Below are 136,310 nucleotides of genomic sequence, written 5' to 3' on the forward strand. Positions count from 1 at the left end.
AGAACCCAGGAGTCCTGCCTATGTCTCTTGGCACAAACGTGGCAGCAGCTTGATTGTGAGAGCTGGGGGAGGGCTAGGGGCTAGTGGCTGGGGCTAGCATGTGGGGCAGGGCGCAGCGTTCCCTCCTGGGACTGCTTCACCCAAGGCAGAATCTCAACGGTGACAGTGCAGGCGGAGAACTAGAGAGAGACGCCCAGCGTTTGTCTCTGCCTTGTTGAGGAGCCCCCTTAGTGTTCACCACAGCCCCGCCCTGTGGGATATGACACCTGTATGAAGCGAGGACCTGGCCCTGCCCCACCCCAACCCCTTGCATGGGCAGAAGCCCCTCCCACAGCCAGTGGGTTATTGCTCTTTGTTGTCCCTGATTCCCGCTGCCAGAGAGACGTAAAGCATCTGCTTGGGCACAGGCCAGGCTGGGAGGGGGCCGTGGTGACCAGCACCACCGAGTGTCCCCTTCCTCCAGCCGCTTTGTGGTGAAGATGGGGTTGGAGGAGGCAGATTTCGGAGCTATCCCAGCCCCATGCTGCGACCCCAGCCCCATGCTTCACGGGCTTCTCCCCACCTTAGCATTTCCTATACAGAAACCATAGCCGATGCTATTCCATCCCCTGTGAATGGGCTGATCCCATGGTGGGGATGTGGGGGGGGGTGCTGCGGGACACATCATCCATGGCACTGGGTCCCCCCAGCCCTGTGGGGCTGCAGCCAGTGCCCAAGGCTGTCACCACTGCCCACATGGGTGAAGTTGGCAAGGGCAGCTGGTGAAGGCTGATGTTGCCCTGACTGCCCAGGGGCCACATGCTGTAGCCAATGGAGGGGAGATTACTGGGTGATCTTCCCCCCCCACACACACACACAGGGAGAGGGGATCCCTTGGCCCAAAGCCCAGGCCCCTAGCACTTGAGCTTCAGGAGCCTTGCCTTTTACTGGCCCCTTGTCCACTCTGGGCTCAGCCACTAGAAGGTACCGTCACCGATTCCCCATGCAGCACCCTCCCAGGAGCCATTCCCGGACAATCCCCTGGCCAGGGGTAACCAGATTCTGCTGAGCAGAGAGATGTGGCTGCCTCTCTGCCTCGGTTGGCTGTTGGAGAATCCCCTTTAGCCCTTTGGGGCTATGACACAGAGGAGAGCAGACCTGATTCCACCCAGCAGAGGGCAGTAACAGCTATTGGTTTTAATGTTTGATCAAGGGCTCAAATCCAATGAGGGATACTTAAAAGAACCAAACAAATGCGAAAAATTAAACAAGCTCCTCCTAGAGGTAGCAACCTGTTCAGCTAATGAGACACCAGCTCGAAGCAATTCCATCACTGTACAAACTTCCATTGACTGGTCAGAGATCTTGAGGACCGGGCGTGTCTGTGAGCAGATGGACCCTTTTGTGGCTGGGCCATGCCCTCTGCTCCCCCACCATGGCTCTGTTCTGTTTCACACCAGCATGTGTTAACATGTGGAACTCCCTGCCCCAGGGTGTCCCTGAGGCCAGAAGCTCAGCAGCGTTTGCGGGCAGGCTGAGACATTGAGCTGGTGATGAGAGCTGCCGGGGGACCTCAGAGACTTCTAACCTGTTACGCTGAGTCCTGCCTCAGGATATGAGCTAGCCCCCGGCTGGTGGGATGTGGCGAAACCCCCTCCATAGGCAGGTGACACCACAATGGCCCTAGGCCATGGGCTTCCTGCCCGTTCCTTAGCAGCAGCTGGAACTGGCTGCTGTGGGAGCCAGGATACCAGGCACGATCTGCTAGTGGGGCAGCTGGCTCCGAGGCTGGGCTTCCGCTCCTGGATGGGGCTGTGGGAGCTCTGTGTTCCCCTACGCAGCTGCCCACGGCACTGAGACGCTGGCTTCTGTGCCAGAGCCGGCCCGGGCAGCCGGGGTGGGTGGCACAGACAATGTGCAGTGTGTGGGGAACAGCTCGCGTTCCCTGCTTGGGCCTCAGCTCTGGGCAGGTGCCACGGAGGCTGGGCTGAGGCCTTGTCTGATGGCTCAGGGAGGCAGGAAGTAGAGGGGGGTTGGCAGCTCCTGGCCACTGGGAGGATGGTGGGAGCATCTGCCGTCGTGTGGGCACTGCCAGGTGGCTCCCAGCTGCAGGCACTGGCTGCAGCGCCTCAGGGCTGGGGAGGCCGGTGCCACCTGGTCCCTGCCAGGGCAGAGATGCGATGAGCCAAAGGGACTGGCGCCAGCACTATTCAGCTGGGTTTACACTGCTGCAGCCCAGCTCTGCCACCCCATCCCCGCTGGGTCTACCCCCTTCAGTGCCAGCACGATTCCCACCCCCACTCCCTGATCTATCCCCTCTGCAGCCCCAGCACTGGCCCTGGCCTCCCTCACTCGATCCACCCCCGGATCTACCCGCCCCCATGCAGTTACACCCTGAAATGGGTAAAGTCCTGGGCACTTTGTTCAGTGCCCCTCCCCCCGCATCCCAGTTACCCCAGTGTTATACCAATGAAAACTAGCAGGATCTTATTAAAGAGGACAAGATAAAGATGCCTCATTTATTATGATAACAATTTGATTTATGACCAATAACTAATATCTTAATCCTTATACACACACATTATACCTAATACCTATACACACACACACACATCCATCAGATGTTCTGCAGCTGCTGCATAGTTACCAGTCCTGCTTGAGTCTGTGGCTTGAGTTTGCAGGTTGGGTTCGTAGCTTGTGGCGGCTAACTGGCCAGGAAAGCCGGGCACAAGGACGAGCTGGGTCTCTGTTGGGCATGCACCGATGCCCTTCCATGTTGGCAGCAGAATGTTACCCTCCTCCAAAGTTTTCCATCTCACCCATTCTTTTTGTAGGCTTTAGTTTGAATCCAGAGTCAATAGGTCTTGCTGTGTCACGCTGCCTCCAGGTTTGTGATTGATCATCTGTCAATTGCAGACATGACTTTCCAGCCTCAGACCGGACCGGGCTTTGATCTTTCTTCTATTGTACCTTTTCTTTTTAGGGTCGATTCTTCTTACTTTGTTAGGGCTCTTGTCTGCATCTTCAGCCATTGGTGTTTGAACTCTATTTAATCAGGACAGGCTGGGGCTGGAGGTTGACTCCATCATCCATACATACCTCATTCACACATCTAAACTAAACTAATAAGATTACAGCAGGGTTTGCAAAAATGAAGGTTGCAGCAAGCCCTTACAAAATGGAGTAAGCGTTTTAAACTGGGGTTTGAATTACAATATGGCAAACAGTGAACAGAAGTTACACTATAGGCAAGTGTAATAAATGGTGAACAGAAATTACAATCCTGAAACAGTGCAAGTCTCAGTGATTTAAGCAGGAATTGGATTGATAGTGAAATTTACAAAGGCAGCTGACTGAACAGCTATGGCTCTTAACAAGCATCCTAACTGTTAATTAGCCAGTTATTGGGGTAACCGGTTTTATGAATGAATATTGTTTCATTCATAAAACTTTACTTATGAAGTTACATTAATAAAGTAAACGATTAAAAACAATTTCATTCATCAGTTCTACACCAGCCACAACCCTGCCCCCCTCCCCTCAACTCTTCCCTGGGCCCAGGAGAAGGGAGCAGCTAACAACAGACTCCAATACCTACAAGTCCCCACCCCGACCCGGCAGGCTCCCCACCACAGTCCGTCTGCCCTGCACACCCCCATCCATGCTGCGAACCATCTGGTGGGACTGGCGCATTCTGGGCCTGGGCCAGCACCTGACCATTCTTTGTCAGTCAGCCAGTGCTGCCTCGTGTAGAAATCTGCTGCCTGGAGCCCTGGGGAATGGGACGGGAGGGGGGGGTGCATGCTTGTCAGCGCCACCCATAGACCAGGTCTCATCACTGATCAGGTGCCACACACCCAAGCTGCCAGCCTGAGCTGCCACTGGCCTAGCCTGTGCCCAGCTCTTGCTGCTATCATCAGCCCCCCCCATGTCATGGAATTCGATCTACAGTGAACTAGTGAACAGCTCCAATTACACAGTGAACATTAGGTTTCAGAATTAACATGGGGGAGGGGAATGGGGCCTGCACAGTAGCTGCCTGCAGACTCAGGGACCCATAGCTGCATCAGTTCTGCTCAAGTCACCTTCTGCTGGCTCTTTACAGCACCACGGCTAGAGCCTTAATTACTGTGTAACGAAAGCTGAAGCCTTGGCCCCAGCTCCATGAGCCTGAAAGCCGGCCCAGGCTGACTGAGACCAGCTCTAGACAATCCGGGCACCGGTTCCCACCCCACCCACCTTCCCAGCGCGGAGCCCTGTGCCAGCCCCCGCAGGAGCTGTGCAGCAGCTGTGCCATCACGGCGTAAGAAGGGAAGTGTGCAACTCCCCAGCCATCTCCCCGGCCCCCAGGAGCTGAGAGGCCTCGTTAGAGCCCACTTCCCATTAGGTAATTAAACAGTAAACAACCGTCACGCTGGGGCAGGGCGATCCCAAGTGCAACAGCCTGGGGCTCAGTGGATTTGGCACCAGTGCCGGATTTGCCCCATCTCAGGTGTAACTGTGCCAAAGCCACAGGGCTGACACCAACGTTCCTGCCATTGGCCCAGTGGGTTATGGGTGTTTGAAACCCCCGCTCCCACCATCCCCTGTGCCATCAGTGGGAACCCCACACCACAGAGCTGGGATCCTGCAATACATGACAGCGGAAATGAGCAATGCACCCCACTCTCGTTAACCCCGTGGGCTGGTGTGGGGATACAATGCACTTCCCTGGTGTGAATGCTCAAATGCCACTTCTGTGTGTTGGCAAGGCCTTAGTGCGCCCCCTGCAGCATGACGTGAGACATGGCCAGTGCTTCAGGCAGAGCTCACTGCACTGGGCGATTCTGGAGAGATCCACCCATCTTCTCCTCCTGGTTTCTGGCAGTCAGAGATTTAGGTCGCCCTGAGCATGGGGTTGTGGCTCTGATCATCCTGGCTAATAGCCATTGAGGGCCCTAGCCTCTGTGAACTTATCTCATTCTTTTTTGAATCCAGTTATACTTTTGGCCTTCACAACATCCCCTGGCAAGGAGTTCCACAGATTAATTGTGTGAGGAAGTATTTCGTCTTGTTTGTATTAACCTGCTGCAGCTTCTTAATTTCATCGGGTGGCCCCTGGTTTTTGTATTGTGGGAAAGGGTAAATAACACGTCTCCAGTCACTTGTCCCACATCCTTTGTGGGCATATGTGTCTCTAGCCCATCCCCCGTATTTGTCTCTTTTCTAAGCTGAACAGCTCTGAACTTTGCACTCTCGCCGCATAGGGAAGCTGTTCCACACCCTTGACCATCTTTGTTCCCCTTCTCTGACTCTTTGCCAGCTCCACTCTATCCTTTTGGAGCTGGGGCGATCAGGGGTGGGCGCACCAGGGATTGATGTGGGGGTGTGATAACTTTTGTCTTATTTTCTATCCCTGTGCTAGTAGTTCCTAGTCGTCTTTCTCCTCACTGCTGGGAACTGAGCTGGAGTTTTAGCCCCATGACTCCAGTCTCCTTCTTGAGCTAGATCCCATCTCTGTGGAGTTGGGCTTGTTTCCCCCAAGGTGCATTACTTTGCACCTCGACATGTTGAATTTCAGTCCCCTGGCCAGGGAGATCCCCCGGAACTCAGCTGTCTTGTACAATATTAGTTCATAGGCAAATGTTGCCTCTTCACTGATCACGCCCTTTTCCAGATCGTTAATGAATTTGTTGAACAGCCCAGTCTGGGGGGACCCTGCCATTCACCTCCTGCCCTTTGTTTCCTATCTAACAGCTACTGATCCAGGGCCTTCCCTCTTTCCCTGACTGCTTTGCGTCCTCCAGAGCCTTTGGCAAGGCACTTGGACTGGAAGAGTGAAAGGGGGGGCTTTTAGTGCAGTGAGATACCAGAAATTGACACCTCCCCCCCCCATGCAACCTGCCCCCTGAGAAGCCAGGTGGGGCAGCAGTGGCCTGTAGTAACTGACGCGCAGTGTTTTCTGTGCGCTGCTCCCTCTGCCACATGCCGCGGAGAAGGCCACACACCCTGCCCTCACCTTCCTGCTTCCCCGGCGCTGGCCTGGGAGTCCAGCGTTCACCTGGGCACATGGAAAGAAACTAATGAGCCGGTTGGAAACTGTGAGCAATTCCCAGGAGTGGCAATTAAATACAAAGCAGCATTCGCCACCTGCTTCTCCCCAGAGCCAGGGTCAGGCTCTCTCCTCCCAGATCCCTGCCCATCTCTCTACCCCACCCCCAAATGTCCCTCACAGCCTCCCCTTCTGAGCTCCCTTCCAACCTGCAGCCAGCGGGCCCCTGCTGCGGACAGCTTACACCGGCAGTGCCCCAGGCTCAGGGAAGAATCCCTCTGGGGTTCGTGACAGCTGAGCCCTGCATTCACACCCGAAGGTGCTGCAGGAGCAAATCAGGGCTGGGGGCTAAACATCCTCTCCCCGAATTAGGCCTGTCTTGAGCTCCCATCCACAGATCTCCAAGCAATTCACTAAAGGAGGGGTCATTATCCCCATATTGCAGAAAGGGAAACTGAGGCACGGTGAGGGGTGGGGACTTGGCCAAGATCACCCAGCAGGGCAGCGGCAGAGCCAGATATGGAACCCAGCCCATTGCCCAGAGACGTCCACCTCTGCCGCTGCTGATCCGGCCCCTTCCTGCCCTGCCAGATTCACTCCAGAATAGATTTAGGACAGGAATGAAAGTGAAAAGACTAGAACGGAAGAGAGAGGCTGAGAGCCCAGCGCCCAACACTGCCCCCTGGTGTGACTCCGGAGTGACGCCGCCAGGACGGCAGAGAGAAGTGCGCTGCGGACTGGGCTGAGCCGGCTCCAGGGCGCTCCTTGGCTTTCTGGGCAGGCGCTTCTCGTGGCCCTGCCCCTCTCGGCCCCTCGCCCGCCCCGCCCTTCCCTCTCCAGTGGCCGCTGTGGGGCAGGCTGGGAGGCAGCCGCCCGGGACCCCGCGTCCACAGCTGGGAAAGCCCCGACTGCCCGGCAGCGCCCAGGGCCCCGGAGCAACTGGTGGAGTCGGACCCCCCGGCGTAGCAGGACCCCGGCCCGGGCAGAGCGGATCGGGGCTTCCCGAGAGCCGGCGCCATGGTGAGCGGCGGAGGGCGCGGGCGGCCGCGGGCAGCAGTTTCGGTTTCTATCCGCGGGGACTCCGGTACCCTGCCCACGGCCCTGCGGGGTCACGGGGCCCCGGTCTGGCCCCCGGGCGCTGGGGGGCCGGTGTGCCGCTGGCCCGGGGGGGGGCACATGGTGCTGTTCAGTGCCTGACACCCCCCACCCGAGTTCGGTGCCGCCTCCCGCCCCCCAGAACTGAGCTTTGTGCCCTCCTCTATCTCCCCGTTTTCCTCCCTGCTTGTGGCAACCCCCGCTGCTCTCCGGTCGCCTGCCCCGCCACAGTCGCTTTCCTGCCGAGCAGAGGTGTAGCGAGCGCCCTCCGACCGGAGGGGGCCCCGCAAGGAAGGGGGCCCCTAAAAGTGGCAGAATAAACACCGCATTCCAGTTTCTGCATTGTAAGGGGCCCCGCCCGGACATATGTTCGGAGGGGGGCACCGTTCGGAGGGGGCCACGTTCTTTGTTGCTACGGCCCTGCTGCTCAGCCCCTCCCCTCCCGGACGCAGGACGGGTGAACCAGAAACCAAAGGCCACATCCTGATCCCAGCTCCAGGCAACCGTTTGTCCCCATCGAGTCAATCGTTTACCAGTTAATCGGAGTCAGCAGAGGCTTTGTGTACACACAGCCACCCTGGGACAACCTGTGCTGAGCTCTTGAACCAGGGCAGTTTTGCTGGGCTATCCGACATGCGCTACACCAGTTCTTCTGCTGTCTCCGCTAGGAGGGCTTAGGTACAACCTCCTGGGCTTTCCATCAGTAGATCTCACAGTGCTTTACTAAGCAGGTCGGTGTCCTTACCCCATTTTACCAGTGGGGAAAACTGAGGCACACAGCAGGGAAGAGACAGCCCAAAGTCACTCAGAACTTCAGTGGCAGAGCTGGGACTAGACCTCAGGTCTCCCACATGCCAGTCCTGTGCTCTGCCTCATGGGTTATACACTCTATGTGGACGTGTGGATTTTGGTATAAAGGGGCTTGCTCTGGTTTAGTTTATGTCTCTTCAGTGCTAAGCCAAGAAAAGACCCTTGCACTGAAGTGGGGAATTAGCCCGGTGTCACTATAGTGCTGTAATTAGGCTGGTAAATGTCTTTGTGTGGCCAAGCCCTCGGCCTCGTGTCTCAACCTTGCCAGGTGGCCTGGCCCCTGATACCTGAGCTCGGTGCTTCTCCCTCCCATGCCCCCCCGACCTTATTCAATGTACAAATAGATATAAATAAATATCTCCGCAGACCCCTCCCATTTCCTCTAAAAGAAAGAGTAAAAAGTGTCGGTGGGGCCACTGCTGAGCCGATCGACCTGCTGTGTGTGTGGAGGGGCTGGCAGAGATTCCTTGCCCTGGCAGGCTCAGGGTTTGTGGAGCAAGATTTTGTTTGCTTGAGGTCGTTTCTAGAGGAAAGTGGCGGTGTCCCTGCAGGGAGCTCGCCGGGGGGAAAGCAGCTGATCCACGCTAGCTGTGCTGGTCAGTTTCCCCAGGGAGACAGCCCTCGGCTGTACCGGTGTAAGGCTCCCATCGCTCCTGCGCTGTGGGGTTGTGCTGCTCTGAGGGCACCACCCCAGCTGACGCCTCAAGGCCTTGCCCTAAGCTAAGAGTCTGCCCAGCTGTCGGCCTCCGTTTATCTCTGTGCGAAAGCCCCAGCTCTTGTGTCAGGCTCGCCAGCGTCACGGCACCACGACGTGTCTCGGGAGGGCTTTCACTTCGCCCTGCTTCCCAAGAGCTGTGCTGCCTGCAGGCCCACTGAGGCTGCCAGGCCGCCCCTCCCTTCGCAGGGTCCCCCCGGGACGAGCACACCCACAGGACGCCTGGGCTGCTGGGGCCCTGATGTGGTTGCAACTGTAGTGTGGACAAGCCCAGAGATTTCCCCCTTGTGGCTCTGTAGCATCTCTGGGCCCGACAGATCGGGGAGTTTGCCCAGCAGCTGCTCACAGGTATGGGGAGGGATTGCTGGTGCAGGGACCCGTGAGTGGCAGCTTGCCTGTGCCTTAGCTCCCCTTGCAAACCCCTTCCCCAGGGGTCAGGGAGCCTGAGTGCGCCCCAGATGTAGGAGTCAGTCCCCCTGGATCTCCTGTAGTGACCCCCAGCTGTTGGGGCAGATCTTGGGGAGGCCTGTGGTTCTGTCTCACCCACTCTGATGCACAGAAGAAGGGCCTTCAAAGGCCATGCTGGTGCATGTGACAGTCCCTACAGGGTTAATCTGCTTTGGTAGGCAGCCGGTCCTGGCCCCAACCCCTCCTGGGGGAGATGAGGAAGGGCCTGTGGAGTGGGGGGTCTGTGGGGAGCGGGGTCTGGCAGCTCTCCTCTGAGGAAGGGCTGGGCTATTGTCCCGTACCCGCCTTGGTGTTCCAGATGTGGCATCGTGCGGCCAGCCTGGGCGAGCCAGCTGTGTGATGTGCGCCAGCCAGGGGTCTGGCCTGTGGACTCCAGCCGCCGTGCGCTGGGCTGTAAATACTGCGCCTGGGTCTCTCGGAGGCACCCGCCCCCCTCCCTCGCAGGGAGTTGGGTGTTTGTCTGCGGGCTGCAGGGCCCGATCCTGGGAACCAGCAGGGCAGGTCCACCAAACAGCCCAGACTCAGCCCCTCCACCCCCCTCCCCACCAGTGCAAAAGGCTCAGCTTTAGCCCCGGCTGGGTGGGCGATGGCAGATGGGACCCCGGGAGCCTGGCCCTGCCTTGGCCCTGGGGATGTGGGTAGATAGCGTGCTCCTGTGGCTAAGGAGCTTCGCTTCCTTTAGCACTGCAGAGAGGAACTGGGGCTGTGGGAACTGTGTCCCCCCCCCCCGCCCCTCCTCCCCTCAGTTGCTTCCACTTTTAAAGGCTTGTTCCACCCCAAGTGTCAGCCATGCGCTGGCAGGGAGGGCCGGCCTCATCTAGGCAGGGACATTTGCCATCTGCTGTGCCCACCAGTGCTGTTAATCCCCCGGTGCCCAGGTGCCCAGACTGAGACTGGGGCCTCCGTGGGGCTGGGTGTTGCACGACCCTAAGCCAAAGAACGGGGAGGGACAGGAGCAAGCAGGCTGGCCCTGGCTGCCTCCTGGGGGGCTCAGCCTAGCCCAGGGCTGCTGGACATCCTGCTGGGGGGAAGGAGGGGGCTGGTGTGTGGAATTTAAATTATTCAAGGCTCCCTGGGGACATGCTGCTCTGAGCAGCCATCACAGGACTTGGCGCTTTCCCACCGGACTGTGCTGGCAGGCAGGACTCCTGGGTTCTATTCCCGGCTCTGCCTCTCTGGGTGACTTCAGGCAAGTCCCTCCCCTGCTCTGGGCCTCGGTTTCCCCATGTGTGATGCGGGATCAGGATCCCGAGCCACTGGGATGAGCCCTGTTAGATCGGGGGGGCTGGTGTCAGTGTCAAGGGTTCTGAGCTTCACAAAGAGATTCACACGGTGGCCTGGCAGATCAGGGGCTGGACTGGGCCTCAGGAGAGCCAGGTGAATTCCTGGCTCTGCACAGATGCTGGTCCAGTCATTGAATTGTTCTGGGCCTCAGTTTCCCCATTTGTGAAAGAGGGATAACGGCCCTTTGTCTCTATTCTCAGATGAGGCTCTCGGCTCTTGGGGGCAGGGGGTGTCTCTGGCTGTGTCTGGCCAGCACCTGTATGGTGGGCTGCCCATCTCAGCTGGGGCCTCTACCTGCTACCGTAATACCCCTAATAAAGCAACATCCCCAGTGCCCGCCCGAGATCGGTGGGTTGGGGTTTGCTGCCAGCCTGGGGGTCTGTTTGACCTGGTTGTGAGCCGAGCAGGGACGATGGGACTGACCGAGAGCAGGGTGGAGAAAGACCCTGCCTGACAAAGGGGGTTCTGCCCACTGGCTGCACCCACTCCCTGGGGAGCATAGCCCCCCGCACATGGGGGTTTATCTGTTGTTCTGCCCCACTGCAGGGAGTGGGGAAAGGCGGCTTGTTCTGCCCCTCAGGCTGCCGGGGGCCCTGCTGCTCAGGGCAGGTCGTGCCCCTTCCCGTCCCCTGGGCTGCGAGGGGCTGGTGCTGCTCCGCTGGGAGGACACCCCAGGGTGGGGGCTGCAGGGCAGGGAGTCTCCAAGGAGCCAAGCACCTGCAGTAGCCTGGAAAGTCACACCCCAGGCTCCCCAAGAAATACAGCCCCTCCTCCCCCCAAACTGATTCCCTCATTGGTATGTGGGCCTCTGAACCCACCTGCCTGTGTCAGCACGGGCTCAGCACATGCCACTAGCCCTGCATTTCCTCTGCTCCAAAACCCCCTTCGATCCTCCTGTCTCAGCCCCCGCTGCGATCCGCCCCAGATCTGCCTTGCCGCCTAACGGGCTATTGCCACTGCATGGAGAGGGGTGTTTATTCCAGTCACACCTAGAAACCCTGCCCGAGATCAGGGCCCCGTGGGGCCGGGCGCTGGCCAGACCCCGCCTGAGATCAGGGCCCCCTTGTACCGGGTGTTGCCCAGACTCCGCCTGAGATCAGGGCCCCGTCGTGCCGGGTGCTGCCCAGATCCCCAGAGACTCTCCTTGCCCCAGAGAGCTTGGTCTGACTGGATGGAAGGAGGAAGGATCCCATTGCAGGTTGGGTGCTGAGGCCCAGCCAGATGCAGTGACTGGTCTGTGGTCACGTGGGGGATCCACAGCAGAGCCAGGAACTGAACCCATCTTGTAGGGCCCCCGGTCCAGCCCACGCTGGCAGCGCTGGGAATTCCCTACCCTGGTGACTTGTTTTTCCAGCTCTCGCTGCCTCCAGGCATCAATCAAAGGAGCCCAGAACAAACAATAGTGACATGGCTGATTCCCGTAAACCCTCCCTCCCCGGCCCAGAGACTGGGACGTGCTCCAGCAGCCAGACGTCCCGACACCTCGGTCCCCCACAGGAAATGTCCCCTGGCCCAGTGCTGGCGCCAGGCCATGGCCTATGAGAAAGGCTGGGACCAAATTAGCATGGGGTGTCTCGGCGCCCCGGGGCAGGGGTGGGCAGGAGGAACCCTGAGCATTGTCCTCAGCTGAGCAGAGCGGGCAGGGAGAGAGAGAGAGGCTGGGGGGGGGGAAATGAGGACTGGGTTGGGGACAGCCATGGCTGGGGCGAAGGGAGGGGGGCACTGTCCCTGAGCTAATCCCACAGCATGGGCAAATGCAACCCCAATTCCAGCCCCCACACCCCAACCCTCGCACACCCAGTCCCTGCCCTCCGCACCCCAACCCCTGCACACAGTACCCCAACCCCCGCATGCCCAGTCCCTGCGCACCCCAACCCCCGCACTCTGTACCCCAACTCCTAACCCCCCAATTCCTGCCCTCCGCACCCCAACCCCTGCATCCTGTACCCCAACTCCTAACCCCCAATCCCTGTGCTCCACACCCCATCCCCTGCATGGCATACCCCAACTCCGCACCCCCACACCCCAACCTCCGCACTCCGTACCCAACTCCTAACCCCCCTGTCCCTGCCCTCCGCACCCCAAGCCCCGCATGCTGCACCCCAATCCCAGTGCCCAGTGAGAGGGATATGTTAGCCCAGCCCCCCCACAGTGAGATGGGGAGAAAGGGGGGGCTGGCTGGGGGGCAGGAGACAGCCCCATGCCTGTTCTCCTTGGGGGGCTACGCAGCAGGTGCTAGGAGATGGGCACCTGTGGGGAGCTATGAGCTGGGAGTTTTCCAGCTCGGGGACCAGGGGGCTGAGAGCAGCAGGGTCCTTTGTGTGGTGTCATCTTCAACATCCGTTACTGAGCCTTTGAGGGGCTGCGGACATGTGCATTGGCCATGCTGGGAGGAGTGGGATCTGTTGGGTAGAGCGGGGGTGGGGCAGGGAGCCAGTACTCTTGGGTTCTAGCCCCACCTCTGGGAGGGGAGAGGGGTGCAGTAATCACAGCAGTGGGGCTGGGCACACAGATCCTACCCTGCTCCATGCAGCAGAGCGCTCCCTGACTGCAAGGGGACAGCGCCCCATCCTGAGCCCCACAGCCTGCTCCCTGCAGTATGCTGTGCATTTCCGTGAAAGTCTCGCCTCCGAAGCCCAGCTGTTGCTGGTTGCGCTGAGATCTTAGCTTCCGGCCCCGCATCCTGCAATCGTTGAAGGATTTTTCCTCCACTGTTCCCCTTTCCTGCTGGAGTTGGCTCAGTGCACTTGTCCCACCCAGCGATCAGAGACTGGCTCAGGCGTCTCCACCCTTTGATTGGGGTCTGGTCTGATTCCTTTTACCTCTTTGTGGAAAGAATATTTCCCTGGGGGATTTGAATCCCGCCAGCCCAGGAGCCAGGAACATCGCTCCAGGAATTGTGGAGGTCAGAGGGCATCCGCTTGTCTGCTCCAAGAATTTATCCTTGTGGTTATTTCCTGCTCTGGCCACCCAGTCCTCCATGAGTAACCCACACAGGATGTGCCAGAGAGAGTGTGCTCTGATCAGCACCTCTCAGCCAGGGGCTGCACCCTCCCCAGCACAGAGCAAATGAGGCCTCTTGGGCATGATGTGTCTCGAAGTTAAGGAGAAATGAATCAAGAAAGAACATAAGTAAAGTATCCACAGACACAATCCTGCTGTGGTCTCTGCAGCTGGCATGGCCCTGAGGGATCTGAAGGTGCAGGGCACAAGAGACCAAAGGCAGAGCTAAATACAATATGCTGCCCTATGGGGAGGAGGGAGCCCTCCCCCGCCTACTCCTGGGCTTTCAAAATCATTTCCTCCATGGACCACAAGGGAAGGCTGGGCTGGTTCCTAAGCCCACTGTACGAACTGGTCCCCGGACCAGCTGCTGTTGTGCCTGGGATTAACCCATCTGTTCCCAAACTGTGGATCAAAGGGTGCCGGGGGGGTTGTGGGTCTCCAGCTACGGAGGGGCAGATGGGCCAAGGCCGAGTGGCACTGTGACCATGTGCGCCAGGTCGTGACGCCCGGAGTGGGGAGCTGCCACTGCCTGGGTGAGTGCAGAGTGGGATCTTCCCGCAGCCCAGAGGAGTAAGAGATGAGCCCAGGGGGCACAGCTTGGCAAAATTCAGGAAACAGTGAGTTAAGCCTTAGAACAAGTGAGCTCCCCTTAGCCCCCAGGACCTGCTCCTGCCGTCCTGAAGGCCAAAAGGGGCCCCCAATGTGACATTGGGTTCACACCACCAATCCTCCCAGCAGCTGGCCCAGACGGCTGAAGCCAGCCTTCCTGTGTTTAACCCTGTCCTCCCCACAGGTGGAGGAGAAGCTGGAGCAATGCCAGAAGGAGACAGAGGAGGTGACTCAGATTATGCTGGTCAACTATTCCAAGGTGCTGGACCGGGAGGCCAAGCTCAGCACCCTGGATGACAGAGCAGATGAGCTCCGCAACATGGTACGCTGGGGGGGTGAGGAGAGGGAGCAATTGGGGAGGGGGGGGGCTTGCTTGTGCACCATCACTTTCCTGGGGGAACGAATCCAAGACCCACAGGTGTGCAAATGGGCTCCCAGTGCAGGGCCAAAAGGAGAATTCCCGTTAGCAATACGGGCCCCATGACACACAGCTGCCTGTTCCGACTCTGGCCAGCAGGGGGCAATAATGAAACCGGCGTTACAAGTGGCAGCCATACAGGGATTGAGCGGAGGGAAGCTGAAGCCTGGGGCGAGTTCCTTGGGCCTGGGGGCGGGTCCCCAGCCACCCCTTGACAACTCTTGCTTTGTTTCCTCCTAGAGCTCTACCTTTAGCAGGACGACGAAGACGGTGGCGCAGAAGAAGCGCTGGGAGAACAGGAAGTATAAGATATTCCTGGCGGTGGTAGTGGTGGTCGTGGTGTTGATCATCCTGGCCGTGGTTCTATGGCTGTCGCTGCGCGGGGCCGGGAACCAGGCCGCTGAGAACCGGGCCTCCGGGAACCAGGCCACCAAGAGCCAGGTCACCATCACGCAGGCTGACTGAGGGAAGGAGACAACCCAGTGCCCTCTCTGCTAGGGATGCAGGTGCCCTGGGCTCAGCGCAATATGGACATCGTGCGCATGGAGACTGCAGGGGCTGCCATTGGAGCTGGGGCTTTTCTTTAGCTATTTGGAAAGGCCCCTTTGCAGATGGGTCACAACACTGGGAAACAGTATCGACAGTCCAGCTCCAGGGAGCAACCCTTCTGCAGACTAAACAATCCCAGTTCCCTCAGCCTCTCCTTATAAGTCATGTGCTCCAGCCCCCTAATCACTTTCGTTGCCCTCCGCTGGACTCTTTCCAATTTTTCCACATCCTTCTTGTAGTGTTGGGCCCAAAACTGGACACACTACTCCAGATGTCAAATAGAGGGGAATGATCACGTCCCTCGATTTGCTGGCAGTGCCCCTACTTATACAGCCCAGGGCTCAAGAGCAACCCTACAGTAACAAACCAGTGTGTGCAGCCGAGCTCTGACATACAATCCCCCAATAACAACCCACTGGGATCAGCCCCAGCAACCCTACAATAACGCATGCAGTCCCTGGGAAGGGACCCCAGCAAGGGAGAAGGCCCCTGCATTAGGTTTCCTGGCAGGTCAGGTAGATGAACGCTCACAAGTGCCTTAAGCTTTAGTTACAATAATGGGGGTGGGGGGAGAGGTTTGCAGACAGTTGTACTTTAGTTTAGTTGTGCTAAAACCACTCGACCTGGTTTTAAGACCGGTCCCCAGATCTGTTTAAAGCTCTTGCTGCCCTGCGCCGCAGCCTTTCGCACCAGCCCCAGCACTGCTGTGGGCAGGTCAGTAAAGGCAGATTGTTTGTAAAATGTCCGTGTTTGTGGGTCGATATGGCTGCTGGGGAGGGACAAATGGGGATGGACAGAGAGACGGATAAACCGATAGAGTCTCCACCATCTTCCCTACCTCTTTGTCTGCTGGCCTCACATGGCTGGCTTGATTTCCCCACCTCCTAGAGCTCTCTGCACACAGCAGCAATCTGTGCGCAGGGGTGCCCGATCCCTTCCCATTGTTCCCCCAACTCCCCACCACTCCAGAGTCAAGTTGGATCTCCAGGTTAAGAGTCAAATTGGATCTCCAGGTTAAGCTGAGACACACACCACATCCTTTATGCCTGTAACTGTAATGGTTCAAAAGAGAACTAGATAAGCTTATGGAGGATAGGTCCATCAATGGCTATTAGCCAGGATGGGCAGGGATGGTGTCCCTAGCCCCTGTTTGCCAGAAGCTGGGAATGGGCGACAGGGGATGGATCACTTGATTCCCTGTTCTGTTCATTCCCTGTGGGGAACCTGGCATTGGCCACTGTCGGCAGACAGGATACTGGGCTAGATGGACTTTTGGTCTGACCCAGTCTGGCCGCTCTAATGTTCTTAGAGTGTGACCCAGACGCTCGCAGCGAAGGTGTGCTCGGAGCACAGGTCGGCACGCTCCTTTGCCATCATGCCTATAACAAACTCGACAGCAGTTACGTTGTGGGTGTGCTGAGCCCATGGCTGAGTGGAAATAGCCATTTGTGGTTTCCTGGTGCTCCTGGTCCGTCTCCCACTGTTTGTCTCATCTCGTATGTAGATTAACTCTTTGGAGCAGAACAATTTGTGTAGTGGGGGTGCTGAGAGCCAGTGTACCAAACTAAACCCTGCACCCCCAGCACCTATGAGCAAGGCCCCTCTGTTGGCTCTGGGTCTGTACAGCGCCCAGAACAATGGGGTCTTGCTCCATGAGGGAGGCTCCTAGGTGCTACCAAAATATACGTAGCATGATGGGTCCTTTTCCAGGACTGGGGTCCCTGGGCATTACTGTAATACACTTCATAAATAACCTACTGTGCCCAGCACAATGGGTAGTGTTTGGGATGTGGGCACCTGTCTGCTAAGAACTGGGCTGAGACCTGCCAACTCCAGAGCCACCAGAGACCTGCCAGCCATTCCCACCCTGGGCTCAGTGGCGTAGCCAGGTTCTAACATCAAGGGGAGTGAACACACACAAAAAGGCGCCACCTCACATCAAATTACCAATTACATCCACTCCCTCCCACTTCCTGCCCCCCTCAGAACTCCAACACCACCCCGCTCCTTGTCCCCTGACTGCCCCCTCCTGAGACCCCACCACCGTAACTGCCCCCCTAGGACCCTACCTCCTACCTGTCCTCTGACTGCCCCGTCCCCAGACAGACCCCCAGGACTTCCACGCCTATCCAACCACTCCCCGCCCCTGACAGGAACCGCAATATACACCGAGACACACCCCGTAATCCAAAGTGGGGGGGGGGCGAGGGACCACACACAGCTCCTGCCATTGAAGGTACATGGGCAGCTGCTTCTGCCCTAGCACCTGGCTTTAGTGTTTAGCCAGAAGCCTTTGCGAGCAGGCAGAGGGATACTGCTAAGAGTCTGGTACAAACAGACCTAGCAGAGAACACAACAATAGCACTGCCTCTTCCCAGCACAGAGCCCATAAACAAGAGAGGCAGAGCCGTGCTTAATAGAGTGCATGGGGTGGGGAGGGAGTACAGACAAAGGGATGGGGCATGGAGAAAAACTGCAGAGAGAGAGAGAGAAGGAGAAAGTGAGGAAGAAGGAGAAGCCAGGAGGCTGTGTCTCTGGAGGGAAGCCCTGGGGGAGGGGCATTCGGCTGCAGCATGTTAATGAGACCCTTGCAAACACAAGGGAAAGAAGCAGGGAAGGGATTGTGTCTGGGCAGAGGACAAGCAGGGCTACTCACTCAGTCTCCCCTGTGGCATTAGGTAGCAGGGCCCAGGAAATTAAAATTTCTTAACCACACAGAATTGTTAACTGCTCCCAAATCCTTTTGTGCCATGGCTGCAAACTTAGAAGAGCTTAAGCTGTGAGATGCATGAACTTCCTCAATAAATATCTCTTGTGCGGTGCCTCAAGCAGGTTTGCATTGCAGATGAAAAGCCCAGCAGAGAAAGCTTGCAACTTTCCCAGCTCTTTCAGGAATGTTTGGGGCCTTTGAATCACTCGGGATGCATTTTCTAGCCCCTCTCCACATCCCCACCCCCAGAAAGTCCCCACCCCACCATCCAACCCTTTCCCTGCTCCCTGACTGCCCCCCGGGACTCCCCTTATCACCATGCAGCTCTAGCCGCTGGCTTCCCCTGGAGCCAAAGTTAAACATGCTGCCAGCACATAGCCCCTCCCCCGTGGCGTGCTGAGGCGGGGAGGGAGGAGGGAGTCTGGCTGCTGGAGGCCCAATGGGAGCAGCTCAACTCGGCCCAGGCGGCCAATTAGCAGTGCCGCACTCTGCATGGGAGGAAAGGGGAGGGGGGGGGAATCCCGGACCTTTTCTACTAAGGGCTTGGCTACACTTGCAGCTGTACAGCGCTGTGAGTTAAACCTGTCTTCATGCAGCTGAGTAGGGAAAGCGCTGCAGTCTGTCCACACTGACAGCTGCCCAGCGCACTGTCATGGCCACATGTGCGGGAATTGCAGCGCTATTGGGAGCGGTGCATTATGGGCAGCTATCCCACAGAGCACCTCTTCCCATTCTGGCGCTGTGGGTTGTGCAAAGAGGGTGTGGGTGCGGGGGATTCTGGGTCCTGTCCCAATGCCCCGTGATGCATTGCTTTGCATCCCAGAAATCCCTTTGTTTCCGTCCACCTTTGGCGCCATCTTTCAATGGTTTCTGTGCAGCGTGATCTTTCTGTGGGAAACGGAGCCAAAACTGCTGAGGCGTATGCTGACGAGTCTCGCCAGCACGTCACATTTGGCTGTCGAATTATTCCTTAAGATCCAAAGTGACAGTGAGGGTGAGGAGTCCGACGATGCTATCGAGCCACGTAACGCGTACAACACGAAATTGCTTGTGGCATTCACGGACATGCTCAGCACCATGGAACACCGCTTTTGGGCTCAGGAAACAAGCACCGAGTGGTGGGATCACATCGTCATGGAAGTCTGGGATGATGAGCAGCGGCTGCAGAACTTTCGGATGAGAAAAGCCATTTTCATGGGACTGTGTGAGGAGCTTGCCCCCACCCTGCGGCGCAAGGACACGAGATTGAGAGCTGCCCTGCCAGTGGAGAAGCGAGTGGCTATTGCAATCTGGAAGCTGGCAACTCCAGACAGCTACCGGTCGGTCGCAAACCAGTTTGGAGTGGGAAAGTCGACCATTGGAATCGTGTTGATGCAAGTTTGCAAGGCCATTAATCGCATCCTTCTCAGAAGAACCATGACTCTGGGTAATGTGTAGGACATAATGGATGGCTTTGCACAAATGGGTTTCCCTAACTGTGAAGGGGCGATAGATGGGATGCACATTCCTATTCTGGCACCACCCCACCTAGCATCCGAGTATGTTAATCGGAAGGGGTATTTCTCTATGGTTCTCCAGGCGCTTGTGGATCACTGTGGGCGTTTCATTAACACAGGCTGGCCCAGAAAGGTGCATGACGCACGCATCTTTTGGAACACTTGGCTGTTCAGGAAGCTGCAGGCTGGGACTTTTTTCCCAGAGCGGAAGATCACAGTAGGGGAAGTTGAAATGCCCATTGTGATCCTTGGAGATCCCGCTTACCCGCTAATGCCATGGCTCATGAAACCCTACACAGGGAGCCTTGACAGCAGCAAGGAATGGTTCAACTACAGGCTGAGCCGGTGCCGAATGACTGTGGAGTGTGCCTTTGGCCGTTTAAAGGGCCGCTGGCGATCTCTGTATGGGAAGCTGGCCGAAAACAGAATCCCCACGGTTATATCCGCGTGCTGTACCCTCCATAATATTTGTGAAGGGAAGGGTGAAAGCTTCACTCAGGCATGGTCCTCCAAGGTTCAACACCTGGAGGCTGAATTTGCACAGCCAGAGGGCACGACTATAATAGGGGCCCAGAGTGGGGCTGCAAGGATTAGGAATGTCTTGAGGGACCAATTTGAGGCTGAGAACCAGCAGTGCCCTGCACGGGAGTGAAGTGCAGTAGTTCCAATCTTTAGGAATCAGTGTTTGCTAAGCAGACTTGCAGTGCCTGTTTATTTCCTGGGCTAAGGAATCTTTTACTCTATGCAATAATAAAGAATGTTTTCAAAGCCAAAAAATCCATTTATTGACAAGAAAATTTATTTATTGAAAAGAAACACAGTTGCTTGGGAATCAGAAAGGGCAAGGGGGTGGAGTGGGGAATGGTACAATCACAGATTCGCGTATGTCCTGTCTGGTGGGCTGTGCAGTGAGTGCTGCACTTCAGGACAGCTATACTGCATGGTGATGGGGGTTGAGTGCAGAGGGTAAGGGTCGTGGTTTTCAGGGCTGGGTGGTGAAGATACTGGTGTTGGAGGCAGCTGGTGGCGTGAAGAACCCGGAAGTTGGATTGGAGGTAACAGTGGGGCACAAGGGAAAGAGTTTTGGGACAAGGGCTGTGGGGGGGGGGGCGTTTGCGTTTGCGGTACTGCTCCTTCTGCATGGCTATAAGCCCCTGGATAGCATCTGCTTGGCGCTCCAGGATGCTGATGAGCCGATCCGTGCTTTGCCGCCGGTGCACGGTGCTTTGCCGCCGGTGCGCTGCATTTTCCTGGCGGATCCTGCTTTCTCTCTCCCTCCAGTTCTGTGCTTTTTCATTCTCTTTAATAGATTGCCGCATCACTTCTTGCACCATGTCTTCTTTGGTTTTTCGTGGTCTCTTCCTGAGTCTTTGCAGTCTCTGAGCAGGCGATAAGAAGGACGGCTGAGGTCTCAAAGTCATTGCAGCTGTATAGGCAAAATGCAACATTTAACAGAGGCAGCATTGTTTATACCAGGCAGAGTAATGATTTCCCCCGCACTTAAGGAGGGCACAAACAGGGTCTACACAATAGCATAATTTTCCCGTCCCAAACCGAGCACACGTATCCCACGGGAGCCTCAAAATGGTGAGTAAGGGGGACTGTGTTTCAGGGCTGTACTGTCCTCTGGGTTTCTGTGCCTTGGGGAGAGCCAACAGCTTCAGGGGGCACCTACACTGAACACTGTCCCAACATTTTCCACGGGAGTTCGTCCTGAATGATATCTCGCTGCTGAGGGTGACCTGGGAAGCAAGGGAGGGTCTTCTACTGCAATGCGGCTTCTGCCCTGGCCCATATGCAGCTTGCCTGTGTGCAGCAATGGTCCCCTCGCGGCACAGTGGCGCGGACACGTTAGCCTGGCTGGGACAAGGACTACGGTGGCTCTCCCGATAAACCTGCGCAAGCGCATTGCACAAGTTCTGGATGAGACATTCGAAGAGATTACCGAGGCCGATTACCGCGATGTGATAAACCACATCAATGCACTATTCCGCATCTAGGCATGCATGCCTAACCCTCCTCTCCCAAAGAGCCCGCACCGAAAAAATTCCTTCCAGCAAAAAAACCCACTTACCGGGAACCTGCTCTTCTGTTTGTCCTCCACCAAGTACCGGCCGCTGCGACTGGCTACCTTCCTCCTGGCTCGAGAAGAGCTCCTGGCTGCATGCCTCCAGGGATTCCAGGGTGTCTCCATCCGCCCCACCACCCTCACTCCCGTTTTCCTCCTCCTCCTCCTCCCACCCCAGCTCTGAAGTGTCCATGGTGGTGCTCGGAGTGGAGGTGGGGTTAACCCCAAGTATCGCATCCAGCTCTTTGTAGAATCGGCAGGTCGTGAGGGGAAGCACCCGAGCGGCCGTTTGCGTTGCGGGCTTTGCGGTAGGCACTCCGCAGCTCCTTCACTTTAATCCTGCACTGCAGGGCGTCCTGGTCATGGCCCTTTCCATCATGTCCTTTGATACCTTCCTGAAGATATCGTAATTCCTATGGCTGGAGCCCAGCTGGACTGGACAACTTCTTCCCTCAAACACTGATGAGGGCCAGCAACAATTGCTCCATGCTGGGGGTCACTTGGCGCATGGAGGCATGGTCACCTGGAAAGATTCACTGATAGCACTCCATGCCACGCCTGGCTGAGCAAACAGGAAGGGGATTTTTAAAATTCCCGGGGAATGTAAAGGGTGGGTCACATGGTTGGTTACCTGAGGCCAGGGCAGTAGAGTTTGAACTGATGACCAGAGTGGCTAGAACAGGCATTGTGGGATACTGCTGAATAATTCTGGAGGCCAGTCACAGCGCATTGGGCGGCCACACTGGCGCCACAGTGCTGCAGCGGCGGCGCAATACACAGTATTCCTCTCGGGGAGGTGGAGTACATGCAGCACTGCAGCCACGGAGATACAGCGCTGTAAGTGCCTTGCCAGTGTGGACGGGGAGTGAGTTACAGCGCTGGGGGAGGCTTTACAGCGCTGTAACTCGCAAGTGTAGCCAAGGCCTAAGGCTCCATGTGCTCAGTGGGGGAGCAGCCGCTCCCCCTGCCCCCCCCCCCCCAGCTATGCTACTGCCTGGGCTGGACTGGAACCGGTGACCTAGAGGCAAATGTCTCTAAAAGCTCATAGCTGATCTCCGGAGCTTCCTGGTAGCTCAGCGGTTCTGCAGGCGACACCTCACCGGTCTCTCTTTAGGAGGAATGGGCATTGCTCATTGCTGAGCAGAAATTCCATCCCTTTGGTCTTACTGAGCCCAGGGGGCATGATTCCCACCATGGTTATAACCTGTTTTGGAAGGATGGAGTGGGGGGAGGGGCATTCCTCATCACCAATGGCAGGACCTGTTTCCCGAGTCCCTGATAACACTGAAGACAATTATCCTGAATGACCCCACGACCGGCTGTGAGCTTCCCCAAAGCAGTGCCTCGCCCCCTCCCCTCGCAGCCTGAGTGCCCCCCCCAGGGCAGCATCTCCCTCCCCCCAGTCTGTGAGCACCCCCAGGGCAGTGCCTGCACCCCCCCAGCTGTGAGCACCCACAGGACAGCACCCCCCAGGATGTGAGTTTCCCCAAAGCAGTACCTCATCCCCCCCCAGGCTGTGTCCCCCCAGGGCAGCATCTCCCTGCCCCCCGGCTGTGAGCGACCCAGGATAGCACCCCCGCAGGATGTGAGCTTCTCCAAAGCAGCGCCTCCCTTCCCAGGCTGCGAGCGTCCCCAGGGCAGCATCCCCGCAGGATGTGTGCGCCTACGCTCCCAGAGCAGCTGTGAGCGCCCCCGGGGCGGTGCCCTCCCAGCTCCGCCCCCCTCTCAGTCCGGGCCGGGGCTCAGACAGTCCCGCACGAATCACCGCCCCTCTCCGCATGGCGCGTTCCAATTGGCTCCTGGCTGCGTCCCTGTGCCTCACTTCCGGCCAATTGGCGATTAGCTCCCCTGCTACTTCCCCATCCAGCCCCGCCCCCGGCCGCGGGGATTGGCTGGCGCGGTCCGTCTCGGGAGGCCATTGGGCCGGGGCCGGGCTGAGGGTCACTGGCCCCGATGGCTTCCTACTTCGAGGAGCACAACTGCGAGCCCGGCGAGCCCGCGGAGCGCGCCCGGGAGAACGTGTTGCTGGAGCTCGCCCGGTGAGGGGGGTGCAGCCCCGGGGGGCGGGGCGCGTGTACCCCGGGGGGTCAGGGAACGTGCCCCCCGGGACGCCCCCCTGCAGGCGCCTGGCCCCGCCCCTGACCGGCTTCTCCCCGCAGGACTCTGTTCAATGGGCAGCAGATCGACCTGGGCTCCGTGGACTTCACCGACTGGGATCAGCGACTGCCCCCGCCGGCCGCCCGCCGGGCCGTGTTGAGCCTCCCCACGGTGCGGGTGACGCCGGACCAGGCAGGTGAGGGAGCCCCTCCCCCCCCGGTCAGGGCCTGGGCAGCTTGGGGGCTCTGCTGGTGCCCCGCCCCATTGCCCCAACCCCCTCCCCGAGGAGTGCCATGGACCCCCTCGCCCTGAATGAGACCAAGGATTGGACCCAGGTGTCCGGCTGACAGAAACGCTTTGCTGCGCCTGCACTCGGGGTCTCTGCTTCCCTTCCCGCGGGGTGGGTCAGTGCCGGACCGTGGCGCTCAGGACGAGGTCCTGGTGCCCGTTTCCACGCAGTCCTGGGGCGTCGGGTCCGGGAGTGGGCGGGATGAGCCTGATGCTTTTCTCTCTCCCCTGCCCGCCGCCCGGTGCTGCTGCCCAGACAAAGGGCTGAAATGCCCCGTGTGCCTGCTGGAGTTCGAGGAGGATGAGGGGGCCAGGAAGATGCCCTGTGAGCATCTCTTCCACTCGGGCTGCATCCTGCCCTGGCTGGGGAAGGTAAGTGCCACTCCTTTCACAAGCCTGCAGGGCCAGCTGTGCTTTCGCTCCCCTGGCTGGGGCTGGCCCCTTTCGAGCTGCTGGCTGTAGCCAGGTCACTGAAAGCAGAAACAATGGGAGGTGACCCTCTGCTGAATTGGCAGCGCCAAGGAGATGCCCAAAAGGTCTGGGGCTGCAGGTGCCAGGGTGGGTGAGGGGACGGTGCGTCAGCGAGATTTCTCTTCTCTCCCCCAGACCAACTCCTGCCCCCTGTGCCGCCACGAGCTGCCCACGGACGACCAGGAGTACGAAGAGTACAAGAAAGACAAGGTGTGGTGCTTGTTACCATGCAGCCCCCTGCAGGGAGCCAGGGGTGGGCAGTGTGGGGTCCCACTGCAGGGGCGGGTGCGCACGGAAAGGCTCCGTTCCTGCCATTAAATGGTTAAAGCCAAGTGGCTGGGGAGCAAAGCATTAGAAAATTGAACGCTGAGCCCAGGAAGGGGGGAGAATTCAGGGCCTGCTGGGCTGGGGTGTAATTCGGGTGGGGTAGTGCCAGTTTTCCCCATCCCTGGTAGCTCTGCCGGTGCCCCTCCCTGCTGACCCGCAGCCCCCCGCCATTCCAGCCCGGAACTGAGCCTGCCTGGCCGGCCATGGGTATGTTTGTCACAGGGCACCCAATGCCTGGGGAAGAGGCTGGAGGTGGCAGCCCAGGGACTCGTCTGGCTGCACTGGATGATGATGGTGTGGGGGTCGGGCCCAAAGCGCGATTGTAATTGCAGTGAAATGCTGCTAAAGCCCGATACTTAGCACCCTGTCTGGCCGTGGGCCCCAGCAGACTGCCCAGCGAGGGAGGGGAACGTGGTGGGTACCAGGGCCTCCTGCTGCCCGTGCTGGGGGGGGGCGATGTGTTAGGTGGGGCAGGTGATGCTCGCCTTTACCACTGCCTGCCCTGGTATGTTTCAGGTGCGGAGGCAGCAGCGTGAGCACCGTCTGGAGTACCTGCATGGGGCCATGTACACGTGACCGGGGGGGCCCACCTTGGGCCCTGCCTGCCTGGGGCATTGGATGCCCTCTCTGGGTGGGGGGCTCTCAGGGTCAGTGGGGGTGACCCATCAGGGTGGGTACATTCCAGAGCTGGGTCCACAGGGAGTGTCCCGACATGGATGGGGCCCCTCCTTTGCTGACCAGCCCCAGCATCGCCATGGAACAGCCCTGGGTGTCTCCCCCACTTCGCTGTGGGATCACCACAGGGGCAGGAGTAACTGACTAACCCCCACCCCCTGTCCAGCCATCTCCCCAGGCTGATTAAAGCTGTTTTTCTCTGACTCAGAGTGTTTATGGGACATAACTGGGGAGTGAAAGGGGCTGGGGGTTGTGTGGTTTCAGAGGGGTGAGGGCCTGGGGTATGGAACCATCTCTGTGGGGGAGCCAGGGAATGGGAGGGGGGAATGACTGTGCTGGGGTAGAGGAAGGCCAGGAGGGTGGGTCTGTCTTTCATTCCCATGCAGGTGGGTGCTGGATCCTGCCCTGGGCCCTAAGCCTTGGCCCCTGCAAGAGTCCCCACAGCCAGCTGGCTGCCTGGAACATGCCTGGGGGCGGAACTCCCTCCCCACTCAGAGGGGCATGCCCCCAATTGCTGTCCCAGGGCCCCTGGCTCTAGCTCCCCCAGTGGTGGGGTGATAGCAGGCCAGCCTGGGGCAGGCCCTCCCTGCTGTTCAGAGGGAGATCACAGCATGTTGCTGGTGCCAGGAGGGGGGTGGGGGTGGCGGTGGGGTGTCCCCTGAAGTGAATGGGGCTCCTCCTTTGCTGTTCAGCCCCAGTGTTCCTTGCTCCCTACCAGCACCGAGCTCAGAACAGCTGGGGCTGGGAGGGCCAGGGGATTTGGGCTGTTTCCCCATAATCTGTGTTTAATGGGGCTGCTGGTGTGACAACCCTCCCCAGTTAGGGGGAGCTGGAGCCCAGCTGGGCCCAGGGGACCCTCTCTTGGATTCAGCTACCGCCCACCCCCAGCTTGATGGAAAAGGGATTTGGGCAACGTTGTCCCTGGTGTGGCCCAGGACTCTCTGCTCACCCCCAGGCAAGATCACCCAGCTGGGGGGCAGTGGGAGAATCCTGGCCTCCAGTGGGGTTATGCTCCCCAGCAATGGAAGCCCAGCTGAGGGAGGCAGGGAGGGCACGGCCATGAAGGATGAAAAGCTGGTGGGTGCCCCCTGCTCCGGCCCAGCTCAGTAACCAGCCAGCTGCAGCAAACCACCCCACTTACACGAGAGGGCTTGCCCCTGGGGCCTGCAGGGGGCAGCCACCTGCCACAGGGGCTCCGAGGTGTCATGAGCAAGGGGGGAACCAGGCCCTGGCCGGCCGTGCCCAAGGCTGGCCAGTGGGCAGCACAGCCCTGCCAACCCCAGGCAGGTATGCATGGCTCCTCCGCAGGGAGCTCCCCAGTGACCAGACAGCACACCCTGCTCCAATACAAGTCTCTTTATACACCTTAGAGATATAAAAAGTACTAAAAATACCAATCCGGTTTACCCAAAGAAACCGGCTCAGAAGGATGGGGATCGAGGCCTCTACCCCCTGCCACGTCATCCCCCATCCCACTGCCAAGACCTCCCCCAGGACTGGGAGAGGAAGGAGAGGGGTTAACGGGTGGGGGAAAAAAGACCCTCCCTCTGAAGGTCAGACACGTTCGAACAGCCCTGTGCATCCCCCCCACTTTGCTATGGGGTTACCCCAAATCCTTCCTGAATGGGGCAGGGGCTTGAGCAAGGGAACCTGTGCAGAGGGCTCCCGCCCAGGAGAGGCTGCCCCGACTGCATGAGCAGTCGCGCCCTGCAGCCAGCTCCGGTCTCCTTTCCCTGAGCAGCTGCTGCCGGCAGGGGTCTGATCTGCAGAGGGAGTGAGGGCCTGCGGGAGCCAGCCCGGGTAGGAGAAGGCTGTCGGCCCCACCCGAGGGTGCCCTTTGGCCATCGATGCAGCAGCTAGGCTGGCCAGCAGGGAGGTCTGCTGGGCTCAGCCCTGCTGTGGGGGGCAGCCCCAATACTGTGTTTTCCTTTAAAAAATGTTTTTTGGTACAAAATCAAAGAGGGGGGGAGGGGAGCCCCTGCTCAGATCATGGCGATGCTCTCAGGGGTGCAGTTGAGGTGGGTGGAGGTGCTGCTGCCACCGGGCGACTTGCAGCCCCGGCTGCTGGCCCGCTGCAGCGCCGTCACCAGGGTGTCGGTGGAGACGGCCCCGAAGTCGTAGGCGAAGGTGCCATAGAAGACCAGCATGTCGATGACGAAGACCCACTCGCAGATGGCCGCCAGGTGTTGCAGCAGGGGGCTCTCATGGATGAAGAAGACACCGCCTAGGGGCTGGCTAAGGAAAGGCACCCACTGGGGGTGGCCTCAGCAGAGGGTGGAGTCACAGAGACCCTGCACACTGACTTGGAGTCCTGCCCCTCCTCCCCAAACCATGGGGAGAAGGGGCACCAGCTTCACTCATTCCCCTTCCCCTGGGGACTGACTCCAGGCACCACCCCCATACTCCCACTGCAGGAGGAGGGGAGGGGAGGGGAGGCATGCCAGAAGCCCCCTGGGCCAGCTCACACCTAGCATGACCCTTATGAACCTTCTCTGCCCCCAAGCCTGGCCACCCTCGAGCTCACTACCCCGCCCCAGCCTGTCCACAGGAGGTGTCCATGGGGAGGGGGATGTGACTCTAGCCTCAGGCAAATGGGTATCTTTAACCCTGTGCTGCCTGCAGGGTGGCACACACAGCCCCTGATCACTAGTGCTAGAGGCTGTGGGTACAGGTGGGGCCTGGGGCAGGGGACCTTGCCATGTATCATCAGTACAGCAGGAGAGGGCCAGCCCCTGGCATGCTGGGGGCACACTGGCACCAGGGAGGTCAGCCAGGCAGAGCTGTAGAGGGCACCATATGCCACAGCCCTTCCCAGTGTCTGTGCTAGGCCATCCCGTTTGAGGCGCAGAGAGGAGCTGCTAGTTTATAGCCCCTTCAGCAGCAGACGTGGCCCCAGGTGATGCTCCTGCCCTGCAGTAGGGAAGAGCCTGATGTTCTGCTCCAGCCCTGGGAACTACCCTGCTCTCTGAGGACACAGGGGGACATCGGGCCCAGGGATCAAACCTGGGGCAGCTGCGTTAGCTCAGAGCTGGCAGCTGGCTCCCTGGTGCGGCCTGCAGGACAGAGCCCTGCAGTTACCTAGGTGACGTTCATGGATGTCGAGTGGGGGTTAGTGCCCCGTGCCTTCTGGGCAGCAAGGGGGCCAGGCAGGTGGCTGGGAACCCGCAGCCAGAAGGATACTGAGGACGAGGGCGATTAAGGCCACGCCGGTGAGCGAGACGCGGAGGTGCGCCATCCAGCCGTCCAGGGCGCTGATGGCAGTGTGGTAGGTGAGGATGCACTGGAGGCAGACGAAGAGCAGCCCAGCCGGGAAGGCGATGCCTGCCCCGATGTAGTGCAGGGACTTGGCGTTGTCCACCTGGGGCAGAGGGAGGGACAGCAATGAGCCTGGGCCATTCCTGCCCCTCAGGCCCCTCCTTTCCCCCTCCCAGTTCAGCCTGGCTGATCTCACACCACAGGGGCCCTGCACAATCCCCCCCATCCCAGGCTTGCTTCTTCTGTACCCCAGTAGCTCCTCCCATTCTGCGCTGCTTCCCTATCACCCCACATGCCCCAGACATGCCCTGCTCCACAGCTGCCAAGCCCCTTCCTCTCTTCTCACCCAGCCCTTCTGGGGAGCTAGCATCTGCCCCCTCCTCCCCCCATGGCCAGACAGGCAGCAGCCTCCCCCAGCAAAGGGACATCACAGCTAGCTTAGGGTACGGGGGATAGAGGCTGAGGGTGCCAGGGCAGGAGAAGAGCCTGGCCCCTGCCAGGTGCTGGCCCAAGCAGGGTGGCTCCTGCCCAGCCCACCTGGAAGTTGCCAACCACGACGAGGCCGGCAGCGTTGGTGCAGCCCGCGACAAGCGCCGTCGTGTTGACCCAGGAGCGGTGGCTCTGCTCAATCAGCTGCCCGTAGCGCAGGAAGCAGATCAGCACCACTGCCGAGAGACAGACTGTTAGCAGGGCTGGGGGCTACCTCCCCCCACACCCAGAGGACCCCAGCCACACCAGGAACCATGGGGCACTCCCCCTCTGGGACGCCAGCTGCATGGCTGGGCCGTGGCTCTGACGTGAGATGTGTGGGGCTAGAGAAGCGGGCTGGGAACCATCAGCTCCACCTCACGGCCAGCTGTGGGAGGTGCCCCCAAGCCAGCTGTGCTCACAAACCCAGCCCCAGCAACAAGCCCTCACAGACCCCAGGGCCATTAACGCCACTGAAACGAGGCACCTGGGGATGGCTCCTGGGAGACTGCACCCCGTATTCTTCAGAGCGAGGAGCATTCCGGCCCAATTCTGATAGACTGTATGCCAGATAAGGCATGGGAGGGGTCATTGGAAAGGTTCTGCTTCACTGAATATGATTATCCTACTTGTGTGCATGGATCATTTCTGTATCTGAATTGCGAAATATTGACTGTGTAGCTGTATTACAAATGTGTTTACACTTGGGGAACGCCCACTAGGGCAGTGGTTTTCAAACTTTTTTTCTGGGCACCCAGTTAAAGAAAATTGTTGATGCCCGCAACCCAACAGAGCTGGGGATGAGGGATTTGGGGTGTGGGAAGGGCTCAGGGCTGGGGCAAGGGGTTGGGGTGCAGGAGGTGGCCCTGGGCTGAGGGTGCAGGCTCTGGGGTGGGGCCATGGACAAGGGGCTTGGGGTGCAGGAAGGGGCTCCAGGTTTGGGGGGGCTCAGGGCTAGGCAGGGGATTGGGGCACGGGATTACCTCAGGCAGCGTCAGGTCAGCGGTGCAGCAGGGGTGCTAAGGCAGGCTTCCTGCCTGTCCTGGCACTGCGGACCATGCTGCACCCCGGAAGTGGCCAGCAACAGGTCCAGCTCCTAAGCAGAGGTGCACAAGCGGCTCCATATAGCTCTCGCTCACAGGCACCCCCCCCCCCAAGCTCCCATTGGCCGGGAGTGCAGAGCCAGTGCTTGGGGCGGGGGCAGAAGGCAGAGCCCTGTGGCTTCCCCCACCTAGGAGCTGGACCTGCTGGCCGCTTTCAGGGCACAGCTCGGTGTCAGAACAGGTAGGGACTAGTCTACCTTAGCCAGGCAGCACCACTGATGGGACTTTTAACAGTACTGGGTCGCGACCCGCAGTTTGAAAATCACTCGTCTAGATGGCTGGCTGGGAAGGGCCCATTCAAATTAATGAATCATTAAGGAGAACAATAGGCCTTAGAAGGTGCTTATTCCCCACCTGAGGGTCTTCCTGAGGATGCTACAAATGGCCTCTGAGCAATGGCTGCTGTGGCACTACAGGGATAGGTCACCTGGTGCTGGACTCCATCTTGGAATCCCAGAGTTTTCCCACTGAAAGGCGTGGGAGCCAACCTTGGAGACAAAGGGTTCCCACCATATGCAAAAGCTATTTAAGGCAGGGGAGTGACATCATCAGGGTTCTTCGCTGACTTCCCCCAAGAGACTCTTGGAAACACCCAAGGACCAAAGACTGAACTGGGGGAAGTGCTGGACACAGGCTAGAGGGACTTTTAAGCTGTAAGCAAGTGCAGCTGGCCCCTTAAGGATCTCTGCAGCCTGCCTGAGCCATCAACTGGGGTGAGAAGTTGCTACTCATATCCAATCTCTTTAGTATATTAAGCTTAGTTTGCATGTTTTGTTTGTTTGCTAGGTAATGTGCTTTGATCTGTTTGCTATCCCTTATAATCACTTAACATCTATCTTTTGTAGTTAATAAACTTGTTTTTGCTTTATCTAAAACCAGTGTGGGGGAGTCCTAACTTGGGGCAGAAAACTGTTGCATATCCTTCTCCACATTGAGGGAGGGGGCGATTTCATGAGCTTACGCTGTACAGTTCTCTGTGCCATGCAAGATGGTATAATTTGGGGTTTACACTCTCGAGTGGGCTGTGCACTTGAGCAGCTGGGCAGTTCCTTAGCTGTAGGCTCCCCCTGCAGAGCTGATCACAGCATATGTATGAACATAAGAACAGCCATACTGGATCAGACCAAATGTCCATCTAGCCCAGTGTCCTGTCTGCCGACAGCGGCCAATCCTAGGTTCCCCACAGGGAATGAACAGAACAGGGAATCATCAAGTGATCCATCCAGTGATGAGCTGCCAAAATATTAACAACAGGTTCCCTCCTCTTCACCCCATGAGGGGGTTGTGCCCCCCCCCGGGACTCCTGCCCCATCCAACCCCCCACGTACCTTGACGCCCCCCCACCCGGGACCCCTGCCCTATCCACCCCCCTTCCCTGTCCCCTGACTGCCCCCTGCCGCCCCATCCAACCCCTCCTCTCATTCCTGATGGCCCCCCAGGACCCCTGCCCCATCCAACCACCCCTTCTCTCTGTCCCCGACTGCCCCCCACAGCCCCATCCAACCCCTGCTCCTTCCTGACTACCCCCCCCAGAATCCCTGCCCCATCCAACCACCCCGTCTCTCTGTCCCCTGACTGCCCCTGGAACCCCTGCCCCTGACTGCCCCCCCACCACCCCATCCAACCCCTGCTCCTTCCCGACTGCCCCCCTGAGACCCTTGCCCCCATTAAGTTCCCTGCCCTCTGACCACCCCAACCCCTATCCACCCCCCCAACAACCCCTCGAACTCCCCTGCTCTCTTCCAACACCTCCTCCCTGCCCCCTTACTGCACTGCCTAGAGCCGCTCGTCCGGTCCGGGCCTGGGCCGGAGCCGCTTGGCCGGGACTGGGGCCGGCACCGCGGGGCCCAAGTTGAGCTGGGGCGGGGCCCAAGTTGAGCTGGGCCGGAGCCGCTCGGCCAGGACCGCGGGGCCCAAGCCAAGCTGAGCCGGGCCCAAGCTGCTCAGCCGTGGCCGGTGTCGCGGGGCCCAAGCCGAGCAGGGCCAGGCCGGAGTCGCTCGGGGCCAGCACCGCTGGGGCTGGAGTCGGGGGCACTCGGCCGTGGCCAGGACCAGGCTGGGGCGCGCGCCTCTCTAGAGCCCTCCTTGCGCGTCCCCACCCCAGTTTACCTGCCTGCTGCTTGTTTCAGGCTTCCCGCGAACATCTGATTCACGGGAAGCAGGGGAGGAGGAGGAGAAGGGGGGCGGAGTGTTCAGGGCGGGAAGGAGGAAGCGAGCTGGGGCCGGGGACAGGATGGACAGCTGCTGAAGCTTTTGTTAAATTTAAAAGCCCTGGAACAACCAGTTCTAAAAGGGTTTCTAAATTTAACAACCGGTTCCTGCGAACTGGTGGGAACCGGCTCCAGCTCACCACTGGATCCATCCCCTCTCACTCATTCCCAGCTTCTGGCAAACAGGACACCATCCCTGCCCATCCTGCCTAATAGCCATTGATGGACCTATTCCTCCATGAACTTATCTAGCTCTTTTTTGAACCCTGTTATAGTCTTGGCCTTCACAACATCCTCTGGCAAGGAGTTCCACAGGTTGACTGTGTGTTGTGTGAAAAAATACTCCTTTTTGTTTGTTTTAAACCTACTGCCTATTTTCATTTGGTGACCTCTCATTCTTGTGTTATGAGGAGTAAATAACACTTCCTTCTTTACTTTCTCCACACCGGTCATGATTTTATAGACCTCTGTCATATCCCCCCTTGGCCACCTCTTTTCCAAGCTGAAAAGTCCCAGTCTTATTAATCTCTCCTCATACAGAAGCCGTTCCTTACCCCTAATCATTTTTGTTGCCCTTTTCTGAACCTTTTCCAATTCCAATATATCTTTTTTGAGATGGGGCAACCTGCACACAGTATTTAAGATGCGAGTATACCATGGATTTATATAGAGGCAATATGATATTTTCTGTCTTATTATCTGTCCCTCTCTTAATGATTCCCAACATTGTTAGCTTCTTTGACTGCCGCTGCACATTGAGTGATGTTTTCAGGGAACTATCTGCAATGAGTCCAACATGGGTAGTGGGTAAACCCCTGGCTTGGGGAGGCTAGCCCCCCAGTCCTGCCCCTTCTGTGCCCACCAGAACCCAGCCCCCACTCGGAGCACCACACCGTCGGGCCCGACCCCTGGCTGGCATGCCCCCCCAGCCTCTGAAGGCACCTCCCAGCAGAAGTGCTGGCCCCAGCACTGGGTGGGCAGACAGCTCGGCTGGGGTGGGCCCAGGCCCAGGGCCGAGTGGGCCCCAGCCTGCCTGCCGCAGGGAACAGTAGGCAGAGTGGGGCATGGGGGTGGAGCACGGGCCAGGGGACATCAGGCTATTTGCCCTTCCAATGCCTCCGATACCCGCCACTCATGGACTCCAAGATCTCTTGCTTGAGTGGTAACAGCTAATTTAGACCCCATCATTTTATATGTATAGTTGGGATGTTTTCCAATGTGCATTACTTTGCATTTATCAACATTGAATTTCATCTGCCATTTTGTTGCCCAGTCACCAAGTTTTGCGAGATTCTCTTCTCAGTCTGCTTTGGACTTAACTATCTTGAGTAGTTCTACAAATTTCACCACCTCACTGTTTACCCCCCTTACCCAGCTGCTGAACATCTGGAAGTGTCCCTACCTGTATGTGTGCTGGAGCCTGGGAAAGGGCTTGACAGGCTGGTCACAGCAGTACTAGGTAAAGGGAGCCCAGGCTGGTGGGTCAGGGGTACCCCAGTTCCAGGTGGCACCCCACAGGGAACCCATCACACCCCCACTGTGCGTATTAATAGTGACTGACGAGAAAACCCCCCACCCTCCCCCAATGGAAGGCCCCCAGAGCTCGAGGGGCTGCCTGAGTGCTGGAGCCTGTGGCAGGGGCATGCGGGGAGCCAGTGGAAAGCCTGCAGATGTTGACTGCACCAGGGGAAGCTGTTCAGTCCCTTGCCATCTCATCTCTGAATCTGGGGGGTCTATTAAATCAACGGGTTATTTTCACCCCCACCAGCTCGCTAGTGTGCAACCTGCATGGAGTGTCCACCACAGTGACTGGGGAGCTGGGTTCACACCTCTAGGGATGACAAAGCAGAGGGGAAAGTGTCTGGTAGTTAAGAACTTGGGGAGGCTCAGGGGGACCAGCAGGGCAGTTGGGATCACCATAAAAGGTGTAGCCAGGCCCATGAAAGCCAAGGTAAGACCTTTATACTTATGGGCTGGCTCCTGGGGTGAGGGCTCTGAGCCACAGTAACTTCTGAGGCCACAGGATTGGCAGTGACAGACCCACTCCCTGGGCCGGGGGATCCTGTGATGAGGTGGGGGGGGGGGAAAGAGTTTCTTGTCTTTTTCCGCTGGTTTTCATGCAGAGGGGGTGGGACACAGTTTCCCTGGGTGTTACTGGTTTAACGAGGCGAGGGGAGAGGGAGTTTGTTGTTACAGAGGACCAGCCATGGAACTTGGGACCCCAGCCGCTGGCCTGGAGAATGGAGACCCCAGCGACTGGTAACCCGGAGGCCCAGCTCAGGAGTCACAGCCGGCTCTGGCCAGTGGGAGGACAATGGGCTATAAAGAGAGGACGCCAGTGACTGACCAGCCGGTTCCAGCCAGAGAACAGAAGAGAGGAGAGGAGGCCCAGGTGACCCTGTTTACCTGGATAGAAGACAGTGGACAGAGGCAGGACTTGGGGCCGGTGATCTCAGATGCCCAGCTGGGAAGCAGGGGGGCTTGGGGCTGGAGGGGGGAACAGGCAGAGCCCACCTGGATGCAGAGGAGACTTGGATGTGCTGGGCTGAGGGAGGCCAGGCCTGAGGCCCTGAGAGTTTCCTATGCTGTGTTCAGCCGCTCAAGAAACCCTCCTATTCTATGCTGGCTGAGAGTCACTCCGGTCTAGAGAACAGGGTTGCATTATTCCCTCTGTGAGTGGAGGCCTTGGGGGTCCAGAGTGAGGGGGCCCACAGCGAGAGACAGGCATGCAAAGGCTCAGAGAGTGGGCATGACCTGTGCGTCTGTGACAACGTCCTCAGCATATCCCACAAGCATAACATTTTTAAACAGTTTCCAGCACTTCTGTTGCAAAGAACGCCTTCCACCCACCACTAAGCCGCCCTGGGAAGGGAGCAGCCCGCTCCATGCCCTGGTGGGGATCTGCTGCCTGCCCAGTGGGGAGGTCGGGCCCCAGTCCAATGCAGAAGCAGCGCTGGGGACAGAACAGCAATGGGTCCCCTCTACTGAGCCAGATCAGCAAATGCAGTCCCAGATCCGGCCCCACAGCAGGGAGGCTGAGCCTGGTGCGGGCTATGTGGCCAGCAGGCCAAGGCAGTCACAGGAGAGGGGCCCTCTGCACAGAGCGGCTCCTCAGTGGGCCAGGTGGGGTGGACACTTACCCATGAAAGCCCCGATGTTCCCAATAAGGCTGAAGAGGCAGCTCTCTGGGGGATATGTGCCACACTTACTGCAGGGCAAGGAGAAAGCAGTCAGCAAAGCCAGGACATGATCGGAGCAGCACATGCCTCCCCCTGGTGGGCATGGAAAGGGGGTGGGTGTGACCCCCATCCAGCACCCCTCTGGGCCGGGTCACCTGCCTGGCTCCTGGCAGCTGTGCCCTCGCGTGCCTCCTGGGCATGGTGACACCTTGGCACCCCAATATTCACCACTGTCATATAATTATTCTGTTTTGCACAAAGTGTGCCTTGTGAGGGATCTAAGTCTTGATCTGCTCAACAGTAATATCTCGTTGGACTGTATGCGCTACCGGCGTATGTGAAGTTTGGCTATGTATGGGCTATGGAAACATGTTGTGAGGTTGAAAACACCCACAAGCAGCCTTTCAGGTACAACTGTAAAAAGGCCAAACAATGTTAATGGCTTACTGAGGAATTGCACAAGCACCAGGATTACCCCAGGAACTGCGTGCAACAGAAACCCCTCAGAGATAGCACTGCACAATGGGAACGGTCTGACCCAGGTCACAGCAAAAGAGCTTTCCCGCAAGTGTGGGGGAAGATCTAAAAGAGGGGCAATGACAATGTGAGGGGGCCTCACTCTCCCGACAACACCACACCTGGAAACACCTGACAAATAAAGACTGAATGGGGGGGGGAAGTGATGGTCCCAGGTTAAGGGATTTTTAGCCTGTGTATTAAAGCCGGGGAAAGCCAAGCTGCAAAGCCAAGAATCTGCCAGCCTGTTTATCACTCAGGGTGAGAATTTGCTAATTCATATCCTAGCTATCTAGTGTGTTAAGCTCAGTTTGTGGTTTGGTTTATTTGCTAGGTAACCTGCTTTGATCTGTTTGCTGTCACTTACAATCTATCTATAATTCATATACTTATTTTAAAATTTTAATCTAAACACGTGTGTGTTTGACTAAGATGCCTGGGGAAAAATCTCAGCTTGGTTACCACAAGTGTGCATGGTCCTCTTCACATTGAGGGAGCGGCGGACCAGGTATTAAACCCATATACTGGCCAGATTTGAGCAGGGCAGGACGGTACTGCTCTGGGGGCCTAGGCTGAGAAGCTGGTGGTCAGAGAGCCTGCATGTGACTGCACCTGTGTGAATGCTGGTGAAAGTGCAGGCTTGGAGGGCTTTGCAGCTTGTCACGGCAGCACAGTGTGAGAGGAAGCCCAGGCTGGTGGGTCAGAGGCTCAGTGGTACCCCAGCCCCAGGCGGGACCCTGGGGGAACCTGTCACACATGGCACATATTGCGCCAGGCCCTGGGTCCCCCAAGGTGTGCTGCTCCCCTATCCCCTTCGTGACTCGCCCTCCACCATGCCACACATGCTGCACGTGACTTGGCGTGATGCAATGCCACAGCTCAGCAGGAGCAGCGCCAGGGTTTTTGCCACCCTAGGCGGCAGCGCTCCTCCTCCGAGCATTTGGCGGTGGGGGTCCTTCCGCTCCAAGTCTTCGGGGCACTTCGGCAGCAAGTCCCAAGTGAAGGACCCGCCGCCGCATTTCTGCTGAAGACCCGGAGCGGAAGGACCCCCCACCGCCGAATTTCCGCCAAGGGCGGCAAAATGCTGCCCCCCAAATCCTGCTGCCCTAGGCAACCGCCTAGGGCCGCCTAGTGGAAGTTCCGGCCCTGCAGCTCAGGGGTGAGCTGGCTGGTTTGCACTGCTGCCCCCAGCAGGGTGGGATCAGGCCTGTGGGTGCCCACCTGGGCCCCCCGGCTGTGGGTTGAGTGGCCCACAGCATCATCTCCCTGTGCAGCTTGGCCATGGCTCATTCCAGCACATGCTGCCAGAGGGCTCTGGGCAACTGGCACTTCCGGAGAGCCCAGCAAACAGCCACCATGGCACCCCTGTCCCCAGCCCTGAGTGATACATGGAGGGGGGGGAAGTGGGCGGCAAGAGGAGACTGACAGGCAGCCATCAAGGCTGCGGCTGCCCTGGGGTGAGGGAGCTGTGAAGCTCTCTCACTTAGGGCAGAGGGTGCAGCTCCTCTGGCCTCATGTAAACTCCTCGGAGTGGGATACTGCCCCTAGCGTGATGGACCCCAGGTACCACTCACACCAACCCCCGCTTCAGCCTCACCTGATCAGAGGCACATCTTCCAAGGTGCAGCAGCTTTTGGGGTAGCCATGCTTGGCAGGGCTGGAGGAGCATGACTCGTTGTAGGACCTGAAATCAATTGGTAAGTGGGGGGTGGGGGATGAAAGGGGCCAGAACAGCATGGGGGGAGGGGGGAGTTAGGAACGGACATGGGGGCCAGGAGCAACTAACCTCTGCCCTACTGCTTCCCAGAGCAGTGGTATAGTCCGTATTACCCACCCCTGGGCACGGTGCCCTCCATAGGCAGGGGAGACCATAGGGGCTCCTCTCCCTGTCCTGGGGGCCTGGAGACATGGCCCCACCTCCTTCAAGCTGCCCAGAAGCCCTGGCACCCTCCCCTGGCAGCACAGAGGGACTGCTTCCCCCACCATGGGCCTTTCTAACATGGCTGCCACCAGGCCCCACGCACTAGGCAGGCAGGGGAAGGTTATAGCCAGGCAGCTGGTGCTCTGGACCATCCTGCTCTCCCCATCCCAGGGGCAGCACTCCGGATCCAGGCCAAGGAGCTGGACTGGAGCACGGGGGCTGGCCTCAGAGCCTGACCGTACTGGTTAGATTAGGTACTACAATTGGCTAGGGCAAGGAAGGAAGCGGGTGGGGCTGCAGCACCTGGCAGGGGCTGCCCATGCACTGCCAGCCACGGGGGCTGCTGCTCACCAGTTCTCGACGGGACACACGTGGTGGTTCATCACTGCCATGGCGTACCTGCAAGAAGCAGAGCCAAGGTCACCATACCTGAACTAGCGAGGGGAATTAATGCACCTACCCGGCCTCCTGTCCCATAGGAGCCTTCTCACCTCCCCAGCCTCTGGAGCAGGGGAGCCCAACTTAAGAACCCCTGGAGAGGCATCCAGTGTCCACAGCCGAGCCCTGGGTAATGGTGCCATCTCCAGACAGGTGCCCTGAAGAGTCTGGGGGATGCTGGGAATGGACACAGCACTGGGAAGGCCAGCTCACCGGCGCTGAGAGACCTGTCAGTGTCATCCACACCCCCTCACCCAGCCCACCTGGGGGTACATGACACAGGCCCTGCCCATTGTGCCACGCAGGCCAAATACCCAGCTACCTCTGCCCCCTAGCACCACCACTCTCACCCCTGCAAACCCCTCCAGGGACACGAGCCAGTGCCCTGTCCAGCCCAGGGAGCCGCTCAGCTCACGCTTTGCTGGGGGAACTAAACGGCTCCATTCTTTGGTCTTGTTGCAGCGCCAGCAGCCAGGGGCTCCGTAGTCAATGCCGCATGCAGGGCTCTGCTCTGAAGAGCAACCGGCCACAGCACTGGGGGGCTCAGTCTTTGTCCCCCGAGTAAGTCTCCATCAAGCAGCCTTGGGTCACAGGCGCAGAGACAAATTTCTCCTAACCTCTGCAAACGCTGGGATCTTCCCTCACTGGCTTCCGCCCTGCATGGTGACGGGGCGCACAGAGGTCTCCAAACGACTCAGCCCCTCGCTGCCCGATGCTGCCCAAGGAGCAGCCCCTGCCATGGGTGGTATCTCCACAGGGTTAAGGGAAATTACTGGGGGGGCATTGGGCTCAGCAGGACCCCCCCCAAAATCCTCCCTTCAGGGAGCAGAACAGCACTAGAACGGGGATTGGGATCTGCTTGGCTTTGCAGCACACCTGATACCAGGGCACATGCCCCAGGACGTTTCAGAGCACGGCCATCCCTGAGCTGGGGAAGTGGAAGTCTTGTGAGTCGGCTTCCCCTGCCACTCCCAGGTGTCTCACCTTCGGAAAGACCAAGTGTGTGTGTGTGTGTGTGTGTGTGGGGGGGGGTTGGAAAGTTACCAGCAATTCTGAGAGGTCCCCAACTTTCTCCATAGCTCCCCTTCCCCCAGCAGCACGATGGCTCGGATCAGCCTGGTATCTGGGCCGCTGGTGAAGCGACGCACACTCGGCCCGGGGAGCTGAGCCAAGCAGCAGCCAGGGCAACATGAAGGAATGTGCCCTTCGTCCTGCCACGCTTGGCTGTTTAGCTTCAACAGCCACCTTTGGTGCCAGCGCAGGGACAAGCCAGTCTCCCTGGGCTCCAGCCAGTCACCACAGGCCTGCGCCAAGAACATCCACGCTCACAGCCCAGATCCCACCGCCCCAACCCCAGGGAAGAACCGTCTTGTGGGAGAGATCGGCTCCCCGGTGCAGAAGGGTGGAACAGCCCATTTGTTGCCCTGGGTGAGGGGGCACTGCCCCAGCTGCCCATCATGCTAGAGCAAAGAGCACCGCGGTGGTGGCAGGAAGGGGCTGCTCCTGGGGCCTGGGGGCACCGGCTCAGAGCCGTGATCCAGGCTGGCAGTGGGCATGCAGGCCAGGGGCTATTCCGTGGGGAGCAGGGCTGGGGGGGCCAGATTTGGGGCAGTTTGAAGGCACTGCAGTGTCACCGCCATGACTCCTTGCGGAGCCCAGACTCCTGCATTGGCAAGGCTGGGGCACTACGGTTTGATAGCCTGGCCCAAGAGAGCACAAGAAAGGCCTGGGAACTGGCAGGGGAGGGGCAGCTGAGCTCCCAGCCTGCGACCCTCCTCCCCACTCTGTCACTACCCCTACCCCTCCCTGAGGGGGGCGCGTGCGGGGCCGCAGGGGTGAAGGGCTGAGCCTTGTGTCCACGCTGCTGGGGGCAGCCAGGCCCGGCTCATTCCCGGTGCATGCGGAGGCTTGCGCTCCTTGCCCAGGACCCTGTATGGTCAAAGGTCACCTGACAGGCAAAGACAGGGGCAAACTGCTCTGAGGAGCCTCCAGCCACCTTTGACCCCTCCCCCACCTGGTGCAGAGCTGCCCCCAGCACAGCCCCCTCCCCAATACCTCCTTATACTGGGGGAGCAGATGGGGTTGACCTCAATGGCCTGGCCTGACACCGCATCTGCCAGCTCCCCTGGCCGAGGGCCCTGCCTCCGCCCCGCTCTCACCAGGCCCTGCTTCCCATCAGGGTCCTGAGTCCTCACCTCCACTTACAGTCAGTGAGAGCGGCTGGTGCTGAGCCCTGGCAGGGCCCCCCCGACCCCTGCGCCCTTCTGAGCTCCTGCCACTCCAGACTGGGCCAAACTGGCACAGCCTCCCCACTCCCTGCAACTTCCGAGTGGCTCCAGGACAGCGTGTATGTGTGTGGGGGGGAGGGGGCTTTTGCCAACCCCAGGAGCAGCTGGGGGTGAGATACAAGGGGCTCTGAGCTACCCTCTGTGTAACTGCACAAGCCCGCGGTCACCATCTATAACGAGTTTCCACCTCCCTGCCTTTAACCAAGTGTCACTTCACTGCCAAGGTCCCAGGCCAGGGCTGGAGCCATCAGCAACAACTGCTGGCTGCTCTAAGCACCCAGCGTGCGCAAAAGCCTCCCAGGGGCAGTGATGGGGTCCCGGAAGGCTGCCCGGCTGGCCAGCCTGCCCCAGCGGGCTCTGTGGAGACCTCATGGGGCAGCGGGCCCTGCAGGTGAGGCAGCAGCTGGATCCAGGGGATTACGCCTAGGTTAGCACTCTGCATCTGAATTCCCATCTGTTTCATGGGCAGCTTTGCAAGGCCACTCCCCTCAATCCTGGCACCGGCAGCCCTCAGGGACTCCCCTCCTGCAGAGGTGCACTCAGCCCAACATGGTTTGGGGTGACCCTGGCTCTGCCCATGTGGATGAGGACAAGGGTCCCCCCAGTGGCTGGAGCCTGGTACTGCAGGGTAAGTTAGGGACACACTGGGGCTCTCTCAGAGATGAGGACAAGGGCGGCTATTGTCAAGGCAGCCGTGCTGAGGACTGTGGGAGACATGCCAACCGCACCTTGGGGAGGATTAGGAGAGGGACCCCACCCAGCTCCACTAGCATCTAGGTCTGCCTGAAAACACACTGGCCAGTAGCTCACCCCCCCACCCCACCCCCAGTGAGGGGAAGTGCCAGAGGGCTGTAGCCGCGGGAGCACTGAACTGCGCCCCTTAGGAGCGGCCGTCAGTGGACCCTTTGCTGGTCCTGGGTTGGAACACAGCCCTCGAACCACTCAACCTGCAGGCAGGAAGTCCCGTTCTGGGCTCGTAAGGCCAGTCCTGAAGCCAAACTCAGCAGATACCATGGGTCAGACACAAGAATGCTGAGCCCTGTAGTGACCACCATTTACCTGGTGCAAAGGGGATCCAGTTAACCCTCCCCCACAGGCTCCCGTGTCAGACACAGGCCAAGGGGCTACAGCAAGGGGAATGCACTGAAGTGCAAGCGGCAGGATGTTGGCCAGGCCCACAGGTAGCTATGGCTCCCAGCTCATGGAGCCTGGCGACTGAGGATTCATCACACAGCTTATGCCAGTTTGATGCCCTGATCACAGAGGGGCAGGGCTCAGAGAGGACCCAGAGGTGCCCCCAGCACTGGAATAGTGGTATCTGCACCTCCCAAAGTAATTGCTCCCAATCCCACCCCGCCTTTCCATTTTCCCCACCCCATCACAATGCAAACCTCAGTGCTCACTCCGTGACCCACCCCCCACACCAGCACCCCAGACAGCTGCCACCCTGGAGCCCGAGCTGGGCTGGGGACAAAAAGAGGGGGGGGCAGAACTGGAGTGAATCCAAGACTCAAGTAAAACATGGTGGCAACAATCAGTTCACAGAATAGGAGGCTACTAAAGGGAGGGGTTGTTAGCCCACAGAGAGGCGGGAACCTGTCCTTCACTGGATTCAAAGTCACCTGGTTTGGGGCTTAGACTGTCAGAGGAAGCAGCCCATGGACTAGCCACCCAATCTCATGGCTATTGGAGCACCCTGTTCATTAGCCAGATCCCAGCCCCTGTTGGTTAGCCAGCACCCTCCCCACATCACTACACAAACCAGAGCAAAGTGGCTGCTTACACGATCCATATCCCAGTGATGGAGAAGGTGGACAGGCTAATGGGGAGGATGATCCAGGCTGTCATTAGTGAGTCCAGATACGGAACATGTGTGTGTGGGGGGGGACTCGGAGATGAGGAGGGAAGGGAAGGGAAGGGAGAAGGGGGGGGACGGATGGGCACCAGCTACAATCCAAGGCCTCCACTCGGAACCATCAGAAGGCACCTGCCTGGAAAAGAGAGAAAGAGAGAGGTGCCAATGTCAACCAACAGCAGCCAGACCTACTGTTATACCAAGGGGGGAGGGGGCGGGGGAAGAGGTGGTGTCAGGTCACCACTACCTTGGAGCCCCTCAGGTTGGGACTGTTTTCCTCTTTAACAGCCACATCCCTTGGACAGCAGGTGTCCATCATCCCACCCACCGACCCAGGAGTCCCCAGGCCCACCCCCTGGCTCTAGCCAATGTATAGACCACCTCTGCTCTCCCACCAAATCCCTGGTAGCACTACAAAGCCCTCTCCCACTCACCCCTGACCTTGCAGCCAGGGCACAATGCGAGTCAATGCTGGGACATATGGCAAGTGTCAGAGGATGGCAGCAGGCAGTTCTTCATGACCATGCTTCCATCGGGGCAGGGAGACCCTCTTGGGCATAGGGCAGCTGCAGATTCTTCCAGCCCACCCTCCTCCTGTGCCCCTGGGCAGCCAGCTCCTGGGTGCTCCCCCGCTTTGTGCTACAGCTGCATTACCACATACTGATACAACACCCCCCCTCCCGCTGACACAGCCCCACTGCCACTAAGCCACACCCCCACCTCAAAGCTACAGGCACCCCCACCACCCTTCTCTTTCCAGCTCCTTGTGCACTTCCAACCAAGGAAGCAGGACATTCACTTCTCCTTCATGCTGCTGGATTCGAAGCCAAGGGCCCAGCTTGGCAGCCATCCCTGGCCCTGTTGCTTAGCACCCTCCCCATGCACTGATCCAGGGGCTCAAGGACACAGACTTTCTGGCACTCGCTCCTTCCTTGCGTGGGACTTGGGCTAGCTAGGCAGCCCTGGAGAACAAAGCTCTCCCCATAGCAGGGGGTGAAGAGACAAGGCCTCTCTCTCCCCATCCCCCTGGCCTGGAGGGACCCCGCCTAGCAGTAAGATTAGAATTCAGCTTCCATGGCCCAGCCAGTGCCTGGACGCTTTCCGATCGGCTGCCACGAGGGGACGGCGATTTACCTGACCAGACAGGCCCTGGCAGCCCCTGGGGCCACACACCTAAAGGCTTCGCGTCCCAGCCAAGTATCAGGGTTACGGGCTGGGCTCGGGACAGGGACAGCAACATTCTATTCATCCCGCACCTCCGGGCCGCCGCCAGCGCTGGATCCCCGCGGGTTTCCCGGGTCATTCCGGCAAAGCCGGCCCCGGCCCCCGCTGCCGGGTTCCCGGGGGTGGTGCAGCAGGGACCCTGCAGCGCTGCCAGCTCTGGGGCCGCGGTGGGCGGGGTGGGTCCCAGCTTCTCCACCCAGGGTCTTGCAGCGCCCGCGCCCACCCAGTGTCCCCGGAGCGAGGTCGGACAGACGGGAGCCCGCACCGCCCTCGCTCGCGAGCTCACAAACCCGGGGGCCAGTGTGGGGGGGGGACCCAGATGTGTGGAGGGACCCGGGTCTCTGGGGGAACAGATCCGGGTCTGGGGGGGAGGGGGCCGGGCACGTTCCCACCGATGGGGGCGGGGGGTCTCTTACCCGCTCCCCGCCACAGCCTCCCGTCCCGGCCCCAGCGCGCCAGGGTTGCCAGCTCCACACGGACCTTTAACAGGCCAGGCCGGCCCCGCCCCCGCGCAGCTGACCGCGGCGCGCAAGGCCCGACGGGAGCTGTCGTTTCCGAGCCACCCCAGTGCAGGACTACAACTCCCGCCATGCAGCGCGAAGCGACCGCAACCGGGACAATAGAGCGGAGGGGGCTGGGGCGGAGCTCTATCGGACGGGGCGGGGCTTCTACGACGGCTTCTCAGGGATCCCTCAGAAGGGGCGGGGTTTGACGTTTGAATGATGGGGGGGTCAGGCTGGACTGACCCATCTCTGAGATGGGGAGGGGGAGTCAATGTTTCCCCTCCCTCGGGAATTCCTGTGTTGCAGGTTCGAGTCCTGTCCTCGGCACAGGTCGGGGGGGGCACAATACGGGGGGTCCTGCCACAGGTCCAAGTCCTGAATTAGGGGTCCCAGCTCAGGGTCTAAATCCTGGCTCTAGGCTGAGTCCAGGCCTTGGGGGGTCTGAGGTCAGGAGCCTGGGCTGCAGCCAGGGGGATGTTCGTATCCCATGCGGATTCAGGAAAAGGAGGAGCAGATATTACCACGGAGCAGGTGGGAGCTGCACAGGACTGGTGCCCCTGGCCCTGCCATGCACTCTGGGGTGCCTTGCTCGCATTGTGCACCATCCTTAAGACCCTGCTTACTGCTGGCTCCCCTCCGCCCTGATGGATCCAACCATCCCCAGACAAACAGCCTGGCAGTGGATCATCCTAGAACACAGTTGCCAACTTTCCCGCAGTAACTAAGCACCTTGACTTTCACAATAAGCCCAAAATCAAGCTAGTCCCATCCAGACAAGGCCAAAACAAGCCAATCCCTAAGAAGCCCAACACTCCATGTGACTAGATCCCCCCGGCGCACCTCTGACTCTCTCCCGCCCTGGACCCTGCTTGCCCCCCTCTTTGCTGGGAGCTAATAAAACAAAAGAAGGAACTACAACAAGCTACAAGCTCCAAACTAGCCAACAAGCAACTCACAAGCCAATTAAGCCAAAAACAAGCCCAATTTCTGCGTTTTTTCCGCAGGTTTGGCATGTCTAGCCCAGAAGCTTTCCGCCTCCAGGAGAGGCTGGAAATGATCCACCCAACCTCAGTGCTGCCCCGTGCCACCAGCTCCGTGTGGGTGAGATCTTCTGGCCATGCTGGCAGTGACGCCTCTCCCTGCCAAGTGCTGGGGTCAGGGGTCTTCCCCCATCCCGCCAGCCATGTAAATCAGATGATGAGGGAGTGGATCAGGCCCCATCCCCCACCACACAATCCCTCTTCAGCCACAATCTTATGGGTGTCAGGGGGGCACCAGTTGCTTTCGGGCCTTCCCTAGGGTCTGGAGAAGCCTGCAGCCTGTGACTCACCCTCTCTGCCCTCCAGGACCCTGCCAGCGCTGACCCCAGGTTTCCAAGCAGAGGCGGGTTAAGCTTTTGTGGGGCCCTGGACCAAAGCAAGTGGGGTCCCCTCCCCCACATTCTCCTGCCGGGGAAATGAGGTTGGGATGTGGGGGCTTCCCCTGCTCCCCGGCAGGAGCGCTGGGTGGGCAGGCGGAGTGAGTCAGGGCACGGGATTGCCCATTTTTTGTCCCCCCCCCAATTGGCCAGGGTCCCTGGGCACGGGCCCCATTGGCCCAGTGACTAATCTGCCACTGCCTCCAAGCCAGCAGCCACAACTGCATTGTCGATTCCCCACATCACCCTTAGAGCCCCAACATCCCAGACAGCGGGAAGGGGGCTAATCTCGGCTCTGGAGTTACACCAGAGCCGAGCCTGGGAGATTATAAACAAGTCCCCTGGATATTCCCAAAATCACTCCTACCCTGGTGGCCGCAGGCCCTGGGATGGGAGACCATGGATCTGACAACCCAGGGCCCGTTCCCTACTGGCTGTAGGTTTCTGGGCCGCGCTGCTGCCAGGGTAGCGGGGTGAACGAGAACCACGAGGAGCAGGGCAGCTGGGCGGGAACGCTGCTGACAGCGGACTTGGTGAGTATGGGGGGAGCGAAATGGGAATTCATCAGGTCCCAGCTCAAAGTAGCTCCAGGAGTCAGCGTGTTGGTGGGCTGGAGCAAAGGGGCTGGGACTCAGGGCTCCTGGGCTCTAGCCCCATCGCTGCCACTGACTATGTGACCTTCAACACACCACTTCCCTACTCCGTGCCTCAGTTTCCCCAGCTGTAGCCTGGAGGAGAGGACACGGCCCTGTGCAGCTAGGTCGCTCCTGCATGCAGTGGCTGGGGATCCCTGGCTGGCAGGTGCTGCAGATTCCCAGCGGTGGGTGTCATGCTCTGCCCTACACTCAGATCCCCTCACCCTTGGGTTCGAATCTGTCCCATGCTGCCCGTTGGGTGGCTGCTGTGTAAAGGGAGCCTGAGGGGACTCGGTGCAGGTCGTAGCGGGGCAGGTGTCACCCCTCCTTGCTAGTCCCAGCAGGAAGGCCATGGGCTGAATCCCCTCCGCTCCCTAGAGGGCATCCCCCCAAGCAGGACTGAGATGGGCTGCCTAGAGGTGGGGTCACTCCCCCTGGACCCGAGCTGTGGCTAGAGGCCTTGTGGCTCCAGGGCTGTGAAATAGGAGAGTGCTTCTCATGGGTAAGAGAGCCCAGGACAGCTGGGTCCTTCCCACAGCTTGCCACGCACCCGCGGGCACAGGGGATATCAGGCAAATAACCCATCTCCACACCCATCTGAGAGAACTCCTGGCTGCTCCGGGTCGACCGGCGCCAGTATGAGCCCGGATCCCCTGGGTCCCAGTTGGGTATGCACCGTGCGCTCGGCAGCAGTCTAGAGCCCTGGATTCACAGCAGCGTTTGGGGGCAGCGACGGGCGCAGGCTTGTTACAAACCTCGGCTGACAAGCTCGTTTGGTGGACACGGTTGGATGCCACGTTCCATGGCCTGGCCATGGCCCTGGGACACCCTGGCCCCCTCAGAGCCGCTGCTGACGCCAAGGGGAGCTGCACAGAGATGGGGGAGAACGTGGCCTGCAGGTAGCAACTCTCATGGTTATTCCTAGGCCCTTCTTGTTGCATCCAGCATGGCCTGACAGGAGCCTCTGCTTCCCTGGAGGCCAGCCCTGCCCCGTTTCTCTCCCCCGCTCCCTTGGCACAGTGCATCTTTTCCTTTCTTCCCGTCAGCCGTTGCCACCCGGGAGTGCCCCCCCATCCAGCTGCTCGAAGGATCCGCAATGGGACACCGAACAGACACTGAAAGTGCCATCAACGGGCTTTGGAGTCAACACTGGGCTCAGTGCAGCATTTGCAGCTCTCCGAGCCCTTGCTTCAGGCTCTCTGCAGACTCAGGTAGGCAATGCTATCTCACAGGGCACATTTTCAGGGGTTTCTTCACTACCCCGCTGGCTGGACATTCCCTTTGCGGTTCAAACGAAGACCGAGATGTCACAGGATTTGAACGTGCCACGCAGGCCGCAGAAATACATCCAGCGGGCGGGGTCCGGCTCAGACACTGCGGCTGTAAACTCTGAATGGTAAACAGACACACGAAGACCACCTTTCTGTGTGAAACCGGTGTGCCTCCCAGAGCTCCCACCACCCCGCATACCCCCATCACTGCAAGAACGTGACAGAAGGACAAGTATTTGACCATGCAACCGTTGGGTGCAAATGGCTGCATGGTCCAATCCCATTGTAGGAAAAGTGACTATTCTCTTCCCTTTAATTTCAGGAAAGCCATGTGGCTAGTGGTTAGACCACGGGTTTGCTGGGTGACACTTGGGCGTTCCCCTCCTGTGCCTCAGTTTCCTCTTTGGTAAAATGGGGATAGCCATGGTGCCCATTGCAAGTGCTTTGAGCTCAGTGGCACGGTCGTTCTGTGCGTAGCTAGACATGAGCAGGGTCTGAAAGTGACCCAGGCACAGAAAGGTTTGCGGGATTGTCTGAGTATCTGGATTGTGGCAGTGCCTGGGACGCCACACAATGAAAAGGCAGCCCCCCACCCGCGATTTGTGCCAGTTCAGTGAAACCAGCGTCGCCCCCGTGAGGACACACTGATCACACGTCAGCTTGAACCAGTTCCCAATCCACTGAAGTTAAACTGCTAGAACCTGGTTCAAACAGAGACGTGCACATGGGAGGGTTTTGCTCCATTTAAAGGGAACAACTCTTCATGCAGGCCCATCTACCAACCTGCCTTAGGGGCAAGAATCTTCTCCTTCAGGCTCATGCGAGTTCTGGGCTCGGCGAAAACTGATCACTGCCCCCCCCACACACGACGTGCCAGAGAAGTGGATGAGTCACCCTGCCCCAGAACAGGCCCTAGTGGGAATTATACCCTCCCTCAGGCGGCCCCACCTCTCTGCCCCCAGGGGAGGTGGCCGATGGGTGTGGGAGTGAGTGCAGGGGGCGAGCTGTCCTCCAAGGGGTGGGGCCTGGTGGAGAGGCACCTAACACCAGGGGGGACTGGGCAGCACAAGAACTGCCTCCTGCTCAGTGCTCAGGACAGAGAAGCTGGACTCCTGGGTTCCGTTCCCAGCTCTGCTGCTGACCGGCTGCCTGAGCTGGCCCAAGTCATTTCCGCTCATTGCGTCTCAGTTTCCCCACCAACTCAGGGGGCGGAACAGCAGCCCAAGTGCCTCTCCAGATCCTGGGGGGAAGGAAGAGCTGCTGGCGTGTGCAGCGTTCGCCGGGGCCGTGGCAGCAGTCAGATGAAATCACACGCCAGGGGTCAGCATTGCGTAGCGATGAGGGCACCAGGCTGGCGCTCAGGGGAGCGGGGCCCATTCCTAGCTCTGCTGGGTGACCTGGGCCAGGCTGATAAGACTCATCCATTTCAGGGGAGGGGCAAGGATGAGTTGAGGACCGCACCCTCCCCAGTTCTAAAGCCTGGGAGACAAAGGGGGTCAGGAGCTAGAACACCCCCAGTGTGCGGCCCCAGCGATCCCCATCCAGGCAGGGGTCGCACAGGAATGCTCGTTACTACACACCCCGGTTCTGTTTTGTCAGGACGTTTATTGGTGCCGCGAGCACAGGGCCCTGCGGTCCTGGTGCCGAGAGCTCCCTGGGGCAGGCCTGGCTGGCCATGGCACTGGAGCACGGGGCTCATTCATTTCTCCAGCGCCCCGGGGCCAACGGGCACTAGAGCTGAGATGCCTGACGCAGCCCGGTGCCGAGGGGGCGGTTCCACCATGCGTGTAGGGCAGATCCAATGGGGTTTGGCTGGTTCCCCCACCCAGGACACAGGGCGTCCCCTAAAGGGCTCAGTGGCACATTCCTGCCTGGGTGGGGGTAAGGGCCCATGGGAACCTCTCAGGGACCAGCCCAATCCCGGTGCCCTCTGGCCACCGCCCCAGCTGCCAGGTCCCGTGCTGTGTGCTGGCCAACAGCCTGGCACCTTCAACCAGCCATAGAGCTCCCTTAAACAAGACAGTCTGCCTGGGTGTGAGCCCCCCGTGGGAACTGAGCCAGAACAGGGAGCAACTCAGCTACCCATAGAACGGAGGATAGGGGACCCCAGGAGGTGGGAGTTGGGGGAATGGGGATGGGGGACCCTGGGGGCATGGAAGTCAGGGGGCAGGTTGACGGGGGAGTCAGGGGGAATGGGGGCAGGGAGACCCTAGGGGGATGGGAGGTTGGGGGTGGGCGGACCCTGAGGGGATGGGGGGCAGGGGGATCCTGGGGGAGGGGAGGCTGGAGGACCATGGGGGCAGAGTGGCTTCATGGGGCCTGTCAGCACCGGTGCACCCTCCAGGCATTACCAGGCTGGGCAAGACTCCTCCCCGCCAGGCTGTGCCCAGGGCTTCATCTGCTCCAGTTCCCAGGACCCCCAGGCCGCCCCGCTCAGGATCCCTACCTAGCAGCCAGCTCCTTCTTGGGGCACCAGCGCTGGGCCCTGGCTGCTGGGGGTGGCTGGGAGCGGCAGGGAACAAACCCGTTCAGCAAGTCTGTGGGAGCTTGGGGCAGCCGGGTTCTTGCTCCCCGGGGCCACAGCCTCCAAGCCCCCCAGCCAGGGTGCCGCAGCTCCCCCTCTGCGCCTAGCTCCTCACTCAGCACGGCCAGCCTCAGCGCTTCGCCCGCCGCTTCCGCAGCTCCTCCTGCACCCTCTGCCTCAAGGCCTCACGCAGGGGCGGCTCCAGCGGGCTCCGGGCACAGACCTTCTCCGTCACCTCCTCAGGGCTGTCGTCCTGCAGTGAGAGGGGCAGGGCCCGCATCAGCTCTGGAAACTCCTGCCACCCAGCTCCTGCATGCGCCCAGCCCTCCCTCCTGGCGGAGCGAGCAGCTGAGCGCCAGCTCCCTGTACAGCCCCAGGCAGCATGTGCTAGGGCCCCAGCATGCCCCAGCCGGACAATCCCCTGTCACTCTGCGGTGGCTGCAGCCTCTGCCATGGGGTCTGCAGGCCCTGGCTCCTGTCTGTAGAAGGGGAGGGCCGCTGGGCGGGCAGCTGGCATGTGGAGGTGCCCTCTGCCCCCGGAGAGACGGGGGAGCAAGGGGAGAGGACGAGAGACACCAACGGGATGGAGGGACCACACAGAACGCTAGGAGTGACAGCACCCTCTGCTGAGCCCCCTACCCTGCTCTCCGCATCACAGGGCCCCGTCAAGCAACTGCCCCACGCCCCAAACCATGGCGCCCCCTGCCGAGCCCCCCCACACACTCCCCACACCACATGCCCCCTGCTCCACTCCCCACAGCACAGAGCTCCCTGCCAAGTCCCCCGCCCCGCTCCCCACAGCACAGAGGCCCCTACCAAGTCCCCCGCCCCACTCCCCAAACCCCGGCGCCCCCTGCTCCACTCCCTGTAGCACTGCGCCTCCTGCTAAGCCCCCCACCCTGCTACCCACAACACGGCGCCCCCTGCCAAGCCCCACACCTCCTCCCCACAGCACGGCACCTTCCGCTCCAGTCCCCACAACACGGCGCCTCCTGCCAAACCCCACACCTGCCTCCCCACAGTACAGCCCACACCACTCTACCCCCCTGCTGAGCCCCCCACCCCTCTCCCCACAGCACAGCACCCTCCGCTCCAGTCCCCACAACACAGTGCCCCCTGTTGAGCCCTCGCCCTGCTCCCCAGAGCACAGTGCCCCCTGCTCCACCCCCTGCAGCACGGCGCCCCCTGCTGAACCCCATAACCCTCTTCCCTGAGCTGAGCCCCTGCCCTGCTCCCTGCAGCCCAGGCCCCTAACACCTCGCTCAGTCATTGGGGTCAGCACTGACCCGGGGGGAGAGCGCTCCCTACTAGCTCCCACCCTCTCCTGCCAGGAGATCCCCTCCCTGCCGCCCTGTTCTCCTGCCACCCCCTGCCTGGTTTGCCAGGCACATACCTGGTGTACAATGACCGAGGTGACTTCGCCGCTGTCGGCCTCATACTCTAGGCAGAAGAGCTCTGTGCCACGGGGGTCTGGCTCGGTGCTGGAGCTGCTCTCGCTAGACCCCTCATACTCCAGGCTGCAGGCTGGGTCAGCTCGACCTGGGGAGCATAAGGGAGCCGATGAGGGGAGTGTGGCCAGGTGGTGCCTGCACCCACCCAGAGAACACAGGGCATGGACGCAGCAGTCTGGAAATGGAGTCCTTGAACCTGGCACCAGGAATCCGTCAGATTTAAGGGGCATTGACCTAATGCCCCTCAATCCCGACCCGCAGCCCCCTGCTAGCTCAGGCCTGGGCTCCCCACCAGCTCTGCCAGTGCCCCTGAATCCCGACCCGCAGCCCCTCAGAATCCTGCTAAGCAGAAGTGGCCAGTCGTGATCATCTTTGGACTGGGATGGGCACCAGTTAGGAGGCCCAGAGCCAGGTCCTGCGGGCGACCGTCACTGAGATTTGGACCCAGGGTTCCGGGCGAAGGGACCGCGTAGTTAAACCCCTGCTCTGTGGCACTGCCAGTGACCAAGGAAAGGGCTGGGCATGCCAGGCCTGTCCCCATCTGATCCCTCAGCCTGGCCACGGCCCAAACCTGGCTGGTCGGTCAGCCGCCCCTTAGAACTGGTGCCCGTCGCACCAAAGGTGCAGACACGGTGCTGGGGGGATCCTGGACTCACCCCCACCAAACTCAATGACTTGGATCAGCACAGGAGCTAACAATGCCTGGGCAGCCCCCCCAATGAGGGCTGAGGGGGAGGTGCCCCCTCTCTGCTGTACACATGCCCCATCCGCTCCCCAGTGGGAGCGCAGAAAGCAGGGCGCCAGCTGTGCTCACTTCTCCGGCAGGGGTGGTACACCTGCTGGTCGGGTTTCCTGGGCCGGGGCGGGGTCGGCGTGTGCCTCTTCTTCACCTTCTCCTTGGCCTGCTTCATCTCCCGGTCATAGTCGTCCCTGATGGGGAGGAGAATGAGGCCTGGGGCTGCAGCTGGGTATGGGGCTGGCGGGGCTGGGAGCCGGGACAGGCCTGCCTAGAAATGCCATTGATTTACCACACCTAGGGGGGTGCACGTGGGGCATGTTTGCATAGGCCTTGTGGCAGGGCGGGGGGCTGGTGCTGTGGGGGGGGTGTTACCTGCCCCATCTTACCCTGTTCTCCAGTGCCACCCCCTTACAGGTTATCTGCGGAGGAGGATGGGGGATAGGCACCTACCATTTTCGCCCAGCTGGAGAAAGGCGTCCTGCTTGCTGTACGCATTAGTAGCTGGGGTCCTGTTCCCACCCAGCCCCCGAGGCTCCACGGCTGAACAGAGAACTGGCAGGGCTGGTACATAGATGCCATGCCCTTGACCCGAAATGTGCCAGGGTGGGGGCAGGCGTGACCTGGGAGGGGATTGAATACCAGCCCCCCCAGCCGGGGTCTCCCAGCCCTGCACCCAGTCCAGCTCCCCCAACCCTTGCTGTCTGGGTGGGGGGGTCTGCAGGCCTGGGAGCTCTCATGTGGGCGGGGGGTCCCTGGGCGCAAGGACCAGGAGTCCCAGCCCCGGGACGGGGCCAGGTATTTGGGGGGGGGTGTCCGCGCCCAGGATCCGGCACTTGGAGATCCAAGGGGGCGGGGTCCGGGCCAGGTTCCGGTGCCGGGAGATCCGGGGTCCGGTCCTGGGGGGCAGGGTTCGGTCCCGAGATCCGGGGTCAGGTCCCGGGGAGTTCGCGGGGCGGGGTCCGGTCCTGGGGGGCAGGGTCCGGTCCCGGAGGTCCGGGCCGGTACCTGGCGATCTGGTTCCGCCGGATGTGCCGCACGAAGCCGTGGCTCATGTCGAGCCGCCCCCCCGGCCGGCAGCCACCCCAGGCCGGGCCCCGCTCCGCCTCCGGCCCCGCGTCCATCGGCCCCCGCCTCGCCCAGCGCCGGAGAGCGGCGGCGCCGGGGCCCTGAGACCCGCCCCCGGCCCCGCCCGGCCGAGCGCGGGGAGCCGCGAGAGACTGACTCAGACCCCGGCTCCCCCGCACCTGGTCAGGCCCCCCGTCCCCGGGCCCAGCCCCTCCAGACCGAGATCAGCCTCCCACCCCGGGACCAGCCCCCCGCGTCTCCCTAGGGCCGCCCCCTACCCGGGGCAGGCACCTGTACCCCCCTGGAGCAGAGACCATTCACCCTCATCCCCATCCCTGTATCCCCCCCATGCCCCCTACAACCCAACACCACCCTGTACCTGTGCATTCACCCTCCGCCCCGTGCCTCGCACCCCCACACAGAGCACTGTGCAGTGCCCCCCACTTCTGAGTCCCCTTTGCACTGCCCCCGTCACTGGCACACCAGCGCCAAATGAGGTGGGAGCGTTTGACACCCTAGGATGAGAAGCCACAGGGCAGAGCCATGCGCCAGGCGGTCCGCGTTGGATATTGTATCTGTGCAGAGGGAGGTTATGTCATGGCAGGGCTGCCTTTAGCCCGGGGGCTCATAGGTTCAGTTGCACCCCCAGAAATCAAAAGCGACAACCCTCAGTGGTGCTCTGACCCCGCTGCCTCAGATTTGGCCTGGCTGCCCCTCCATCAGTGGCACTGTCACCCTGTGTGCCAGATTGCAAAGCGGGGGGCCGGGCCCAGCCCTGCAGCACAGAGCGGCTGCGCCAGGGTGCATGTGGGGAGGACATAGCGCACCCGTGGAATTGGGAGGCTATGGCCACCCCTGCATAAAGGCAACTTTGTCTCAGAGCTTGTCTACACTCAACTGTAGCACTTCAGTGTAGACTCTACCCACCCCACAACAGGGGTTCTCCCATTAGTCACCTCCCCACGGGACAGCAGTTAGGTCCCCAAAAGAATTCTTCCGTCCACCTAGTGCTGTCTACACTGGGGGTTAGGTTGGCTTAACTACGCCATTGGGGGGGGGGGGGGATGTGTGGATTTTTCACACCCTTGAGAGAAGTAGTTAAACCAATTTAATTTTCTAGTGTAGACCAGGCCTAAGTCAAAGCCTCTGGGTGTGAATGTAATGCCAATGCTAAACAATAATAGATTTGAGAGACAAGGTGGGGGAGGTAATATGTTTTATTGGACCAGCTTCTGCTGGTGAGAGAGACAAGCTTTTGAGCTCATCTTCAGGTCTGGGAAACCAACTCAGAGCATCACAAGGTGTTAACTGCTTATGCTAAAGAATCGGTTCCATCTTGTATTTAGCTGTGACACTGGAAGTGTCTTTCCCAGCCCTGCAGAAGAGCTTGGTGTAGCTTGAAAGCTTGTCTCTGTCACAGAAGTTGGTCCAATAAAAGATATTGCCTCCCCCACCTCATCTCTCTAATCTCCTGGGGCCGACATGGCTGCAATGCCTATTGCTGTGTTGGCAATTTCAGGCCTTCATAAATCATGAGCTTGGCTTAACAATCATGAGATTTTAAAATCAGTAACTGCTGCAGTTGGTCTCCGTGGCCTTGCGGCTTGTCAGGCCTCGGGATTCACGTTTTCTGGCTTTTCTCCCCACACACAAGGTCTAGAAACCAACGTGCTTCCCACGAGAGCCCAGATCCTCACCAGTTTCAGAGTAACAGCCGTGTTAGTCTGTATCCGCAAAAAGAAGAACAGGAGTACTTGTGGCACCTTAGAGACTAACAAATTTATTAGAGCATAAGCTTTCGTGGACTACAGCCCACTTCTTCGGATGCATATAGCAGATCCTCACCCCGTCACTGGACTCCAGGAGCTGGGGCTTTAGGAGACATGCTAGGGTTGCAGGGATCAGATGCTGGGGGCAGGGCAAGGGGCAGCAGCACAGACACGAGACACCAGTCCTCTGGGTAGCAGAGCGAGGCCACAAAGCCCCAAGTTGCCATTGCCAATGATCGTTGCATAAAGGAAAGACTGTCTCTTTAAATAGGAACTCCGAGAAGAGCGGCGGTCGGCCCATCCCACAAACACTGGCTGGACAGCAACCAATGCGCATGCGCGAAGGGGCGGGTGGCCTCGCACCGTAAGAGTGCGCAGGCGCCAAACTGATCCTCTCGCCTCCCTTTGGACGGCTGTGCGCATGCGTTTGCTACTGCACATGCGCGTGGGGAGGGCAAAGGCGCCGTTGGCCTGTGTACGCGCGTGCAGCTGCGTCTGTCACTCCGCGCATGCGCAGTAGTGGCTGGACGCGGCCCGGGATGTCCGGCCGGGTGAAGCGGGAGCGGGAGTCCCGGCCGTCCCCGCGGAGCTCGGCCTCGGGCCGGGTGAAGCGGGAGCCGGCGGGGTCGCGCGGCTCCTCCCGAGGGAAGCGCGAGGCGGAGCCCGAGCGGGTCCGGGTGAAGCGCGAGCCCGAGGACGGGCCGCCCCGGGCCAAGCGGGAGCGCGAGGCCGAGGAGGAGCCGGAGTCGGAGCCGGAGCCGACAGGTGGCGGCGGGGCCCGGGGGGATCGCTGGGGCTGTGGGGGTCCCGGAGCCGTGGCTGGGGTGGGTCAGTGCTGGGCACCCCGCGGCCCATGCTCCGGCCTCTCTTGCTTCCGAGCCCCGACTCCCCGGGGCCCACCGCGGGCTGGGCCAGAGCGATCTGCTGGAGCCGCCCCCCGCCGGGCGCGGGGCCGCGAACAGCCGAAGTCGCTTTGGTGACGGTTGTCCGAGCTGGGTTCTGCTCTAGCTCTTGCCAGACCCGCTGACCAGAGTCAAATTCCTTCCCCGCTTTGGTGTTTCTGTGTCCCTGTGGCTGAGATGGGGCTGGTGATACTCCCCTCGCTTTGCCGTCCCCAGGGGCGAGGTTCTGAGCATTGCTGGTAGACGGTTTGATTTTAGGAGGAAATACTTTAACCCAGGTGAGGAACAAGGGGAGAGGTCGTTTCTCAAGCTAGTTCTCACCCCAGTTCAGGTTCTCTAGTCAGTGTAACTAGTGCTGTCATGTAGGCAACCCTAATAGAGTACAAAGTGCTGGTGTCATGCTCCTAGCAGCCTGCATGGGTTATTTTCTCCTGAGGAAATGCTATGTGGTTCTGGGGTTTCTGTCTCTGAAGCATTGCTTTTCAGTGGCAGGTATCACTTCAGGAAAACTGTTAATTCCTTAGCCCCTGGGAGTAATGCTTGAGTTGTTTCTAATCCATTTGTGTGGGTCTTATGTTCCAGTGAGATATGGCCGATTTGATCCCGAGGACCGGCGCAGCAGACACTGCCCATACCTGGACACTATTAACAGGTTAGCATAGAGACAAAGCAAACACTTGTAACACAGGCCATGGCAGAGTAGTGGCCTAGTACAGTGGTTCTCATCCTTTCTCAGACTCCTGTACCCCTTTCAGCAGTCTGATTGGTCCTGCATACTCCAGCTTTCACCTCATTTAAAAACTACTTGCTTACAAAATCAGACAAAAATACAGAAGTGTCACAGCACACTAGTACTGAAAAAATTGCTGACTTTCTCATGATTAAATCCATTGTAATTTAAATATTGTACTTACTTTTCAGAGTGTAGTATATAGAGCAGTACAAACAAGTCATTGTCTGTTTGAAATTTTAGTTTGTACTGACTTTGCTAGTGCTTTTTATGTAGCCTGTTGTAAAACTAGGAAAATATCTAGATGAGTTGATGTATCCCCTGGAAGACCTCTGCGTACCCATTGGCCTAGCTCTTTGTGGGTACTAGATACACTCACAAACATTTATGTATTAGGTCTTAATATATAAATGTCTGTGAGTGTATCTAGTGCCCACAAAGAACCACAACTGTTTTCTGGAATAGCAGTCTCTGCTCAGGACTGGAATAGTAGCTGTTGCTACAGGGCAGGGGTGAGCTGCATCCGCAAAGGTTGAGCAATGCCAGCAGGAGGAGCAGGACTGGAATGGCAAGGGATGATACATGTCAGGATTGAGATGCAGCTCTGATTTTTAAAATGATGTGAGATCTTAGTTCCTGTGAGAGCCCAGAACCAGGAGGAAGGGGCTCTCTCATATTTGAGGTACTGTCACGTGCAGTGTGGTACCAAGCAGCCTTCCAGTACTGTAGTGTGGGTCACACATGATCATTTTTCTGTTGACCTTGGTTCTCTTGAGCTCTGTCAGATTCATGAGAACGTAGGACAGGAGGGGACCCTACTGGACCCAGTGGTAGGCAATATTTGTCTGACTGTTTCAGGTTAGCTCTGCTAACTTGCTATTACCCTGCCGTTTCAGGAGTGTTCTGGATTTTGACTTTGAGAAGCTGTGCTCCATCTCACTCTCGCATATAAACGTCTATGCTTGCCTGGTGTGTGGGAAGTACTTCCAGGGTGAGTTCACTGCTGTGCTGTATATCTGCCTCTGCAGCAAACAGAAGCACTGAATGGGGGTGTTACCCTGGCTATTTGAACACTTTGGGGGCTCACTTAAAGAGAAGGATATTCCATTTGTCTTAAGTGACAATTGTCTTTCACCTTTTCCTGCGGGCCCTAAATTTCTAAAGGTATTTTACCTTCAAATTGCTGTCAGAACGTGGCAGACCCTTTTCTTAACCATTGCTCTGGCTTGTGCAGGGGACATAGCAAATGTGGGAGGCTGGAGGTCAGTTCTGCATGGATATATTGCTCGTCTAAACATGTGTTTAGGTGCTGTTCTATGGTTCCTTCTTTGCAAAGTCCCCTTGAAATCAACATGGCCAATGGCTTATTTCATTTTAGTGAAGGCATGTGCAGTTTAAAAGAAAATAGCATGGTAAGTAACTGAATGTGGGGAACTAATTATCAGCGTTGGGCAACAAGGCTCCCATTTTAACATTAGCAGGAATCCTATGACTGGATCCCAAGGTTCTTGTAGCTAAATCCCACCCTGCCTTTATGGAAATCTATCTCCTGAGCATGTGAAGCTGTTTTAACATTTATTTTCCTTCAAAGTACCCCCCCCAGAATCCCAGTTCCCCCTGAGGCCTGTTCCCAGGTGTGCTAGATACTCAGCAAAAGTGCCTAAAACCAGAGGATTCTAGCACAGGAGAAGGCAACCTATGGTACACGTGCCGAAGGCGGCATGCGAGCTGATTTTCAGTGGCATTCACGCTGCCTGGGTCATGGCCACTGGTCTGGGGGGCTCTGCATTTTAATTTAATTTTAAATGAAGCTTCTTAAACATTTTAAAAACCTTAATTACTTTACATACAACGATAGTTTAATTATATATTATAAACTTATAGAAAGAGACCTTCTAAAAACGTTAAAATATATTACTGGCACGCAAAACCTTAAATTAGAGTGAATAAATGAAGACTCGACACACCACTTCTGAAAGGTTGCCGACCCCTGTTCTAGCGTATTCCTCCAGAATAAAATTAACAATGAGGGTGGGGCGTGGAGGTCTCTAGGATTCTCCTTTGGATTGTAAGCTTGTCTTGATCTGTAAAGCACCATGTGCACCCATGATGCGATATAACAATTTTCCCACCATCCTGTGGTACACCCTCTGCCTGAGGAAGGTTACATGTTGCTTTCCTAGAGTTCACTGTTGCCTTTGCTAGTCTGCGAGACGCCTCCACTTGTTCCTGTCTCCAAAGGGCTGAGCAATCTTCCTCTAGAGCAGTATTTCCCAAAGTGTGGTACGCGTACCCCTGGTGATACGTGAAAGGGTTTCAAAGGGTATGCGCCAGAATTTTTTATTTTACTTTATCATAGCTTTTTTAGCAGCAGAAAACAATTCACTAAAATTTAATATACAAGAAGGGTGTAAACTTGTACAGTAGAAATACACAAGTTTACATTGAAACTAATATGATAACGCGTTCAGTAACATCTAATAGCACAGCAGAGCTGACGCAAACCACGCGTGTGTGTTACCACGGCTCTGGCAATACACTTGCCTTTGTGGCATGCGCAGAAGTCATGCTGACGGATAAAAGTGAATAACTATTCGTAGTAATCTAAAGATCGTAGCAGGTACATACTTGGTGTGTATCAATATACAAAATTTCTCTTTTTGTTAAACCCATTTACAATGGATTGCTGGCTAAAAACGGAAAGTTTGAAATGTCCAAAAGAAAATTATGGAGGAAATATGAATGTTAGTGATAATTATGCTGAAAAATGCAGTGATATGGCTACATCAGACAATTGTGACGACAAAATTAGTGAACTGTGCGAACCATCTGTAAGTTTATTGAACATACCAGCTGCAAAGAAAACGAAAAAAGCCCGCAAATATGTTGAAAAATATTTTAAACTGGGATTTTCGTGGACTGGCAATGAGGTGGAGCCTGTTCCACTATGTGTGATTTGTTACGAGACTCTCACAAATGAAAGTACGAAACCATCCAACCTAAAACGCCATTTCGATAGCAAACAAAGAATACGAGGGAAAACCTATAGAATTCTTCGAAAATAGGCGCAAAGATCTCCAAAAGTCCCAGAAAACAATTCCTAATGTGATGGGAGGTGAAAATATGAAAGCTTTGGAAGCTTCATATAGTGTGGTGTACTTAATTGCAAAGTCTGGAGCTGCTGAAGTGGTTGGTGAGACATTAGTAAAACCTGCAGCCAAAGTAATGGTGCAAGTGATGATTGGAGACAAGGCTAGCAAAGCTATAGATTGTGTCCCCCTCTCAAATAACACTGTTCATCGTAGAATCACAGATATGGACGAAAACGTAAAGCGGCAATTATTGTCAGGAGTACAGAAGAGTCGCTACTATGCGCTGCAAGTGGATGAATCCACTGATATTGTGAATTTGTTTGTCAAATACAAGCTGAATAATGAAGTCCTCAATGATATTTTGTTCTGCCAACCTATGTCAACACATACAACTGGAGAAGCTATTTTTAAAGTTATTGATGACTTTATCTAAAACAATGACTTGGATTGGAGTCATTGTGTTGGAATAAGCATGGATGGCGCCAGAGCCATGATTGGTTCGAATAAAGGAGTTGTTGCATGTATTCAAGTTGTTGCGCCAGAAGCAAAATGGACTCATTGTTGCATTCACAGGGAAGCACTCGCCACCCAGAACATGCAGGCAGATCTAAAGCAAGTACTGGATGAAGCTGTGAAAATAATCGATTTTGTGAAAGGCTGCCCTCTGAATGCCCGGCGGTTTTCTCAGCTTTGTGATGAGATGGGCAGTGATTACACACAACTCCTATTTCACACTGAAGTGCGTTGGTTTTCATGTGGAAAAGTTCTGAATCGCCTGTTTGACCTGTGAGAAGAACTGCAAATTTCTTTAGATTAAACTTTTAACCCCTGCGAGACCGTATACACGACTGGAAATGGCTATGCAAACTAGCATATATTGCAGATCTCTTTGCTCATTTAAACAACCTCAATCTATCCTTGTAAGGGAAACTCATATCCATATTCCATGTTCAAGACAAAGTGAGCGCCATGGTCACAAAATTGAAACTATGGCATAAACATCTTAGTCGTCGTTAACTGGATTCTTTTCCGTCTCTTCATGACTTAGTAATAAATTCGACTAACGAACTTGATAGTGATGTGTTGCAAACCATGAAGCTGCATTTGAAAAGCTTGCAGAAAGATCTTCGTAAGTATTTCCCTGAACCGGACTGCACTTGTGAATGGATAAGGAACACTTTTATCATCAATGTTCAAACATTGCCAAATAACCTCTCTGCTTCAGAAGAAAAACAGCTCTTGGAGCTGGCTTCAGATAGCTTCCTGAAAACAAAATTTGAGCAAAATACACTGACGTCATTTTGGTTGGGGGTTAGCTCTGAATATCCAGCTCTATCGGACAAAGCTGTCAAGTATCTTCTGCCTTTTCCCACCTCGTATTTGTGTGAGATCGGATTCTCTGCGCTGGTTGGCATCAAAACAAAAAACCGAAATTGTCTTATTGACGTGGAGCCCCATCTTCGTCTTAAGATCACAAACATTGAGCCAGATATCCCTGTGATAGTGTCTGGTCAAAAGCAGTTCCATCCCTCGCACTGAATAGTTTGGTTTGTACTGAAAAATTTTCAATACCGAAATAGTAAGTATTAAAACTAGTGCTTTCTTCACTAACCTAACCAAACCAGTGTATTTTAATTTCAGAATGATACGAATTCACCATATATATATATATATACACACACACGCTGTTCTGCCACACTGTTGTTTTGCTTCTATTACTTTAATTATTTCTAGTACTATTTCTATATGTAACTTATTTCTATTCAGTTTTGTTTCAACTGAATGTAATATAATTTTGTATTTATTTCTAATAAACATTTAATCCAGAATGAAACTAATTAGGAGTGTGTTATAAAAATGTGGCTACTAACACCCTTCCCCCCCCAAATTATCTTCACCGGAGAAGGGGTACGCCGGTAAGACAAATGTCTCAAAAGGGGTACACAACTGTTGTAAGTTCGGGAAACACTGCTCTAGAGCACAGCAGTCCCTCTGGGGAGGGAATGGACTGAGGTGAGGTGTCTCTGGCAATGCACCATGCTGCACCTCTGGAGTGGAGATATCATTAAAACAATTCCTGCAGTCCATGCTGCTGCTCAGCACTTGCAGAAGGCAACATTTTTCTCTTAACAGTTCATGTGGTTTCCGGAACATACCCAGTGAAGGACAAAACCAAATACCGCTCAAGGTATAGAGAGCAAACCCTGGAAATTCTGTTTGTCCAGCTCATCAGTTGCCTTTGCAGTGAAGTTTAAGCCATTAGACATCTAGTTCATGCTGTCCCTTTGGCTTCTGTTGCTGCGCTCTGTGTTCCTGACCTGCCTTTTTTGTCCCTTCCGCAGGCCGTGGGTTGAAGTCTCACGCTTACATTCACAGCGTACAGTTCAGCCATCACGTCTTTCTGAACCTCCACACCCTCAAGTTCTACTGTCTGCCAGACAACTACGAGATCATTGACTCCTCGCTGGAGGACATCACTGTACGTTGCCTTCTGGAGCTTTGCTGTCAGTAGTAGTTGGGCAGTGGGGAGGGGAGAGGAGGGAGGTGGCTCCCTCCTCTCACATTGGAGGGCATAAGAATGTGCTCTTCCAGGATACAGTACAGGTTTGTATCTGCATGGGCAAACTGCCTGTTGTGTCATATGGTCCAGATACACACCTGCCCAATGATCTCCATGGGGACAGGATAGACTTGGTCAGACCAGAAGAGCTGGTGGAATTGCTCCTGTAACTCACTGCAGAGAGGCCTGTGTGTTTGGGATAGAAGGGCCTGAATTAGACTGTTATTTGTGATGCCATATGCAGAGTACAGGCTGGATACATGTCCCCCCAGGCCCAGGTATTTTCGCAGTAGAAAGGAGCAGTCTGCCAAAGGCATTAGCGGAATATTGTGGGAATTAGGGGCAGAGCTGTTACGAATGAAGCATTATCGGGAGAGGAAGGATGGGATAGTGGCTAGGGCATTATCCAGAGACTCAGGTTCAATTCCTGCCTCAGACTCCCTGTATGACTTGGTCGGTCACTGAATTTCTCTGTGCCTTGGTCCCCATCTGTAGCTTAACCTAGCCCTGGTCCTTCGCTTTCACGTGGCACTGCTGCTGATCCCTGTCAGACCCCTTCACCCCCTCTGCAATTTTTTTTGTAGATGTCTATGTTTCTATGGCTGGTCCGGAGCTGTGCCTGCACAGCCTCTTCTCCCCGTGGGCCCAGGAGATTCAATACCTCCTGCCTGCTCCAGGAAGGAGTGTGTCTAGAGCGTATAGCCGGCATGGTCGGTCGGACAGCTGCACACAACAAGGGGGGGCTGCTAGGTGTGCTCGCCAAGCCAGGCAGTCGTGGAAAAGCATTTTCAAAATAGGTCGGGTGTTTTAATGGGGGTGTGGCTCCCGGTTTCCATGACTCCTGGGCAGTGAAGTTCACCATTGTGACTAGAGCAGTCACTTGTCAGGCGTTGTGGGATAGCTGCTGGAGGACTGTAGGCACAGTGTCTACACTTGCATTGTTTCAGCCTCTGTAGGTTGACCATGGCTCAACACCATTCAAGGAGGTGGTTTTACTGCATCTCTGTAACACGGTGCTTACATTGGTGGGAGTCAAATCTGAATGTAGACACTTGCATAAATAGGTCGATGCAAGGTGGCTTACATCAGTCTAACTTTAGAGGGGAAGTCTGTAGGTATTTAAGTTTTCATGGCTGAAGATGCTGACCATTCTAATTGTCCAGTGTGATCTGCCCCATGAGTCCCTAGGCCATACAGATGTAGCATGGGCTTTTCAGTGTTGGGTATGTGTCTTTTCATGCCAGGGTACTGGTGATGTTCTAGGGGCACTTTGAGCTTACAGATCTCTTTACTTCAGTTACTGGGAGGACCTTGCATTCTTCACACTGAATTTTAAAAATACAGATTTTCTCACTCTTTGTTTATTTCCTTTCTTGCATTTTCCTTGCGTGGCCAGTGCAAATCAATGGAATCTGTTCCACTTCTCTTTATCATCAGCTTCCCTTTAGATACTGCTGCCCTAATGTTTGTGCTGTAACTGCTTTTGGGCATCTATATTGTTTAAAAGCTGTTTCCAGTGAAATTTAAAAGACATGAGAAAACTCATGTTGGTCTTACATTTTGTTAAAACCTTATTTTTTCAAAATCTTCATTCTGATCACTTAGAATTATGTGCCCCTTTCAAGTGATAAATTAGTTGGAATATGCTTCCCACGCAGTAAACCTGTCCTGGAAAAATCACCCAGTGATAAATATGGAACATGGTGCTGGAAGTCAGATCCCAGGAGCTGATGTAAAGAAGCTCTTAATTCTAAAGATGACTAACTTGCTGCCTTTCTCTTTCAGTATGTGTTGAAGCCCACTTTCACCAAGCAGCAAATCGCCAATTTGGACAAACAAGCCAAACTTTCGCGGGCATATGATGGCACCACTTACCTGCCTGGCATTGTGGGACTGAATAACATCAAGGCCAATGACTATGCCAATGCAGTACTCCAGGTACAATAGTGGTACTCATGCAATCTTTGGGGAGAAGCGTAGAGTGGGCAAACTGTGTGCATTCCTCCCCGCCCCCAGAGGTTCTGCCTTTCAGACCCACCCTCCCTCGGGATGAGTGGAATGATGTGGCCACATTTCTTGGCTTAAGATGGACTGCTGATTGCATGCTGGGATTTGTAGTCTCTTTGGCCTGCGCCTCTGTATTCAAGATGAGTGACTGCAGCTTGCTCCATTGTAAGCCGGTTGGACTCTTTCTCTAGGTTGGGCAAAAACTGGGTCTCTTAGATTTAAAACCTTTGTTTAGTTAATTGCTGGCGAATTCCCACATGCAAAGTTAACTTAACGTGGGCCACATCAGTGTGTGAATGGAGAGCATTGTACCCGTGTGTCTGCTGGCATGGGGCCATGCTTTTACAATAATTGCGAGGGGCTTCTCTTCCCTTTTAATTTAACTGTATCATCAGATACTGAAATTAATAAATTATTCCTACAACAAAATATGGCAAAAAAGATCAGCAGTGTCCTATTTTCTATTTATGTTCTCCAAAGTTACCATAGATCTAGATCCCTGTATAGAGAGCCAGAATATTAAATTATCTTGCATGAGAATTTGAATCTCTGCAGATTTTCTCTGCCCCTTTTCCTCGTGTCCTGTGGGGGAGTACAAGGGAATCTTTCACCTGAATCATGTTTCCACAGGAAGCACAATCAGTTTATCAGCTTGTACTTAATTAGTTTTCATTTGCTTGGACTCAAATCAAGCTGGAGGTTGGGAGAGCTCTGAACCTGCTGCCTGCCAGTGGGCGTATTGGGCTGAGTGATCGCTTTGCCACTGACCTTTGAATGTCTGTGCCCAGGCCTTGTCTAACGTCCCACCTCTGCGGAACTACTTCCTGGAGGAGGAGAACTACAAGAACATCAAGCGCCCACCAGGGGACATCATGTTCCTGCTCGTTCAGAGGTTTGGAGAGCTGATGAGGAAGCTGTGGAACCCCCGAAATTTCAAGGCTCACGTCTCTCCCCATGAAATGCTGCAGGCTGTGGTCCTGTGCAGTAAGAAGACCTTCCAGATTACCAAGCAAGGTGAGACAAAGGGAGATCTTTAGCACTTTCTTTTCCTTCAGCCACGCAGCAGAGTCCTAAAACATGGTGGCCTGGAGCAGCGGTTTGCGCACTGGGAGGGTGGGTTGCACTGGGAAGGGGATTTCATGCATTATCTACAGTGTGACACTGCAGAGGGGAAAGCAGAGATCATGCTCATGCTAGTCTGAGGTCCTGGGTGGTCTGTGTTTGTGCCTGGGCTGTGGTGAGAACAATGCTAGATCAACGGGCCTGCGATGGACGAGAGACCCAATTTCTTGCAAAACTGCAGGGCTGAAAATGAATGCTTTTTACCACTTACAATCCGCTCTTCCTGCCTTGTATAAAGCATTCGTTCCTAGCCCTCAAGGTCTGTGAAGCAATGGACTTTGTCGCAATTTGATTTTCTCTTTGGAATTCCTCCGCTTGGATTCTAATGCGATTCTCTTCTGAGTGTGAAATTGACATTCTGTGCCGTCTGAATGCTGAGAGTAGCCACCTCTGTGACACTTCCAGACCCAACTGCGCCAGGGTATATACGTGTATAGCACCTAAGTCATGGACCAGTCCTCCTTCATCTGAGGTTCTGTGCAGACATAGAACAAAAAGATGGTCCCTGCCCACAAAGGCCTTACAAATAAATATGGGACAGGAGACAGCAGGTGGATACAGGCAGACAGGGAAGCATGAGGAAACCGTGAGATAATACAGACCAGCATGATGGGCTGTGGTCACGGCACACCAGGTTCCTTATGGAGCAGCAGTAGGAGGTTGAACCCGCTTTTCATTGTGATTGCCATCATGAGGTGCCAGATGACAGGCTGGGGGGGGAGGGGAGAGGAGTTTAACTCACTGGCTCTGTGTAAACTCCTTCAGTGTTGGTTTCCTCTCTTGCTTTGTTGCCCTGACTCATTTTCCTCAATGTCTCCCTGTCTTCAGGTGATGGCGTTGACTTCCTCTCCTGGTTTCTAAATGCCTTGCACTCTGCTCTTGGCGGGACAAAGAAGAAGAAAAAGAGTAAGTTGGGGAAATGATGGTGTTTCTGTGACTGCTGCTTGTTTAACGGATGTTAATTCATGTTTGGCCTAGCGTGTGCTGATGTGGATTCTCTGGAGAATAGGTGTCCACCAAGTTAACAATTTTAGTTTGCTTGTTAAAAAAGAAAAATAAATCTCTCAGCTAAGACTCCCCTCCCCCCCCCCCCCCCAATTCCATCCTAAGATACTTGGTTTGTTTCAGAGGCAAGTGATTTTCCTGTGCACTCCCAATGCTTGTTTCAAACAGCAGCCACAGTGTAAAAGGAGAAGAGATACTGTCATATTCACAGGTTAATTGGAATATTTACAGTTGTAAAGAGTCCGAAATGAGCCAGGTTTTCAAAAATAAGACGACAACTTTGAAGTAACTAAATCCAGACAATAAAAAAATCACATCTGTGGTAACTGAGTGGGGTTTCTAGCACATCCTCTTTCCTCGGACTTTGTATTCAATACCCCCCCTTCCCCGCACCAGCCCACACAAAACTCCTACCGGAGCAAAGACTTCCTCAGCTTGGCCCTTTGTCTCATCTCTCCAGGTTAGGATTCCTCCCACTTCAGATGGAGCTGCTGAGCTCTTAACCCTGGTTAAATCACCTTTCCCCCATACAGATTCCAACTGCAGGTATTGGCTTCTTTACCTCAGAGTCCTAAAGTAATCTTGGTGATTTCAGCAGTGCAGCCAGTGGATCACTCCATGGCACCTGTCTGTTAGCCACACGTTCCCTCAGCATTCTCTTCCCTAAATGTTCAGTACAGTGTAACAGTCAAGGCAAGAAACCCATGACAAGAAAACCATGTCCAGCAATCTGTTTCCTGTGCAGTTCTTGTATATTTCACATGTTCCTCTGAACGTGCTGCTTCTGAATGTGGTGGTCACTGGAGGTTCCTGTCTTGGGAACTTGCACTGCCCCAGCAACTGGGATTCTCCACAAATGGCTTTCAGACCAGAGCCTTCTCTTCAGAGCTCTACTTGGTCACTGGTAACAGTTCTTTGCTCTGTCTGTGTGTGTGTTTTCACAGCCATTGTGACCGACGTGTTCCAAGGCTCCATGCGGATCTTTACCAAAAAGCTTCCACACCCTGACCTGGTGAGTTCACTTGGCCCCGACCACTCTGGGTTTGTGCCCATCCTTCACACATGGAACGTCCAGGAGCAGTGGATCCCATGGTTGAATTGGGGGATGGGGGGAGTGCCACACATGCACACCCAGCGGGCCTGTTTCAGTACAGTTCCTGGGCGTTACTGCTTGTGACTGGGGTCCCAGTGCGGGCCAGCTATGGCCACTCAATTAGGGTAAACGGCAAAGAATGGGGCAGACAATCCCCATAAAGCTGGTGGATATTCCAATACTTAGATTCACAAAGCCAGCATAAAACATCATCTTTATTACCTTACTGGTTACTCAGCAGTCCACACAACACAGTTCCCTTAAAGTGATCCAGCCTCAGGCCTCAATCCAGGTACTCACATCAAATATGATGAAAATTTCTGTAAATCTTATTTCATCATATAAAAGAAAAGGTTCTACCAATCCCAAAGGATCGGACACAGCACCTCCCAGGTTATTGAATGTTTCAGATCTTACCCAAATACACACTGCAGCCAATTCTTATTAACTAAACTAAAATCTATTAAAAAACAAAAGAGTACGGTTAAAAGATCAATATACAGACAGACATGAGTTCAGTTCACTGAGGTGCAGATTCATAGCAGAGATGGTGAGCTTCGTAGTTGCAAAGAGTTTTCAGAAATAGTTCATAGGTCATAGTCCAATGTCCAAATCTCGTATTCCGGGCGAACCAGCATAACTGAAGACCTCAGTCTTGCGACTCAAACTTCCCCTGATGAAGCCTCAGCAGATCTGAGATGACAGGATCAGGACCCAAGGATCTTCTATACAATTTCATGTCTTGACAGATTGGGGTTCCTCCGCCACTCACAGACGATTTGCTGTACATCTCAAAGAGAGATGAATACTGAGATATCCCGTGTTTATAATTTATTTAAATGCTAGGATGTTCTTTTGATCTCTGAATGATCCGAATACAACATAGACAGGGACTGTTGTTACATACTCGTACATATGTAAATACACAAACACTCTCTCTCCACGTCTTTTGAGGGTTATTTATTTTGCAGGATGTTTAACCCTTTCTAGACATGCGTCACACTGCTGTAGGAAATTCTAGTGGAGGCTGCAGATGCACTTAGAGGAGCTACAGTGAAAGCAGATCACCTCCCCCAACCCTGTTATCCTTGTGTCTGCATTGCCCATTGCAGAGCCAGTGAAAGAGATGTCAAGCAACGAAGGCTTGCTATCCAAGACTGTCGTAATACAGGATCAGGGCAGACCTATCGAGTCTGCGACCCTTTCCTCGTGCCACCGCAGGTCTACTGGGATGGGAGCATAGGTGACTGAAGTTGCTTACGGGCACTAGAGAGGCAGGGTGGGTGAGGTCATATCTTCTATGGACCAACTTCTGTTGGTGAAAGAGACGAGCTTACACAGAGCTCTTAGGGTACTCAGTGTCACAGCTAAATACAAAGTGGAACTGGTTGTTTAGCATAAGGAGTAACAAGTATGGTAAGAGACCATTCAAGGTGAAATGGGCAGTCATAGGACAAAAAAGGGGGGTTAGTGGGTGTACGAGGGTTAACCAGGACTCGACCGTCTTCGAGGCGGCGGGGAGCCACACCGGCTCACTACACAGAGTCGTTGTTCGGGGGAATTAATCTGTCCGCGGGGGGTCTCCCTCGGCAGCCCTTGCGGTAACTGAAATAAACACTGTAAGCCCAGGCCCTGGGTCAGGGCGGGCAACAATGAGTCAGGGACTCAGGCCCTCAGGCAGGGCTGAGCAGGAGCAGTACAAACAGTGCGGAGCCCAGGCCCTGGGTCAGGGTGGGGCAGTGCAGAGTCAGAGCTCAGGCCCTCAGGCAGGGCTGAGCAGTGACAGTACAAGCAATAGGAAGCCCGGGTCCGGGTGGGGCAACAATGAGTCAGGGGCTCAGGCCCTCAGGCAGGGCTGAGCAATAACAATAGGTCCCAGCCTCCTCAGGCCTGGGAGCGGGGGGGACACAGGCCCTCCCACTCCACTGCGTCCCAGCCTGAGGCCCTAGCAGTGGCAGAAGACCCACTGCTGTGTCAGTGGGGATCCTGGCCGCAACACACTGACATGGGCTCTGGCAGTGCTGCAGCCAGACTAGGGTCGGCTGCCCCGGGCTACTTCCAGACTCCCCCTTGGGTAGTACCTGGGTCAGGGTGTTGTCCTCTGGGGGGTCCAGCACCATAGGTTCCTCAGCGAGCGGCAGGCCTGGCAACTCCTCCGGGTAGCAGGGCAGGCCTGGCAACTCCTCTGGGTAGCGGGCACAGGGCAGGTCCTGGCGGCTGCCTTGAGCCGCGGGGTTTTCCCAGTCGTGGGCTAGGCTGGAGGCAGCTGGCCTCTCCGGTGGCTGGGGCCTTACTGAGCTCTGGGGGCGAGCCTTTATACTTCTGGGTCGCCGCCTGACCCTCTGAGGGGCGGGCTCAGAGCTCCCTAGCTCTGCCCACTCCGGCCTCTGGACGGGCTTTTCCCTCTCCAGGGCGGCGGGGAACCACAACGCCTCACTACAGTGGGTTATATAGATTGTTGTAATTAGCCAGAAATCCAGTGTCTTTATGAAGTTCATGATTTTTAGTATCTAGCAAAGTTATGAATGTAGGCTCCCCCGCTCGTTGTTTGAAGGTGTTGTGCAGGTTTCTTTTGAGGATGGGGACTGAGAGGTCAGATAGGGAGTGATCGCTTTGTGAAAAGTGTTTGCTCATGAGTGATAGTGTTTTTGTCTTTTATCACTTTTCTGTGCGAGTTCATTTGAGAGCGCAGTGATTGTCTGGTTTCACTCACATAGTTGTTGGGGCATTTAGTGCACTGGCTGAGGACACCACATGTTGTGACAGGCATGTGTAGGACTCCTGGATCTTGAGTGGTGTGTTGTGGGGCGTATTGATCATCGTAGCAGTGGAGATATGTCTGCAAGTTTTGCATCTGTTGTTCTAGTAGGGTCTGGTGCTGCTTTGTGTTTGTGGGGCCTGGTCTGTGGGGCGCTTGTTTCTGATGATGACCTTGGCGAGGTTGTTTGAAGGCCAGTATGGTGATCTTGTATATATTGTGTGTAAGGCTATGTTGTTGAAGTTGATGCTGGGAGCTTTCCAGAGGGAGTTTAATGTATGGGTGGTGGTGGTTGTAGTTGTGGTGGAAATTTATGAGGGGGTTCAGTCGTATTTGCCTCCTCTGGACAGACCATCGATGTATCTCAGGAATATCGTTGGTTTCGTGGTGCATTTGTTCAGAAATTCTTCTTCAGCGTTGCCCCTGAATAGGTTGGCATACTGGGAAGCCATCCTAATACCCATGGCTGTTCCCATGGTCTTTGGACAAAGTGTTGCTGATGTAAAGTTGTTATGAGTGAGGGTGAAAGAGATGAGTTGTCCATTGTAGATACTGGAGCCAGGTCGTGATGCTATCATTGGGAGCAATGTTGGTGTATAAGGAGGTGACATCCATGGTGGCAAGGGTGGTATTCTGAGGGAAGTGGTTAGTGTTGCAGAGTTCCTGGAGGAAGTTGGTTGTGTCCAGGAGGAAGCTGGCCCTTTGCGTGTTGAGTGGTTTGAGGATGGTTTCTGTGAGTACTGATATCCCTTCAGTTAGAGTGCTGTGGCCAGATACGATGGGTCTGCCCGGGTCCCCTTGTTTGTGTGTATCTTGGGAAGCAGGTAGAAGGTCCCTCGGGCGGATTCGAGAGGGATGAGGTTGAAGAGTTTCTCTTGGAGTTGTTTGGGGAAGGATTTGGTAGTATCCTTCAATTCCTGACTGAACTGTGGTGTGGGGTCTTCTTTGAGTTCTTTATAGCAGCGAGTGGTGGAGAGTTGCTTGTCATCATTAACATAGTTGTCATGGTGGAGGACTGTGATGGCACTCCCTTTGTTTGCTGGTCTGATCACTATCTGGAGATTGGGTTTCAGAGACTGTATAGCTGGTGGAGTGATAGTTGAGCAATAGTGGTGGATGTGCTGTTTAAGGATTTCACAGTGAACTTCCTGAAGCAATCAATGTAATGATCAAGTGTGTGGTTTCATCTGTTCTGGGGTGTCCAGTCAGATGATTATTTTTGTGTATGACTGTCAGTGGGGACCTAGTAATTATGGGTGGTGATGGTGATGTGGAAGAATTCTTTGAGATGGAGTCAGTGAAAGAATTCTTCTAGCTCTCCAGGTGTTAGTAGGCTGTCAGGTTCCGTGGTGGGGACAAGTTCAGTCCCTTGGAGAGTACAGATAATTCAGCTCCAGTTGGGGTAGTCTTGATAAACTGATGATGTTGGGGGTGTGGCATAGTGTCCACTTGGGTCTTGGTTCTATGGTTTCTCCAAGAGGTGGTGTTCTGTGGGTTGTGGAGTTGTGGTTGGTTCTACTTTTAGTTTTGGATGGCTCTCCTCGGGGTTTTTGATAGTTGTTTTGGGTTTCTTGCGTAATCTCTAGGTTCCTGATTTTTTTCCTTCCAGTATGTGGGAGAATGTGGTGATTCCTGGTTTGAGGTAGCCCCTTCTGGAGAACGTAAGGTACCAGAGATAGTTCCCCAGTTTTTCTGAAGTCCTTCTGCAGAGTTCGTCAGCATATTTGGAGTTGTGTTTAGGGGCCCGAGGGTAATAGATGGTGAGTCCTCTGGGAATGATTTGCTCAGCTATTAAGTTTTGCTTCCTTTTTCATCTTCTTGTGGACTTTCCGTTTCCATTTGGGGGGCACTACACAGTATTGCCACGAGGTGGTGCCAAAACTTAATGCATCTGTCCTAAACTAGCCTCACATGCAGTATTGTCCATTTAAGGGTTCAGGAGGCACTTTCATTCCTCAACGGTGCTGGAAACTTTCACATTACAAATATGGTATGTTCTATTCAACATGGGGCGACATTATTATTTATTTGTATTGCGGTGGCTTTCAGAGGCCCCCAGCTGAGATCAGGCCCCCATTGTGCTGGGCACTTCACAGACAAATAGTAAGACAGTCCCTGCTCCTTAAAAGCTTGCAGTCTAAATAGATGAGAGACGCAGTTTTTATCTCTGAAGTGCTACAAACCATGAGGTTCCAGTCACAGTTCTGACCCGTGCATCCCCTGAAAAAGCCACCAGGGAGACTGATTGTACAACAGGCCAACTTCTCAGGGGAAACATTGGGCCACAAGCCAAAACTAAAAGCTGCGGCTACAGATCTACCGAGCAAGCTGTGTAGCCTGCAGGAGTCACTGCAGGGCTGCTGGAGTGGGAGAGGCATAGGCCCTTCTGAGACACAATGTCACTTGAATTTCCTATTCAATTCGAAGAGACCATGAGCCGTCTTTGGCAGCTGGCCTTGGTTTGGTGCCTGTGTAGATTAACTCTGCGTTGCGATTTCTAGTGTCTCAGTTTCAGATCATAGGTTTTCTTGTGCTGGGGAAGTAGCAATAGCTGCAAACGCTGTAGAAAAACAGTTCACAAATGGAGCTGGCTGATGTGAGATGAACACTTGATGCTGCGCAGCAGACCTGGTTTTGTGATGGGGCTGGTGGTGCAAAGATGTCCCAGTCCCTCACCTGCTGCAGAGCTAAGCGTCAAAGCTGGAGTTATTCTAGCGAAATTGGTTCAGTTCCAAAGCTCCCCCTCACCAAGGCCTTCATCCTACCAGGAAAGTCATGCGGGCAAAGTCCTGTGGGTTTCCTTGCAGGATCAGGGCCAATGTCCTCATACAATGTAGCAGGGTTAGTCTTTTCTTAGTAGCTGTTGAAGATTGCAATGGAAGGCGATGCAGGTTGGGGCTGGGATGACAGTGTATCCTTAGAGGGAACTTGCACTATGGCTAGCTGTAGGCAGTGCACACTATATTAACTCTGGGCCCCATCTCCCAAAATGTGCGGGTTAGGTCCATCCGTCCCGTGGTGCTTTGCTGTGCTAACCCAGGTGGTTCTGTCCCCACCTCCCCTCAGCCAGCAGAGGAGAAGGAGCAGCTGCTGCAAAATGATGAGTACCAGGAGACAATGGTGGAATCCACCTTCATGTACCTGACCCTCGACCTCCCCACTGCCCCGCTGTACAAGGACGAGAAGGAGCAGCTGATCATCCCCCAGGTGCCGCTCTTCAACATCCTGGCCAAGTTCAACGGCATCACTGAGAAGGTAACTCCGCCCCTTCCCTGACTCTCCTGCCCTCCTGCCTCTAGAGGTACGTTCCCTGCCGCCTGTCCCTGTTAGACTCTCCTGCTCTGCAGTGCTGCTTGTGTTTGGGGGGCAGCCGCAAATCTGCTAAGGTGCCTGGCACCTAAGATCTAAGGCAGTGTTGTTGGTGCTGGCAGGGCAGAGCGAGGGCTGGTGTGCTCTCCTATCCTTGTGGGTGCCTCTGCCTTGGCCATGTGTGGGTCTCTGGTTGCTGAGGGTTGTGTGTCTCTGTCCTTGCTCCAGGAGTATAAAACCTACAAGGAGAATTTTCTCAAGCGCTTCCAGCTGACCAAGCTGCCTCCCTACCTCATCTTCTGCATCAAGCGGTTCACCAAGAACAACTTCTTTGTGGAGAAGAACCCCACCATCGTCAACTTCCCCATCACGTAGGTACCGCCTGGACCCGGCTGGGGGGCTGCAGCTCCGGCTGTGCTTTCTAGGGAAAGCCCCTTGCACTCGCTCTGAGAACAGGGTTTGTCTGCAGAGGATGAGACCCAATGCAGCCCGTCTCCAAGTGGCAACAGATGGGCGTTGGCGCCTGAATGGCGCTGCCAGGAGCTGGTGCAGATTGCACCTTTGTGGGATATATTGGTTGGGTGCTCCCTGTTCCTCTAAGGATTCCCTCCAGGCGTTGGTTGGCAGCTAGGCCCGTTTGGCTAGAAACACACTACTTACATGTGACAAAGAGTCCTGTGGCACCTTATAGACTAACAGATGTCGTCTGACCAAGTGGTTATTCACCCACGAAAGCTTATGCTCAAATACGTCTGTTAGTCTGAGGTGCCACAGGACTCTCTGTTGCTTTTTACAGATCCAGACTAACACGGCTACCCCTCTGATACTTGACTACTTACATGGACACTCGACCCCAGGAAACAGCCCTGTTTAGCAGATGCTCCCCCTGTACAGACCATGCAGTCCTGTGCTGATACCAATGGAAGGAGAGGCTTGTGGGTAAACATAGGACTGGGACTCCGGAGACCTGAGATCAGTTCCTGGCTCTGCCACAAACTCCCTGTGTGACTCTGGGCCAACCCCTGCCTTGCTGTGCCTTAGTTTCCTCATCTGTAAAATGGAGGTGATTCTTCTCTGCCTCCTAGGGGTCTGGTGAGGATGACCTCAGCACTCTGTGAGGTGCTCGGGGGGGACTGTAGATACAGACACCAATGGAGCTCAGCCTTGTGAGGTCTCGTTTGGGCCCCCTGTGGCTGCAGTGCCACGTGCAGTCGGCTGTTCTGCACCTGGAGCTTGTAGGCCGGCATGTTGTGTGTCAAGGTGGAGATGACCTTATACAGCTGGGGTGGAACTCCCTGTTTGAATGGGTGCTAGGGCGGGGTGGCACAACACATCTGGTTATGACTAACGGGGAACGTGACATTTAGCTACTGCCCTTGTCTGGTGGCCGGTAAAGTCGTCTTTCTCTTTTGCTTTGAGTATTAAAAATGATCTGTGCAGCTTCCAACTGAACTGTGCAGATTGTCTTGGCCAGAGCACGTCCTCCCTACTTGGTCTAGTGCAGTGCCGGGTTATCTTCTGTGGTGCTGGTGATCCAGCCTTGCATGGCACTAGACGAGACAGCTCAGCCGTAATAGCGGGGTGCCTGGTTCTGATTTACATGCGTGTGGGGCTGACGCTTGGTGGCCGCAATTGCAGCTAGCTAAGGAGCTGGCCCCCTGCTCTGGCCCCCTGGGCATCAGCATGCAACGTACAGGGGCACACTGGAACTCCCGGCCTTTTCGGGGCCTGGTGCAGCTTGCCCCTTGTGCTCACAATGCTGCTGTTCCTCCTGCTGCAGGAACGTGGATCTCCGGGAGTACCTGTCCGAGGAAGTGCAGGCCGTGCACAAGAACACCACCTACGACCTCATCGCCAACATCGTGCATGATGGGAAACCCACCGAGGGCTCCTACAGAATTCACGTGCTGCATCATGTGCGTGACCGAAGGGGCAGAGTTCAGTGTCTGCTGGTAGCGTGGGGGCTGGAGCAGCATGCAAAGCACCCTAGTCCCTGCTAGCCCAGTGGCTTGGGGTGTGACCGCTCTAGTCTCTGGGGATTTAGCCCATGCAGAGGATTGCTGACGCTAGCTCACTGCCTAAGGCTGATCCCTTGCAGCTGCTCTAGCAGGGAGCTGAGTAGCCCTCCCCGGTTCGTTCTCCAGCCTGCACAGCAGCTGAGGGCAGCCCTTGGGGCTTGCCCAAGCAGCTCTGCTCCCTGAATAGCCCCACAAGTGAGCTCAGGTAGCAGCTGGCTGTAACCTGCTCCCCCAGTCCAGACGCATCCTGATGAGACGTGCTGGGAAAGCAGTGCGCCCACTGCTGAGCTTGGGGGCTCATCGCTTTGTGCCCATGGGGATGGTTGCTCGGGGAGCTGGGGAGACAGGCTTTGCTCTGTTGCATGGTGAGGCCAGACAGTGGCTCAAAGCAACAGGCTGGGCAGAGTGGATGTCTGGAGCCCAGTGTGTCAGAACTAGCGCCATGGTAAGACCTGCTGTCATAACTCTCCTCACCCTTTTGCAATGGCTTTTGGCAGGGCACGGGCAAGTGGTATGAGCTGCAAGACTTACAGGTGACCGATATCCTGCCCCAGATGATAACGCTCTCAGAGGCCTATATCCAGGTGAGTGCATTGCTGTCTGTTCCACTGCATGGGGTGACTCGTTCCACCTGACCAGGTGATCTCTGCTGACGGCGTAGGGCCGTACAAGCTTTGCCTGGCTTTTCGGCTGTCCCGGGTCTCTGCACAACATGGCAGATGTGAGTTGCTGTTGCAGAGCTATTTAAAGAAAACTTGCTTGTGCTGCAGCTGCTCTAGCATCATCTCCTCTAGCACAGGCTGAAGGAAGTGGTGGTCCCTGTGGGGGGGGAGGAGGGCTGTATGTGTGATGAGTCATTCATCGCATACGGTAAGTGCTGACCCGGTGGTGCAATGATGGGACATGTGGGAGGCGTTGCTGTCACATCAGTGTTGGTGGCCATGTTCCTGTGGCTCTAATGCACATACCCATGATAAAGACAGTGCTGTTGCACTCTGAGATGCAGCGGCAGCCCACAGGCTCTGATCAGCAAGTCAGTAAAAACTTCATGTGATAAATGATGTGGTAGAACAAAGGTGTGGGGGTGATAAACTTCACAGGCAGTCAGTGTCTGAGTCCCTGCCCACAGAGGGGCCTACAGCAGCCTTGTGTGTCCTGAGGCACGGCGTGGGAGGGGCAGCCTGTATTTAGAAAGTGGAGCTCAAAGTAATACTTAGCGCTTCTCATCTGTACTGCTCAAAGGGTGGCTGGATTGCCCAGTGGTCAGGTCACTAGCCTGGGGCTAAGGAGAGCCAGGTTCAATTCCTGGCTCTGTCACAAACTCACAAGAATGGCCAGGCTGGGTCAGACCCATGGTCCATCTAGCCCAGTGTCCTGTCCTCTGACAGTGGCCAGTGCCAGGTGCTTCAGAGGGAATGAACAGAACAGGGCAATTATTGAATGATCCATTCCCATCATCCAGGCCCAGCTTCTGGCAGTCAAAGGCTTAGGGACGCCCAGAGCATGGAGTTGCGTCTCTGACTATCTTGGCTAATAGCCGTTGATGGACCTATCACCCATGAACTTATCTAGTTCTCTTTTGAACCCAGTTATATTTCTTTTGGCCTTCACAACATCCCCTGGTAACAAGTTCCACAGGCTGACTGTGAGTTGTGTGAGGAAGTACTTCCATTCTTTGTTTTAAACCTGCTGCCTGTTAATTTCTTTGAGTGACCCCTGGTTCTGGTGTTATGTGAAGGGGTAAATAACACTCCCCTATTCACACTCTCCACACCATTCATGATTTTATAGAACTCTATCACAGCCCCCGTTATTCGTCTCTTCTAAGTTGAACAGTCCCAGTCTTTTTAATCTCTGCTCGTATGGAAGCTGTTCCATACCCCTCATTGTTTTTCATAGATTCATAGATTCTAGGACTGGAAGGGACCTCGAGAGGTCATCGAGTCCAGTCCCCTGCCCTCATGGCAGGACCAAATACTGTCTAGACCATCCTGGATAGACATTTATCTAACCTACTCTTAAATATCTCCAGAGATGGAGATTCCACAACCTCCCTAGGCAGTTTATTCCAGTGTTTAACCACCCTGACAGTTAGGAACTTTTTCCTAATGTCCAACCTAAACCGCCCTTGCTGCAGTTTAAACCCATTGCTTCTGGTTCTATCCTTAGAGGCTAAGGTGAACAAGCTTTCTCCTTCCTCCTTATGACACCCTTTTAGATACCTGAAAACTGCTATCATGTCCCTCTCAGTCTTCTCTTTTCCAAACTAAACAAACCCAATTCTTTCAGCCTTCCTTCATAGCTCATGTTCTCTGGATCTTTAATCATTCTTGTTGCTCTTCTCTGGACCCTCTCCAATTTCTCCACATCTTTCTTGAAATGCGGTGCCCAGAACTGGACACAATACTCCAGTTGAGGCCTAACCAGCGCAGAGTAGACTGGAAGAATGACTTCTCGTGTCTTGCTCACAACACACCTGTTAATGCATCTCAGAATCCTGTTTGCTTTTTTTGCAACAGCATCACACTGTTGACCCATATTTAGCTTGTGATCTACTATAACCCCTAGATCCCTTTCTGCTGTACTCCTTCCTAGACAGTCTTTTCCCATTCTGTATGTGTGAAACTGATTTTTCCTTCCTAAGTGGAGCACTTTGCATTTGTCTTTGTTAAACTTCATCCTGTTTACCTCAGACCATTTCTCCAATTTGTCCAGATCATTTTGAATTATGATCCTATCCTCCAAAGCAGTTGCAATCCCTCCCAGTTTGGTATCATCTGCAAACTTAATAAGCGTACTTTCTATGCCAATATCTAAGTCGCTGATGAAGATATTGAACAGAGCTGGTCCCAAAACAGACCCCTGCGGAACCCCACTTGTTATACCTTTCCAGCAGGATTGGGAACCATTAATAACAACTCTCTGAGTACGGTTATCCAGCCAGTTATGCACCCACCTTATAGTAGTCCCATCTAAGTTGTGTTTGCCTAGTTTATCAATAAGAATATCATGCGAGACCGTATCAAATGCCTTACTAAAGTCTAGGTATACCACATCCACAGCTTCTCCCTTATCCACAAGACTCGTTATCTTATCAAAGAAAGCTATCAGATTGGTTTGACATGATTTGTTCTTTACAAATCCATGCTGGCTATTCCCTATCACCTTACCACCTTCCAAGTGTTTGCAGATGATTTCCTTAATTACTTGCTCCATTATCTTCCCTGGCACGGAAGTTAAACTATCTGGTCTGTAGTTTCCTGGGTTGTTTTTATTTCCCTTTTTGTAGATGGGCACTATATTTGCCCTTTTCCAGTCTTCTGGAATCTCTCCCATCTCCCATGATTTTCCAAAGATAATAGCTAGAGGCTCAGATACCTCCTCTGTTAGCTCCTTGAGTATTCTAGGATGCATTTCATCAGGCCCTGGTGACTTGCAGGCATCTAACTTTCCTAAGTGATTTTTAACTTGTTCTTTTTTTTATTTTATCTTCTAAACCTACCCCCTTCCCATTAGCATTCACTATGTTAGGCATTCCTTCAGACTTCTAGGTGAAGACCGAAACAAAGAAGTCATTGAGCATCTCTGCCATTTCCAAGTTTCCTGTTACTGTATCTCCCGCCTCACTGAGCAGTGGGCCTACCCTGTCCTTGGTCTTCCTCTTGCTTATAATGTATTGATAAAAAGTCTTCTTTTTTCCCTTTATTCCCTTAGCCAGTTTGAGCTCATTTTGTGCCTTTGCCTTTCTAATCTTGCCCCTGCATTCCTGTGTTGTTTGCCTATATTCATCCTTTGTAATCTGTCCTAGTTTCCATTTTTATATGACTCCTTTTTATTTTTTAGATCATTTTTTGTTGCCCTTCACTTATTATCTATCTCTTTACTAATGGTTCCTAATGTGCTCTTAGGCTTTTTGACTGTTGCTGCACACTGAGCAGATGTTTTCAGAGAACTGCCCATGATGATGCCAATATCTTTTTGGTGGTAACAGCTAATTTAGACCCTGTCATTTTGTTTGTATAGTTGGGTTTGTTTTCCAATGTGCGTTACTTTGCATTTATCAACATTGAATTTCATCTGCCATTTTTGTCTCCCGGTCACCCAGTTTTGTGAGATTCTTTTGTAGCTCTTTGGACTTAACAGTCTTGAGTAATCATCTGCAAATTTTGCCATCTGACAGTTCACCCCCTTTTCCAGATCACTTATGAATATGCTGAACAGCACAGGTCCCAGTACGGATACTTGGAGAACCCTGCAATTTACCTTGCTCCATTGTGAAAACTGACCATTGTTTCCTGTCTTTTAACTAGTTACTGACCCATGAGAGAACCTTCCTGCTTATCCCATGACTGCTTACTTTGTTTAAGAGCCTTTGGTGAGGGACCTTGTGTGACGAAGTGGGACTGTTCTTAATGTTTCCTCTGAATACTGTGTGGGTGCCTCAGTTTCCCCTATGCATTTCTTAAGTCTCCAGTGTGCATAAATGGCCACACTCTGTATCCTGGCAACAAATGGCTGGGGCCCTTCCTCCCTGCAAGGGAATATCTAAAGGTGAACAAAGAGATCAGGTGACCTCCTGGCCCAGGAAAGAGACAAAGGCCAGAAAGGAGGGGCTGGAGGGGGTGGCAGTTTGGAGCTGGCTGGGGATGGGAAGTGAGGGCAGACGGGGTTGTCTGGCTCGCTGGGCCCCAGAATGGACCCAGCTGAGGGGTCCCGTTCTCTGAACCTACAAGCTCTGTTTTAGACCATGTTCCTGTCATCTAATAAACCTCTGTTTTACTGGCTGGCTAAGAGTCACGTCTGACTACGAAGTGGGGGTGCAGGACCCTCTGGCTTCCCCAGGACCCCGCCGGGGCGGACTCGCTGTGGGAAGCGCACGGAGGGGCATATGCTGAATGCTCCAAGGAGAGACCCAGGAAGGTGAAGCCATGTGAGCTTCTTGCCCTGAAGACAGTCTGCTCCAAGGGAGCGGAGGCTCCCCAAAGTCCTGAGTGGCTTTGTGGGGAGCAGTTCCAGAGCATCGCCCGGGGACTCCGCGACACCTTGTCAAAGGCTTTCTGAAAGTCCAGATATACACCCTTGTCCACATGTTTGTTGACTCCCTCAAAGAATTTTAACAAATTGGTGAGGCATGATTTCCCTTTACAAAAACCATGTTGACTCTTCCCCAACATACTGTGTTTATCTCTTGAGTCTGATAATTCTGTAGTTTACTATAGTTTCATCCAATCTGCCTGGTACTGAGGTTAGGCTTACTGGGTTGTAACTGCCAGGATCACCTCTGGAACCTTTTTAAAAAATAGGTGTCACAGGAGCTACCCTCCAGTCCAGAGCGGTAGGTCACAGACCACAGTTAGTAGTTCTGCAATTTCATATCCGAGTTCCTTCAGAACTCTTGGGTGATACCATCTGGTCCTGGTGACTTCTTATTGTTTAATTCATCAATTTGGTCAAAAACCTCCTCTACTGACACCTCTTGGACAGTTCCTCAGATTTGTCACCTAAAAAGAACGGCTCGTGTTGGGATCTCCCCGCATATTCTCTGCAGTGAAGACCCATGCAAAGCATTCATTTAGCTTCTCCGCAGTGGCCATGTCTTCCTTGAGTGCTCCTCTAGCACCTCGATTGGCCAGCGGCCCCACTGACTGTTAGGCAGGCTTTCTGCTTTTGATATACTTTAAACATTTCTTGCTGTTAGTTTGTGTCTCCTTAGCTAGTTGCTGTTCAAATTCTTTCTTGGCCTGCCTTATTATACTTCTACACTTGTCTTGCCAGAGTTTATGCTTCTTTGTATTTTGCTTAGTAGGATTTGACTTTCAATTTTTAAAGTATGGCTTTTTGCCTGCATCTGCCTCTTTTACTCTATGTAGCCCTGGTGGCATTATTTTGGGCCTCTTATTGTTTATTTTATTTGAGGGTGTACATTTAGTTTGGCCCTCTATTATGGTGTTTTTAAATAGTCTCCATGCAGCTCGCAGGCATTTCACCCTTGTGACTGTTCCTTTTAATTTCTGTTTAACTAGCTTCCTCGTTTTTGTGTCGTTCCCTTTTTTGAAGTTAAATACTACTGTGATGGGTTTCTTTGGCATTTTCCCCCCTACAAGGATGTTAAATTTATGGTCTTTTATTATCGTGGGTTCAGCTACACCTCTGCCCCAATATAACGCTGTCCTCGGGAGTCAAAAAATCTTACTGTGTTATAGGTGAAGCCGCGTTATATCGAACTTGCTTTGATCTGCCGGAGTGTGCAGGCCCCCCTCCCCCGGAGCGCTGCTTTACCGCGTTGTTATATCTGAATTAATGTTATATCGGGTCGTGTTATGTTGGGGTAGAGGTGTATATTCACCTCTTGGACTAGATCCTGTGCTCCATTTAGGACTAAATCTGGGTGGGCAAACTTTTTGGCCTGAGGGCCACATTGGGGTTCCGAAACTCTATGGAGGGCTAGTGTAGTGTATTAAATTGCTCCCCATAGGAATGTGCTACTTATGGCTGCCAGTCCTGGTGCTCTGAGCGGCATGGTAAGGGGGCAGGGAGTTTGGATAAGGGGCAGGGGGTCACAGGAGGCAGTGAGGGGACAGGGAGCGGGGAGGTTGGATGGGGGTGGGGTCCCGGGGGAGTGGTTAGGGGTGGGGAGTCCCAGGAGGGGGCAGTCAGGGGACAAGGAGCAGGGGGGTTGGATGGGTCGGGGGTTTTGAGGGGGGCAGTCAGGGAGCGGGAAGTGGTAGGGGGTGGATAGGGGGGCGGGGGCCAGGCTGTGTGCGGAGGCACAGCCTTCCCTACCCGGGGTGTATTGTATTAAATTGCTCCCCCATAGGAATGTGCTACTTACGAAGCACCAGGACTGGCAGCTGTAAGTAGTACACCGTAAGTAGCACATTCCTACGGGGAGCAATTTAATACACTACTCCCGGCAGCTCATGCAGCTGCCCGGCAGGAACTCACAGCCCTGCTGCCCAGAGCGCTGGCGGCACGGCGAGCTGAGGCTGTGGGGGAGAGGCCAGGAGCTAGTCTCCCAGCCGGGAGCTCAAGGGCCAGGCAGGACGGTCCCGTGGGCTGGGTGTGGCCCGCGGGCCGTAGTTCGCCCATCTCTAGACTAAATCAAGAATTACCTCTCCCCTTGTGGGTCTCAGGATTAGCTGCTCCAAAAAGCTGTCATTTATAGTGTTTGGAAATTTTCTCTCTGCATCCTGTCCTGAGGTGATGTGTACCCAGTCAATACAGGGATAGTTGAAATCCCCCATTATTGCATTTTCTGCCTTTGTAGCCTCTCTAATGTCCCTGAACATTTCCCAGTCATCACCACCATCCTAGCCAGGTGGTCGATAGTATGTCCCAGCTGTTAAATGCTCAGTGGTTAAGCATGGAATTTCTGTCCGTAGAGATTGTATGGCACAGTTTGATTCATTTCAGATGTTTACTTTATTTGCCTCTATGCAGTGCCATCCTCCCCACTAGCGCAACCTACTCTGTCGTTCCTGTATATTTGTACCCTGCTTTTACCACTTCCCATTGATTATTCTCATTCCATCAGTTTTCCACTATGCCTATTATAGCGATATCCTCATTCAGGTCAGGCACTTGAGTTCACCCAGCTTAGAATTTAGACTTCTAGCATTTGTATAGAATCACTTGTTCATTTTGTCAGCTGCTTGCCTTCATGCATTGTGTTCAAATGGGACTCTTTAATGTGTGACTGTTCCTCACTAGCTCCTGCCTATGCTCTACCAACTCCCTTCCTGTCCTCTCTACTAGGATATAGAGCTCTCCCTTCCCTAAGGGGATGAATGTATTGAAGGGAGAAATCCCTGGGCAAGTCATTTGATGTTCTCAGTTCCCCATCTGCAGAGGGGCACTGCCTGGCTTTGTGGTGGTGAGATATGTACCCTCTAGATTGTGAAGAGCTTGGTTACTATGGTGGTGGGGGCCAGATAAGAGTCACAGGGGGGTAAGTGGGGGAGTATCCCCATTTTACAGAAGGGGAAACTGAGGCACAGAAGTGCCTTGCCCAAGGTCGCCCAGCGTCCGTGTTGGTTAGAAGCAGAGCCTGGCTCTCCTGACTGCCAGCCCTGTGCCTTCTCCGCTAGGCCACGCTGCCTTCCTGGGCGCTGCTGAGGGCAGGAAACGAACCCCAAAGTGATGTTTCCTTTCTCTTTTCAGATCTGGAAGAGGCGGGATGAGGATGAGACCAACCAGCAGGGGGCATGAGAGGAGAGCAGAGTGCTACAGATGTTTACTACCATCCTCTCCAGGGAACCGGGGGAGAGACTGGGACGCTGCCCCCCCCCCCAGCTGGACAGCGCTTCTCATCCCCGGCCTTGCACAATACGTGTCAGCAGGACGCAGACCGATCAGCTTCTCCACCAGCCTCTGAGGGGACGGTGGGATGGATCACCCAGTGCCCTTCTGCTGCTCAGCTGGTCTCTGGCTGCACACAGGCCCCGGCAAACCTCAGCCTGTGCCCGTGGCAGAGGAAGCCGATCCCGCCTGTCGCAGACAGCTGTCTGTCTGGAAAACTCTCTTCAGGGAACCCAGGCTGTTCCCCTCATTTCATGTCTCACTGACGTCCCCATTCCAGCTGTACTGCCGCTGGCTGGTTGCTGGAGCAGACCATGCCCTGGGCACAGTGACTAGCGAGGCTTGGAGCAGGAACAGCCTCTCTTCTACTTGCCAGTCCTGCTTCCTTATGTTCATTAAAGGAGTTCAGGCCTGTTTTTTATTTCCCGTGCCTGGCCTCATTGCTTCTGAAATCCCATCTGTTCAGTGCGCCTGCTTCTGTCTCCACTCAGGCGGGGCCAGGAGGGGTGTGGGATCTCACACCCTGTCAGAGCGGTGAGAAGCCTGCCATTGGCTGTTGGAGTTTGGCAGGGCTGTCCCACCTAGCCCAGCTTCTGTTCGAGTGCCCTCCCCCTCATCTGGGACGGACCCTCCTCTTCTAAACCCTCCTTTCCCCACCTGGGAGAGCTCCCACAGCTCCTATTTTCCTAAGGAGCCAGCAGGGGCCAGACCCTCCAAGGTATTTGGGTACCAAACTCCTATTGAAATGGATGGGACTTAGGCACCCCAGTACTCTAGGGGGCTGGGCCTAGCTCCTCTAACTGCTCTCGGCCTCCTTCTGTTGTACCCTGGCCTCCCCTGGAGAATAAATTAAATAAATTTAAAGGTGCTGGTCAGGGTGTGGGAGCGCCCTTCAGAAGGGGAGGAGCGTTCACCCACCACATCTGAGGGGGTCAGAGTGGAATCACGCCACTGGGGTCTCTTTGAAGCGGTCCCACGAGCCTGTTGATGGAAAAGTGTGTCAGCCGCTGATGGTGGGAGATAGCAGACGGGAGCTGGTCGCTGTGGCTTTAGCAAGTCAGGGAAGTGACAGAGCTGTTTGTGTCAGTGTGAAAACCAGTCCACGTAACCCTTTTGCTGCTGGATGCTGGTGACTTTGCACACTGCAGGCAGGCCATGGAGGAGCCCTGCGGAGGACACTCCATTCAGTGCACAAATGGAGCGTATTCGCTCAGGAGGCTCCTTCTGACGCCTGCTGCTTTCCCCAGCCTCTGCTTTGGGTGTGTGGCTCCCGGTTCCCAGGGCCTGGGAAGTAGGATGGGCAGAGAGGATGATGGGAAGCGTTCCATTCAACCAGGGGCTTGGTGGCAGTAAGTGTTAGAACTGCCCTTCCTTTGTTTAAGCCAGCAATTCCCCCACCCTCTTGGGCCTGGTCCACACTAACCCCCCACTTCGGACTAAGGTTATTAACGTAGCTGAATTCGAAGTACCTTAGTTCGAACTTACCGCGGGTCCAGACGGGGCAGGGAGACTCCCCCGTCAATGCCGCGTATTCCTCTCACCGAGCTGGAGTACCAGCGTCGACGGTGAGCACTTCCGGGATCGATTTATCGCATCTAGACAAGACGCGATAAATCGATCCCAGAAGATAGATTGCTTACCGCCGGATGCGGCGGTAAGTGTAGACCTACCCTTAGTTACATCCTGTTGTGCTATAATCCTCCTCTTGTCCCTGCACTGGTGTAATCAGAGGCGTGGTTTGACACTGGTTTCAAATGGCACTGTGAGGCAGTGTAGCCTAGTGGATGGAGCATTGAGCTGGGACTCAAGAGACCTGGGTTCAAGCCCCAGTTCTGCTGCTGGCCTGCAGGGTGACCTTGGGGAAGTCACTGCCTGTCTGTGCCTCAGTTTCCCCATCCTTAAAATGCATTGATGGCACTGACCTCTCTAAAGTGCTCTAATGAAAAGCACTCGATAAGAGCCAGGATTTGACTCTAAGCTCCCGGCTGTCCACGTGGACTGGCACAAATGGAACTAAGCTGATGCAAGGCTGTGTCTAGAGAGGCTCTTCGGTCACTGTTTACACTGCTAGAGTTAAACGGGTGCAAACCCCTGAGTGTTGCCGCATCACAGCGGCTTATTTCCCGTCACCCTGTGCGCTCCCAGTTGCCTGGAGCTAAATCCCAATGAGCCTCTGAAAGTGAAGAGCAGCACTGGTTTAAATTCACACGTTGGATGATGCTGGCACATCTTCCACCAGCAAGGAGCTCCTAGGACCTTAGGGTCAAACGGTCAGAAACTAGGTGATTTAGGAGCCTATATCCTACCTTTACAAGGGATTTTTAACAGTGTGGGATGCAGATAGATACCTGGTGATTTTCAAAAGTGCCATATCTGCCTCTTGAAATGCCCAGGTAACTGAACTCTGTCCTGCCCCAATACCGTCCCTCCTCGCCCCTGGGTTGGAGCACCTGTTCTTTGTCAGTACTGGTTCTCGGGGGGGCGGGGGGGGGTTTACACTCTGCTGCTATGACCGTGTGCATCAGAGCTGCTGTAACAGCACCAGTGAAAACCAGCAGGACTGACTGGGAAATTCTACATGGGAGGGGGTATGTGAAAAACGGGACAATCTTCTTCATGAACCTGCTTCCTGCTTTTTTATTTACAGTCACTGAGAACTGGGCCCATGAACCTATAGCCAGTGCAGGGAGCCTCTAACAGGTGTATTAAATACCCAGTGTTTGTGGGGGTCGAATTGAAATTGAGCTGTGAGCTTGGTGCTAACGAACAGCCACAAGAGCTGGAGAGCTACTAAAACGAACCAGAAAGCTAGACACCTTTTGAGAATGTCGAGGCCAGATTGTAGGCATTGGTTGGGATGGCGTCTTCCCCAGCCAGGAGATCAGAGGAACAGCCCCCCGGCAGCTTGGCTGTGCCATGAGCAGAGGGCAGCATTGAGGCCTGTTGTCACTCCCCTGAGAAGCCGTCGTGTGAGGAAAGAGGGTGCCAGAGAGAAACCTTTTGAACCCTTTGCGGGAGGGCAGGCTGGGGGCGTGCAGTCCCACAGAGCGACTGGAAGCAGCAGCCAACGCCAGAGAGGGATGGAGGTGCCTGGAGTGGGCCCGGCTGCCAACACTGCCACGGGAAGGATGTTAAAAACCCCAGTCAATCTGGGGTAGTAAAGAGTGAAGATGGAACTGGAAAGGGGCTGGAGGGGATGTAAAGGGCTGTAATCTCACCCTGGCCAGTCACCGTGTGTATCCAAAGCTTTATTTGTCAGGTACATTTCTCCATACAGCAAGCCGGAGCATTCACCCGCTACACTAAGCAAGGGGGAGCAGGGGGGGCTGACCCTTGGGGGGAGCGGCTGTTTCCTGAAGCAGCTGAACATTGTAGACTGGGGGCATTTCAGATGTGATGTCAGTGTGCTGCTGTGGTTTTATCGCTGCGGCGGAGCTCGCAGCTGGGGAGAAGCACGTCTTCTGATGTGGGAGCCAAGCCAGCGTGTGGTTCTCGCTGTGACTCAGCGGCAGTGAGACCCTTCTCTTGTACAGCAGGCAGCACTGTCAGCCCCACAGCTCCCCAATGCCCCGCGGTCAGCAGGGCAGCAGTCTCTAAGTGGCACTGGGGCAGGGAATAGTATGTGTTGTGTCTTAATTCCCCCCGCCCCCACCTCAGCCCATGGACTCAATGCTCAAAATCTTGGAGCCAAATTTTTGCAGAGGCTACATCCCTTGAAGGCTGCTCCCTTTGCAAGGGGAGAGGAGGAGGTGGCTGCATCGCAGGCGGGCCCCTTGCTGGTCCAGGGGTGCAGGAGCAAAGCAGTTAGAATTTGCTTCCTGCAAGTGTGTGAAATACTGTCATGCTCTCAGCACAGGATGGGATCTGCCCAGCCCCACGGGGGGGGGGGGTGTCCTCCCTGCAGCAGCCACGCCCCTCGCAGGGGGGCCTGTGCAGGGCACAGTTGGGTTGGCATTAGTGGGCAGTGGGAGTGTAAGCTCCCCCTTTCTGAGGAGCACTCAGGAGGGACAGGAGCTTAGCCAGTTCTCCTCTCCCACCTCCTGTCTACGGTGCAGTCCACCTTGCAAACAGAGTCCCAGCATGGAGCTGGATCGCAGCTGGGTTTCAGGCCACAGCTGCCTGCAAGATGCAACACGTGCCAAACGCTGCCTTGGACCCGGTGGGGTTGGCCTGGCCTGGCAATTCTAGCTATAGCACACCCAGGGGCTTTGGATGTGCGACGACAGCTCCGGCTCGGTGCAAGAATCTCGGCCCGGCCGCTCGCACTGGCCCCAGCTGACTAGTTCTGAAGGCAGGTGTCTCCTCGGTGAGGAGGGGGCCACGTGAGATCTCTCTAAGCCGCCGTGGTCCTGCCCAAGGACTATCCCTGCAGTGCTGGAGCTGCAAGCATTACCGCTGGTGCCACACGCCCTGGGGCAGAGCACATGCACGGGCCAGCAGCACTGAGTGGGTAGCCAAGGCTGGGGGGGCAGAGGGGAGGAAATTGCTCTCAAGGGGGTGAGATTGAAAGCAGAGGCTGCCCGGGTGGAGGAGAGGGAGGGGCTGGGCTGGCAGCAGGCAGGGGAGAGTTGGCTCAGCAGCCTGGCGTGTTTCCGGCTATGCCCAGCCGTGGGCCTGGCAGTGCTGCATGGCCTGGAAGGGAATGGGGAGAGGAGACGTTAGAGCCAGATGGGATCCCCTCCAGCTCCTGCCCCCCTGTGGCCCCAGCCTGGCTCCAGGCAGGAGGAACCTGGGCCCCAGTGATGCTGGGAAAGGGGCCCCCGTGGACCTGGAGCAGGTCTTGTGTCCCACCCCCTACCTGGAGCGGGGGAGCTGGGGTGGAAAGGGGCCTCCCAGGGGAGTGAGGGGAGGCAAAGCTGAGTGTGCCTTGGCTGGTCCCTTGCCCGTGTGCCTCCCCCCGGCATGGTACTCACCTGGCACTGCTCGGCAGTCTCCAGGCTGGAGCACCAGTAGGCTGGTCCCAACGTACAGCCCTCGGCTCCGGGAGCAGGGCCCGTCCCAGCCTCACACGCGCCCAGTTCCTGTGTGCGGGTGGCAGAGAAAGCACAAGGCCCGTCAGCCTCAGGGGCAGGTCGGGGGTACAGGGCAGCTGGGGGGCAGCTCCCCTCTGAGTGGCGACGGAGGGAACCCAGCTGGGAGCCACAGTAGCTGAGAAAGTCTCCCAGGATTTTCCTTTCAGGTCCTGGTGCCACCTGGCTGGGGCAAGTGACCTGGATCCCTGGCTGGGAGTGGGGGGGGTCTCCTCTTACCTGGCACATGCTCTGGGGGTCCCAGGCCTTCGGCAGCAAGGTCAGCAGCTGGGGCCAGTGCCACTCCATGAAGTTCTTGCACTGGGGAGGGAGGAGGCGGGTTAGTGTCTCCCCCTGGTCGTCTGTCCATGGAGCCCCAACCCCCTCCCCACTGATGCCCTTCTGCCCCCTGGGCACTCCTTGCAGATCTCAGGGGCACGGCTGGCTTCACCTGTGAGGGTCCCTCTCTTGCAGAGAGACCCCATGGGGCATGGCCCCAAGGGAAGGGAGCTCAGACACGAGCACAGCATGGACCCCATCTTCACAGAGAGCCCCTCGTGTAGACCCTCCAGCCCCGTTCTGCTGCCAGGAACCCCACCCAGCATGTCACATCTCCCGGCACCGACAGCCACATCCATGGGAATGGGACGCTGGGGAGGAGCTGGGAACTAGGAGCCATTTGGGGAGGGCACCTGATGCCCCTTGGCCTCATCACTCCTGTGTCACTGCCAGCGGCCTGGGCACCCACCTCCTGCCAGCCCTGGTGGGCACTGCTGCAGGCCCCAAGCAGAGCCGCCTCCACGTCTGCCACAGTGCTGTTTGCCTGCACGGTCGACTTCGCCAGGCCCATGACAGCAACGCAGGCCTGGCACTCGGCGCTCTGGGCAAGGAGCGGCACCAGGGGTGGCTCTGCAGGGGCAACAGGGAGTAACATGAGAGGCACAAAGACTGGGGGCAGCGTAGCAGCAGCTGGGGGGAGTCGTGAAATACACATGAGCCTCAGAGAACGTCTCCAGCCAGTGCCCTGGTCCTACCCCCGGGGGCCATCAAAGCCCAGGACCAAGGCAGCCTGGCCAGGACAGTATTACAACGCAGCTTATTTATAGCCTTGCCCCATCCCCACATGCCTTGGTGCCCCAGGCTCCACCCCCTGGCATCGCTCCACACTACGAGCCCTAGAATGCCTCAGTTCTGGCTGCAGCCATGACAGCCTAGTACTGGGCTGGGGAATTGCCGTTGAAGGGCCAACACCCTGCTCTCTAGCGAGTCTATGCTGCAATGTAAGCCCCTGGCTTGAACCTGGGCTCAAGCCTAACCCCCCTTGCGTCTACACTGGAGTTGTGCTAACCCAGGGCCAGATCCCAGGTCCCTGCAGGGCTGGCAGGTCTGAGCTTGAGTTAAGCTGGTGGGTCTGCACACTGCAGTGTGGACACCAGAGCCTCAGGTTCAAGCACGGGTCAGAAAATCCTTAACCTAGGGTTAAAATGCAATGTAGACGCTCCAGCCCCCAAGCCCAGGAGCAGCAGAGTGGGGTCAGGGCCAGGGCCAGGACTCACCCGGGCCACAGTTCTCCCCCGTGGCGCACATGAGGAGCATCCCGCAGATCAGCCGCGGGCCCAGCTTGTCTAGGATCAGGTCCAGCACGGTGGTGGTGTATTTCTCCATCAGGCACTGGCACATGCCACCAATGGTGCCCGGCAGGAGACGGCAGAGCTGTGACATGGACTTGGCGATGGCCCCCTTGGGGAAGGGCAGACAGCCTGAGTCAGTGCCCCCCCGGGCTCTCTCACCCCTGGCCCCCCTAGCGGGTGGGCAGGTCCCCCCTTCCCCCCGGCCAGCTCCCGTTGCAGGAGTGGCTGCAGCAAGGCCCTAGGTAGACCCATTATTTTTTGCTGGACATTTTGGAAAATTCCAGGTTTTTCCCCAGGTTTTTCTGCCATTTTTTTCATGTTGTGGATGGAAAAAGTCCCCAATTAAAAAAAAAAAAAAAAGTTAAAATGATTTTGCGATCAGATTTCAAGGGCTAGATCAAATGTTTCTGTTTTTAAAAGCCGAAGAACTTTGACCAAAACCCAAAGATTTTTACCCATTTTTTTTACTGAAAATGGTTGTTTTTCATAAAAAAAAATCTGGAAAATTCCATTTCTTTTTGGATGGAAGAGGCATTATTTGACTACCCATGTCACCCTCGGGGTGGGACAGCCCCACTGCCCTGCTCTGTGCCCACTGGGCGCAGATGCCAGCTGCAGCTGCCACTGCAGGAGGCAATTCAGGCTGCACAGGAGTTTCTCTGCAGTGGTGCCAGAGGCCCCGAGCACAGATGCCTGGCGCCATGTAAACAGCTGAGATGAACCATAAGCAGGGCACTAGGGCTGATAGCTCAGAGTTACCCTGGGCATTGCAGTTCTGGGTGGAGCGGAACCTCTGCCACAGAGGAATTGCCACAGGGCCTTGGCAGTTCCAGGCTCACAGTCTGGGGGCCTAAAGTCTCCTTCGAGCTGGCTGAGAATTCTCCACTGAAATTAGTTTCCAACCAAAAATGCAGTTTCTGCAAACAATTGAAATCTTCCACCCGAAAAACTCCAACCAAGAGTTTGGTTTTGAGTCAGCTCTCGGGGGGGTGAGACTTAAAGCGGAGGCTGCCCCGGGGGGAGGAGAGGGATTGGCTGGGCTAGGAGCAGAAGCCAGCCTGGGGGAACAGGCAGGGGAGAGTTGGCTTAGCAGCCTGGTGTGTCTCCAGCTATGCCTGTGCATCTGCCTGTGGTACCTCAGGAGTGTTGTTGTTCTCCCCTACTTGGACTATATCTCCCATGATGCACCATGGTGTGCCCTCTAACCAAGCCATGTGGTGCATCATGGGAGATGTAGTTTGGCTAGTGAGTCCGGCCCCTAGGGGACAGCGTGGGCAGGGGACATGAGGCACTGTGGCACCCTGGGAAGGCGCAGTTTGGTGTCAATGTTGAACCGACTCCAATGAAACATGTTTGGAGCTTTTTGTCCCATAAAAACACTTTGATTTTTTGTCCCAACTTGGGAGCAAAACAAAGGCTGAACTGTGAGCATTTCCCGCAGGTCCTGATTCCCGCTCCCTCCTCTCCAGTTCAAGGGCACCTGGGGTTATTGTCCCCGCGGCATTGCCCATTGCCAGCCCCTGCTCCTCCTCCTTGGCTCAGCCAGCCAAGCCAGGCTCCGAATTCCAGTCGCTCTCGGTTCTGCCAGCCCCATCCTGCCCTGGGGCCCAGGTGTGCAGCCCCACCCCTGAAGGTGACCGATGGCACCTCATGCCCAGCACGGGGAGGGTCCAGCTCTCCCGGAGCTGCGTCGGAGTGGCGGGGGGACCAATGGGAGCCATGGAACGAGCCGGGCTGCTCCCCGAGTCATTTGTTCAGAGCTAAAACGCACTTTTGTTTCCTCAAGCATTTCCCACGTGGCAGAGCGAGCGTTCCCCACGCCCTGCCCCGGGAGCTGCGGGCTGCCAGCACCTGTACCAACCAGCGCCGGCCGGGCTGAGACCTGCCTATCTCATTTCATAGCCTCCCATTTGCTGCCAGCCTGGGCGGGGCTGGAGCTGGTGGCCAGCTTTGGGGTCTCTCCCGCGATGCCCCGGGGAGGGGGGAGGATGGTGGGTGCAGCACCTTGGGGATGGTGGACTCTATCCGGCCGACGAAGGAGCGGCACATCCAGCACAGCGGGAGCGGGAACGGCAGGTCCTTGCTGTGGCCTCCCTTGGGAAAAGAGAACGGGGTCAGCTCCAGCAGCCGGGGGCTGGCCTGGCAGTGCCAGGCAACCAGCCAGAGAGTGGGGCTGGCGTCTGGCCCCTGGCACCTGAGCCCCACCTGAACCCTTGAGCTTCACTCCCACAGCCAAGCCAGGGAGCCCTTTAAGCCAGCCGGTCTCCAGCCACATGTGGCCTTGGGGGACGGGACCTTGGCTGCCTTACACATAACACAATGCTCACTGTTCTGGATCTAGGCAGCCCCGGTTTGATCCCCACTACCACTGCGGACCTGCCTGGGGTGTGTCAGCCCAAGGGGTGGCCCCTGTGGGGATGTGGGCTGGGTGGATCTTGTAGCAAGCTCCATGGGTGGGACTGGCCTGCCTCCCAAGGCACCACTGGCCATCACATACAGCCCCCAGCTAAAACCTCTCCAGCGCATTATCCACGATCTACAACCTATCCTGGAAAAGGATCCCTCACTCTCACAGACCTTGGGAGGCAGGCCAGTCCTCGCTTACAGACAACCCCCCAACCTAAGCAAATACTCACCAGTAACTACACACCACACCACAGAAACACCAACCCAGGAACCAATCCCTGTAGCAAACCTCGTTGCCTACTCTGTTCGCATATCTACTCTGGCGACACCATCAGAGGACCCAACCACATCAGCCACACCATCAAGGGCTCATTCACCTGCACATCCACTAATGTTATATATGCCATCATGTGCCAGCAATGCCCCTCTACCATGTACATTGGCCAAACCGGACAGTCCCTCCGCGAAAGGACTAAAATAAATGGACACAAATCGGACATCAGGAATGGTAACATACATAAACCAGTAAGTGAACACTTCAGTCTCCCTGGTCATTCTATTACAGATTTAAAAGTCACTATCACTGAACAAAAAAACTTCAGAAACAGACTTCAAAGAGAAACAGCAGAACTAAAATTCATTTGCAAATTTAACACCATTAATCTGGGCTTGAATAGGGACTGGGAGTGGCTGGCTCATTACAGAAGCAGCTTTTCCTCTCCTGGAATTGACACCTCCTCATCTATTATTGGGAGTGGACTACATCCACCCTGATCGAATTGTCCCTGTCAACACTGGTTCTCCACTTGCCAAGTAACTCTCTGCTCTCCATGTGTCAGTATATAATGCCTGCATCTGTAACTTTCACTCTATGCATCTGAAGAAGTGAGGTTTTTACCCACGAAAGCTTATGTCCAAATAAATCTGTTAGTCTTTAAGATGCCACCAGACTCCTTGTTGTTCAAATGAAAATGAATCCACTGACTTTGCTTTCGAAAAATCCAGTGGAGCTAGCTTAAAGGAGGCTTCATGAATTGAAATTGGAAGTGAACAGTTTGTGTCTCAGGTTCAAAAGGAAGGCTGGATTCCTGGCGTTACACAGCAGAGCAGCCTTGTAAATAGTCCCATAGACACTTTTGGATATGTCAGGTGATTTCTTAGTAAGCTCTGATGCATCTGATGCCTTGTGGATGCAGAAATTGGTAGCTGAAAAGCAGGAGAACTGTAGTTCGGACATGATGATAGAAAATGGTTGTGTCTCTTTGAGGCATGTTGTCCATGCAAATGCCCTAGCTCACAAGGGAGGAACAAAGTTGCCCATAGTGGCTGGCAATAAGCACATAGCTGGTGAGCCCATAGATTATGGTGTACCAGAAAGCTCAAATTTCAACCCTCTACAAAGGGAAAAGAAGGAAGGCAAGTTGCCCCTTGAAAGGCAAACGCCCTAACAGACTTGCCTCACTCATCTTTAAAATACTGAAGCCCCGAGGATGTGGTTAAACTAAAAGTCTATGTTAAGAAAACCCTGAGGTAAAGGGAACTCTACCAAGGTTCAAAAGGGATATTGAACAAGCTGACCTAAAGAATGATGTAGCTAAACAAAAGGTTTGGCATGACAAACATGATTGTGATTGTGCACTTGTGACAGATTTGATGTTAATATTAATGCTAATGTGAATTCTTGTAATTAGTTCTCATGGCTGATGCCAAAAACTGTAAAAATGTCTAATGTGTATGACTTATGGGGAAAATCCTCAAACATGTTAAGAGCGGTACATGAAAACATACTGTGTAGTAGAAACCCTTATGATTATGCTGTTTGGGTCAATAAGAACACACTTTGTATTAGAAAGCCTAATAATGTTGAGGTTTCACAGCTAATGCCTATACACAATCTTAAAACTTTCCACAGCAGAAAAACCATTACAAGCTTGGACTGCTGTGCAAAAAGGGAAACTGAGGTACAACATCTCACCACCTTCATGGCTAAATGTCAAAATAAGTGCTCTCTGAAAAACATTGATGTCTATGTTAAATTAACACATAGGCTCAATCCTGAAATCACTAGAGTGTTTGACAGAGTATGGACTAAGTTGTCAACTTGAGCCAAAGGATGCATCACTAATTTGGCCTTACAAAAGATTCAATATAAACACAGCTCATACCAATATTGGGAGTTCTTAAGGTGTATCCAGGAGCTTCAAATACTCCCGTAAAACTTATGCCCAAATAAATCTGTTAGTCTTTAAGGTGCTTGTTGTTTTTGACTCCTTGTTGTTTTTGTAGATACAGACTAACACGGCTACCCCCTGATACAAAATACTCCCGTCTACACCAATCTCACGCTGGGGGTGTAACGCATGGCCAGAAAGGGTTAAGCATCCTGCAGGATAAATGACCCAAATTCAACCTTTAGAGACATGTTTGAAAAGTATGCGAATGGTAATTAGGGCCATTCCATGTTAGATAGGCCAGAACTTTGAAATGCAACCCTGTACTGTTAGAGAATTAGAGGTGATACTAATTGTATGTGTGTACTCATATCTTGTTAAATGTTAGCCATGGAAACAGACAGTTCCTGTCTGTCATTATAGCTATTGATTCAGAGATCAAAAGGGAATATTAAGATTTAGATGAATCTTGGGTGAAATAATGTCATTGTCTAGATGTCTCTTTAAAGTTTGTGATAAACTGCCTAATGGATAAATTGCCTTATGTTAATCAGTGTAGCTAATTACCGGTGATGCTTAGGAAATAGGTCTACTTCCAAGTCTCCAAGATTGTCTATTGTTTACCTAAGGACTCCGAGCTGTCAAGAGAAGGCCAGGAACTGTATAAAACCCCCTTGGGTCCGGATCCTTTTGATCTCAGATCTGCTGGATGCTTCATGCCGGGGAAGCTTAAGTCATAAGACTGAACTCTCCAGTCCTGCCTGGATCACCCTGAATAAGGACATTGGACTGTAACCTCTGGACTAATTCAGAGAACTCCAAAGCTCCCCATCTCTGCTATGAATCTGATCTCAGAACCGTTCTCATCTCTGTCTGTATATTGATCTTTTAACCAATCATCTCTTTTCTTTTGAAATAAAGTTTAGTTTAGTTAATAAGAATGGGCTGTAGCGTGTATTTGGGTAAGATCTGGAATACTCATTAACCTGGGAGGTGATGTGTCCGATCCTTTGGGATTGGTAGAACTTTCTTATATGATGAATAAGATTTTCAGTAATCCCATCGTATTTGACTTGGGTGTCTGGGCGGAGGCCTGAGGCTGGGTTGCTTCACGGAACTGTGTTGCTGGCTGCTGGGTAACCGGTGAGGTATAACAGAAGCTGTTTTGGGCTGGCTGGTAAATCGAAGTATTGGAATATCCCCCAGCTTTGGGGATCGTCTGCCCCATTCTTTGCACTTCACCCTAATTGAATAACTTCAGTGTGGCTCCCCAGGCCCCCCGTCACATGCTCCAGGGCAGGCATTGAACCTGAGCCTCTGATTGAGCTAAAGGACCCAGCTCTATGAGCTCAAGGCTAGGTAGCTTCCCTGCTGCCCCTCAGAGTGATGGGCTCAGGCTCTCAGCAGACTCAGGCAGCCAGACTGCTCCAGGGGGGTTTCCTTGTCAGTCATCAGGGGTTGTCAGTGAAGCTGGGATCCAGGAGCCCAATTCCATGGTGCAGGGACGGGCTTGGTATCAGGCTGTGTGGTGTCATGGGGCACCCAGGGCACGCGGGGACGTCTGGGCACCTAGGCCTGGTGCTGGCCCTCTGTATGGGGGAGCTGCCCCCAGAATTCAGCACATCAGCCCTGCTGAAGTAGGTAGAGGGACCCCACATGGCATCAGGATTGGGCCCAGAGGGGGTGGAGGTGCCTGTACCTGGGTTTGACCATCGGGAAGGTCCAGGCGGAGACCCTGCAGCAGCTGGAGAACACACTTGTGCTGGATCTGGTCCTGCGACGGGTCCGTGGGGCACAGGCCCAGCCTGCCACAGATGGAGGCGGGTTTCTGAAGGGCAGAGCAGTGGTCAGTGACACGGGGGAAGCGGAGGGGGGATGTGGTTTTGTGCCCTGGGATCCGCGAGTGACACAATGGGGAGCAATGCCCAGGGGCCCCAGGACAGGAGCAGAGCCCCCTGAGTTCTGATACTGCCCTGACCCCTGGGGCTGGGAATTCCTCTGGAGGGGCGGATCCCAGTGGTGCAGGGGGCTGGGAACCCCTTGGCTGTGGGGTGTCACTGCCTGCGCCCCCTGCTGGAATTGCCCAGTTCAGCTGTGGGCCCGTTCTGGTCCGATCTACCCCAGTTCTGCTCTCCTGTCTGCCAGGCTGGACTAGCAGGAGGAGAGACCCCTGCACGACAGAGTGACCCCAGCCAGCCCATCGTGAGGCGGGGTGACCAGCCAGCACTGCCCAGCCCTTGTGCCCACGGGCACCGGCAGAGCAAGACTGGGGCTCAGTGGGTTGGGTCACCATCCCCTTGGCACAGCGTCTGCCAGCGAGCCCAGGGCAGGCTCGGGTGCCTGGTGGGTCCAGCAAGGGACAGGGCAGCAGGACTGGCCTTGGCTGGGGAGTAGGGTCTAGTGGGGTAGAGCAGGCAGGGCTGGGACTCCTGGGTTCTAGTCCCTGTCTCTGTCCCTGACTCACTGGGACCCCGGGTAAGTCCCCTCCTCTGTGCCTCAGTTTCCCCACCAGCCCATGTCCCAGCTGTGTGGCTGGTGCTCCTTTGGGCTGCTAGCCTTTGGGGGTGGCTTTATTTCTTGGCATGGTGCCATCGTGCGAGGGCAGCAGGGCCCCCTGTTATCTGATTGGCTGGGCGCTGAAAGTCAGGCAGTGATAGGGATCCCCCACCCCCCGGGGAAGGGGCCAGGCGGGTCCCACTTACGATCTGCCCCTCCAGGCAGGCGATGAAGAGGGTGAAGTACGTGTCCACCACCTTCTGGCAGTGTGGCACCAGGGTGTGCAGGGGCAGCAGGGTGCACTCGTGGGTCAGGTACTTCTGGATGCTGTCCTGTGGGGAGAAGGGGTGTGAGTGGGGCAGAGCCAGCGCCTGCCCCCCAGGTCTAGCAGAAAGGAGCCCTGGCTTCCCACAGTACCTTGAAGGCTGAATCCTTGGCCATGCGGGTCAGGATGGTGACGATTTGCCCACAGTCTGCGCACATGTCCTCCTGGGGGGGGAGAGACCACGTCAGGGGCTGAGTGGGGGGGGGACTGGGGTCAGGGCCCCTCTGTGGGGCCCCAGCTGCTCCTCCTTCTCCCTGCACACCCATCAGCAGGGCATGGCCCTGGGCCAGCGCGCCTAGGGCACCCCCCAATGCCCCACCTCATGGCTGAGCCACCAGCCCCCCCAGATCCTGCCTCACGGCTCCCACCCACTCCCCAGCTATGGCTCCTGTGGGGGCCCCAGGGCCGCTCAGCTGCAGCCCCCCCAGGCCAAGGGCCAGCTGTGGCCACCCCCCTTCCTGGGACCCTGGTTCTGGCCCCACCCAACCCTCTCCCTGCCGGCCTCCCAAGGGCTCCCTGGACAGGGCTCGGGGACATGCTGGCTGCCCCTAGCCAAGCTCCCCGCTGGCCCTGAACCCGGGACCTGCGGCTCTGACAGCACATGCCTCTGCCTGGCCACAGCCCCCGGCTGGCAGGGAATGGCCCCCCCCCGCATCTCACCCAGCCCCACCGCAGCAGGTTGCGGGGCATGGACGGTACCTGCCTTAGCAGCCTGGTTCCAGCCGGCCTGGGCACAGATCTGCACCGCACCGCACCGCACGGCCGTCGCCAGGCTCCGGCACCAGAACGTCGGGCCCTCGGCACAGCCCTGCTGGGCCAGCGGGCTCCCGGCCAGGGCTAGGGACGAAAGAGGCCAAGGCCCGGTTAGTGACACGCAGCTGGGGCCTGGCCAGCACCAGGGACAGACAGCCTCCATGCTGGAGCAGCCGTCCTTCGTCCAACACTCCCTCCGTCCCTCCCTCTCTGCATCCCTCTGTCTGTCCCTCCCTCCGTCCAGTCATCCCTCACTCCCTCTGTCCTTCCATCCATCCCCCACCCCCCGTTCCTCCCACCGTCCCCCGGTCCTTCCCTCTCTCCATCCATCCCACCCCAGCGGTGACGATCGTGTTATCAGACCCAGGACAGAACAGAGTTGGATGATATCTGGGGGATCCGTCCTTCTGCTGGCCGGGGGCTCGATCTGGCCCTTTGGGCTCCAGGACAGGGCACTAGAAACGCTCAGACTCCTCCTGCCCCATTTGCTCACACACCGGCGCGAAGAGGCGAGACCCTGTGGGAGTGAGGGACCCGCCCCACTGAGTTCCCTGGGGGCGGTTCCCCTGCTCCTGTGAAGCCCAGACACGGACTCCCCATATGGGGCGTGGGGCTGCCCACGCAGGATCTGCAGCCAGCCCTTTGTTCCCCCTCCCTGTATTTGGGGTTTTTGGAGGGGGAGCTGGGTGGGAACTGCAACCCATCCCCTGCCCCCCAATTTCTAGTCCCCTCCCCCCCCAGGACACTGGTCACCAGGCCCACCACTGGAACTGACTGATTGCCCTACCTGCCCAGTAGCAGCCAATGCTGGATACATTGGGGGAGGGGCGCTGGGCACAGCGCTAAGAATCCCTTCCTGACCCCTGTGCCCTGAAGCATGAGTTTGGATCCCCCAAACTGCCTGAGTTCCTGACGAAAGGCCCCTGCGGAGACCCAGCCCGAGCGGCCATGGCAGAAAACCAGCACGCGAGGCGGCGATCTGCCCCGGCTGGGAGCGCTCTCTGGCTCCACATCTTCCACCAGCCTCAGCTGAATTCCCCACCCACGTGACAGTGTCAAAGGCAGGACATGTTTCCAAAGGGGATGCTCCATTTTGGGACAGCAAAGAGCCTGTGGCTGAGCTGGCCGGTCCATGCCTGCAAAGCCGACACCAGCCACAGAACGGCAACTGAGCTGCGGGATGTCAGTGAAAGGCGCCGTCAAAACCAGGGGACCAGGTCTGGCAGCAGAGGTTTTTCTCCCCACAGCCAGAGTCGCCCTTCTAGAGGTCGCTGCATCTCAAAGTGCTTACTCAAGGTGGGCCAGCAGCATTAGCCCCTTTTACAGATGGGGAAACTGAGGTACAGCACAGGAAAGTGAAGTTATCCAGAGTGAGCAGCAGAGCTGGGATAGAACCCAGGAGTCCTGTCTCCCAGCCCCTGTCCCCCCTGCTCTAACCACTATACCCCCCTCCACTCCCAGGGCTGAGGAGAGAACCCAGGAGTCCTAGTCCTGTCCCCTGGACTCTTACACTCTGAGCTCTCCCATGTCTGGGCTACAGCTGCCCCTCTGGGCTCTGGGTTAGTCCCACAGCGACCCGGTGGCACCCTGGCGCTGCACATGGGGCGGAGATGCAGGGGTCTGCCCCGGGTCCAAGGAGCAGCTCTGGCCCATTGTGGGGAGCGAAGGACTTCGTGGAAGGGTCCCTCCTGCCTCCACCCCATGCGCCCATCGCTGGGGAGGAGATCCAGGCCTGGAGGGCAGAGCTGAGAGAACCAGCCCTGTCCCATCTCCACCAGCCTGGGGCAGGAAGGCCCATGAGGTCTCGTCTCATCGCTCCCCCAGGGGCCCGGCTGGGTCCCCCACAGCCCACTCCCCATGGCTCAGACATCTCTGCCCCCAGGCCTTGCCGTGTGAGGGGTCCCCCCGCCTCGCAGACGCCCCCATCAGGGGCTCTCCTCATGTGCCCATCGCTCCCCTCTCAGCCCGGGGCCATGCACCATACTGGCTGGATTCGTGGGGCCGATTCCCTGCCCCAGGCAGCATAGGGGTGGAGGGCGGCAGCCCAGTCCCGGTGGCTGTTCCTACCTGAGCCTCCGCAGAGCAGGGCAAGCAGAAGGAGCCGGGACCCAGCCATGCTGAGTTCAAGGATTCGAGCACCCGCATCCCGTGCCCCTTTTATAGCCATGCTGGGCGAGGGGGGGGCCCGGCCCGGCCAATGGGACTGTGCCCAGGATCCCCCTGGAGGAACAGGGGTGGGGCTTGGATTAAACTCAGCAAAATGAGTGGCTAAGAGGCAAAAGTACTCAGCTGGGGTCCAGCCCCGGTGCCCCTCACTCCCGATCTGCAGCCCCCGCTATCCCAGCCCTGGCCCCCCAACTCTGCCGGTGCCCCTCACTCCCACGGGCACCAGGTTTGTATAATTTTTGGGGGTGCCCAGAATGGGTCCAAGCAGAGCCATCCCGTCCATAGGACTAATCAGGGTAACAGTCCCGGGCCCCGCGCTTTGGGGGGCCGCACGCTTCAGGGGGATGTGGGGTCCACATCCAGGGTGGCCTGAGGGATTAGCGGGGGGCCTGGTGCTGGCAGCAGCAAGTGAGCTGGCCCCAGCCTGCCCCACTTTGCTTCGCCCCTCCGGCTCCCGGCATCGCTCGGGGAGGGGGCAGAAGCCAGAAAGAGGTGGGGCGGGGGCAGAGGCTTGGGGGAAAGGGTGGCGTGGGGCCAGGTCACTTGCTGCTGCTGGCGCCAGGCCCCTGCTGATCCCCCAGGCTGCCCTGGACTCCACGGCCTCCTGAGGTGTGAGGCCCCCCGAAGCGCGGGGCCCAGGGTGGTTGCCCTGGTCTGTCCTATGGACGGGATGGCTCTGATTAAATATAAGCCCAAACATTGGTGGAGCCGGGCCCATGTTCCTGAATATTGATGGAGCACAGGCCCCATGCTCGCTGCCTATGCTCACTCCCGATCTGCAGCCCCTGCTACTCCAGCCCTGGGCCTCCCAGCTCTGCCAGTGCACCTCACTCCCGATCTGCAGCCCCTGCTACCCCAGCCCTGGGCCTCCCAGCTCTGCCAGTGCACCTCACTCCCGATCTGCAGCCCCTGCTATCCCAGCCCTGGGCTCCCCCCACAGCTCAGCCCTGTAAGGTGCCGTTTGGAGTCTCACTCAGGTTTCTGTCTGTGGTGATCAATGGGGACCTGACGCTCATGTGATCCAGCCAGTGCGCTCAGGGCTCAGTCTGTGGCTGAACCCAGGCCTGGCATCCCCCAAAATGTGGGGCGTGCGACCAGACCCCCATGCCTTGTGCCTGTGCCAGTGCCACTTGGCGTGGGGCTCCCTGTGTCAGAGCCCCGGGCTGCACAAGGCCTCAGGGAGGCTGGTGGGCTCTGGACCGGGAGTGGGGGTTGGACCAAGCAGGGCCAGATGCCTGGTCCTAGATCAGGATCCAGCCCCGCCCGCTCGGAGGCTGGTGCAGCTGAGCAAACAGCCCCGAGTGGCCCATTCACCGCCAGGCTGGGCCGGGGGGAGTCGCCGGTTTGTCCTTTGCTGAGGGCTGGGGGCTGTTTGCGGGGGGTGGGGGCAGTGAAATGAGGTCACTCGTTTGGCAAGTGCGAATCCCCCCCCCAGTCCGCATACAGCCTGCCCCTCCCCCGCTGGGCCCCTCGATTGGCCCGACGCGCCCCCAGGCAGTCAGTGCCTAGCCCAGGGCACCTGCCCCCAGGCCTGCGGGAAGGGTAGGCTGGCGCCACGGAGTCCTGGGCTCCTGCTGCCGTCACCCGCCCCCCTGATGGGGGCCCAGGCCCTCACCTGCCCCACCTGGGGCATGTTGACATTGCCCATGGGGGCATGGCGCTGTGTGCTCAGGTGCTCGGGCTGTTGGCTTTGGCCTCTCCTGGCGGCACAAGGGCCCTCGGGGGCCGGTTCTTGGCAGCCAACGGCTCCAGGCCACGCCGGGGGTGGGGACGTTGTTCCTGATCCTGAGGGGGCCCCTGACGGGTGACAGTGGGCAGCACAGATTGTGCCCAGCCCCCCAATACAGAATCGCCTTGAGACCCAGCTCCGACCCCCAGGCAGGGGTCCGGGCACCCCATGGATCGCTCAGCCAGGCTGGATGGGAGATCCCAGGGCAGCGGGTGCCCTGGGGAGGCTGAGCTGGCATAGAGCTCTGGGGGGACATGGGGCGGGTGCAGGGTGTTGCATGGGAGAGCCCCTGGGAGCTCGGGGCAGAGGGCAGCCCCCGGGGGGGGAGAAGTAGAGTTTTGCTGTGCATTTGCCCGCGCCCTCCCCCCCCCGGTTATTTGCCTGGCGGCTGAGCGGCAAGACCTGCACCCACAGGCTGGGGGCGCAAGGCACAGAGAGGAGCCCACGTCTCGATTGCTGCAAGCAGAAACTTTATTGAAAGGCCAGTTCCCGGGCGGGTGTCACAGCTGGGGGCAGCCCCTCTTGCCGGAGCTCTGGGCACAGCAGGGGCTCTGTTCTGCCCTGGCTCACGCGCCATCTGAGGAGGAGAGAGAGGCCAGTGAGGGACACATAGACAGACTCAGTGCAGGGAATGGGGGAGCCTGACCCAAGCCAGACAGACAGAAGAGCTATTAGGGGACACCCCTTTCCCCAAGAGCCCAGCCGCTCTCTGGGGCCTCAGGTGACCCTGCCCTGGCTACGTGTGCCCCATCCCAGGGGTACAGCACATTCCTCCAGGGCTCCCTGGGCAGGGGGGAGGAGAGGTGGTCCTCATGCCCCCCTGGGCTGGGCGTCCCCTGCGCCCCCAGAAGCTGGTTCAGTTGCCCCAGGCACTGGGGTGGGTTGTGGGCCAGGGTGGGTTGTGGGCCAGGCAGGCCTCGGCCTTCTGGGGGCAGGGGAGGACCAGCCAGCACTAGGGGCCCCAGCTCCGCACTGCCCCAGGGTGCCTGGCTGGCCTAGGGAGAAGGCGTCTGGACTAGGACTGGAATCCGTGGCCATGGCAGGACGGGGGAGCTTTGCCCTGCCACTGCCCGTCCAGGACCTGCCTTGAGGGCCCCTGGTCCCTGCCCAGGGGGCACAGAAATCCCCCAACTTGAGCCCAGATCGGCCAGGGCTTCCCAGCCCCGGGCCCCGCGCTTCACTCAGTGCCCAGCCCTTGGTCAGGGCAGATAGACCCCAGAACCCCATGAAGCTTGTGACTCTACCCCTCCCCCCTAGTGCTGCCCCCCAGGGATCTGTCCATCACGCTCATCACCCTGGCATCAGTCTCCCACCACCTGCCCTTCCCCCGCCCCCATTTCACCTAGTCAGTGTCACTCTCTGTCCCCCATCTTTGGCCCATCCCATCCCCCCGGCCCTGTCCTCACCTGGTCCCCTGGCTTCCGCGGGGCTCTCTGTAGCCGGAGCCTGGCGCAGGCCAGGAACCTTCCACCCTGGAGACCATGGAGAATATGGGTGTTATTTCAGCCAGGGCCCAGCCCCCCAGCTGCTCACAGCCAGGACCACAGACCCTGCATCCCCCTGCAGGAATCGAACCCAGGGCCGTCAGCGCCCAGCTGCTCGCGCCTGAGCTAAGGGTGCAACTCCCTCCGGGCGCAGCAAGCAGCTGGCTGGTGTCGTGACAGGGGCCGGCCACTAGAGTGACATGCACTGGGCCAGTGCTGCCCATGGGGTCGGGCGCGAGGGGGCTGGGGCCCGGGGAGAGGTTGTGGGAAGTGGGTGCGCAGAGCTCGGGGGGGGGCCCGCACAGGAGGTTCTGCAGAGATGGGCTGAGCCCCCTTCCTCCTGGCTGCAGCTGGCAGAGCCCTGGCCCCACACGCCCCTCACAGGAGGGCTGGGAATCCAACGCGGTCTGTGCCTCCCCAGAGGGGGCGCATAGTGGCTGCGAGCGGAGCCCGGAGTGGGGCCTGTGGGTCAGACTGGGAGGTGCTCTGTGCTGACAACCCCCTGGAAGGAGACTGGCTGGGCCCGGCCAGAGCCTTGGAGATCCGCCCATGGGGTTGCCGCGCTGAGCCCCTTTAACTCCCCCTGGTTCCCCATCCCTGTGGGGGGGGGGGGTTAGCACATTCCTGGGGGGGGGGGGGCACTGCACCCACTTCCGCAGCTGCCACTCTTGTGAAATCGCTTTTCTTCAGAGCGGCTCCTTTGATGTGGGCGGCGCTGCCCAGCCCTGAGCGCTCCCTGGTCTCAAGTGCCCTCGTGGGCTGGAGATGGTTGTGGGCACAGCCAAGGGCCCTTCGCGGCACGGGGTGGGTCTTGGGAAAGTCCGGGGTGGGGGGGGTCAGGCAGCAGTGGCGGGGGCCTGAGGGGTGACAGCTCGGGGCACTAGCCTCGAGTCAGTGAGAAGGGGCCACAGGTGGTGACTCCCCTCCCCAGCGCTTGTGTGGGCCGGATCAGGGGCTGGGCCTGAGGGCTTGAACCATCGTTCCCGGGGGCAGACAGGGGGCACGTGCCGTCTCCTGCCTGAGGCTCCCCCGTCAGCCTCCCCTCCTGCAGCTCCCAGACTGGCCGCCCCCTGGGAGCCAGCTGCAGGCCTGTGGGAGCATGGAGCCAGGTGGGTGCAGCATCCCCCAGCCCGGCTGGATCTCCCAGAGACCCTCACACCAGGCTGCTGGGCGCAGACAGACCCTGGGGCTCCCTTGGGTGATTCGGGACTGGGCACCATCCCCGCAGGGTGGGCCTGGCATCTCCCCCGGGGGCGCCACGTGGGGGCACCCTCAGCCTGGCTGGGTGTTCCAGGGAAGCAGATTGGGGTGGGGGCTTGGTGCCAGGCAGGGGTCAGGGAGACAGGATGGAGGAGCAGCTTGGGGGGAGGTGCTGGGCAGCAGGGACCCAGTGACCAACTGGGGGCACCAGAGGGCAGCAGCCTGGCCGCAGGGCTGGGGCTGGGTGACCCCACAGCTCCTATGGCCCAGGAGCAAGCCCCCTCCCCCTCCATTGACAGCAGTGGTACATCCCCCTCCCCCTGCTGGGTTCCCAGCCCAGGTGGGAGCAGGGGGCACCCATGGGCCAGGCTGGGGGAGGTGGGACCCTGGCACACGCCCTGACTTTGGTACCCCCAGACCTGATCCCTGGTGGGAGGGGGCGGGAGCTGCAGGGGAGACCCCAGCTCTGCCCTCCTGGAGCCAGGGGCCCCACAGAGCCAGCCCAGTGCTCAGCTCCCAGCACGCTGGACCCAGCCCCCCAGGGATCTGCCCAGCCGGGCGCGGTGGGCTCAGGGGCAGCCCCCCTCACCTGGGTGGCTCTGGCTCTTGCACATGCCAATGGAGACGCAGATGTCGCGGGGCTCCAGGTCCTGGGCCAGCCCCTCCTCGATGGGCTGCACGTACTGGTCCACCACCCGGTGGCACTTGCCTGCCCAGCTGAAGGGGAAGGTGGAGCAGATCTTCTTGACGGCCATCGCCACGCTGCTCTGGGGGATGGCAGGAGAGCGTTGAGCAGGCACTGGCTGGGGCCTGGTGCACACCCACCCTCGCACATGCTCACCCACCCTCGCACACTCCCTCAGACATACCCACCCCCTTGCACACTTCCACCCTCCCTCACACACTCCCTCAGACATACCCACCCACCCTCGCATGTTTCCACCCGCTCTCACACATTCCTGCAGATATACCCACCCACCCTTGCACGCTTCCATCTGCCATCACACATTCCCTCAGACATACCCACCCACCCTTGCACGCTCCCACCCGCCCTGGCACACTCCCTCAGACATACCCACCCGCCCTTGCACTCTCCCTTGCATGTGTTCACCCACACACACACCACCTGGCACGTGCCCTGCCACTCTCACAGGCTCCCTTGCACATGCCCACCCTAGCACACTCACTCTTAGGTCCCCCTCCTTGGCACGTGCACTCTATCCCCCTTTGCACACTCGCTACCCGGCAAGGGGTCCTTACTGTGTTGTGCGTGTTGGACACCATTTTCTTCAGCTTTCTGATGACTTTGTTGCACACCCAGCACTTCACCAAGGGGTGCCGCTCGTCAGCGCCCTGTGCCGGGACACAGCAGCCAGGTCAGTGCCTCCCAACACATCCTGCCAACCCGTCCGCAGGGGCCACCTTCCCGGGTGTGTGGGGTTCTGGGGCAGTGGGGGTTTGGACTCTGGAGCTGGCAGGGGGTGAATCAGGGCCCCCCAGGGGTGTACTGTGGGCCCCCCTAAGGGCAGTAGCCTGCGCTGGGGTCTCGGAGGGATGGGAATAAGCCCGTAGGTGCCCACCGGTCCCACCCCAACCCGCACCAGTCGGGAGGCACCGAAGCCCCCATGCCCAGCCCCCTGGAGGCACCAGGTCGCTCACCTCAGGCAGCTCGTCCCAGTCGTACTCCAGGCAAAACTGCAGTCGGCCGCACTGGGCTGCTGTGGCCACGTCCCGGCACCAAAACTCGGGGCCCTGCAGGCACTCGGGGGGTTCCCCCGGCAGGGCCAGGGCTAGAAGGGGAGAGAACTGGCAGAATGAAGGGCCCCCCACAGCTCTGCTGATGCCCTGACCCACAGCCCCCTGCTAGCCCAGCCCTGGACTCCCCCCCAGCTCTGTTGGTGCTCCTCACTCCCGACCCACAGCCCCTGCTAGCCCAGCCCTAAGCTCCCCCCCAGGTCTGCCGGTTCCCCTCAGTCCTGAACTGCAGCTCCTGCTAGCCCAGTGCTGGAAATAGGGAAGAGAGACACAATTGGGGGGAACCGCAGGGGGAGGCTGGAGTGAATGGGGGGGGGGCGAGGAGCCCGGAGGGGAGGGACATCAGAGGGGAGTGGCAGGAGGGGGTGATGGAGACTGCGATGATCTAAGCAGAGGGGGTGCTGACGGGAGCTAGCAGGCGAAGGGGTGTGGTGGGGACCCAGCCTGGGTGCTCGGGGCTAATGGCCTGTCCTCACCCCTCTGCCCCATCTCAGGCTGGGGGCTCGGGCCCCTTCCCTGGACACCTGGGTTCATCTCCCATCCCTTAGGCATTGTTTTCCCTCCAAGGCACCCCGGCTCCTACCAGTCGCCCCCGCAAGCAGGGAGAGGAGCAGCAGCACTGCGATCATCTTGCCTCCCAGGTAGTCGCGTCGCATCGTCCCTTCGCTCCCTGGCCCTATATCCCCTGAGGGGGGGTGGCCACGCCCCGTTCCTGGGCCCCAGGAGCCAATACGAGATGCTGTGGGGAGCCCCTCGCCGCGATGCAGTGGGTGGGGCAGGTTTGGTTTCTCCAGCAGGGCCAGGTATAGCAACTGACGTAAGTTCCAAACACTTCCTGCCCCCCAGGAAACCTCAGTGTCCACAAGCGGCCCAGGTTGCAGCAGCTCAGGGCTCCTCTGCTGGGTGGGGTCTCTGCCCCTCACGGCCTCCCGTGGCTTCCCTTCGACCTGCCCCCTGTCCTGGTGCTGGCCGGGGGGACAGGGTACATGGGGCTGGATCTCTGGGGCCGGGGGGTGTATCGGCCTCGAGGGTCCTGCTGCGGGGGTGTTAAGAGCCCTGGATCATGGCAGGGAGGGAGGTTCCCAGAGGATCCCACACCCCATGCTGCCCCCCTCCCCCGCGCGTCACTGTGCAGGGCTCTACATCTGCCCTGCTCCCAGCCGCCAGCACTCGTCAGGGACTGACGCCCTGCACTGTGGCTGATCTCTGCCCCCCGGGGCCCAGAGAGGGCAGATCGGGGGCATGGCTGGGGCACCAGTGCAGGGCGTATCCATTGCCCCCCAAGACTCATGGGGGCTCTGGGTGCATGGACAAAGGGCCACCCTGTGGCCTGCATGAGGAATCTAAAAGGGTCCCCAGGTACTCGCCACCCCCTGCCCCGTCCAGACAGGACCCCTCCTGCCCAGGTGTTGTGGGCTGCCTGGCACGGGTGGGACACAGAGCTGCCCTTGGATGGAGGTTAGTGCTGGGTGGGCCGCTGGATCTCCAGGCCCTTCCCCCAGTGCCCAGGGTCTCCTCCCCAGGGTCCATCGCAGCATCTGCCTGCTCTCGACCAGTGACCACCTGCCCCAGGGCTACCGGGGCCTGCTCCCATCACCTGCCTGCCACAGGGCACTGGGCTCTGTGCGGCACAGCTCTGAGGCTGGACAACGCCCACCCCAAAGGCCTCGTCTTGGCAGGCCGACCTCCGGCCACAGGCCAACGCCTTGGGGCTGGGGAGCTTTGGGGAGCAGCCAGCAAGGGACCAGGAGATGGCTCATAACCCAGACCAGCTGGACCGGGCCCCAGTGTCACCCCTGTGAGGTGGCTAGCAGCAGGGTACAGATGCCCCCTGGCCGGGGGGTGCCGACCCCTCCTAGTGCCTCTGGGTTGGTCGGATGTCCCCCCGGAACCAGCCAATAACACCCTCCATTGAGTGTAACAGCCACCCTGAGCAGCGACAGCCTCAGCCCGGAGCTGCCCACCCAGCCCCTGGCTCTGTGCTGTTACCAGCTTTGCCTGTTACTTTGGGGTACGCTCATTGATTAGGGTTACTCTTCTGGGGGGGGGGGGTTCTGAAATTCTTTCAATGTGCTGCTTGTGTCACTTGTGTTCGCTACTCCTCCTGCTGCAAGTTCCCCCCAGTGGAGCTACCCTGCAGGACTTCGGTTCCCCAGGGCTGGGCTCTTCCAGCTCCAGAATCAGACGAACACACACACACATTAACAGAGAACTGCTGCCACCCGCCTATGTCCCAGGTTCAGCACGTCCCTAGCCCCACTTTCACATTACAATTGTTCTGGTGGGTAACCCACTGGATGAGCAAACCCCACAGGGTTTTTGGGCGCTGCGGGGATCTTTAAGCTGAGGTACGAGGAGCGTTGCTGCAGAGTGAATGAGGAAACTAAAAAACACCCACAAGAGAGAGAGAGAAAGAGAGAGAAGTAACCAGCTTAATCATGAAAGTTATTTATTGCCAGGTAATAACCAGAGGGGAGTCAAACAAACAAAACAGTGATAATAGTAAATCTAACTTAATCTTGATTATAAAAGTCAGGTTTAGAAAACTATCACTGATCACACAAGTCAGGGTCAGAAGGCTACACCTAGAGAGAGATCGAGAGAGCTGGGTTCTCACCCCTCCGTGAAGCTTGAGTCGATCGGGGATCCCAGGTGGTGGTGGTAGCTCAGGGTCCGGAGTGCTGGAGACAGGCAGAGCCCCCAGCATGGTCAGGCAGGAGTACAATAGAAACCCCTCCGAGATAGCACTGCACAATGGGAACTGTCTGACCCAGGTCACAGCAAAAGAGCTTTCCAGCAAGTGGGTGTGTGTGTGTGGGGGAGATCTAAAAGGGGGGAAATGACAACATGGCGGGACCTCACCCTCCCGACAACAACACACCTGGAAACACCTGACGAATAAAGACTGAACAGGGGGGAAGTGATGGTCCCAGGCTAAGGGCCCTACCAAATTCACAGTCATAGGATTTTAAAAATAATAAATTTCATGATTTCAGCTATTTAAATCTGAAATGTCACAGCGTTGTAATTGTGGAGTCCTGACCCAAAAAGGAGTTGGGGGGGGGGTTTGCAAGGTTATTGTCCGGGGGGGTTGTGGTACTGCTACCCGTACTTCTGCACTGCTGCTTGCAGGGCGCTGCCTGGAGAGCGGCGGCTGCTGGCCAGGATCCCAGCTCTGAAGGCAGCGCTGCCGCCAGCAGCAGTAGAGAAGTAAGGGTGACATGGTACGGTATCACCACCCTTATTTTTGCACTGCTGCTGGCAGGGAGCTGCCTTCAGAGCTGGGCACCCGGCTAACAGCTGCCGCTCTCCAGTTGCCCAGCTCTGAAGGCAGCGCAGAAGTAAGGGTGGCAATATCACGACCCCCCTAGAATAACGTCATGACCCCCCTGCAACTCCCTTTTGGGTCAGGAACCCCAGTTTGAGAAATGCTGGTCTCCCCTGTGAAATCTGTACCATACAGGGTAAAAGCACACGGAAGGATGGATTTCACAGGGGGAGGCCAGATTTCATGGTCCGTGATGTGTTTTTCATGGCTGTGAATTTGGTAGGGCCCTACTCACAAGGCATACTTTGTACAAAACATATTCACAGTGGTGAATATTGGGGTGCCAGGGGATCACAGGGGATCACCAGTAGGGCTGCGCTGGCCAGTCCAGCACAGTTTCTCACTTCTGTGCTTCGTTTCTGGGAACCCGGCCCCCTCTGCACCTCATTTCCTCTGGGCAGAGCTCTGCTTCCTGCAGAAGATGCCTGTGGCTGGCCACAGAGCCTTGTGAGGAGAGATAAGCCCAACCACTTGTGTGTGCCACCAGCTCCGGGTTCCCACCTCACTGCCTGTGCCGCTTGCAGAGCATTGTGGGGCTGGGAGCTCATGGGCAAATCCAAGGGAACCTCCTTCCTTGGGCTTCACTAGCCCTGCCCATGACTGTGGGGAGCCGGTGTCCCGGGGTCTCTGTGCTCTCTCTGGCGACGGGCATTTCCACCAGCTGGGGGGCTGACCCGACAGCCCTGGGAAGGCAGAGGGCTTGGACTGCAGACTTGGCCTCCCCTGGAGCACATGCCCTTTGGGGCCCTGGTCCATGCTGGGGTGCTGGTGCCTGGCCTGGCCCCTGCCTTGGGATGACCCAGCGTGGGGGTAAGAGCTTTTCTGCTGTAGGCCAGGCCTGTCACCCTGGCTCACCCAGGCAGCTTGCCATCCCCCTCTGCTTGCTGCACCATGCAAAGAGGCTAATGAGCCTGCTACTGCCCTGGGTGTTACAGCTGAGGGCTGAGTAGGGAGCCCCGGGCGGGGGGTGCGGGGGAGATCAGCTCCTGGGGGGGACGGTGTTATGGGGGCACCCCAGGCTAAAGAGGGCAAGTGGAAGCTGGGTGGAACTGTGTGGGAGAGGTAAGGACTTTGAGACAGAGGCTGCGGTCTTCCTTTGGAGCAGTGCCACCGGGGCAAAGGGCTGGCCAAATGCCCACTGGGGAGCAGGAGCTTCTCCCTATGGCCTGGCTGCAGCATTGGGCTGGGTGGGCAAATCAAGACGAAGGAGCCACCCCCCCCTCCCCCCCCCCCCCCCCCCCCGCACACAGCCCATGGTCTCAGGAATGGCAGCAAAGCCCAGTCCACTCAGGGAGGCTGTGGAGAGAGACACTCCCATCCCATACGGAGCGTTGCTGGAGCCTACAATATGGGCTGCACTGGCTGGGGCCCCTGCCACAGCAGCCCCACAGGACAGGGCTCCTGGGACCCCCCAAAAGTCACCCCCTTGTTGGAAATGCCACCTGCCTTCCCTGGGGGCAGCTCCCCACCCCCACCCCAGGGAGCAGGGGCCAGCCTGGCCAAACCTGCCCCAGCGGCTGGGGGAATACTCGGGGATTTGCAGGTGCGTAGGGTTTATGGTTGGCAGGACCCATGGCTCAGCCAGTCCAAGCCCCCGGGCAGCATACGCCAGAGCCGCTGCCCTGGCCCCAGTGCTGAGCCCAGCCACCTGTTCCAGCCCAAAGCGTTTCAGTCTCAGGAGACCAAAGTGGGGTGGGCCACAGGTGGAGAGCAGGAGAGACAAGGGGCCCCTGCGATGGTGGGGGATCGACAAGGTGTTCATCCCCCACCCGCCCTGAAGAGGTTAAGGTGGCCGGGGGCCCCCGGAGGAGGTGCAGGCAGCAAGAAGGGCTAATTGAAGGGTGACGCTCCATGGGCAGGAACGGTGGGGCTGGTAGAACGCCAGGTAGCTGAGGGCAGAAGGGAGCTGCAGGGAGGAGGTCGGCAGTGCCTCTCTCTGTGGCTAGGGAGAGCAGGGAGCTGGCCCCGAGGGCAGGCTGTACCCAGACAAGCCTGAGAGCCCAGGGAAACAGCTACCAAGTGGGGACTGTGCAGACCTTAGCTGCTGGTTGCAGGGTCCCTGGGCTGAGGGGTCCCGTCCCGGAGCCACAGGCCCAGTGTGAGGGACAGCTCTGAAACAGTCCCTGGGAGGAGCTTTCAGTGTGTCATCCCTCCTCAGGGTCACACTCTTCCCCTAGGGCTGGTCACTTGGCTTCCCCGCCTCCTGGGACTGAGCCTTGGAGCCTTCAGCACCCCTGGGTCACAGCACAAGCTCCCTGCAGCGAGTCCGCCCGCATCGGACAACTGAGGGAATCTGGCACCCCCAAAGGGAGCACTGCACCCCCACCTTGCAGTCACGCTCAGCCAGCACATCTGTGAACACTACGGGTTTACCAGCACGGGGCCTGGCTTAGAGCCAGATCGCCCTCTGGCACTGCTCGCTCCAGACCACCCCATCTGGCTCATGCTTCTTGTAGTTCAGTGACGGGATCTGCTAGGAAGCTAAAGTGGGGTGCAAGCCTCTGGCAGTGCCCCACCATCCTGCTAAAGGCCTGGGGCTGTATCTTGGTTTGGGGAGCAGGCCAATCTCTGATCGCCTCCACCTTGGCTGGCTCTGGCCGAACACGACTGCTCCCCACCTTGTGGCCCAGGTACGACACCTCGGCCATCCCCATTTTGCATTCAGTCCTGCCTCCTAAGGCAGCCCAGCCCCCTCCTCACCTGGGACACATGGTCCTCCCAGGGCTGGCTAAGGATACAGCTAGCATCAATGTACTCCAGGACAAAGTTCTCCATCCCCCTCAGTAACTGACCCACCAGGCGGTGGAAGGTGGCAGGTTCCCCCTTGAGGGCGAAAGGCAGGGCCAGGAACTCACAGAACCCCAAAGGGCAAATTTCACGCTGGCCTCTCGCTAGTAGCCTTGGGTGAGGTCCATGGTGGTGAGGTAACGAGCCCCCCACAACTTGTCTAGGAGCTCGTCTGGCCTAGGCATGGGGCAGGCACCAGACACGGTGATGGCATTGAGCTTCCGATAGTCCACACAGAACCGGATCGACCCGTCTTTCCTGGGGACCAGCCCCACAGGTGAGGCCCCGGGGCTGGTGGATGGCTGGATCACCCCTAAAGCCAGCATGTCTCTGACCTCTCTCTCTCGGGCCTGGGCTCTGTGACTCTGAACAGGGAACACCTGATGGGAGGGTGGTTCCTGTCCCCACCCAGTGGACAGCCAGGTTAGTGAGCCCAGGCCGGCTGGAGAACAGCTGCTGGTAGGAATGCAGCATCTCTCTGATCTCTGCCTGCTGGGCAGGGGTTAGCTGGTCAGAGAGCGGGATTGATTTCAGTGGGAGGTTGGCCCCTGTCTCAGGGAAGAGACCCACCAGGGGACCCTCTTCCTGCTCCTCCCACTGCCCACACACAGCCAGTACCAGCCTCTCCCTGTCCCAGTACGGCTGTGGACATGGCTAGACAGCTCCACCACGGAGTTCACCTCATTCAGCCACTTGATGACCTTGAAGGGCCCATCCCAGGTGCCCTGGAGCTTATTCCTCTGCACGGGGGCGATAACCCTCCCCGGTTCCCGGTGCCACCGGAGTGGGCACGCCCCGTGAAGTCATACCAGACCTTCTGTTTCCTGCCAGGGCCTCACACTCTGCCCATACAGCCGTTTGAAAGGGGAGAACCGCATGGATTTCTAGGGCCTATCGCGGTATGCAAACAGCAGGTGGGGTAAATACTTTTCCCTGTCCTGCAGGTGCTCGTCCATAAAAATCCTCAGCACCATCTTCAGGGTCCCATTAAATCGCCCCACCAGCCTGTTGGACTGAGGGGGATACACCAAGGCCAGGGGTGCCAGACCCCGCACTTCTCCCACAAGCCCCAGATTGGGGCTGACATGAAATTGGACCCCTGCTCTGCAAGGACATCACTGAAGAACCCTGCCCTGCCTTGATGGACACCAGAGCCCCCACCTCCGGGCAGCAAACTCTGCCCCCACCAGAATGTATGTCTCCCCTGGCCAGGTCACCTTGCTGAGGGACCCTGCTATGTCCACAGCCGCCTTCGGAAAAGGTTCCTGTGATGGGGTCTCAGGGTGGCTTTACCCTTATCCCTGCCCTCTGGCAGGAGTCACAGGACCTGCAGGGCTGCACGAGACTCGGAGCCCATAGAAGGTCAGCAGCAGCTTCTGCTGGGTGCGCTGGATCCCCTGGTGTGCTGAGAGAGGGACATCCCAGACCAGGTCCAGCAGCCTGTGGTGGTACCTCTGGGGGACCACTAGCTGCTTCCTAATCCTCCCAGTTCAACTTTCCCCTGGGACCCCACTCCCAGTACAGGAATCCCCCCTCCCACAGAAATCTTCCCCTGCAGCCCTCCTGATGGAGTTTGCAGCGCTGTGGCCAACTTCTTCAAGGAGGGATCTGGCTGAAGCTCAGCCTGAAATTCAGATGCTGGGGTAGGGAGTGGGGTCTGTGCCACCTTGCTGGTTGTGCCTCAGTTTCCCCACCTCAGGACAAGGTCTGGAGCTCAGCCTGGTGAAGCCCTGTCCCCAGGAGCTCCCTTCCTCTGCTCAGAGGTGTCTGCGTCCCCTGCTGGGTCATCTGTGGCACTGTCTAGAGTGGATCTCGACCATGAGTGCAACTCTCAGAAAAGAAGACCCCCCCCCCAAGCTGGTGGCATGTTCTATAGATTTCACCAAGCCAGTAACAAACATGGACTCCTGGATCACTATACGAGTCTGATCATGGAGTCCCAGACAGTCCCCTTAGACCAGGGTTAGGCAACCTATGGCACGTGTGCCGAAGGTGGCACGAAAGCTGATTTTCGGCGGCACTCACACTGCCCGGGTCCCGGCCACCGGTCAGGGGGGCTCTGCATTTTAATTTAATTTTAAATAAAGCTTCTTAAGCATTTTAAAAACCTTATTTACTTTACATACAACACTAGTTTAGTTATATATTATAGACTTATAGAAAGAGACCTTCTAAAAACATTAAAATGTATTACTGGCACGCGAAACCTTAAATCAGAGTGAATAAATGAAGACTCGGCACACCACTTCTGAAAGGTTGCCGACCCCTGCCTTAGACTCTCCAGTCTTGCCACAGAAACTGGACTGGGTGATAAAATGGTCACCTACCCCAAAAATCACATCACATCACAGCAACTGGTTCTCTAGATATTACACCCAAGACAATGCTGGTAGCCAGTTCTATAGGACACTACCTAAAGTTTATTAGTTAAGAAAAGTAGTGAGAGTTATTGAGAGGTGTCACGGACTCACAGATCGTGCACACTCTTGGCTCTGTGCAGTCCGTGGGGGGTGCCCCTTTTAGTGAGACAGCCCTTCTTGGGGGTCCACTCTCTCTCGGGTTCAGGCCCCTCCACCTCCTGGAGCCACACCTCTCGGAGCCTTAGCACGTCTGTCTCTGCCGTGGGCCCCCTCAGGGAGTCCACTCGCTCTGGACCCCCGGGGCCTCCATCCCCGAAGGGGTTGATGCAACCCTGTTCTCTAGACCGGAGTGACTCTCAGCCAGCATGAAACAGGAGGGTTTATTGAGAGTTGAACACAGCACAGGAAACTCTCTGAACCTCAGGCCTGGCCTCCCTCAGCACAGCATATCCCAGTCTCCCTGCATCCAGGTGGGCTCTGCCTGCTCCCCCTCTCCAGCCCAGAGCCCCCCTGCTCCCAGCTGGGCATCTGAAATCACCGGCCGCGGCCCCGCCTCTGCCTCTGTCCATTGTCTTCTCTCCAGGTAAACAGGGTTGTAAACTGGGGCCTCCTCTCCTTGCTTCTGTCCTCTGGTTGGAACCGGCTGGTTAGGTCACTGGGTCCTCACTCTGCAGCCCATTGTCCTCCCACTGGCCAGAACCGGCTGCAGTCTCCTCAGCTGGGCCTCCGGGTCACCAGGTCACCAAGGTCACCGGTCGCTGGGGTATCCATCCTCCGGACACACTCCCTCTCCCCTCACCTCGTTAAACCAGTAACACCCAGGGAAACTGAGTCCCACCCCCTCCGCATGCAAACCATTGAAACTCCACAGAAAACAAGAAACCCCCCCACTTTGTCACATCTTTCCCCCCTTCGAGTCTGAACGGAGCAGGGTCACTTAGCCAGAGTGCCAATGTTAAAGCATCCGCTATAACATTGGCACTCCCCCTCACATGGACCACCTCCATGTCATAACCCTGGAGGAGCAGGGCCCACCTCAGCAGCTTGGCATTAGCCCCTTTCATTTGGTGCAGCCACGTCAGGGGCGAATGGTCGGTGTGCACGGTGAAGTGCCGCCCAAATAGACATGGCTGCAGTTTTTTAAGGGCCCACACCATGGCCAGGCATTCCTTCTCTATGGCCGCATAGTGCTGCTCCCGGGGCAGCAGCTTCTTGCTCAGGTACACAATGGGGTGTCTCTCTCCCTTAGTAACAGTTTGCATCAGCACCGCCCCCAGCCCTGTGTCCGAGGCGTCGGTGAACACCAGGAAGGGTTTGTTAAAATCCGGGTTTACCAGCACTGGGCCCTGGATAAGTGCCCCCTTCAGCGCACAGAGAGCCCTCTGGCACTGCTCAGTCCAGACCACCTTGTCCGGCTTTCCCTTTCGACACACCTCCGTGAGGGGTGCTGCTAGGGAGCTAAAGTGGGGCACAAACCTCCGGTAGTACCCTGCCATCCCAATGAAAGCCTGGACCTGCTTCTTAGTCTGGGGGGCAGGCCAGGCCTTGATTGCTTCCACTTTGGCCAGCTCCGGCTTCAGGTGGCCACCCCCCACCTTGTGGCCCAGGTATAAAACCTCTGCCATCCCCACCTTGCACTTTTCAGCTTTTATGGTCAGTCCTGCATCCTGGAGGCGACCCACCACTCTCTTCACCTGGGACACATGTTCCTCCCAGGTCTGGCTAAAGACACAGATATCGTCAATATACGCTAGTGCAAAGCCCTCCATACCCCTTAGTAACTGATCCACCAGGCGCTGGAAGGTGGCAGGTGCCCCCTTGAGGCCGAAAGGCAGGACCAGGCACTCGAAGAGCCCTATTGGGATGGTGAAGGCGGACTTCGCCCTGGCCTCCGGGTCCAAAGGCACCTGCCAGTAGCCTTTGGTAAGATTCATGGTAGTGAGGTACCGGGCACCCCCAACTTGTCTAAGATCTCATCAGTCCTGGGCATGGGGTAGGCATTGGACACGGTAATGGCATTGAGCTTCCGATAGTCCACACAGAACCGGATCGACCCGTCCTTCTTGGGGACCAGCACCACGGGTGAGGCCCAGGGACTGGCGGACGGCTGGATCACCCCTAAAGCCAGCATGTCCCCGACCTCTCTCTCCAGGTCCTGGGCTGTTTTCCCAGTGACCCTGAATGGAGAACACCTGATGGGAGGGTTGGTTCCTGTCTCCACCCGTGGACAGCCAGGTTAGTGAGCCCAGGCCGGCTGGAGAATAGCTGCCGGTATGAATGCAGCACGGCTCTGATCTCTACCTGCTGGGCAGGGGTTAGCTGGTCTGAGAGGGGAATTGATTCTAGCGAGGGGTTAGCCCCAGTCTCAGGGAGGAGTTCCACCAGGGGGTCCTCTCCCTTCTCCTCCCACTGCCCACACACAGCCAGCACCAACTTCTCCCTGTCCCAGTACGGCTTCATCATGTTGACGTGATACACCCGGTGGCTGTGAGCCCGGTTGGACAATTCCACCACATAGTTCACCTCGTTTACCTGTCTGATGACCATGAAGGGGCCGTCCCAGGCCGCTTGCAGCTTGTTCTTCCTCACGGGGATGAGGAGCATCACCTGATCCCCGGTAGCATATGAGAGGGCACAGGCTGAGCGGTCGTACCAGACCTTCTGCTTCCTCTGGGCCCTTGCTAGGTTCCCCCTAGCCAAGCCCATGAGCTCCACGAGCTTTTCCCGGAAAGTCAGTACATACTCTACCACAGATTCCCCATTGGGAGAGGCCTTTCCCTCCGACTCGGCTCTCATCAAGTCCAGGGGACCCCTCACCCTCCTTCCGTACAGCAACTCGAACAGGGAGAACCCTGTGGATTCCTGGGGCACTTTACCCCACCTGCTGTTCCCTATATGCGAACAGCAGGTGGGGTAAATACTTGTCCCAGTCCTGCGGGTGTTGGTCCATAAAGGTTTTCAGCATCCTCTTTAGGGTCCCATTGAACCTCTCCACTAGCCCGTTGGACTGAGGGTGGTAGGCTGAGGCCCAGGTGTGTCGGACCCCACACTTCTCCCACTAGCACTGGAGCAGGGTCGACATGAAGTTAGACCCCTGGTCTGTAAGGACCTCTTTGGGGAACCCCACTCTGCTGAAGATGGTCAGCAGCGCGTCTGCCATGGTGTCTGCCTCGATAGAGGACAAGGCCACCGCCTCGGGATAGCGCGTAGCAAAATCTACCACCACCAGGATGTATTTCTTCCCTGACCGGGTCACCCTGCTGAGGGGCCCCACTATGTCCACGGCCACCTTCTGGAAAGGCTCCTCTATGATAGGCAAAGGTCTCAGAGGGGCTTTACACTTATCCCGGGCCTTCCCCACCCTCTGGCAGGAGTCACAGGTCCTGCAATACTGTCAGATAGCGTCAAAGACCCCGGGCCAGTAAAAGTTCAGCAGCAGCCTCTGCCTGGTGCGCCGGATGCCCTGATGCCCCGAAAGGGGGATATCATGGGCCAAGAACAACAGTTTGCGGCGGTACCTCTGGGGAACCACCAGCTGCCTCCCGACTTTCCAAGATTCAGTTCGCCCTGAACCAGTCCATTCCCGGTACAGGAATGCCCTCTCCCACAGGAATCGCCCCCGGCGGTCCTCCCCCTGGGATCCTGCACTGTCGTGGCTAGCCAGGGCCCTCAGTTTCTCCAGGGAGGGATCCACCTGCAGCTCCGTTTGGAATTCAGCTGCTGGGTCTGAGGCCACAGCCCTGGCTGGTGGCGCCTCAGTTTCCCCACCCTGGGACGGAGGCTCCGGTCCAGCCCTGTCGCTTCAGCCCCGCCCCCCTCGGGAGGTCCCGTGCCCCTCGCTGGCTCTGGCTCTGGGTAAGGACCAGGGCGCTATGAGTGCCATCTGGCCAGTTCTCCAAGTCATTACCCATTAGCACCTTGGTAGGCAGGTGGTCGTGCACCCCAACCTCTTTGGGTCCCTCCTTAGCCCCCCATTTCAGGTGTATCCTTGCTACAGGCACCTTGACCGGGGGCCCAAACACTCCCCTCAGGGTCAGGTAGGCATTGGGCACTAGCTGGTCTGGGTCCACCACCTTGGACTGCGCCAGCGTCACCTCTGCACCCGTGTCCCAGAACCCCTGGACACGTCTTCCCCCCACCTCAATGGGGATGATGTGGCGATTGTCCCCCGGAGCCTGTCCCACACTCACCCGGCGGATTGGGTACGGGCGTCTGGACCTGGGGCCCCGCCTTCCCCTGCTGGCCTGGCCTGGCGGTCCCCTCCCCCTGGCACAGCCCTCTCGACTGCAACCCCTGGGCCCGGCGGTGCCCCCTCTCGGTGGTCTTCCACTCAGTTAACACCCCACGGGTTCTGCTTGGCTGCCATTTCCTTCATCTTCAGGCAGTGTGCCTAGGGTTACCATATTTTGTGCCTCCAAATGGAGGACACTCCACGGGGCCCCGGCCCCGCCCCCAGCCCCGCCCATGCCCCCACCCCAACTCCGCCCCCTCCCCAAAGTCTCCGCCCCCTCCCCTGCTTCCCGCGAACATTTAATTCGCGGGAAGCCTGAAGCAGGTAACGGGGAGTGTGGGGGGAGGAGGCGCGGCCCAGGCTGGCCCCCGGCGGCTCCAGCCTGGGTCGGCTCGGGCCCTGGGGTGCCGGCCCCGGCCCGCCCAGCACTGCCGGCCCCCGGCGGCCCAGCGCACCCCCCAGCTATCTCGGACCGGCTCCCAGCTCCGCGACCCCGCGCGACCCCGCGGCCCGGCGCACCCCCCCGCTACCCCGGACCTGCTCCCGGCCCCGCGGCCCGGCGCACCCCCCAGCTATCTCGGACCGGCTCCCAGCTCCGCGACCCCGCGCGACCCCGCGGCCCGGCGCACCCCCCCACTACTCCGGACCGGCCCGCGGCCCCGCGCACCCCCCCCGCTACCCCGGACCGGCCCGCGGCCCGGCGCACCTCCCCCCCGCTACCCTGGACCGGCCCGCAGCCCGGCGCACCCCCCCCCCGCTACCCCGGACCGGCCCGCGGCCCGGCGCACCCCCCCACTACTCCGGACCGGCCCGCGGCCCAGCGCACCCCCCCGCTACCCCGGACCGGCCCGCGGCCCGGCGCACCCCCCCCCCGCTACCCCGGACCGGCCCGCGGCCCGGTGCACCCCCCCCGCTACCCCGGACCGGCCCGCGGTCCGGCGCACCCCCCCCGCTACCCCGGACCGGCCCGCGGCCCCGCGCACCCCCCCCCCGCTACCCCGGACCGGCCCGCGGCCCCGCGCACCTCCCCCCCGCTACCCCGGACCGGCCCTCGGCCCACCGCACCCCCCCGCTACCCCGGACCGGCTCCCGGACCGGCACCGCACCGGCCCCGGCCAAAGAGGCCCCGCCGAGCCCTCCCTCCCTCCTGATTTTCCCGGACATGCCCGGCTTTTGGGGATTTCCCCCCGGACGGGGATTTGAACCCCCAAAAGCCGGACATGTCCGGGAAAATCCGGACGTATGGTAACCCTAAGTGTGCCACCTTGTGCCCCTTTTGGCCACAGTAATTACACCTCATGTCCCTCAAGTCCCACGATGGGGGTCGCCCCGTCCCAGCAGTCCCGGGCACCCCTGAGTTGGGCTTCCTGGAGTCCCACCTGTGAGAGGGCTCAGGGTGACTCCCCTTATGAGACCCTGATGTGGGTCTCCCCCCTACCCCCGATCTACTGTCCATGAACTCATCTGCCAGCGCCCCTGCACTGCGCAGATCTTTGGGCTTCCGGTCCACTAGCCACATCTTAAGGTCCAGAGGGCAGATGTCATACAGTTGCTCCAACCCCACCAGGTTATACACATCCTCTGCGGTAGTGGCCCCTGTGCCCTTCCCCCACTTGCGGATATATTCCCCCAGCAAGTTGGTGACCTCCTTGTAAGAGACACCTGAGGCCTTGTGCACACCCCGGAATCGTTTCCTGTACGCCTCGGGGGTCAGTTCAAACTTCAGCAGCAAAGCCTGTTTGAACAGGTCATAGTCCCCTGTCTCAACACCATCCATTTGGCTGAACGCCTGTATGGCTTTGGGACCCAGCAGGGGGGTCAGACAGCGAAACCTGTCTGCGGGGTCAGTCTGGTTCAGTTCACAAGCCTTCTCAAAGGCTGTGAGGTAGGCATCAATATCCCCCCACAAACTGGGGCAGCAGTTTGGTGTCTAGATTCCTCACACAACTGGCGTCTCGGGGCCCTTCCCCACTTACCCCGTGGCAGGCCCTCTTGGCCCGCCTCTCGTCCATCTCCAACTCGTGCTTCCGCTGTTCTACACGGTCCGCTCGTTCTCTCTCTCTGTCCACCACCCTCCGATCCTCTAGCTCCAGCTCCTTTGCTTTCAGCTGCAGCTCCAATCTCCGCAGCTCCTCTAGGGAGGAACCTTACTGGGGTCTCCCTGTACTGACTGGGGAGTCAGGTCTGACCCACTCCCGGTCGCTACACAGACTGCTCCCCCGGCTACTCCCCAGCTCTCCGGGCACCCCGGGAGCCCCCCTGGGGTCTGGAGCCTGCGCCTCAGACGGGTCATTCTCTACAAGCTGAGCAATCAGCCGCTCCTTAGTGAGCCTCCCCACGCTCAGCCCCCTCTCCCTGCAGAAACGTGCCAGGTCGCTCTTACGGAGCTGGTTATAGGCCATTTCCAGGCTGGTTCCGTTCAATACCCTCGTTCTATCGCTGGCAGCCACTCACTGCAAAGCACCTGCAGCCAACATCTACAGGGTGCATCCACGAAATGTCCCACTCCTGACACCACGTTGTCATGGACTCACAGATCGTGCCCACTCTTGGCCCCATGCGGTCCGTGGGGGGGTGCCCCTTTTAGTGAGACAGCCCTTCTCGGGGGTCCACTCTCTCTTGGGGTCAGGCCCCTCCACCTTCTGGAGCCGCACCTCTCTGAGCCTTAGCACGTCTGTCTCTGCCGTGGGCCCCCTCAGGGAGTCCACTCACTCTGGACCCCCGGGGCCTCCACCCCCGAAGGGGTTGATGCCACCCTGTTCTCTAGACCAGAGTGACTCTCAGCCAGCATGAAACAGGAGGGTTTATTGAGAGTTGAACACAGCACAGAAAACTCTCTGAACCTCAGGCCCGGCCTCCCTCAGCACAGTACATCCCAGTCTCCCTGCATCCAGGTGGGCTCTGCCTGCTCCCCTTCTCCAGCCCAGAGCCCCCCTGCTCCCAGCTGGGCATCTGAAATCACCGGCCCCAGGCCCCGCCTCTGTCCATTGTCTTCTCTCCAGGTAAACAGGGTTGTAAACTGGGGCCTCCTCTCCTCGCTTCTGTCCTCTGGCTGGAACCGGCTGGTTAGGTCACTGGGTCCTCACTCTGCAGCCCATTGTCCTCCCATTGGCCAGAACCGGCTGCGTCTCCTCAGCTGGGCCTCTGGGTCACCAGGTCGCCAGGTCACCGGTCGCTGGGGTATCCATCCTCCCGGCCATCGGCTGGGTCCCCACATCCTCTCTCCGGTCCTCTGCAAAACACACTCCCTCTCCCCTCACCTCGTTAAACCAGTAACACCCAGGGAAACTGAGTCCCACCCCCTCTGCATGCAAACCATTGAAACTCCACAGAAAACAAGAAAACCCCCCACTTCGTCACAAGAGGTTAAAGCAGGTAAAATATATGGACAGATAAGTCACAGTTTGTAATTCCGAATAGTGGCAGTGATATAATAAACTGCCAGTTTCCCAAAAGTCTTTTCAAGGTAATCAGATTGTCTCTGGGAATTTCTGCTTTGCGTCTAGTGCACTTCCCTGTAAGAGTCCAAACAATCCAGAGATGTAGGATCCTTTCTTGAATCCATACTAGGGTGACCAGACAGCAAATGTGAAAAATAGGGACAGGTGGTGGAATCCATACTAGGGTCACTACCCACCACGGACTCCCAGGCCCTGTGCTCTCTTGGCTGCATAAGGCCCCTGGGAGGAACCCCCGTCAGCTCCACAGCTTCCTGGGCCCACACCTCTCTGAGCCATCAGCACATTTGGCTCTGCTGAGGGCCCCTCAGGGAATCCACTCGTGCTGGGCCCCCGGGGCCACCACACCCAGGGGAGCAATGCTGCCCCCCCCCCCCCCCCCCATCTGTAGCCTGCATTGACTTTCCGTCAGCGTAACACAGGTGGGTTCATTGTATGTCTGGACACAGCACAGGCAGTTCTCAGGGGCCTCGGACCTGGCCAGTCTCAGCCCCGTCCAGCTGGGTCTGTCCCCATCCCCATGGCTTCCCACTGCCCTTTGTCCCCAGTCCAGCAGCCCCCTCCTCCCAGCCAACCACCCTATATCCCCTCCCACAACAGCCCTCCTGCGTTGCACCGGAGCTCTGCCTGGGAGCGCGGCCGAGCCAGCTGGGTGTGCAGGGACCCCAGGCAGCCTGTCTCAGCAGAGCAGGGTTTATTGGTCAGCTGGGCGCAGGCCGGGCTGAGCTCAGCACAGAGACGTGAAGGCTGAGATACGGGCCTGCTGGCCAAGCCAGTGCCTCCCAGCCATGCGGCCATGGGCGCCTGCCAGGCTCTGCCTCGCCGCTCCGTTGCCCGGCCTGCTATGGGTTGGTGTCAGCCAGGCCTTAACGCCCCGTTCACCCTGCCCCAGACCGGTCCCTGACACACACACGCCATGGCTCCTGCTCGGCCCCAAGCGCAGCTTTTTAACCCCGTTGCACCCACTGCAAAGAGGGAAACTGAGGCACACATCAGATTCAATTATAAATACTATAGAACAATCCCACTTTCTCATGCTAGCTACAGCAAGGGAACCTGCCTGCTAACTGGTTCCCTCTGACCACAGAGTCAGTCATGAAGAAGATAGAGGATAAGAACATCCTGGTCTTCATTGTAGATGTCAAGGCCAACAAACATCAGATCAAGTAGGCTGTCAAGAAACTGTATGATATTGATGTGGCCAAGGTCAACACATTGATCCGACCCGATGGTGAGAAGCAGGGCCGGCTTTAGGCTGATTCGGCCGATTCCCCTGAATGGGGCCCCGTGCCTAGAGGGCCCCGCGCAGCTGTCCACCCCACCCCTGCCCACTTCCCCCTCCTCCCCTGAACGCTCCACCCCCCTTCTCCTCCCCCTCCCCTGCTTCCGCGAATCAGATGTTTGCGGGAAGCCTGAAACAAGCAGCAGGCAGGAGGTAAGCTGGGACGGGGAGCGGGGGGGACCGCGAGGAGGGTTCCAGCGCGGCGCGGCCCAGTCCGGCCCTGGCCGAGCGCGCGGCTCCCTCCAGCCTGGCCCCAGCCGAACGCCCCCAGCCCGGTCCCGGCCGAGCAGCTCCGGCCTGGCCCGGCTTGGGCCCCGCAGCGCCGGTCTCGGCCCCGGCCTGGTCCCGGCCCCAGCCGAGTGGCTCCGGCCCGGCCCTGGCCCCGGTCCCGGCCCCTGACCCAGCCCCGGCCAAGTGGCTCTGGCCTGGACCCGGCCCCGGCCGAGCGGCTCCAGCCCAGACCTGGCCCTGGCCGAGCGGCTCCAGGCAGCGCGGTGAGGGGGTGTTGGAAGAGGGCAGGGGAGTTTGGGGGGTTGTGGGGAGGTGGATAGGGGTCAGGGCATCAGAGGGCAGGGAACAGGGGGATTGAATGGGGGCAAGGGTCCCGGGGGGGCAGTCAGGAAGGAGCAGGGGTTCCGAGGGCAGTTGGGGACAGAGAGAAGAAGGTTTATGTCTGTCTTGCTCCAGACTATGATGCATTGGATGTAGCCGACAAGATTGGAATAATCTAAAGTGCATCCACCAAGAGCTGGGCACATGAGATAATAAACTTTGTAAAACCAAAAAAATGGGTTTCAGAGTGGTAGCCGTGTTAGTCTGTACCAGCAAAAACAACGAGGAGTTCTTGTTATAGTCCTCGTGGGTTTTAGCCCATGAAAGCTTATGCCCAAATAAATTTGTTAGTCCCTAAAGTGCCACAAGGACTCCTTGTTGTTTTTCCTGCTAACTGGGGCGCTCTCTCTGGTCTCGCTCTGTCATTGCTGGCCCCTGTTCTGACCGGGCGGGGACGGGGCATGCACTGCTTGCCCACTCACTGGGTGTCTCAGTGCTGGGGCTGTTTCCTGCCCAGCCAGTTGCCTTGTCCATTCTTGGCATGTGGTCTTTGCTCTGGCCACCCTGCCCTGCTCCGTTCTTGGCCTGACCCAGTGACGACGGTGCTGGGCTTTGCCGGGGGCCCTCATGATGGAGCGCCTCACTGGGGTCCCCATGCAGGTTGGGGGGCCACTAGCCGGGGGGCCTGGAGACAGCAGGCTGTGCTCCCCACTGGCTGGTCCCTTCTCCTGCTGGACCTATGGGGCGCTTGCACAGAGCTCCCGCCCACCCTTCCCCCTTCACCTCACCCTGTTTGCCCTGCGTGGAGCTGTGGGAAGAGGATCTGTCTTGAAGGGGGCCTGGATCAGGGAGGGGAAACCCGAGATGGGGACTGAGCGGACTGAGCGACAAACAGCAGAGCCTCAGCACGCAGCCCTGGCCTCCCAGGTCTGCCTCCTCCCACCCATTGCTGCTAATGAGATGCCACTGCCAGGGAGGGGGGTATTTCTCTGCCCTGGGGCACCCCTGCAGGATCAGGCCCTGGCAAAGGGGGCAGTGGATTTGACCTGGGAATGTTGCAGGGGTCAGGGGAGTTACATTGGGGATGGGGGGCTTCCCTTGAAGGAAGCTACCTGAGCTGTAACCTGAGCCAGGAGGGGGGTTGGGAGAAGTGACACCTTCTGGCCGGGAGACTGAACAAAGGAGAGGAGGAGCAGAGGGGAAGGGGGAGAGAGCTGCTGGAGGAGGGTTTTTTTTGTTTTCAGTTTTGGGCTGGGTGATGCAACGCAGGGAACCCCAGGCTGGGGGCTAAGCTCCCTAAACCCCCAGAAGGACTTGATTGAGGGGTTCTGGTTGTACCTACACGCTCTGCTTGGGACTGTGTTCCTGTCATCTAATAAACCTTCTGTTTTACGGGCTGGCTGAGAGTCACGGTGAATCTCAGGAAGAGGGGGGCAGGGCCCTGACTCCCCCACACTCCGTGACAAGCGGCATGGAGGATCCATGTATCTGGCTGAGCCGAGCTGAGTGATATCCCTGGGAGCGAGGCCCCAGAGCTGGCCAGCATGAGAGCAGGGACTGGGAGCTGGCAGGTGCGTCTGGTCTGGGAGGACCAGCTGATGTCAGCTCTGCAGCCAGGAGGTGGAAATGGAAGCCAAATCCCCCACCCCCTGTGGCTGTGAGGATGGCACATAACACCCTATTATAAACAGCTGCCACAACCCACCCCAGAGGTGGCTGTACCTAGTGATGGGAGAGGTGGCAGAAGGCGGTTGGGAGGGTCAGTGGCCGAGGACCCTGGCATCATGGGTTGAGATCACAGAGACATCAGGTCGATATTGATCCTTTATTGCCCAAAGTGGGGAGGAGAAGCGAAAGTCAGAGGCGATAATGCTGCTATCCCAGCCATCACACACCAGGGGGCGCTGTTGGAGCTGGGGGGAGCAGTGGGGGCTGATGGTTCCCTCTGGGAGGCATGCCCTGAGCCAGCAGGGGGAGTTGCCCGCTGTGGACGGTGCACGGGCCTGGGCCTGGAGAGGAGGAGAGGGGTCAGTGCGGTGCGAGCAGAGGTGCCCCCCGGGGAGGGTGCAGGGTACAATGGGGGGCCATGGGGCTGGGCTGGGCTCAGAGGGATCTGATGGCCAGAAGCACTGGCATGTGTCTGGCCTGGCACAGCGCTGCCCTCCCCCATGGACACCATCACGAGCAAAGCCCTCCACTTCCCCCCTCCCCACCTGTGGTGTTCACCTCACGGCCATGCCCAGGTGTCGGTGCCAGAGCTGGTCTCTCCTTGATCGGACTCCTCCGGCAGCTGGCAGGCCTCTGCGTCCTAGGGAGAAGGGACATGGCGTCTCCAAGGGCATTGCCAGCATGGGGCTGTGGGGGAGGTGCCCAGGGCCCCCTGCAGCAGGAGGGGGGATCCAGGAGCGGTGCCAGGGTTTTTGGTGCCCTAGGTGGGGGTCCTTCCGCGCTCCTGGTCGTCGTCTGCAATTCTGCGGCGGGGGGGGGGTCCTTCCACGCTCCCGGTCTTCGGGGCACTTTGGCGGCGGGTCCCGGAGCGAGTGAAGAACCCGCCGCAGAATTGCCGCCGAAGACCCGGAGCGCGGAAGGACCCGCCGCCGCTGAATTGCCGCCCCCCCCAAATCCTGGTGCCCTAGGCGACCGCCTAGGTCGCCTAAATGGAAGTGCCGGCCCTGGGGGGATCCCTGCTGGGGGGCAGGGATCCCAGTGCCTGGGGGAGGCAGGGACCCTAGTACTGTGGATGGAGGTTGGGGGGGGAGGCATTCCAGAGGGGAGGATGGCTGGGGGAGGCCTGGGGACCCCAGCGGGGAGGACAGGGTGACAGCTCCCTTCCCGCCCCCCCAGGAGCTGGGTCAGTTTGCCATAGCAATGCCCTTTATACCATGGGCCTGATCCTGACCCCTCCCTGGGGTGGCCCCGCAGTGACCCCCTATGGCCCCGCAGCCTGTGCAAGGAGCTGCAGGGACCCTGGGCACTCAGCTTCCCCCTGGCGACTAGGCCACAGCCAAGATTTGTCAGCTGCTGCGAGCAGGGTCCCAGAACTGCTCCCTTAGCTCCGGCAGTTCCGGTCCCTGGGCAAATAAGGGGCCCTTTGTGCTGTGCCACCCTCCCAGCCCCCCGTGTCTGGGGCAGAGCCGTGTGCAGTGACCGTTCCGAGGGGGTGAGCAGGGACCCACGCCCTCTGAGGAGCTTGCTGGCAATCTGCCACTGTCAGGCCACAGCCAGGTGCAGGGAGAGTGGGAGGGGTAGTGGCTAACGCCACCTGCCCCATCTCTGCAGCCTGAGATCTTTGCCCGCCAGCGAATGCTGATTCCCTGGGGGTGGTTTGTAACTAGCCCCCTGGCTCTTCTTGCTGGCCTATCGCCCCCTCCAATCTCTTACCAGACAGGTGGTGAGCGGGTCCTGGGGCACCCTTAGAACCTGCAACAGCCTGGCTTGGTAGGTCGAAACAAAGTCGTTGCACTGCGGAAAGACGTAGAGCCTGGGTCATGGCCCCCGTGGCACCGAGGTGTCGACTGCCCTGTGCTAGAGAGTGACCTCACTGACCCCCAGCTCTGCCCGGGGGAAAAAACCCAGGAGTCCTGGCTCCCTCTCAGCCCCCCCTGCTCTAACCACTAGACCCCACTCCCCTCCCAGAGCTGGGGCTAGAACCCAGGAGTCCTGGCTCCCAGCCCCAACCTGTTCTTCTAACCCACTAACCCCCACTGCCCTCTAGGAGTCCTGGCTCCCAGCCCCCCAGTTCTGACCCCTAGGTTCCACTGCCCTCCCATGGATGGGAAAAGAACCCAGGAGTCCTGGCATCTAAATCCTCCCCAGCTCTAACCACTAGACCCCACAGCTGAGCCAGGCTGGTGCTTTTCTAACACATACTTCAGCTCCTGCCCCCACGGCCCTGCTTGATGCGGATGAGTCCTCTGGGGCACTGGCCCACGCCCCATGGAGATGGCTGGGGACTCTCCCTTCTCCTAGAGCTAATGGGGGGCTGGGCTGGGGGACCCCAAGCAGATCTGAGCCATTCTACTGACCCTGGGGGAACTCCCGAAGTGCCGCTTGCATGTGCCGTTGAGGACGTCTCCAAGGTCCCAGCCAGGCCTCATGTGCTGGAGGTCAGGCTGGGCCAGGCTGGTGAAGGTCAGGCAGAGGTCACAGGCATCGCTGGGGGGCACCAGGCCACCTGGCACATGGAAAACAAGGATCTCACCCTCTCCCCTCTGGGGCATTGTGCCTGCCCCCCAAGGCCCTGCGCTCCTCTCCTAAACCCATGGGGAGAGGGGGCCCCTCGGCAGCAGGTGGGAGCAGGACCAGCATAGTCAGCTCTATGCTGCTCCCCTCCTGACATGTAGGGCCTGGCCGGGGGCTGAGTGGGCATCCGAGGCCAGGGCACGGCCTTCGGGCAACGGCTGTCACTTAGAGCCACCCCAGGGCTGCTCTGCAGTATGGGGTGCAGCCAGCTCGCAAGCTGCCAGTGGCACTGATTCTGGTACCTGCTCCCCCTGCCCCCCTGGGAAGGACCCCGGTTTGATCCCCACTCATTCCCCCCTGCCACAGACACCCTAGGTCCCCTAGGTCTCCCTCAGCTGGGGGGGGGGTGTCCCCTGTGTCCTGCACAGGGTGTGTGAGCCCATGTCCCAGGGACCAGGCCGTACCCCCATTGGCTCAGATTTCCCTGGCATTGTGCCCAGCAGGGACAGCAACGCCCCGGACTGGCAGCAGCCGGCTGATGCCCCCTGGCTCCGTGGCAGAGGGAACAAGTGGGAAAACCTTGGGTGGGTGGGGACTCCCGGCACATCCGCAGGCTGATACAGATCTCCTTGGGGTCCTGCCCATCCTGCAGTGCCGCCGTGATCTTGGGTTTGAACTTCTTCATCACGTAGCGGCAGAGGCGCCGCAGACTCCTGCCCACGACTCCGCAGAGCTTGTCCTCGGCCTCGACGATGGAGTCCTGCACGACACCAGTCCGGGGTTAGGACACAGTGCGGGATGTCCCCCCCACTGCCTGAAGGGGGTAATCGCCGGGCCCCGTCCTGAGACCACTGTTGTGACTGCCCCGGACACTGTCCTTGCAGGATGTGTTGTCTCTATGGGATGCTGGGCCAGGGGGAGGGCCCACCCCCCACCAGGGGAGAGACACAGGGGCTGTGTCCATGCACCGCCCCCCCGCCAGGGGAGAGACACAGGGGCTGTGTCTGGGATTGGGGGAACCCTGACCCCAGGGGGCCGTGTGGGCAGCAGGTGGAGGGGGGGACAGTGGGATCTAGGTCTTCCTCTCCCTCCTGGTTGTACCAGGGCACTGGGTGCTGCCCATGCCCCCTGGCACCAGTGGCAGATGGCAATGGAGCAGACCTCCCCCGCTCCCCACAGCCTGGTCTCAGTGCCCACCTGCTGCCCCCCCGCTTCCCACAGGTGCTGGAGCCAGGGGCCCTGGTGTACCACTGGGGCGATCCCCCCCAGACTCAGGGCTGCCCCAGATGGCACCAGGGCCCTCACCTCGTCGGGGTCGTCACCGACCATAGACTTCAGCTTCTTCAGGATGCTGGTGCAGATGGTGCACTTGATGGAAAGAGCCTGCTCCCGGACATGCCAGCTCTGCTGTGCCAGACACAAACCAGGAGTCACCACCTAGAGTGCCCCACATCACCCTGAGCCTCCTGCCCCCCATGGACCCCTCAGCCTCCCAACCCTGAGTCGCCGGCCCCCCCACAGACTCCTCAGCCTCCTAGCCCTGAGCCCCCTGCCCCGCACAGACTCCTCAGCCTCCCATCCCAGAGCCCCACCACCACCACCCAGCCCCCTTTGGAGCTGGGATGGGATCAGAACAAGGGGCGGGAGCCCCCCGGCTCACCTGTGGCATGTGCTGCTCAAGGAGCTTGCAGTCTTGCTGCCGTCTACACTGAGCCGCTGTGCCCAGATCCCTGCACCAAAACTCAGGGCCCAGCAGGCATTGCTTGGGGACCAGCTCCTGGGCGCAGAGGGCTGCAGAAAGAGGGGCACAGCAAGGAGCAAAACCGGACTGGGTTGGGAGTACAGTAGCTGGTGGGACTTATTTATTATATGCTACAGCAGCACTGAGATCAGGGCCCCACTGTGCCTGGCGCTGCCCAAACCCCTACCGAGATCAGGGCCCTGTCGTGCTGGGCACTGTCCAGACCCCGCCTGAGATCAGGGTCTCGTCGTGCCGGGCGCTGCCCAGACCCCAACGGAGATAGGGGCCCCGTCGTCCCGGCGCTGCCCAGACCCCAACGGAGATTGGGGCCCCATCATGCCAAGCGCTGCCCAGACCCTGACCGAGAAATTGAGGAATTTGAAGCCCAGGGTGAGTGATTAGTCCAAGAGGGTCTGGGATATAGAGCAGGACTGAACCCAGTTCTCCTAAGCCCTAGCCCCACTGGGCTTGGGTCAACTCAGTTTGGAGCCGGTGGTGGGCATGAATTTGCCAGCTCTGGAAAAATCAGTCAAGAAACCAAGGATCTGGAATAGACAGATCACCTTGAATGCTCTCTGAGACACTGGCTCCCCGGCCAGGGTGCTGTGCCAGGATTGGCTGCAGCTGGGATTGGGGGCACCTAGGGTGACCATACATCCCGTTTTGGCAAGGACAGTCCCTTTTTTAAGCCCTGTGTCGGCCATCCCAACTTTTTTTTTGGCAAAAGGGGGCACTTGTCTGTTTGCTCTTGCCAACTTGATCAAACAAGAGCAAACAGGACAAACGCCGACGTTCGTCAAAAAGTGGGTGTGGAGGAACGTGTGTGTGTGTGAGGGTGAGCAGAGATGCCAGCTCCACACAGGGAGGGGTGGGAGGCTTCAGTATCCCGTTTGCCCATTGGGAAATATGGTAACCCCGTCACCTGGCCAGGGCGCTGTGCCGGGATTGGCTGCAGCCGGGATCAGGGGCACCTGTCCAGGGCGCTGTGCCGGGATTGGCTGCAGCCGGGATCAGCTGTGCCTTCACATGGCGGGAGGCTCCCCTGGGGTGGGTGGGCCCTGGATGTGCTGGAAATCCCCCTGTACTGGAGTGACGTTCATATGCAGGGGCACTGCCAAGGCAGTTGCCAGGCTCTGCAATGCTGGCTTGGGGGAGGGTCTGGTTCTGCCCTGGGTCTCTCCCGTGTGACCTCCCCCAAGGACTGTGCTGGGGAGGTGCCCCTGCGGGTGACACCTGCCGGCGGCCGCTTACCTGAGCCCAGCCAGAGGAGCAGGAGGAGAGGGGCCATGTCAGCGCCGGCAGCACACTGCCTGCGACGTTCCCTGCCCTGGCTTATAACGGGGCTGAGGTTGGCCTCCCCCCTCCGTCAGTGTCACTTCCCCTCACCCCAGCCCCGGCCCCGCCCTTAACTCTGATCTGTGGGGTTTCACCAGCCACATTTCCTGCCTTGCTCTGCAGGCGGGGGAGTGACAGCAGCCTTGTTCCCTGGGCCCTTTCAGCCCTGCCTGGGCCTCGGGGGCGCCCTCTGGCCTCCACCACAGCCATGCCCACCCCTATCTCATAGGCCAGTGCTGGGGTGTGTGTGTGTTACAAGTGCCCAGGCTCAGTCTCTGGAATGGCTCTACTTGAAGTTCAGACAGGCCCCTCTGGCAGTGTGACACCCCTTGGGGCGCCCCCTCGGCTCCAGCACCTCCCGGGACCGACCTCGGAGCGTTCAGCCCCCTGCTCACCCTGTGAGCTCCCAGCAATGAGCCCGCCTGGATGGGACCCCAGGGGAAGCCTGAGGCCCCCAAAGGGCCCTGCCCCCCAAACTCGCAGTGGCTCCCAGCCAGCGTGCGACACAGACGGGTTATTAGTCTCCAGGAGAACAGAGCTTGTTAGCATCGAAAGCAGGAACGTTCAGTAAAGTCCATCTTGGGGGGCCCAGAGCCCAGAACCCTGCCCCCGCCGAGTCCCACCCAGGAGACTGCCCAGCCTCAGTCCCGCCCAGCCGTTCTTTGTCTCTTTCATGGGCAATTTTCTTAATGTTTTGTATGAATACTGGATGTGCCTCAGTTTCCCCCGTGTGTTGCACAAGTGGTGGGACAAGAGTGTGTGATCCTTGCAGAGACCCCGCAGGTCAGACAATGGCTGACACTCTGTATCCTGGCAACTGATGGCTGGGGCCCATCCTCTGCAAGGAGCCAGCCAGAGGAGTTGGGGAACAAAGAGAGGTAGAGGCCAGGGGACCGGCTTGCCTCAGGCTTCCCCTGGGGTCCCATCCAGGCGGGCTCATTGCTGGGAGCTCACGGGGTGAGCAGGGGGCTGAACGCTCCGAGGTCGGTCCCGGGAGGTGCTGGAGCCGAGGGGGCGCCCCAAGGGGTGTCACACTGCCAGAGGGGTCTGTCTGAACTTCAAGTAGAGCCATTCCAGAGACTGAGCCTGGGCACCCGTGACAGGGACTCCCACCCCTCCCTGCCCCACAGGCCTCAGGCCAGTGCTGGGGGTGGGGCTCCCACCCCCGCACTCTCAGCTCACCCAGTCTGGCTGGCAGGGCCGGCTCCAGGGTTTTGGCCGCCCCAAGCAGCCAAAAAAAAAAAAAAAGCCGCGATCGCGATTGCGATCTGTGGCGGCAATTCGGCGGGAGGTCCTTCGCTCCTAGCGGGAGTGAGGGACCGTCCGCCGAATACCTGGATGTGCCGCCCCTCTCCGGAGCGGCCGCCCCAAGCACCTGCTTGCCAGGCTGGTGCCTGGAGCCGGCCCTGCTGGCTGCTCACGTATTTTTCCACCACAAAGACAGAGCTGAGAAACCAATTCTCCTTCCCTTCTTGTGGCCCCACAGCTCTGCAAAGTGCGGCTTGCGAGGGACAGGGGGGTGCTGGGGGGTTGCTGAGGGAGGGGCTCCGGGGCTGGGGGCCCAATGGGATACCCAGAGTCACCCCTCATCAGAGCCCCAAACCCAGGCCAAGCAAACCTGGCTGCTGCTGAAAAGGGGGTGACGACTCAGTAGGGGGTGCAGCCCTCGCACTCTGTGCTGGCCCCACAGGGGCGCTGTGCTGGAGGGGGTGGGGGGGCTCGGCGGGGGTGGGGCAGAGGGCTCAGCAGGAGACACTGTGCTGCAGGGGGTGGGGGCTCGGCAGGGGGTGCCAGGCTGCAGAGAGCAGGGTGGGGGCTCAGCAGGGGGCTCTGTGCTGCAGGGGGCGGGGTGGGGGCTCAGCAGGGAATGCTGTGCTGCAGGGGGCGGGGTGGGGGCTCAGTAGGGGGTGCTGTGCTGCAGGGGGTGGGGTGGGGGCTCAGCAGGGGACGCTGTGCTGCAGGGGGCGGGGGCTTGGCAGGGGGTGCCGGGCTGCAGGGAGCAGGGTGGGGGCTCAGCAGGGGGCGCTGTGCTGCAGGGGGTGGGGGGCTCGGCAGGGGTGGGGCAGGGGGCTCAGCAGGGGGCGCTCTCTCTGAGTCAGTGCTGATCCCAATGCCCCAGGCAGCGCTAGGGGTGCTGTGCTGCGGGAGGTGCTCTCAGATAGGTTGTGACACACAGCCCTGGTCTCTAATTGGTGTTAATCTCCCGAGGATGTCACTGAAAGCTGGTCGTGAGCCCAGGGATCTGACCAGGGTCTGACACAGATGAGGCCATTCTGCCCTCTTCACTTCCTCTGCAGCTTCAAGTCAATTCAGACTTCATCAATTCTCCCCTACCCCACACTGGGCTGTTGCTGTGTGTAGTGAAGCAGCTGTCTTGCCCCACCCCAGAGGTGGCTGCAATGCAGTTCAAGGTGATTTCTGTGCCTACCAGGCCAGATTCACCACATCAGCCATGACCACTAACAGGCATCACGTACAACAGCCAACCAAACGTTCGGCACACAATTCACCTATCCATCTCCAACTCACTGAACATCTTCTGGTGTGATTGCATGTGTGGCTGATAAAGATAATAGCAGTGATGTAATAGGCTCAGATGTCTGACTGGGCACCACATGATGTGTTGATCACAAAACTAGAATGATATAACATCGCCAGGGCACACAAAACCGGATGAAAAGCTGGCTCAAAAATCATTGTAAACGGGGAATCATCTTAGAGTGGGTGCGTTTCCCGCGGGGTCCCGCAGGAATCGGTTCTTGGCCCTCAGCTACTTAACATGTGTATCTATGACCTGGAAGAAAACTTAAAATCATCCCTGGTAAAGTTTGCAGATGACACAAGAATTTGGGGAATGGGAAATAATGAAGAGGACCAGGCATTGCTAGAGTGATCTGCATTGCTTGGTAAACTGGGCACAAGCAAATATGCATTTTAATACAGCGGAATGTAAATGTGCACCTCTGGGAACAAAGACTACAGGCCGTACTGACAGGCTGGGGGCTCTATCCTGGGAAGCAGCAACTCTGAAAAAGATTTGGGGGTTGTGATGGTGCTGCCCGTGGGAGCCAGCTGAGGTCACTCAATCAGGGTGAACTGCAAACAGAACGGGGCAGACAAACCCCAAAAGCTGGTGGATATTCCAATACTTAGATTTACCAAACCAGCACAAAACAGCTTCTATAGTACCTCACTGGTTACTCAGAAGTTCAAACAATGCAGTTCCCTTCAAGTGCCCAGCCTCAGGCCTCCATCCAGACACACCTGTCAGATATGATGATGATTACTGAAAATCTTATCTCATCATATAAAAGAAAAGGTTCTTCCAATCCCAAAGGATCAGCCACATACCCAGGTTCAATTATAACTTAGATCTTACCCACAATACATGCTAGAGTCAATTCTTTTTAACTAAACTAACATTTATTAAAAAGAAAAGAGAGAGAGTGTTGGTTAAAAGATCAATATACAGACAGACTTGAATTCAATTCTTGAGGTTCAGATGCATAGCAGAGGTGAGCTTGTAGTTGCCAAAAGTCCTTTTAGAAATAGTTCATAGGTTATAGTCCAATGTCCATATTCAGGGTGACTCCAGTCAGTGACTGGGGATCTCAATCCTTATGGTTTAAGGTTTCCCCGTTTTGAAACCCAAAGCAGATCTGAGATGAAGTAGGATCGTGTCCCAGGGTTCTTATACATTTCCAGCAGCCTTTCGGCCTGAGAAACAATAGGATTAATTCTCCTTCCAAACATCCAGGCAATTAGCGCAAGGTAATGTATTCATTAAACAGTTCAGATACAGGTTACCACAACCTTCAAAGAGACATATAGACAATAATACTATTTTACTCAAGTATCATCACAAATTCCTTTTTTGATTTTTGAATTAAAGTTATAGCAATAGACAAGACTTGTTTGCTTACATCACAAGACCTGAGCAAACATCTGCCCTTGAGATCTCTAACAATACAGACTTGCATTTCAAAGCTCTATTAATTTACATATCTTCCTAACCAGTCCTTAAGCTTCACGCATGGGTCAGGTGAGTTAATTAACTCTTTCTGGCCCTGTCATCTTTCAATGAGATATTATACTTGTCACGGACTCA

General features: G+C 57.4%; 8 protein-coding genes across 13 annotated transcripts; 3 read left to right on the forward strand and 5 right to left on the reverse strand.

The window, feature by feature from the left end:
* Window positions 1–6,814: 6,814 nt before the first annotated feature.
* Window positions 6,815–17,792, forward strand: VAMP5 (vesicle associated membrane protein 5). The gene is made up of 3 exons (XM_054017789.1): window positions 6,815–7,030; window positions 14,182–14,319; window positions 14,656–17,792. The coding sequence occupies exons 1-3, from the start codon at window positions 7,028–7,030 to the stop codon at window positions 14,878–14,880; spliced, it is 366 nt and encodes a 121-aa protein (XP_053873764.1). The 5' UTR covers window positions 6,815–7,027; the 3' UTR covers window positions 14,881–17,792.
* A 5,350-nt stretch (window positions 17,793–23,142) lies between these two features.
* RNF181 (ring finger protein 181) lies at window positions 23,143–25,299 on the forward strand. The gene is made up of 5 exons (XM_054018317.1): window positions 23,143–23,277; window positions 23,398–23,531; window positions 23,880–23,995; window positions 24,230–24,304; window positions 24,938–25,299. Exons 1-5 carry the CDS (start codon window positions 23,192–23,194, stop codon window positions 24,995–24,997), a joined length of 471 nt encoding a protein of 156 aa, XP_053874292.1. The 5' UTR covers window positions 23,143–23,191; the 3' UTR covers window positions 24,998–25,299.
* Window positions 25,300–26,437: 1,138 nt separating this feature from the next.
* On the reverse strand, window positions 26,438–44,053 carry TMEM150A (transmembrane protein 150A). 3 transcript variants are annotated; one of them, XM_054019851.1, is made up of 8 exons: window positions 43,970–44,053; window positions 42,258–42,465; window positions 38,100–38,147; window positions 37,425–37,511; window positions 35,273–35,340; window positions 28,889–29,016; window positions 28,277–28,454; window positions 26,438–27,320 (listed from the first exon to the last, which is right to left on the reverse strand). In XM_054019851.1, exons 2-8 carry the CDS (start codon window positions 42,320–42,322, stop codon window positions 27,079–27,081), a joined length of 816 nt encoding a protein of 271 aa, XP_053875826.1. In that variant the 5' UTR covers window positions 42,323–42,465; window positions 43,970–44,053; the 3' UTR covers window positions 26,438–27,078. The 3 variants fall into 3 exon arrangements, with proteins under 3 accessions (XP_053875826.1, XP_053875827.1, XP_053875828.1); XM_054019852.1 differs by lacking the exon at window positions 43,970–44,053 and adding an exon at window positions 43,586–43,672; XM_054019853.1 differs by lacking the exon at window positions 37,425–37,511.
* Window positions 44,054–48,964: 4,911 nt separating this feature from the next.
* Window positions 48,965–53,266, reverse strand: C2H2orf68 (chromosome 2 C2orf68 homolog). The gene is made up of 4 exons (XM_054017933.1): window positions 53,099–53,266; window positions 52,169–52,284; window positions 51,297–51,442; window positions 48,965–50,156 (listed from the first exon to the last, which is right to left on the reverse strand). The coding sequence occupies exons 1-4, from the start codon at window positions 53,212–53,214 to the stop codon at window positions 50,034–50,036; spliced, it is 501 nt and encodes a 166-aa protein (XP_053873908.1). The 5' UTR covers window positions 53,215–53,266; the 3' UTR covers window positions 48,965–50,033.
* A 2,140-nt stretch (window positions 53,267–55,406) lies between these two features.
* On the forward strand, window positions 55,407–83,942 carry USP39 (ubiquitin specific peptidase 39). The gene is made up of 13 exons (XM_054019436.1): window positions 55,407–55,692; window positions 56,412–56,481; window positions 57,456–57,550; window positions 61,994–62,130; window positions 63,997–64,149; window positions 65,007–65,232; window positions 66,169–66,246; window positions 67,290–67,357; window positions 73,263–73,451; window positions 73,734–73,876; window positions 75,286–75,421; window positions 76,021–76,107; window positions 83,684–83,942. Exons 1-13 carry the CDS (start codon window positions 55,437–55,439, stop codon window positions 83,729–83,731), a joined length of 1,686 nt encoding a protein of 561 aa, XP_053875411.1. The 5' UTR covers window positions 55,407–55,436; the 3' UTR covers window positions 83,732–83,942.
* Window positions 83,943–87,051: 3,109 nt separating this feature from the next.
* On the reverse strand, window positions 87,052–100,739 carry SFTPB (surfactant protein B). Of its 2 annotated transcripts, XM_054020449.1 has the most exons (11): window positions 100,680–100,739; window positions 98,563–98,696; window positions 97,952–98,023; window positions 97,741–97,866; window positions 96,738–96,866; window positions 92,466–92,555; window positions 90,387–90,570; window positions 89,579–89,739; window positions 89,071–89,151; window positions 88,735–88,842; window positions 87,052–88,453 (listed from the first exon to the last, which is right to left on the reverse strand). In XM_054020449.1, the coding sequence occupies exons 1-11, from the start codon at window positions 100,726–100,728 to the stop codon at window positions 88,418–88,420; spliced, it is 1,170 nt and encodes a 389-aa protein (XP_053876424.1). In that variant the 5' UTR covers window positions 100,729–100,739; the 3' UTR covers window positions 87,052–88,417. The 2 variants fall into 2 exon arrangements, with proteins under 2 accessions (XP_053876424.1, XP_053876423.1); XM_054020448.1 differs by lacking the exon at window positions 100,680–100,739 and having other exon boundaries at window positions 98,563–98,775.
* A 2,262-nt stretch (window positions 100,740–103,001) lies between these two features.
* LOC128832189 (prosaposin-like) lies at window positions 103,002–107,590 on the reverse strand. Its single transcript, XM_054019313.1, has 6 exons — window positions 107,530–107,590; window positions 106,851–106,981; window positions 106,452–106,544; window positions 105,781–105,958; window positions 103,914–103,979; window positions 103,002–103,084 (listed from the first exon to the last, which is right to left on the reverse strand). Exons 1-6 carry the CDS (start codon window positions 107,573–107,575, stop codon window positions 103,074–103,076), a joined length of 525 nt encoding a protein of 174 aa, XP_053875288.1. The 5' UTR covers window positions 107,576–107,590; the 3' UTR covers window positions 103,002–103,073.
* A 19,165-nt stretch (window positions 107,591–126,755) lies between these two features.
* On the reverse strand, window positions 126,756–132,176 carry LOC128832089 (prosaposin-like). Of its 3 annotated transcripts, none has more exons than XM_054019148.1 (8): window positions 132,119–132,176; window positions 130,787–130,917; window positions 130,432–130,530; window positions 129,706–129,886; window positions 128,970–129,118; window positions 128,326–128,406; window positions 127,171–127,252; window positions 126,756–126,953 (listed from the first exon to the last, which is right to left on the reverse strand). In XM_054019148.1, exons 1-7 carry the CDS (start codon window positions 132,153–132,155, stop codon window positions 127,172–127,174), a joined length of 759 nt encoding a protein of 252 aa, XP_053875123.1. In that variant the 5' UTR covers window positions 132,156–132,176; the 3' UTR covers window positions 126,756–126,953; window position 127,171. The 3 variants fall into 3 exon arrangements, with proteins under 3 accessions (XP_053875123.1, XP_053875121.1, XP_053875122.1); XM_054019146.1 differs by having other exon boundaries at window positions 130,432–130,533; XM_054019147.1 differs by having other exon boundaries at window positions 127,158–127,252; window positions 130,432–130,533.
* Window positions 132,177–136,310: the final 4,134 nt, after the last annotated feature.

Source organism: Malaclemys terrapin, chromosome 2, assembly GCF_027887155.1.
Source record: "Malaclemys terrapin pileata isolate rMalTer1 chromosome 2, rMalTer1.hap1, whole genome shotgun sequence".
In the NCBI taxonomy this organism is placed as follows: domain Eukaryota; kingdom Metazoa; phylum Chordata; order Testudines; family Emydidae; genus Malaclemys; species Malaclemys terrapin.

Coding starts and splice junctions, on each gene's coding strand:
- VAMP5 (XM_054017789.1), top strand. Junction 14,320..14,655: donor CAGATGAGCTCCGCAACATG/GTACGCTGGGGG, acceptor GTTTCCTCCTAG/AGCTCTACCTTTAGCAGGAC.
- RNF181 (XM_054018317.1), top strand. CDS start 23,192: ATGGCTTCCTACTTCGAGGAGCACAACTGCGAGCCCGGCGAGCCCGCG. Junction 23,532..23,879: donor GGTGACGCCGGACCAGGCAG/GTGAGGGAGCCC, acceptor GCTGCTGCCCAG/ACAAAGGGCTGAAATGCCCC. Junction 24,305..24,937: donor AAGAGTACAAGAAAGACAAG/GTGTGGTGCTTG, acceptor GGTATGTTTCAG/GTGCGGAGGCAGCAGCGTGA.
- TMEM150A (XM_054019851.1), bottom strand. CDS start 42,322: ATGACAGCCTGGATCATCCTCCCCATTAGCCTGTCCACCTTCTCCATC. Junction 37,512..38,099: donor GTGTGTCCCGTCGAGAACTG/GTGAGCAGCAGC, acceptor AATTGATTTCAG/GTCCTACAACGAGTCATGCT. Junction 28,455..28,888: donor TCGTGGTTGGCAACTTCCAG/GTGGGCTGGGCA, acceptor CCTCTGCCCCAG/GTGGACAACGCCAAGTCCCT.
- C2H2orf68 (XM_054017933.1), bottom strand. CDS start 53,214: ATGGACGCGGGGCCGGAGGCGGAGCGGGGCCCGGCCTGGGGTGGCTGC. Junction 51,443..52,168: donor GTACCACCCCTGCCGGAGAA/GTGAGCACAGCT, acceptor TATGCTCCCCAG/GTCGAGCTGACCCAGCCTGC. Junction 50,157..51,296: donor CCTCGGTCATTGTACACCAG/GTATGTGCCTGG, acceptor CTCTCACTGCAG/GACGACAGCCCTGAGGAGGT.
- USP39 (XM_054019436.1), top strand. CDS start 55,437: ATGCGCAGTAGTGGCTGGACGCGGCCCGGGATGTCCGGCCGGGTGAAG. Junction 55,693..56,411: donor GTCGGAGCCGGAGCCGACAG/GTGGCGGCGGGG, acceptor CTTATGTTCCAG/TGAGATATGGCCGATTTGAT. Junction 64,150..65,006: donor ATGCCAATGCAGTACTCCAG/GTACAATAGTGG, acceptor GTCTGTGCCCAG/GCCTTGTCTAACGTCCCACC.
- SFTPB (XM_054020448.1), bottom strand. CDS start 98,775: ATGGAGGCTGTCTGTCCCTGGTGCTGGCCAGGCCCCAGCTGCGTGTCA. Junction 96,867..97,740: donor CCTGCCTGGAGGGGCAGATC/GTAAGTGGGACC, acceptor TCTGCCCTTCAG/AAACCCGCCTCCATCTGTGG. Junction 88,843..89,070: donor ACCCCCAGAGCATGTGCCAG/GTAAGAGGAGAC, acceptor ACCCGCACACAG/GAACTGGGCGCGTGTGAGGC.
- LOC128832189 (XM_054019313.1), bottom strand. CDS start 107,575: ATGATCGCAGTGCTGCTGCTCCTCTCCCTGCTTGCGGGGGCGACTG. Junction 106,545..106,850: donor ACTGGGACGAGCTGCCTGAG/GTGAGCGACCTG, acceptor GTCCCGGCACAG/GGCGCTGACGAGCGGCACCC. Junction 103,980..105,780: donor CAAGAGCCAGAGCCACCCAG/GTGAGGGGGGCT, acceptor CATGGTCTCCAG/GGTGGAAGGTTCCTGGCCTG.
- LOC128832089 (XM_054019146.1), bottom strand. CDS start 132,155: ATGGCCCCTCTCCTCCTGCTCCTCTGGCTGGGCTCAG. Junction 130,918..132,118: donor GCTCCTCTGGCTGGGCTCAG/GTAAGCGGCCGC, acceptor CTCTTTCTGCAG/CCCTCTGCGCCCAGGAGCTG. Junction 130,534..130,786: donor TTGAGCAGCACATGCCACAG/GTGAGCCGGGGG, acceptor TGTCTGGCACAG/CAGAGCTGGCATGTCCGGGA.